Here is a 144,179-nt window from a genome sequence, read left to right as displayed (position 1 = left end):
TGTTCCAGTGAAATCACTCATTGGATGCAGCAGGAATGTACCAGATTGTTGCTGTTGCAAATGAGTTGATGTACAAGTGAAAATCCTTTTCAGTGTAATTATTGTCATAAGTAACGGAACTGATACAGTAAATTCCTGACCCGATATGGCCAGATTAGTCTATATTGACTTAAGTTCAAAGTCCAAGATCAATAGATGTAAAGAGGGGAATCGCTCACCCATATAGTATGGTGGATATTGATAACAGAAGAGTCTTACCGATAAATCACTGGGTTCCGTGGCCTTATATAGCGGTAATTCCCTGACATGGTCTCATCTTCTTCTGCATAGCCTCCCCAGCAGATTGGTAGACGTCACGTCACGCTCCTGTATCTTAGAATGGATGTTACCGCAGGTCAGTCCCGTCTCAGAAAAAAATGTAAGAAAAACGAGCTTGTTTCTGAAAATTAGACAGTGGATAAATAGAGTAGCAAAACCAGTATGTAAGTGTTAGCCAACGCGTTTCACCCGTCATACGGGCTTCCTCAGGGCAGTATGGTGACATTCATTGGTCGGTGTCACTAATAAACCTTCTCTAATTATAGAGGTGTGGTTAATAATCAGCTTATGCTTAACATCTGATCTTTGTTTCCTAGAGAAGCTTGAAAATAAACAGGAGTTATAAATTGTTATTTAAATGATGAAATGTCAGGAGTTATACATTGTTATTTAAATGATAAATATCATAATATATGGTAAATATAATTAGTGAAAATAATAAAATAAAATAAATAATATAAATAATAAAACTGATAAAAATAATGATAAAAAACAAAAAACAAAAATAGACATAGATAAGAAATGTTGTGAAATAAGGAAAAAACGAAAAAGCTAAAGGAAGAAAAAAATGCACCATATGTATAAATTCAAATGTGTAAAAAAGAGCCTAGGTCGAAATCTATGTTCAGACCTTTAGGATTCAATGGGGCGTATACAATTGTCGACGGAAACGCCGAAAATCTCGCGCTCGTCACACTATTACCATTTCTACGGTAATAGTGCACGTAAAAACAGTTAATACGGTAATTTTCTCGCTGGATTTCAGTTCGCAGCTCCCTAAGCCGCGAGCTGAAATCCAGCTTCCTATTACCGTATTAACGGTAATAGTTTTTCCGCGGCGCGGAAAACTAACAATTGATTATGCCCCAATGTGTTTAAGTTGTAGATCCAGCGGATTTCTTCTTTTGCGATTTCAACGACATAGTTTCCTCCCCTCCAGGACTTCTATATCTGTTTGATTTCAATAAATCTTAGTCCTGTGGGGTCTTTAGCGTGTTCATTGAGGAAGTGATCTGATACGCTGTGAGTGGTTAGTCCTTTTTTGACCTTTCTAATGTGCTCTGCTATACTGCATTTCAAATTTCGAATAGTCCTTCCAATATACTGAGAGCCGCAGGGGCGTTCGAGTAGATATATCACTCCTTTACTATTGCACGTAATTTTCTCTTTAATAGTGTATTCTTTGTTGTCATAGTTTGATTTAAATTGTCTCACCGGTTTAGTACATGCATGTTTGCTTAATTTACATGCTTGACAATTCATGCAGTAGTTTTTTTCACCCATCCAAGTTCCTGTTGCAGTATCTTTATGTATTGTTGAAAGGGCACTTTTTACCAATTTATTTTTCAAATTTCTGGCTTTTTTGAAAATTATTTGTGGTTTCTTTGTCAAGCAGGTTGCCAGTTTTTCGTCTTGCATCAGTATAGGCCAATGTCTAGTCAGTATTTTCTCCAAGAATTTTGCTTGATTGTTATATTCTGTGATGTAAAGTACATCCTTATCTGTAATAGCTGTTTCCTTGCTTCTCGGAATCAGCAATTCTTTTCTATCTATCATCTTTATGGTTTCTAGCTGGGTCGCGACTTCTTGTTCAGCATAGTTTCTTTTCACAAACCTTTCTTTCATATCATTTGCTTGTTTTATATAGTCCGCTACTCTTGTGCGGTTTCGTCTGTGTCACGAGCCGCGGCGGTACTCACAGCCGCCGCGGCTCGCTTCCTATGCCTCCCGGCATCCCGGCCGTCACCATGACTGGCAGAGTAGACTCCGGGTTGTGTTGTGCCGGCTGGAGGGGTTCCTAACAGTCTGAGACATCTAAATTGTCCACTTGGGATGTTCCTGAGCCAATGAGGGTGATGATTACTGGTGCGGGGAATGAAGCTATTACTGTCTACTTATTTTATGTAAGTTTTGCAGATAACCTGGTTATCTTGAATATATATCTCCAAATCCAAAAAATTCACTTTCTCTTGACTGTATGTCGCTGTAAATTGAAGGTTTAAGGTGTTGAAATTTATAAAGATAAGAAAATCTTTCAATAGTGACAAATCCCCTGTCCAAACACAGAGGACGTCATCTATATACCTCCTCCAGGTATGAATGTATTGTCGGAAGGGATCCGACAATACACGAGTTCTGCTAACAATATCCTGGTTGCTCATTACCTCCTACGGTGTTCCGTCCACTCCACTGGGCAAGTGCTGGATCAACAACTGCTACTTCCCAAGCTTAAGTCCTGGGGGCAAGCAAGTATTGTGGAACATAACTCATTCCTTGGGAAGGCGGCTGCTAAAGGTGAACATCTTGCGAAAAGGTCCTAGAAGTTGAGGACCTCACGCTACTCTGTCCCTAACACTTCCATGGGTGCAGGTTTAGGACCAGTATGAAATATTTCATCAAACTAAATCTCCTCCTCTTCCTCTTCTATAAACACTTCCTTCAGAATGGCGATCTTATGGCGATGCTATGAAAATGACACAGAGCAATTGTTTTGCACACAACTATTGATGTATGCACGAGTGCTCCTTCAGTCCGGTCAAGAACCAAAAATATTCTATGAGCAGACCAAATGTTCATTTCACAACTGATCTAGTGGAGGCAGGTGCCAAATTGTATGCCAATACTTGGATGGCTGTACGGGGTGAGGAGCCATAGTCGAAGAGAGTAAGCAATGTGTCCTCCAAGAAGAACAAACACATTATAAGACAGATGACCTATGTGTGGTCACATCCTATTATAATTCTGAAAATGATCAGTCTCTGTAATCTGCTCTTTTTGCATGCATTACACAAGTTTAAGGTATTTAAGTAAGGAAAAGAGGGAAAAAAATTAGAATTTTGTGCCTGACCGTATTATGCTGTGCTGAAGGAGTAATCATATTTAATTATCACCTTTATTTTTGAACTATTATTTGTTGAAGGTGATTGCTGTCTTACTGACCTATAAAAAATTAATAATGAGAACATAAACTAAATATAATACAGATGTTGAGCACCCACTCTACACTAATCATTCTTCCCCTTGTGCAGTGTTAAGTGGAATGTCTTAAATAGTACAACATATGCGTGACATCCCTGCAGAATATATGTTACCTGTGGTATCACAGCACACAATTCAAACAAACTGTTCATCTTGGTCCCGGCTTGATATACTATAGCTGCAACACTAAAGAATGAAGTATTATTAGCTGGAGAGGTTAATACACAAACAGCCAATCAGAAGTAACTAGTTAGTGCTGCTGATAGTCATCATCCTCACTGAAAGAGATTCACCTCCTAAAAGGCATATCTGGGATGTGTCCACGTCTACGTATGTTGCTGTTATATGAACATGCCCTTACTGTACTTAGCTTACACTTCACTGCACCTGTCCGCACCTATTACACCTCTCCAGATGTGAGAGGATGCAAATCTATGATACACCCAAAAAATAGGTTTAGACACATTTTCTGTGTGAAAATATGTATCTTATGCAACAAAATTGTGATATACCCAACTCCAAATGAGGCACAAAGTGTGGTCACCCATTTTGCTGCCTAATCTAGTCTTGTGCACATGCATGAAGCACGTCAAACACTTTTCTCAGCAGGCTATGCACCTCCTTGCAGTGAGCACTCCCTGTGATCACCTGTTTTGCCACCACTAAAAATGGCCTTGCCCAGACCACAGCTTCTTCTCATCCTCAGTGGAACATCCAAGCCCGACGCTACCATTAGGCCAGCTGCCTAGAGCACTGGGCTTTGGGGGGCGCTACTAAGGCATCCCATCACCACCTCCGTGGTGAAGAGGCACAAGGGGCTGAAATGTTTCACAGAAAGCTGCAGACTTGGCAGCTACACTGACAGAGCAGTGGGAGCGATCCTCCCTGTTGCTCTGTGTCACTGACACGTCATGTGACTGCAGCAGTCACATGTTACTCAGTGGAGGCACTGATGGAAACGTTCCTGCTTAATGTGCTGCAAGAAAATCAGGTAAAAAGAAGGAATATTCTCCAATATAGTCTATTTTACAAGAGATCACTGATATATGTTCTAACCATCACATAGAAGACACTCTTTGCATGGAAAAGTGTTGTTGTTTTTCTTCTTCAAACTTTATGTATAAAAGAAACATGTAAACAATCACAATAAACTATTTGAGAGGTAAAATAAAAAAAAGAATGAGTAATGTGGGCACAGTGGTGAAAAGTATGTGGGCAGAGGGTGGTGTGAGAGAGAAAAGCTGGAGCGCAGAGGAGCACGAGTGGGCAAAGCCTATGGGCAGCAGGGGGCATATGTGAGAGAGATGCTAGTGGGCAGAGGGTAGCATGTGAGAGAAAAGCTGGTGTGCAGGGTAGGCATGGAAGAGAAAAGCTAGTGGGCAGAGGGTAGCATGTGAGAGAAAAGCTGGTGGGCAGCGTGGGCATGTGAGAGAAAAGACAGTGTCAGAGGACAGCATGTGAGAGAAAAGCTGGTGGGCAGCGTGGGCATGTGAGAGAAAAGCTAGTGGGCAATGAGGGCATGTGAGAGACATGCTGGTGGGCAGGTGTGTGGTACCTATGTATAGTGATCAGTGTGTATCAGGTGTTTAACATCAGTATGACCTTTGTATAGTGATCAGTGTGTATGTGGTAAGTAGAGTGGTACGTACGGAAAGACTGGTCGGCAGGGTGGCATGCATAAGAAAAACTGTTGGGCAGGGGGGCATGTGAGAAAAGCTGGGGGGGAGAGGAGCATGTAAGTGTGTACCAGGTGTGTGAGACCGGTGTATAGTAATCATTGTGTATAGGGTAAGTAAATAGAGTGTCTGTTGCCAACTTATTGCAACAAGTTGTTTTGCTTTGTTTTGAAATCTAACATTTGAAACCCCTTCTAGAAATCCTACGTTTGCCCCTCTGCAGTAGTGAAGCATGGACATCAGTACATCAGTACATCTGGACTGCAGCCCTGCCAGACAGCCAGGAGGCGGTAAGAGTTATTATTTCAATTTTACAAAAATCAAGCGTGTGATGGGCTGGTAAGTGGGCTTTGTGGGTGTAGGGGCGGCAGATTGAAGCTTTGCCTAGGATGCCGCGAAGCCTGGTACCGGCCCTGGGAACATCTGTCATATGGCATGCTGGTAAAACGCAAACTGCATGAGAAAAAGTAAAAATTACAGGTAAGTATAATAGCGCTCCTGATGAGACACTTATAAAACTAGACAAAGCAATCAGAATTCTCTATCTAGTATATAAAACACTTTACACCTGAGCAAGTTTTACTTAACTTTGATATCTCTAAGGGCTAATATGAGCAAATGTTCCGTATAATTCTTCTTTCAGTTTGTAGAGCTTTTCATTGTTCATTCAGATTTAGTTTTATTTTCCACAGAAAGATGTTCGTGTTCCAGTGCGTTTATAAATATTTGAATTCATGGTGTTATTAAACAAAGAGTTCACAACTTGTGGTTCCAATAATCCACATCCAACTGTGCTTACACTTACTTGATATTAGTGCTTTATTGCTTCTATCAAATCATGCAGAACTGTGAGTTACAGATGCTTAGTTCTTGTTTTGGCTCCAGCAGTAGATACGATATTCATTTCCCTCTCATTACACAGAAAGAAAAGGAAGAACAACCCAGCCTGGATCATTACCCTTTTAAAAAGAAAAAAATATTTTTCCTTTAAAACTACTGACATAGAACAACTTTATCAATCTAAAAAAAAAACCACAATGGATCTGAATCATGTCCCAACGCAGTTTAAATCCAAGCATATCTCAATTTGAATCCTGGGTGGAAGTACGCTCTGCCTAAACAGTACCTGCCGTACCAAGACACACATACGTACTAATAAAGTAATAAAATAATTCCTTCAGCAAAAGAGACTTTAAGAATAAAATTATATCATTGTTTATTTACAAATGAATAAGCAAGCGCTGTGACAACATTATCACTTTCATTTTTAAATTGAAAACTGGTCCCCAATAGACCAGACACATAGTTTTAGTTTCAAAGTAGGCTGTACTATACTTTACAAATATTATATTACAATCGGCTGAGAAAGTATATAGGCGTATCCTGATCCAGGCTCTACAGGATGTAATGGAGAAATTGAAGAAGTCTTTGTTCAAAAAAATCTCTTGAATGGAAACATCTGCTTGGATGTTGAATTAACTCCTTCAATCCTTTTCATATCCCTCATCAGCTCACACGAAAGGATTAAATAATATAACATATGACATAATAAAACCACATAAAATATTAATGATATACTAAAATAGGATAAAACAATATAAATATTTTCATATTAATAAATTGTCTTCATCCAAAATAAAATATCTTTGACAGTACATAGACACAGAATTAAGCAGTGGTAGTCACTAACGCGATCACCACTACACCGACAAGGACTTACCCGACTTGATAAGGTAGAAGGTGCCAATGACGATAGGATGGGAACAGCGCAGCTTTGAAACGAGGACTTTGCAGAATCGCGATCAATACAGAAGCCGGTACACAGAAAGTCACGTGACTTTCTCGGACTGTACTATTATTAGGGGGATTTAATGAGTAATGCAGGGAGCCGCACAGTGTAAAACATTTTACAGCAACCCTTCTACTTGGTACATTTTCAAACTCCCTGCATTACTTATTAAACACCCCTAATATTAGTACAGTCCAAGACAGCCAAACGACTTTCAGTGTGCCGGCTTCTGTATTGATTGTTGTTCTACAAAGTCATCTTTAAAAGCTTCGCTGTTCTCATCCTATCGTCATTACCACCTTCTACCTTATCAAGTCGGGTAAGTCCTTGTCGTTTTACTCAGAGTCTGGTACACGTACCCCACCGAAATTAAATACACGCACATGCATAGGTACATTGAAAAGACACATAAAACTTTAGTTTGATCATAAAATAAGATAACAACTCATAACAGTATATAAATATTATTTTTCAAATATAAGTCTTTCAAACATTTTTTACATTAATTGCAAAAATAAAGATGATTTTAATGTGTACTGTACATGCAAAGGATTTTAACAGTATGTCTTAGTTGCAGTATACAGTTATTCTGTGATAGCTACTGACACGTATACGTGTAATTTTTAAATCAAAGAATATGCCGTACCAGTCGTCACTATCAGTTGGCATTATAAACTTGCCTTGTAGTGGGTGTAAAAGCTGAAAAAAGCACACTTACGACAAACTCAGAACTTGATTTGGCCGCATCTGTATCGGAACGCACTTACTGAACATGACCCACTTTAGTCTGCTCCTTCCCTCCCCACGTTCTGCCTCTCAAGTCATGGTAAGTGTAATTTGCGTTCAGATATGAACTAGGTGCAATTGCGTTAATTGGCGTAGTGTTCGTTTCTGGACATGTGCAGAGCTATTTGATGCAAAATACGCTATGCAAAAGGACGGACGCCTGAATACGAATCAGTTCCAATGTGTTACCACCCAGGGTCTGGCAAATATTCCTAATGGACATTCTGAAAGGTTCAGCAAATAAAAGGATTAAAGTCTCAGGTGTCCAGGCCCCGGGATTCCTTAGAATGCCAAAGATGTAGCCATTATCCATTCCGCCGGAAGATCACTGGTCAAACCTCTGGGCTGCTTGCTAATATACGTCAACCACTGTGGTCTTTAGCAAAGCATTAGAAAAAAAGACAAGATCAAGGTAGGCGTATGTCATGTGTGGGTTTTGTATTTGTGCTATTATTGCAGATTAAAGTGGAAGAACAGAGTCCAAGGACTGTTAGCTGCACTTTATCTGTCCCCAATGTTGTATGGCTCTGTTGAGTATGATGGGAATTTATTTGAGCTTCATATGAACACTTGATATTTGCTAAATATCTCATATACCTTTGCTTAGCATTAACTATTTAAAGATTAAGCAACTGTTCTATGTAAACACTAGGGAAGCTGACCTGGGGCCCTTCAGTGATGAGGACTGGAACTTTGTGTTAGGTAGCGCCAAAGATGCCACATTGTGTGCCAGATTTCGGTAAATCCATTTTTTGCAGGCAGCTTTGCACTTATACTATACTTATACTATACTCCCCTAAGACGCTATCTACCGGGACGGAGTACCAACTCTCACTACCCCCAGTGGGATGGATTCCGCTTCCTTCTGGCACCTACTATGGGATTGTCTCGGGGTACAATTATTCTGGACTGCGGTGGTAGAGGCAATAAAAAGAACAGGTATAGATGTCCCTCTCTCCTTTCCTAAGACATGTATATTAGGCATTTCATTAGAGTTACTATGAAATAAATCCTCATCGCAATATGTAATTAATCAATTTGTTTTGGCCAAAGTAGTTATTCCCAGAACCTACTAGAGGGCTAGAGAAAACCCCAGTTTTCACACTGGGATTGCCTTAGTAATTAATGCTGTTGTGCATGAAAGATATTCTTACAATTCTAGGAAGTCCATTCTAGGAAGTCTATGCAGAAATGCCATAACATCTGGGCCAGATGGACTACATACAGATATGCTGTTCATTTGTTGTCAGATGCTCTGGACTAAGTCCTCAGGCCGGGTGCCCAGTCCGTTATACCAGGGGCGCACGCAGGATTGTCAAGGGGGGGTTCCCCCCCTGACCCCCCCCAAAAACAAAACACACGAGAGAGAGCTGCTGCGCATGCGCTTGCGCATGCGCAGCAGCTCCGTATCGGCAGCGCTGTCCTATACAGCAGCCGCGGCACTGTCAAATAAGCGTCCGCGGCGGTGCTGTATACAATACAGCACCGCCACGGATGATTCTTTGACAGCGCCACGGCTGCTGTATAGGATAGTGCCGCTATGGTGGCCACTTAGTGCAGGGGGGGGGTTTCTGGAGACTCAGAAACCCCCCCTGCGTGCGCCACTGTATACCTAACGTATTTTGTATATCATGTTATATAGACATGTATAAGTAACTGAATATCTGTTAAATCTGTTCCACATTGTATGTTTGCCTATCTTTTTCCACGATAATTCCATTAGTATCGCTGGTTGGCCCCCAGTCCACCTATTCTTATGACTGTCTGCAGTGTCTGAATTTCAGTATTACTTTGTGGTTGGGTTTCCTTACTACCTGTTATTTATTTATTTCACAAGCTGCTTTTTGCAATTATACATTTCTTAGTACCTTAGTCGTTGGTGGGGGTAGCAGGGTAGTAAAATAAAAAAAATATTAATACTCACGTCGGCATCCCTCCTCTCTGCTCCTCGGTGCTCCATTCAGACTGTCTGAATGCCGAGTGTGACGTCATCATGTCACGCCCAGCATTCAGTCAGTCTGGAGCAATGGCGCACAGAGCAGCAGAGAAGACCAAGAGAGAAGAAAAGGAAAAGGTAAGTAAACGAGGGGGGCTGTCATAGAGGGGTTAAAAAACGAGGGGGGGGGGCCTGTCATAGAGGGGTTAAAAAACGAGGGGGGGGGGCTGTCATAGAGGGGTTAAAAAATGAGGGGGGTCTGTCATAGAGGGGTTAAAAACGAGGGGGGGCCTGTCATAGAGGGGTTAAAAAATGAAGGGGGACCTGTCATAGAGAGGTTAAAAAACAAGGGGGGGCCTGTCATAGAGGGGTTTAAAACGGGGGGAGGCATGGCACAGTGGGATTGAAAAAGGGGGGGGAGCAGCATAGTGTAGTGTGATGAAGGGGAGCCAGGTGAAGGGGCAAAAGCAGCATGGAGGGTGCAGTGTGATCATTAGGCATGGTGATGATGAAGGGGCACATTATTGCAATGTTGGAGCTGGAGGAAGGCCTAAATATTAATCGTGGGTGGTATTGATTTAACGCCAGGATTGTTTGGAATTATCTAAATGTAGCCATTGTTTCCCAAATAGGGCCCCCACCATTCCAGGATCCAGACAAGCCGCAACTAAAGAAACCTGCAGCCACAGGTGGTGAAAGTGAGAAGAACAGGTAGGAAAGAGCAGGACAGTATGTGAAATGTTGTGATTCTAGTAGGGACAATTGCAATTTTTGGTGAGTGTTGTGTCCAATGTAGGGTGCAGGCCAAGACTGAACTCTTTGTGTAGACACTGCATTCTTTGTATACTACACTGTGGTGCTAGATGTCCTGAAAGTCAGGAGTGCTTGGACATATGTGACGCTTTGGCGAATTTTGAGCCTAGCGATTTTGATGTGTTAGCCACGCTCCAATGGCGCATTTGCCACGCCCCCAAAAGAATGACCACACCACCGAAAAATTTTGCGGCGGCGCGATTTTTTTTTAGCATACTCGACTATAAGGGGGGCCCCATGAATTTGTTGTACCGGGGCCCTGAATTCCTCTTGGCAGCCCAGACTATGATGGATCAATAAATAGGAGAAAATAATAATAAAAAATGATATTTAATAAAGTCGCGATAGAGAGTTTCAGGGCATCTTTAGTTCAGTTCAAATATAAAAAATTTAAAATGGTGTGTGTCTGTGTTTCTAATTTTTGGTATGATGGTCAGTGGCCTTAGGGACCTCTGTCCATATTACTGGGACCTTAGGGGTGAAAAAGTTGCCACTAGAAGTGTCCCAATCATGTTACTTGCCCATTGGTCTTGACCTACATACAAATATACTTTAGTGGGAAAGAAATCACACAGGTTACATTCCTGTGTGCACAAAGCATAAGATAAATGCATTACAGATACTTTCCCCATAGATAATTACATAGAAACATAGAAGTTGGCGACAGATAAGAACCACTTGGCCCATCTAGTCTGCCCAATTTTTAACCTATGGTATCTTTCAAACCCTATTTGCTCTTTTAATCTTTGCAAGGATGTCCTTATGTCTATATCCCAAGCATGTTTAAATTGCTCTACTCTATTAGCCTCTACCACCCCTTATGGGAGGCTATCCCACTTATCCACTACCCTTTCTGTGAAGTAATTTTTGCTCAAATTTCCTCTGAACCTACTACAGCATAACATGTATGAAAGGTAATGCACATTATTCATTTTGACTCTGCATAGGCTCTATACCACTAAAAGACCCAAATAGCAGTTAACCAATAGCAGCCAAGTAGACAATTTCTTTAGCTCATTTAAAATGGAAGAAAATTCAAAAATACATTCAATATTTTATTAAAACACTAGGACATCCACATGCATACATTGCACAATTTTATTTTGAAAAGCATGGAATTGCTAGATATTTTCTAAGAATCCAGATACATTTGGTTTGAGTTGTTACTTATAGAGGACAATTACTAGTAACACATATGGTAACTGTGTTTGGTGGCTTATTAAATTTTGTTAAATTGAATAAGCCACAATGTTAGACAAGGAAATTTAGATATCATTATTTTAAATGACTATTTTGGTTTCCAACTGCTTCTAATGCTACTTATGAAATCTACAAGTCCAGTCCTTATTCGTCTACTGACCAATACATACAGGATGGGGTTCAAGCAGCAATTGGTATAAGCTATGACGACCAAAATGGGCATGAACGTGAGAAGTTTAAACATCATTGCTAAGTCCATATTGCGAGCAGCCTTCAGTAATACAATCTGAGCTACTGTTAGTGGTGTCCACGTTATAAAATACGCCATGATGATTACAACTATGATCCAATATAGTCGGTGGGTATTTGCTGTCTGGGAATTTCTTACCTGCACAACTATTGTTATGTTGGAAATAATTACAACACATAGGGGAATAAAGTAGCCAATCAAAAGGAGAGGTATAACAAAACTCTCTGATACAAATGTCAAATCATTCCAAAGCTTTAGTGTCTCTTCATCACCACAACACTTGTCAGCAGAACACTGCTTGAAATAAGGATGGAACTGGTAGAGTTCTGAAGGAATTCTGTCACTTATGTTCTTCGCTTCACTCATATTGTGTCCAGCCGTGATGTGTCCACTGTCAATATTTTTAACACCCAACAGGATACAATGTATGTCTTCTCCAGCTTTAACCTCATCGCTAAAAAACAACACTGGGAGAGTGGATAACACTGTTACTATCCATATCACTGTACAAATCCAACAAGAAACGCGTTGGGTGATGAATTTTTGATGGAAAATTGGCTGTGTCACAGACAGGACCCGCGTGATATTTAGGGATATAAGAATGAAAATGCTGGCATACATATTAGCACAGACAAAGAAGAGAAAGACCTTACACATTTCCAATCCAAATGGCCAGTTGCCTTTCCAGATTGTAGTAGCTTGGAGCGGCAAAAAAAGGACAGAGACAAAATCAGCAATGGCCAAGTTCAGAAACCATATTTTTGATTTGCGTTTCTCCATTATAAATCCAGTATAGCAGATGACAATGGTGTTTCCAACAATTCCTATGATACAGATCACAATAGACAACACAAAATTGATGTATTTGAGAGGCGTGGAATATTCATTATGATAGTCAGCATGGACTAGCAGCTCTCCAATGGGATAACAGAGGTTATGCAAAACCATTTTTCTCTCTCCAGTGCTAAAACCTGAAAATCAACACAAAATACATTAAAGGATAATGTCATCATATTTTTATGTCTAATATATGTTGTAAGTATAATAGTTGTATGATTAATGCATAAAGCAAGCATACTTTTGGCTATCACAAAAGTTATTATCCGTTTTAATTGATCTATTGCTAAAAATTGGAATCGGAACATTGGTAATAACATTTTAGAAGGAGGGACTAGTTTTATCCCCTATACCTAACTATTAATACATGTCTTCGTCTGACATGCACCCACAAATTTCCTAGTTATGTTTATCATGTCCTGCATTTTTATCACTTCACATGCTTGCTATATACCATATAATAAATGCTGTAGTCCATAGTTCCCTACTCTCCCGGGAGAGAATGTCCGGGAAACTCCCAAATTTGTAGGTGTTCTCCCGGACTCCCGGGAGAGCAGTGTTATCTCCTGTATCTGCCCCCTTCTCTTGTGACGTGGGTAGGGACAGGGCCTAATGACTCGATATACAGCTAATTGCGTCATCCTAGCCCAGCTGTATACTTCCGCATCTGCCCACTTCTCTTGCGCAGTGGTTAGGGACAGGGCCCAATGACGCGATACACAGCTAATTGCGTCATCCTAACCCAGCCATTTTCTTCCGCATCAGCCCACTTCTTTTGCGCAGTGGTTAGGGGCATGGTCTAATGGTGCGTCTCACAGTGAATTACGTCTTCCTAGCCCCGCTCCTGGGTATATTCTCCTGTAAATCATGGCATTTAAGGAGCGGAGTGTGGGCCTAATGATGCTGTCTACTCAGCCAAGCCCCCTCTGCAACATGATCTCCCCAGTGGGATCTCCTGTAGGGGAGATCCTAACGGTTGACAAGTATGCTGTAGGCATACAGCTAGCATGGGAACTAACTCCAGTGCAGGCATGCAGCATGTGTATTTCATTTCTTGTATCTTGATTTACATGTCCAGTCTCATCACTCTATTCCTGTGGTACTAAACAAGTTAAAAAAGCAACTATGTACAGTGGTCTCTTTCTCCCATTGGTCACTGTACAGTAATCAACCTGCCAGAGCGTACAGGGCCTGTTTAAGGGTTCAGGTGGCCCAGGCTAATACGCTCGTAGTGCCCCTTCGCCTTCCACGCCGGGCAGCGGATCCTGGTCCAATGCAATTAAGGGGCATTTATTTACCAACGCCCTTGAGAGTACTAACAGCCATGGCCTTCGGCCCCAGTTATGGTTGGGTGGTTTGCTTCGTGGGATCTCCTCAACATGGGAACTGATCCCCTTTTACACCTTGAAGGCGAAACCAATTGCTCCCAAGGAATCTCCACCAGGTGGTGAAGAATGACCACACACGGGTTATATATTGCCTGGATGCCCAGTCACAATGAAAGCCGTTAGCACACCTGCAAGCAAAACGTTCATGTCCAATGATGTCCGAATAGACCAATATACCACATACAACAGCAAGGAGTCACTGGGAACAGGAGGGTGGAAAAGGGTGAAGGGGGGTGCATTATCCCATAAGAAGGTGAAAACCTATAAAACCATGTAAGCAATAGCTATTCAGGCCTTTGCCTGAGGAGAAAATCTGTAAAAAATCCCTTCATGCCCTCACTAAAAGCGACAAGCAGCAAAGCACTGGAATACTGATGGAGGGGTTAAGGAAAGAAGCTTACCGCCACCATCTTGTTGGTCTAGGTATATTGTAGAAGCATCTGACTTCCACTTGCCCAGGGGCTTAAGCGCTGTGATGAAAGCGCGCTCCTCTACTGAAGCAGTAGCTGCCCCGATCCAGAAGGAATGGGTGCCATAGGGGGCCGGGTCTAGACCCTCGAAAGTTGTTTCCACTAAATTTAATGAGAGGAGACCAGTTGGTGAGTACCAAATAGAGTCCACTCTCATGGGGACTAACCTCAGCAAATTGTGTACCCACTGTCAGATAGGATTGATATTTCTCTAGGATGCATCGGACTTCCATCACTCTACGTGCTGTAATGCTGCGATGGAAGACCCATCTAACGCAGCAGCGGTAGTTGATCCGATCATAAATGACCAGGAGTTATTGGGCTTCTGGTCCAAGCTGATAAAAATCCATGAACCTCCTTAAATTGCATCATATTAACATTTCAGCAGGGTGAAGCATCCTTGCGTATAAACTACATCCCTCTGCGGCTTGTCAACTACATGCCTTATACAAGTTCTAAGACTTTACCTGAAGGCCCACTTAGGAATTGCTTCAATATAAATTAATTGCGAGGAGGAAGATTCTATGTGTAAAATTTAAAAATTGATGACGTCACCTCAGGGACTAAAATCTACCCACTTCTTACCGGACATATGGTAGGGTCTGAATGAGAGTCTATGGCAACCCAATGATCTTACTGATCTATGTGTAAATGCAACAGTTTAAGTCGACTCCCATATTTAAATTGTATATAGTAGTAATAATATCTCATCCGTTCATTTTAACTGTATGAATAATCACCGGGGAAGGGGCGGGGGTAGCTAACACCGGTGACAGCATAACTGCACCCAAGTAGGAGAGCAGACAATTGTAATAATATGGTGAATGAACACAAAAGAGCCTGCATGTTGCCATCTACATTTACCAGGAGCTTTACCCCCATTTATTTTACTCCAGTAACGTGCAACTAAAGTAACTCCATGGATATGGCATTCCAGCGAGATCATTAAAATGAGTCAAGCGTGGTGGGGCAAAATCGGACCTGGGAATGTTCGTATTGCTAACAATATTTGGCTAAGCAGTACGTTATAAAATATAATCAAATGGATCCTCATAGGGTAAGCAGAGGAAGCATGCTCCCAAATAAAAATTCAATGTAAGTTAAATACAGCATGTCAGCAATGTGTGTAAAGGGTAGTGTGTAAGAAGACTTAACTCCGGTATGATCTCAGCATTTTATTACTGTCAAAACGAGTGTTATCATATGGCCTCTGATTATAAAGTAGTGTAGGTAACAGCCTTGCAGAGAGTCTCACAAACACTAAAGGGCCCTAGTGATGTTATCTAAATTTATCAAAAAGTGTAAAGTGTAAAGACCCAATGGCCTGGGTAAAACCTTTGGTATTTACTTAATAATGAGTCACCAGACATGCTCTGGAACACAAAATCAGTGTAACCATGAGTCCCTAGATCGGGTGACACAAATTTAAGACCGCTCAAATTAGGTGAAATTAACCTGGTCCCACAAGGAACATGGATTGTAGAGGCCAGTAAGCCAAAAAGTATGATCACAGGCTTTTAGAGAAATTAGAATATAGAAGTCATTTAATGTGTATTTTGCCTTTAAGATTGCTTCAAATATAATGTATAAGTCTTAAGCAATGTTCCAGGAAATGTGTGGAACATGGTTAAAAGTAGATAAGAAAAGTACTGGTAAGAAATAGTTTATTTTACATAACATTGTTTTGGGATTTACTTTGTAAGGCTAAAATCATAATGGCAGATTTATAGATCCAGTTATTTTAGCCCTATGATGCCAGGTGTTATATCTTTTTGCATGCTAGAAATTAGTTTCAGAGTGGTATAAGAATGTGTAATCTTCATTTCAATAAACAGAATAGTTTTTTGAAACATCAAAGAGGTTGTGTGTTTCCTTCTCCGGCCAATATTTGCATATATGCAGAAAGGATTCTTCTGTTTGTGTAAGAGGCTCACTTTCAATACACTGGTAGCATATGTTTAATTTGACAAGATTTAATTGGCAAATTTGATCATACTTATGTTAGCACCCAGAATAGTACATTATTGTGGACCAAAAATGCCTGGTAATGAGCAAGCCCCACGAATGGCGATTATGTGTGAGAAATTGCCCCCCTCGCATAGTGTGCTGCAGACTATCAGTGTACCTGCCCCAATATCAGATATTTCCCATAACATGCACCCCTATTGACATGGCCGTATTAACGGAATGGAGGCCCCTGGGCTAAGGGTACTGTAAGGCCCACCCCAGATATATATAATAGAGCATAATAAAAAACTGTGAGGGCCATCCCCATGAGCCCCCCAAGCGCTTACCTCTTGTTCCTGATCCGTCCTTTCTTCACTGTCTGCAGGCTGCAGGCTCCAGGCAGCAGGTGTTCTTCCATCACTCCCTGTAGTGCTTCCGCGGCACGCAGTAAGCTCCTTACTGAGGAGGTCTTGTGAGAGTGAGACTATGACTTATAGTCTCACTCTCATGGGATCTCCTCAGTAAGGACATTACTGCGCGCAGCGGAAGCACTACAGTGACAGCTTGCAGCTAACAGCATAACATTTGCTGTTAGCTGCCTGCCATTCTCCTTGACCTGCTGACAGTCGGAGCAGAGGCGGGGACGCCCCCGACCCGATGAATGCCGGCGGGCCCCCAGATGCCGAGGTCCCTGAGCTCTAGCCCAATTAGACCTCCAGTTAATCCGGCTCTGTCCTTTAATAGCATGATGTTAAGAGTACATGTCAACTCTTCTGACTGTAATGTAATAATGTAAGTGTACATTAAAAAATATGTTTCTAGAAAGGAAAGTACAGCTGCCTTGTCAATAGAAAAAATAAAATGGTGAATACACAACTGGCAGCAGCGGTAAGCAGGGATGGCCACTGGGCTCAACTGGAAACAGTTGACATATGGACGCCTTACTAATTCCTCCTCATATTATAAAAATGTTGCTTCTCATATGGAGATAGCGAAGCACATACCAGCCTGCAGGTGTCCGGTTTCTATGGGATTTTTTCTGTTTTTGTTAGACGCTGCCAATTATAGAAAAGGCCCATCCACCAAGTGGGGCAGTACGTATAAACCTCCCCGATAACCATAGCTAGGGACGTAGCCTCCTACTTAGCCATGTTGTCCCCCGGAGCCTCCATGTGGAAACATGGCAAAATGGGCTGTTGCGGGCTTAGTGACCATTCAGAACCTGTAGTACCTCACAGCTATAGATTAACATAAAGTGGTCAAGCCATGTAGCCATAATGAATCACCAATTTATACAGTGAAGAATTTTCATCATAACTGACAGTGGACAGAAAAGTAAAGAGGAGAGGGTGATGCTGACAGAAAAGTGTGGGGAAAGTGAAGAGAAAATCAAAGAAAATATGCAATATGGTAAATAAATAAAGAATAAATACAGCAGCTATCAATAGATGTACTAGATTTCAAGTAATAAAGTAATAGCAAGCATTGATGATACAAATCCTCTGCGTACGGGTCCCACTGATTTATGCAGCAAAGGAGATCTGGCCATCTCTGGGGGAAGAGTATATGGGCCAGCTAGGGACCCTTCCCCATGTATACTATTGGCTGGAAAATGTCAGCAGACTTAACCCCTAATAGGTAAGTGAATGACATATGCGTTTAAGCACGTTTGGCTTATGGCCTCACTTCTTATTAGAGATGCTCACTGACCCCCGTGTTTTGGTTTTGGTTTTGGATCTGGATTACCTTCGGGTTTTGGTTTTGGTTTTGCCAAAACCGCCCTTGCGTGTTTTGGTTTTAGTTTTGGATATGTATTTTTTTAGAAAAATTGCTAAAATATGCTAGAATCACATAATTTTTTTGATCCTACATTATTATTAACCTCACTAACACTAATTTCAAGTAATGTGCAATCACATTATTATTTTCATACACTTTTGGACCGATACTGCTGCGACCTGGCTGGATGGTAAGCAATGACTCAAACACAAGGCAGTTCCTAGCACATCTAGGACACATCGGCACACAGCAGTGGCAGAAATGAAAAGTGGTGCAAGATGGAATTGTCCTTGGATCATGAAACCAGTTATGGTTCATTTGATCATTCCACCTATTTCTTGGATAAGTGAGGTAATTCTACAGCTAATACATGGCAACGAGCGCTGATGATAAATTCAGCAATGGAGCTTTCTCTAACCTGCTGCCACCCTCCTCTTTCTCTTTTATCACTTTGCCTGCCCAACTGCTCTATACTCTGTGCTACTCCTTCTCTGTCCCTCTCTCAAATGGCGCTAGATCGCCATGGAGGGCGGTATTTATGGATTCCAAAATGTGCGAGATCTGAGATCCGACGATGTCACAATGATGTTTTGCTTCGTTTTGGAATCCAAAATAGCGCGAAAGTACCAAACCAACTTGGCTCGGTACTCGGATCCCCGAAGTTTGTGTGGGTTCGGTTTTCAGGAAACCGAGCCCGCCCATCTCTACTTCTTATACACACAAGTACAGCAAGAAACATGAATACATCATGACACTTTGCAGGAAAGAATCAAAACTTTTCTTGGTAGATTTTTCCGCTGTTAAAATGTAATTAAGTTCAATGAGATTATGTCCTGCTGACACTCTGCTAATTCTCCTATAACAAGTACAGTGTCAATACCTAAAGACAGAAGCTGATCATTTTGTGCAAGAATAGGTAATATTGAAGGCAGCTGTTATCTATATTTTTTTGTTATAGCTTTTGCTGTTGTACTACTTACTTAAGGTATTCTTCAACCTCCTAACTCAACCTCCTAACTCTTTAGCACCATGCCTTTCAATTAAATCAACTTTTTTTTCCTCCTAATAAGCTCCATGGTTTATCATGATTATAGCTAGAAAACACTAGTGATTGGCCTGTTGTGAAGTATACTCCTGGTTATAATCATTTTGTGTTGGTGAGTCATTTTTCTAATGGTCTATTTGGCTTTTCAGGTTTCTTTTCCTTTTGGACTATGATGGATCAATAAATAGGAGAAAGTAATTATGTGTTTTATATATTTAAGTTCAGTTTATATATAAAAGTTTTAAATTGTGTGTTATTACTCTTTTGGTATAATGGACAGTGGCCTTACGGACCCCTGACCATATTACTGGCACCATTGGGGTGAAAAAGTTGCCAATCCAAGTGTCCCAATAATTGTTACTTGACCATTGGTCCTGACGAACATAGAAATATTCTTTAGTGGAAAAGAAATCACACAGGTTGCATTCCTGTGTGTGCAAAATGTAAGATAAATCCATTACATAACTTCTCCCAGTACATAATTACGGCACAACATGTATAAAAGGTAATGCACAATATTAATTTTCCCTGTGCATTAGCTCTATGCCTCTAAAATACTTATGTATTAATACAACTCAAATAGCAATTAACCAATGGCAACCAATTAGACAATTCCTTTATCTCATGTAAAATGGAACAATCTTCAAATATACATTCAATATTTTATTAAAACTCTAGTACAGGACATCCACATACGTACATTACACAAGTGTATTTTGAAAAGCATGGAATTGCTAGATATTTTCTATGCATTCAGATATATTTGGTTTGATTTGTTACTTAAAGAGGACAATTACTATTTAAACATATAGTAACTGTGCCTTCGCATCATTTTGTTAAATTGATTAAACCACAATGTCAGACAAGGAAATTCAGATATCATTATTTTAAATGACTAATTTGGTTTCCAACTGCGTCTAATGCTACTTATAAAATCTACAAGTCCAGTTCTTATTCGCCTACTGACCAACACATACAGGATGGGGTTCAAGCAGCAATTGGTATAAGCTATGACAACCAATATGGGGATGAATGTGAGAAGTTTAAACATCATTGCTAAGTCCATATTGCGAGCAGCAATCAGTAAAAAAATCTCAGCTACTATTAGTGGTGTCCACGTTATAAAATACGCCATGATGATTACAACTACGATCCGATATAGTCGGTGGGTATTTGCTGTCTGGGATTTTCTTACCTGCACAACTATTATTATGTTGGAAATTATTACAACACATAGGGGAATAAAGTAGCCAATCACAAGGAGAGGTATAACAAAACTCTCTGATAAAAATAACAAGCCATTCCAATGCTTTAGTGTCTCATTATCACCACAACACTTGTCAGCAGAACACTGCTTGAAATAAGCATGCAACAGATAGAGTTCAGGAGGAATTCTGTCTCTTATGTTCTTCTCTTCACTCACATTGTGTCCACCGGTGATGTGTCCACTGTCAATATTTTTAACACCCAACAGGATACAATGTACGTCTTCTCCAACTTTAACCTCATCACTAAAAAACAACAATGGGAGAGTGGATAAGACTGTTATTATCCATATCACTGTACAGGCCCAGTAAGAAACGCGTTGGGTGATGAATTTTTGATGGAACATTGGCTGTGTCACAGATAGCACTCGCATGATATTTAAGGATATCAGAATTAAAATGCTGGCATAGATATTAGCACAGACAGAGAAGAGAAAGACCTTACACATTTCCAATCCAAATGGCCAGTTGCCTTTCAAGAAAGCAATAGCTTGGAGCGGCAATAAAAGGACAGAGGCAAGATCAGCAATGGCCAAGTTCAGAAACCATATTCTTGATTTGCGTTTTTCCATTATAAATCCAGTATAGCAGATGACAATGCTGTTTCCAACAATTCCTATGATGGAGATCACAACTGACAACATGAAATTGATGTATTTGAGGGGAGTGTAATATGTATCATGATATTCAAGAAGGACTAGCAGGTCTCCAATGGGATAACAGAGGTTATGCAAAACCATTTTTCTCTCTCCAGTGCTAAAATCTGAAAATCAACACAAAATACATTAAGGGATAATGTTATTATATTTTTATGTGTAATATATATGTTGTAAGTATAATAGTTATATGATAAATACATAAAGCAAGCATACATTTGTCTATCACAAAAGTTATAATCTTTTTAATTGATGCATTGCTATAATCTGAAAATAAGTAATAACATTTTATAAGAAGGATCTAGTTTCATCCCCTATACCTAACTACTAATACATGTTTTTTCTACCATGCACCCACAAATTTACTAGTTTTAATTACCATGTCAGCCAATGCCTGCATTGCTATCACATCACATGCATGATATATACCATACTAGGTGAAGCACCGGAGTTGCCAGGTTGAAATCTTCAAGTCATTAAGTTATCAATGAGTTGGATGCAACTGTCAACATTTTAAAAGTAATTAGCAGCTAAGATGTCATACAAATCCATCCAGTGGAAGATCCAGAACATGCTCCCTGCGTCAAATTTCTGCTCAGCGTACACCAACAGGAGGTCTGACCGGGACTCCAAACACTCCATTTTGCATCCCAGACCAATTGTCACCCCTCTGTGAAGTTTTTATCCAAATCCATCCAGTGGAAGGCCCAGAAGAGGCTCCCCAGGTCAAAGTTCTGCCCAGCATACACCAACGGGAGTTCCGATCGGGACCCCAACCACTCCATTAGGCATTTCAGACCAGTTGCCACCTCTTTGTGGGTTTTCATCCAAATCCATCCAGTGAAAGGCCCAGAACAGGCTCCACGGGTCAAAGTTCTGCCCTACGTCCACCAATGGAAGGTCCAACCGGGACCCCAACCCCCTAGTATGTCTTCTGGGATCCAGTGTTACCACTCTGTGAAGTTTTTGCCCACATCCACCCAGTGGAAAGCTCAGAACAGGCTCACTGTGTCACTTTCAATACAGAAAATCACAGTTAAGGAGCCCGAAATATGGTGAAATACACAATATTTATTGCAGATATGGTTCCAGAAAATGCAGTAAGGTACAAACTGGATGGTGCAGATATAGCACAGGGATTGCACGGAGATGCAGAAGGCAGATAACAGGAACAAGATTGATTCAGGTGAACAGGTAGTTTGTAGAAATCCCTGAGAACAGGTGAACCAGGAGCACAACAAGGAACAGCACAGCAACATATAGCAACAACAATGACCAGCATGGTACATGGGAAGGAACAGTCATAAATAACACAGGTGTACCATTAACGAAGAGCAGAGATTATCTCCTACTAGAGAATGAAAATGTCCATAGTGTTAGAGCAGGACCTCTGGCAGCATGGAGGTACTGCATCCAGGAACACAACCGCTGCAAGACTAACACAGTTCTAAACAAACAGGAGCTGCTGCAGAAGGCAAGCAGCATCCTATAGAGAGATGCTGCAAAGCAGACGGAGGCAGATCGTGACACCCCGGATCAAAGTTGTACCCAACGTAAGGCAGTGGGACCCTAACCCCCCAAAAACCTCGCCAGGATCCAACTGGACCACCTTGCTTTTGTTTCATCCCAATCGGTGCAAGAGTGTCCAAATGCATAACCGGATAGATAAACAAACAGACCAATGACTTTTACATATAAGATAATAAATGCTGGAGGCCATAGTTGCCTACTCTCCCAGAATGTCTGGAGACTCCCAAATTTGTAGGTGTTCTCCCTGACTCCATGGAGAGCAGTGTTACCTCCCGCATCTGCCCACTTCTCTTGTGAAGTGGTTAGGGGCAGGGCCTAATGGCGTGATTCACAGGGAATTGCGTCATCCTAGGCCCACTCCTGGGTATTTTCTCCCACAAATCATGGCATTTGAGGAGCGGGGTGCAGGGCCTAATGATACAATCCACTTAACCACGCACCCTGACCTCAGCCACATGATCTCCCCTCTGGGATCTCCTGGAGGGGAAATCCTAAAGGTTGGCAAAGAATGCTGTAGGCATACAGCTAGCATGTGAACCAGGGCCATCTTAACAACATTATGGGCCCCCGGACAAAGCAGTGCACTGGGGCCCCTAGATATAGATATAGATATAGATATATAGATGTATACAGATACAGATATAGAGATAGAGATAGATAGATGTACTTGCTCAGTGACCCTTGCAGGTTTTTTTCTTTTGCAGGATTATTTATTCTCATTAAGAGCCGTGCCTATGGGGCCCCCTTGCCCGTGGGGCCCCCAGGCAGCTGCCCATCGTGCCCAATCGAAAAGATGGCCCTGATGTGAACTAACTCCAGTGCAGGCTAATGCGCTCGTAGTGCCTCTTCACCTTCCGCAACAGGCAAAATAAAATGTATGTTACATTATGTTATAATCTTTTATTCATAAGAATAAGGGAATATTATCAACAAACATAAATAATACAAATTCACCTACTCTATAGTATAAATTACAATGAAAAGCTAATTACCTTAAATCACATGTATTAATATAAAAAATACATTGTGGCAATATTAGTATAAAAATACATGCCAAAAAACATACAAACAACATGTTTTTTTGGCATGTATTTTTATACTAATATTGCCACAAAGGCCTAATATGACAATATTTAATAATATATTCTAATTTTATAGACTGTGTGTTTTGATTGGATGTCATTAGTTTAAATATGGTCCCTGCACACTTCTTTTCCACTCTCCTTAAAAAAGACTTCTCTACAAGTCAAAACGCGTTGGTGGAATGGATTTGAAGTGTGAAGGATCCAGTGTTCACACCTACCTAATATCTTCAAACATTTGGAATTGAAGTTCATTGTGACAGAATTAAAAGAAGTCCTGGGACATTACCATCAATCTGTCTACATGATGCCCATCTAATTTTCCTTATGGTAGGGGTATCCCTGTATTCCTTCATTTGGAAAGCATTTTTATGTTTTATTGATTTTATATTGCTGATTGGAATAAATCTATATTTTTATAAATACAATATTATGCTAGATTCCCTCTTTTCCTGTCTACTTTGGTATCAATGTAACCAATATTCTCAAGGGATGCTTATATTCTACATAGATACAAGATACAAAGATATTTCTGAGAGCCAGATTCAAGAATTATTCCGGCAGCAATTTAATGAAAAGGTGGGAACTGGAATTGATACAGGCTGTTTGCTACGAGCCGCGCCGGTACGCCGCATCCCGGCGTGAGGTAGCAGCCGAGCACGTGCATTAGTTTCAATGCACTGTTATATTTGTGGAGGGTGTAGGGACATCCTCCAACTCCAGGGGGAGCTCTCGCATGATTCTATTTGTCATTCATACATGTTCCTAGTTGTGATATGACCTATGCTAGTTCCCAGCTAGTAATTAATTAGCAGCCTCCTGAGGCTGATTGTCAGCCCTGTCCTCCTCCTTTCTGATTTGCCCACCATAGTATTTAAGGCAGTGAGGACTGGGCCTCACTGCCGGTTATAGTTCCTGCTCTGTGCATACTTACCTGCTCCCTGCTCTGTTCCCCTTCTCTGGCTTTGGATTGATCGCTCTGTGTAGGACCTTGGACTGTGTACTGGACTCTGCTGAATTGCCTGTGACCTTGATCTCTGCCTGTTACCTGGATTCGTTGTTTGCCACCAGCCCTGACCTTTTGCCTGGACTGCACCACAGTACCCCTTGACCTCGGCGCGTTTGGACTCTGCTATTCTTCCACCTGGCCCTCGCCTGCACTGCGGTAGGGTTATAAACTTGTACTACTTTGAGCTTAAGACTTGGGGGCATCCGAGTACCTGTGAGCACGTTCAGCTCTACGGGAAAGGCGGCTGCTATAGGCGAAGACCTCTGTGACCTGTTCTACAAGTTTATGACACTTGCCGTCAGCCATAACACTGTTTATCTATATACGTGGTGATCTAAAGGAAGAGAGCTCCTTGGACCATTATAAAGATAGAAAAAAAGAGGGTTATTCTACCGCACCAACTAGAGGATTAGATCCCAGTATTAATATATATATATATTATGATAATGATAAATAAATAGTCATACCATTATAAAGATACCTGTTTTATATTCCTTTTAAGAATCTCTCTGGTAGGATTATAATTACTCATACAAAGAGATGTTTTCTTCACATTTAAGATATTATCACTGTTATAATCTATTTTGATCTATCTATATGTCAAGATAGACTACACTATGTGTTTTTTTCTGTTTTTTTTCTCTTTACATATATGATCTTGAACATTACGGAGTAATTGGAGGATTGCAAGTTACAGTCTCATATATCTGAAATTAACGGGACAAGTATAAGTAACAATTTATTTCTTTATTTCTTTTTCGGTTGGCTATTTCATTAGCGTTGGAAATCTTTTTACATTTGCTATTTATTTGTTTATCAATAGATGTGTGTACAGGGCCGGATTAACCATAGGTCTAACTGGGCTACAGCCCAGGGGCCTCTGGCACCCAGGGGGCCCTTGAAAGTGCTCAGCAGCAGTATTGAGATCGGTCGGGGGCGGGGGCGCCCCCGGCGCGATCAGTGCCGCTGAGCACTTTCACTGCAGTCCTTCCCCGGCGCGCTGTATTCTCCTTACTGAGGAGATCTCGTGAGTCTCACTCTCACGAGATCTCCTCAGTAAAGAGCGTACAGCGCGCAGGGGAAGGAGGAGAAGGAGGTAAGTGCCGGATCACGGGGGGAAGGGCGCAGCTCGGATCACGGGGGAACCCTCAGGGGGGAATGGAGGCCCCCTAAGCCCAGGGGCCTCCATTCCCTTAATCCGGCCCTGTGTGTGTACCATCTGTATAAGACTACTGGCTGCTTTTGATATGTAGAACACTGACAGTTTCAATTTATATCATGTCAAACAAATGTCATTTTTAAAAAAACACCAGATGGGCCATAGATGCAATAAGCTCTGCCCAAGGTTACTTTGGGTTTTTCAGTGAACTTGCACAATGGCACACAAATGACACAATCGCACATCTATACTAGCACAATTACACTTAACACAGAGATCTTTAGTCCACTTATACTGCCAGAAGCAGCATTTGTAATGATGCCCGACCTTCAAATGTTGCATTCACCACCCACCATCTGCATTGATTAATTACAGCAAGAGGTAAATGTGGCAGCAATTGCCTACGCTCCTTCCTGCAATCACTATATAATGACAACGATGACTGGTACCTTCAGTGAAGTGGAAGCAGGCGGGGGGAAATGTCAGTGGCTGTAGGTCAGCGCTCATGTCACCCTTTGCTTTTTGCTGTGTGACCAGTTACATTTTACCTGACGGTGGTACTGCAACACTTAGTTCTTAGACCAATAGCTATGCACAGGTTATGCATTCAACTCACCAAAGTGGAGAGGCAAGGGTTCCCCGAGCAAGACACAAGGTATTAGGCCTATGTGACAGAGGCAGTTGGATGACAAAATAATTGTTTATTTTTATCTTGCTAATTAATCAGTAGATTTCTATTCACAAATCTCATTCTCCAGTTCCAATTAAACTTCAACTCAACATCACAAACCAATCGTATTCTCAGAAATAGTGTAATAGATTGATATTCTAGCATCAATTCCTTAATCCTGTTAATTACCCGCTAAAGTTAATTAACCTCTAAGCATAGATCAGTTAACCTGCTGATTCTATAGTGCTACTCCGCTGACCCCTAAATCTCAATGGCTCCTGTTGAATGCCGAAGATGGATTATTACCTACGTTAATTAATAATACATCTATTTGCCTACAATTAATTTTGAATGACTATAAAACCCTGTTTCCATATATTATTATATAACTAACTTCTAAAAACTAACCAATTCTTTATTATTATCAGTTCAGGATTATACATGAATTTACCTTATTACCTCATATACAACAATACATTAATTCCCTTTAGGTCACTGAATAAATGTTTGTATACAATTAAAATATACACATATTTCTTGAGCGTCGGTGCACTTCGATAAACATATAACTGTTGTTCCTGTAATCTTCAAGTCTGTTGCACAGTTTGTTGTATGATATAAAATGGTACATGGATTCCAATTAAAGTCTTTTAAATCAATTTGGGTTCCTTTTTGTTAATGCTTCAAATCCTCTGGACAATTACCAATTTCTCAGATCAGTTCAGATTCAAATTGTAACTGTTCTTGTTATGTACCAATATAGTCCGTAAAAAGGTGAATATCTCCACTGAAAGGTTTCACTATCAATATTAGTCTTTTATACAGTGTCTGGGGTGAAAGGATAATCAACAATTCACACTACTTCTTTAAAGCCTTTTACAAATTAATCAAGACTGTGGATTGTCAACCGCGCTCCCTATATAGATCTGTAGAGAAAAGCTGCCAAAAGGAGACGGATATATAGGTGACCCCTGGTCCTATTGCAGTGTATACAATTGGGGAGGGACTCCTTGGTGCTAGGGCAAACATTGAACAAGTATCGTATATGCTAAGGAAATATAGACTCATAGGGTAAACAATGTAGTCGTTGAATAGACACTTGGCATGTAGTCCATATGGTACAAAAAAAGTCCACAATAAACCAAGTTTGCTGTAGATTCAGGTACATTACTTTAAAATCAAACATGCATAGTCTGCAAAAGTTTTTCTTTTACAAGGCAGTGGAAACTCAAAATTCAATTTGATAATATATTCCATAGCATGAAACATTCATGCAGATGTGGGTCAGAAGCCTTTCTAACAATCTCATCCCTACCTCCCTTTAACAATCGGAGGACGGCGTGTATCCTGGCTGTGTGATTTTCACTTGGATGCATAGCAAATACAGTGTCATAGCAATGTAGCATTACACAGATTAGTTTATCCATCCTACAGGGAAGCAGCAGAGGATGTACAAATTGGTACAATTAATACAGAAGCCAGATACATTTGCTTTGATTTGTTACTTAAAAAGAGGACAATTACTAGTAAAACATATGGTAACTGTGCCTTCAGCAACGTTTTGTTAAATTGAATAAGTCACAAGCGCAACCCTGATATCATGATTCTAAATGACTAATTTGTTTTCCAACTGCTTCTAAGGCTACTTATAAAATCGACAAGTCCAGTCCTTATTTGTCTGCTGACCAACACATACAGGATGGGGTTCAAGCAGCAATTGGTATAAGCAATGTCGACCAAGATTGGCATGAACATGAGAAGTTTAAACATCATTGCTAAGTCCATATTGCGAGCAGCATTCAGTAATACAATCTTAGCTACCATTAGTGGTGTCCACGTTATAAAATACGCCATGATGATTACAACTACGATTTGATATAGTTGGTGGGTATTTGCTGTCTGGGATTTTCTTACCTGCACAAAGATTGTTATGTTAGAAATTATTACAACACATAGGGGAATAAAGTAGCCAATCACAAGGAGAGGTATAACAAAACACTCTATGGAAAATATCAAATCCTTCCAACGCTTTAGTGTCTCCCCATCACCACAACACTTGTCAGCAGAACACTGCTTGAAATAAGGATGGAACTGGTAGAGTTCTGAAGGAATTCTGTCACTTATGTTCTTCTCTTCACTCATATTGTGTCCACCGGTGATGTGTCCACTGTCAATATTTTTAACACCCAGCAGAATACATTTTATGTCTTCTCCAACTTTAACCTCATCACTAAAAAACAACACTGGGAGAGTGGATAAGACTGTTATCATCCATATCACCGTACAGATCCAACAAGAAACTCGTTGGGTAATGAATTTGTGATGAAACAGTGGCTGTGTCACAGACAGGACCCGCGTGATATTTAGGGATATAAGAATGAAAATGCTGCCATACATATTCGCACAGACAGTGAAGAGAAGGAGCTTACACATTTCCAATCCAAATGGCCAGTTGCCTTTCAATAATGCAACAGAATGGAGCGGCATTAACAAGACAGAGACAAGATCAGCAATGGCCAAGTTCAGAAACCATACTTTTGATTTGCGTTTTTTCATTATAAATCCAGTATAACTGATGACAATGCTGTTTCCAACAATTCCTATGATGCAGGTCACAATAGACAACATGAAATTGATGTATTTGATAGGAGTGGAATATTTATCATAATATTCAAGAAGGACTAGTAGCTCTCCAATGGGATAACAGAGGTTATGCAAAACCATTTTTCTCTCTCCAGTGCTAGAACCTGAAAATCAGCACAAAATGCATAAAAGGATAATGTTATCAGTTGTTTACACCTAATATTTATGTTGTATTTCTAAAGTATAATAGTTATATGCTATAAATACATAAAGAGAGAGCATACTTTTGGCTATCACAAAAGTTATTATCTATTTTAATTGATGAATTCTTAACAAAATCTGAAAACTTGTAATAGCACTTTAAAGGAGGGACTATACCTACCTACCAGTACATGTTTGTGTCTACCATGCACCTACATATTTGCTAGTTATGTGTACAAGGTCAGCCAGTGCCTGCATTGCTATCACTTTGCATGCTATATGCCTATATAATAAATACTGTATTCATACAACTTGCATGTGAACTAACTCCAGTGCAGACATGCAGTAGGTGTATATCTTTTTTTTTGTTTCTTGATCTATATGTCCAGTCTCATCACCCTATTCCTTTTGTACTAAACAAGTTTACACTAGAAATAAAGGAAGGAAAGAATATGCTCAATATGGGGCACTCAGTGAATTAATTGATAATTAGAGTATAAAATTTACATTTTATAATTATTATTTAAAAGTAAATTCCCTTGTCAATCCAACATGATAACTTGTAGCGAAATATTTTAAAAACAAAGAAAGTAGACAGATATACCTATTAAAATGCTGGATATAACACCAAGGGCTAGATTTACTAAGCTGCGGGTTTGAAAAAGTGGGGATGTTGCCTATAGCAACCAATCAGATTCTAGCTTTCATTTATTTTGTAACTTCTACAAAATGATAGCTAGAATCTGATTGGTTGCTATAGGCAACATCCCCACTTTTTCAAACCCGCAGCTTAGTAAATCTAGCCCCAAGTCTCACTATGTGATTCAATGTTATATTGTATAATTGTCTTTCATTGTGTATCACTTTTTTTTATCAATTATAATAAAAATATATAAACCACCACGTCTTGTATTAATGATTCAGTCTCTGGTGACTGGTTCAGTATTTAGTACCACTTGGAATCGTTTAGTTAAATCACGTGTTATTGTGCGATAGCAATATCTTGCTCACACTTCTTATGATCCATAGAGAAATAGTGAGCAAATATCAACCAATAAGGTAATTGGGTCAGAGATTTGCCACTTACTAGGATTCAGATCTTTCTTCTTCAGAGATCAATTACTAACAGTTACAGCTTTTATAAGATTTAGTTAAACTCTATTCTAGTGCTACAGTTATGATAATGTTATCTTTATGGGAACAAAATCATGTTAGTGTGTGTTATTCCTACAAGGACTTATAACCTTATCTAGTATGGGAGAATATTTTCCCGCTTGGTTCTACTCTTGCACACACATTCCTAATTAGTGGATGCTTTGCTAATATGCTCATATCTAATCTTAGCGCAGTCTCTCATGAAATATTAACTGCGCTTCAAAAAGCAAGCACAACCTGTTTTGATAAGCGGCAAATGTCCCATCTTTCCTTTATTTTTAGTGTAGGTAATTTACTATGTTGTGGGTGCACCACCTGATCATCACTATAATTTTCATAAGACAGTAACGATATAATGTATCGGGGATGTGATGACCGGGTGCTGTGTTAATTTTCTTTTTGGTACAATTATTGTGGTGTATTTCTTTCACATCCCTCTTTCTCACCAGCACAGGATTAATTAAAGTTAATTTCTATTTTAAAGTTAATATCTATTTATTATAGATATTTCATTAATTCTCATTTCCAATTATCAATTTTTTTTTTTTTTTTAGAAAATGGCATCTTTTAATATTAGTCAAGATCTTAATCAGAGACAAGAGAAGTGGCTGCGGGACTCAGAAGTTGATCTTGACTGGGCTATTTCCACATCTAATGTGGATAAATAGGGATGTCAGACCATGTCACTGATTTGAGAATACAATGTTTAAACATAACATTTTTGGAATAGGAATATGTTTACTAACTACCTCAAACAAAACATTAAACCTAGGGGATTATGACCAAAAATATACCCTGCTTTTGAATTAGAACCCCAGAACTTAGAAAAGAATGAGAGGTCATATTAATGAAATGCTCTAATGTTTTAATGAACGTGTTGATAAAACATGATAATTTTTTGTTGAATCATTATGCCAAAGAGATATCCCAAATGGGGGATAAACTCAAAAATTTTGAGGGACTTGATTATTTTCAAAAAGCCTATGGTAAATTCAAATCTGATTTGATGAATATGAGAAAATTATTATTGAGAAAAAAAAATAAACAAATAATCTGAGATAAGCAGGGTTACACCCAGAATAAGATCTTCACATGGGATGTACAGAGATATAGAAAGATCAATATTAAATACAGTACATCAGAAATTGAGTTCTCGGAAAGTGAAGCAGCATTTCCCCTAAGATAAAAGACCATTCCCAATACAAAAGAGATGTTTTAAGGAGAGGTCCCAGAAATTTAGACGGGGGAAAGTAGGTAGAGATCTAGGCCGACACGCAGGGGTGGACATAAAAGCCAGAGAATGCAAAAGAAAACAAATGGAAGGCCAGGATAGTCTTCAACTTTTCTGGAGAAGCAATATGCGTCCGATAACATCCAATATTACCAACAAAGTAAGGATGATTGGCACTTTTTGTCCCGAGTGGAGAGAAATTACTAATATTTTTTAGAAGCACTGGCCCATTCTTCTAATGGATCTAAAACAAAGTTTGGATACATAGATATCCAGAACTTGGTGTAGGGCCCATTATTTAAGATATAGACTGGTTCATAGTCATTTCATTAGTCATCATAAAAAACAAAAGACTATCATGGGTTTTCATAAATGCAGTAGATGCAAGGTCTGCCAATATACAACTAGTATGGACAAATATACGGATAGATATTCTAAGGTCTGGAAAATTAAAGACTTTGTTAATTGCAATTTGGCAGGGGTCATCTACTGCTTGACATGACCCTGCAATTTTGAGTATATAGGCATGACCACAAGAATATTCAAGAAAAGGCTTTTTCGAACATGTGGGGAACATTAGAAATGTCCACAGGGAAAAAGACAAACTAAAACTATTGATGACTGTTGCACAACATTTATTGAACCAACATTGGGGCAATCCTAACATCTTAAGAGCCTTTATAATGGAACAATTTATCCTAGGGATAAGAGGGGGTGACCTTCAGCAAGAACTTTTTAAAAGAGAATGTAAAATGATTTTTCTAATGGATAGTCTGATCCCCAATGGGCTCAATGATCATAATAAATTTCCCAATTTTCATTTAAATCAATGTATAACTTAAATGGAATGATATTTTGGATTGGATTGATTCATACTTTAAGAATGTCATATTGAACATAACATTGACATTTATATACATGAAATCATGGTAAAGTGATATATGGTTAATCAAAAACCATATACATATTAAAACTAAATAGTTGTTGGTCTTTTGCCAGTTTCTAATAGTGAGTACACTCTAGTTTTTATTAGAGAGGATTCTCATATATAACTTGCATTAACTGTTATATTTAAGAGATATTATTTATTCTATTTTAGTAATTTCAATAAAATATATTCACTTTTTTAGTTAATTTTTTAAGTAATTATTCACTAAAGAAAAATATTTAGTACAACACCTGTTTGATTTGGTATTTCATTTTGATTCCATTTTTTTGTTCACAATAGTATTTCGTTCTCAGAGAATGATTTCTCTCAAAGTTTATTAGTAACACTCTAAATTTTCACATTTCACTAATATTTCACCATCAATTTTTGTATTGGTTATAGTAATTTATTTAGATATCTTTTGTCACACACATCATATTTTTTAGTTCACATCCCAAGGACATTTATAGTTTATGAGCATTGTTTAGATTTATTAACTGTTTAGCACATTCACACTAGAATGTTATGCAAGAAAATATGATGGGATCGCTAGTTTACTTTATAGATAGAGCATTACTTAGCACCATGAGTATAGGATTATGAATTAATACAAGTAAAAATACATTATATAGAGTAGAATAGAGTTTAACGGAATCTTTTAAAAGCTGTCATTGTTAGTAATTGATCTCTGAAGAAGAATGATCTGAATCCTAGTAAGTGGCAAATCTCTGACCCAATTACCTTATTGGTTGATATTTGCTCACTATTTCTCTATGGATCATAACAAGTGTGAGTAAGATATTGCTATCACACGATAACACGTGATTTAACTAATCAATTGCAAGCAATAAATACTGAACTTGTCACCAGACATTGAACCAAAAATACAAGACGTGGGGGTTTATATATTTTATTATAATTGACAATAAAGTGATACTTAATGAAAGACAATTATATGATATAATATTGAATCATATAGTGAGACTTGGTATTATATCCATCATTTTAATGGGTTTCTCTTTTCTAACTATATCTGTCTACTTTATTTGTTTTTAAAATATTTCACTACAAGCTATCATGTTGGATTGACAAGGGAATTTACTTTTAAATAATAATAATAAAATGTAAATTTAATACTCTAATTATCAATTAATTCACTGAGTGCCCCATATAGAACATAATCTTTCTTTCCTTTATTTTTAGTGTAGGTATTTTACTATGTTCTGGATCATCCCTATAATTTTTATAAGACAGTAACAATATTATGTATCGGGGATAGTGATGAATTAGTGTGGTATTCATTTTTTTCCCTGTAATAAACAAGTTTAAACAGAGTGTCCTCCTTCTCCCATTGTTCACTGTACAGTTAATAATCAACCTTCCACAGTGTACAGGGCCTGTTTAAGGGTTCAGGCAGCCCAGGCTAATATGCTCGTAGTTCCCCTTTGCCTTTCATGCCAGGCAATAAATAATATAAGTAACATTATGTTATTATCTTTTAGTTATAAGAATAATGGTATGTTATCAACAAAAATGGAGAATACTAATTCACCTATTTTATAGTTTTAGTATAAATTTAAAAGTGTAACAAAAGGAGGCATTTAGCTGGCAATATGCAGAGAAAGCAGGGAAGTAGAGTAAAACATTTGTGCAGTAATGCACCTAGATTGAATGTAAAGACCTATGTATGAAAAGCAATAGTTTAAATTTGGTTTAACTTACATGACTTGAAATCCTTCCTCTCAGCAAACAGACAGGGTGTGTCTGTTTGAATTACAGAGCCAGTGATGGGCGTTTCCTTTTAAAGAGAAGGTGGGTGTGTCACCTGTCCATCAAGCTAAGGCTGGGGGAGGAGTATCAGGTATAAAAGCTTGTTTATATCATTTGTGCAGGGAGACCAACACAGGGTGAGCTGGCTGGTCCTGAGAGAGAGCTGGACTATGTAAAGCTAGTGTTTGGGGTCTCCATGATTGCTGTACAAGTATACGGTGTCAAAACATTTACCATCCTGACAATAAAGCACCATAAAAAGGAAGAAGTTGTTCGCGTGTGCTTCTGCAGTAGCGGGCTTTTGCCACAAAAGAAAAACCACTCACTCCACACCACTATTCTACCTGTCACTATGATATAGGTCACTCATGCATCTCAGTTTTCTCAAGACATAGTTCCTGCGACAAACTGTAACACTAACTTTGGAAATAAAATACAAGACATGAAAAATAGTTACAAAATTTTTCTATGAAAGAATATGGTATGACAAGGAAATAAGAGCTGGTTTTATAAACTCAACAAACTTCCTGATCACATAAGGCAGTGTTTCTCAACTCCAGTCCTCAGAACCCCCTAACAGTACATGTTTTCCATATCTCCTTGCTGGAGCACAGGTGTATTCATTACTGACTGACACAGTGTAGCAGGGGGTAATATTATTTCACTAATCACCTGGAAATCTTGCATTGTTAGTGGGTCCTGAGGACTGGAGTTGAGAAACACTGACATAGGGGATTCTATTTTCCGTTTCAAAAATAAGTTTGTCCTTCGAGGGCCTGTTACAGATGGAAGTTACTAAACCACTTTCTTGCACCCTTGTGTGTAAGCTTCTAATGAGAATGTTAAATTTATGCCTACATTCACATCACAATAAGAACTTAGATCCACTACTAACTTATTTATACAATTGTGTTGTACAACGGTCAACAAATCGGTCACCTTTGCTAGTCTTATACAGGGACAGTTCATATTTTATTGAATCTTCTTTACCCTACAGTCTTCCATTTTAGCCACTTGCTGTCATCTTTTCAAGGGAAGAAAATGTTTCGATTATTAAAGGCTGACAGTGAACGGGGAGTACATATAACACCTCTTAAGCTCAGATTGGAGCATTAGAGATGATGATCTGGTTAGAGTCTAACAGGTCTCTGAATGAGATCCTTGCTGGGGATGGCCAATAGCTGACTCTGTATGTCAGCGACAGTGACTCCCATCCAGATGAGGAGGAGGCAGGCACAGTATAATTCTGACAGTGCTGTGGGGAAAATTAGTCAAAAGGGTAGGCCACAGAGGTGTTCTAAGTCTTTTCCAGGGGCACTAATGAGGATGATGTTGAGTTCAGAGAGAGCTTAATGTGCATTGGGGTGCAGACAGGCAGTTGAGCACAGACGTGGGGTAAGGGGAGCCACGACGTGAGAAAATTCCCCAGCTCAGTGGAGAGATCTGGTAGACACAGGTCTGAACAGGCCGCCATCTTGCTCACACCTCCCCTGATTTTGCACTTCCAAAAGCCATGCACACTAGGCTGCATCCTAGCCAGCCTATTGGTTAATCAAGTGCTGACAGCGTAGTTTAGTAGATCACACTGTGCCACCCTTCTACTTCCCTGGCAGCCAAACACTAAACCTGTGCAATTTAATAACTGACTGCAAGATTTTGCCACTGTCTAGTCATCCCACGGCCAGGGGAACAAGCGAAACAATGCTCTTCTCATCTCTTTTACAATGTAGCATAAATATTTGTATATGAGTTGTGTAGCCTTAAAAGACAAATGGTTTCATTGTTACACATTGTTAGACATAACAAGAAGTTAAATACTACATTTAAATGTTCCCAGGTCTAGCTGCATGAGATAGCTGCCTCAGGTCGGCTTACAGTAATCACACACTTGAAATGCTAGACATTTCAATTAACTGAAGAACAAATGGAACATGAATGGAGTTTATATAAACCTTAAGCTTTTACAATATGACATTTAATTGACAAAAGAGAAATGGTATAGAGCAAAGATATTTATGGGAGTATACATGCTTTTATACAAGTGGTAAAAAAATGTTACATGTTTAATTACGAAAATACAGAAATATATTTGAATTAAAGTTGAAAGGTTTGCTATCATATTTGAGACAGAAAACGTAGTTGATGTAAGATATAATGGCACAGAATGCGAAAAACACTGTGATTATATCAACTAAGTACTATAAAGAAGAAGCATATAAACAATTGAATGATGACAACATTTATAGTAAATATAACCAATGTAACCAATGTTCAAAGTGGACTGCTATATGGTGGTATGCCATACTGACACTGTTCCTACTGTATTCATTGTTGTCAGGAATCCTGCATTGAGATTCATTACTCAGTATTCAATTTTCACTTCACAGCATGGCAAGCACAGCTGATGCAAGTTTACTGAGATGCAATCAGGTAATAGCTGACATCACTGAGAAGGGGAGTTGAACTCACAAACAGTATTTAAACTTGCTCTGCCTATCATTTCCTGCCATAGTATCAGCTTTACTTTTCTGAGCTTGTGAGTGTGTTATCCTCTTTGCTGTTTGATTCCTGATTATTCCTGATTCCTGATTATTGGCTTATTGATTGATTTATTGTTTATGGTTTGTATTTATCCGTAATTGATTTATTTTTAATACCAATTAGTACTATTGATGGGGATGCCCGTCACACCAACATATGCAAATATATTTTTTGTGAGAAAGTTAGAAGTATACTGTATTAAATAATTGCAATCCATATATCAAATATGTAAAAAACTGGGGTAGGTACATAGATTATGTACTGATGATATGAGATGGAGATGATAATAATTTGAGAGAAATTATACCTCACCTGTCACCCTATCTTTCCCTGTCTTTTATGCTCTGTGAGTTTAAAGAATATACAGTATTTGGTTATAAGAAACATAATAGGAGATAAAGTTTTTTTGCATACTGGAGTACTGAAGATTGCCGTAACCCAGCAACGGTAAACACACTCCTACATATAGTATTAGGAGTTTCCCCTACAGGGAGGGAAAAGAGGACTCCAACATAGTCATTTCCTGCATACACTATAGTTGTTTGACGAGGCAGCTTCAGATTGGATATGTAGATTTAAAGGTAGGGGGTATGATAAACAGGATATTTAAAATCCTATCAAAAGGTAAGACAAAAAGAAAAAAGTAGTCTTCTGCATCTTTCTGAATGAAAATATGATAAATCTGGTATTTCATTTTTCTGATTTGTCAGACATTATAAAAAGGACCACTCCTAATAATTGTTGAAGATGATGATTTGCAGGAGATAAGTACTAAATGGTAGTTACATAGTAACATAGTGGTTTAGGGTGAAAATATACTTATGTACATTAAGATCAACCTTTCCAGTTTTCTTAAAGAGAGGGAAATTCCTTCCTGACTCCATACTGACACTCAGTTCCCCAGATACATGTGCTCATCCAGAGCCTTCTGAGTTGTGTGCCCATTGCGGAACTTCTGCCAAGTGTGCCCATCTAGGGCCTTCTGACATATGTGGTCAACCCGAGCTTTCCAAGTTGTGTGATCAGTCTGGGTCGTCTGCCAAGTTGTGTGCCCAGTTCGGTCTTTCTGCCAAGTAGTGTGCCCAATCTGGGAATTCTGCCTGGATTTGAGAAACACTGTTCTAGACTATTTGACTTTTCAGGTTTCTTTTCCATTTGGACTATGATGGTTCAATTAATAGGAGAAAAGAAAATATTTTGTTATATATAATAAAGTGGGGAATGAGAGCTTTAGGGCATTTCAATTCTGTTTAAATATAAACAATATAAAATTGTCTGTCTCTGTGTTTCTATTTTATTGGTATGATGGGCAGTGACCAATGGTCCCATATTACTGGGAGCATTGGGCAAAAAATGGTGACATTCCAACTGTCCCAATCTTGTTTATTGCCCATTGATCCTGACAAACATACAAAAACACTTTAGTGGGAAAGAAATCACAGAGGTTACATTCCTGTGTGCACAAAATGTAAGATAAATGCATTACATATCCAGTACACAATTACAGCATAACATGTATGAAAGGTAATGCTTAATATTAATTTTGCCTCTGCATTGGCTATATGCCACTAAAACACTTATATATTAACACACTCAAAAAGCAATTAACCAATAGCCAGTACAGAAGCCAGATACATTTAATTTCATTTGTTACTTAAAAAGAGGACAATTACTAGTTAAACATATGGTGACTGTGCCTTCAGCAACATTTTTTTAAATTGAATAAGTCACCACGTAACACAAGGAAATCCAGATGTCATGTTTTTAAACGATTAATTGATTAAATTGTTTTCCAACTGCTTCTAATGCTACTTATAAAATCGACAAGTCCAGTCCTTATTTGTCTACTGACCAACACATACATGACGGGGTTTAAGCAGCAATTGGTATAAGCTATGACCACTAAGATGGGCATGAATGTGAAAAGTTTAATCATCGTTGATAAGTCAATATTGCGAACAGCATTCAGTAATACAATCTGAGCTACTATTAGTGGTGTCCATATTATAAAATACGCCATGATGATTACAACTACGATCCGATATAGTCGGTGGGTATTTGCTGTCTGGGATTTCCTTACCTGTGTAACTATTGTTATGTTGGAAATAATTACAACACATAGAGGAATAAAGTAGCCAATCACAAGGAGAGGTATAAGAAAACACTCTGTTGAAAATATCAAATCATTCCAACGCTTTAGTGTCTCCTCATCACCACAACACTTGTCAGCAGAACACTGTTTGAAATAAGAATGGAACAGGTGCAATGCAGAAGGAATTCTGTCTCTTATGTTCTTGTCTTCACTCATATTGTGTCCAGGGGTGAAGTGTCCACCATCAAACCTTTTAATACCCAACAGTATACATTTAATGTCTTCTCCAACTTTAATCTCATCGCTAAAAAACAAAACTGGGAGAGTGGATAAGACTGTTATTATCCATATCACTGTACAGATCCAGCAAGAAACGCGTTTGGTGATGAATTTGTGATGAAACATTGGCTGTGTCACAGACAGAACTCGTGTGATATTTAGTGATATAAGCATGAAAATGCTGGCATACATATTAGCACAGACAGAAAAGAGAAAGATCTTACACATTTCCAATCCAAATGGCCAGTTGCCTTTCAATAATGCAACAGTATGGAGCGGCATTAAAAGGAGAGAGACAAGATCAGCAATGGCCAAGTTAAGAAACCATATTTTCGATTTGCGTTTTTTCATTATAAATCCAGTATAGCAGATGACAGTTGTGTTTCCAACAATTCCTATGATGCAGGTCACAACTGACAACATGAAATTGATGTATTTGATAGGAGTGGAATATTTATCATGATATTCAAGAAGGACTAGCAGCTCTTCAATGGGATAACAGAGTTTATGCAAAACCATTTTCATCTCTCCAATGCTAAAACCTGAAAATCAACACAAAATGCATTAAAGAATAATGTTATCATATGTTTGCGCCTAATACATATGTTGTATTTCTAAAGTATAATAGTTATATGCTAAAAGTACATATTGAGAGTGCATATTTTTGGCTACCACAAAAGTTATTATCTATTTTAATTGATGCATTGTTTACTTAATCTGAAAACTTGTAATTACACTTTATAAGGAGGGACTAGTTTTATGCCCTATACCCAGTGGTCGAAGTGTGCCGGTATACAACGGTATACCATACCGTCACTTCTGCCACTGCTTTTAAATTTAGCACATGATGTGCCGCCTGTCACATCTAATGTGCAGCCACTTTCCCCCCTTCCACCCCAGCAGTACGGCCACACATTACATACATGTGACAGACTACACATTCATCGTATGTATCTTGATATTTTAACCTTTTTGTACTTATGCTGCTCCCGTACTCGGCAGCAGAGGAAAGTGAAAGTATCCGTTCCACCTGTCACAAAGTGAGCAGAGACATCAGCAGAAGAAAGAAAAGTGGTGAAGCAGAACTAGGAAAATAAATGAGAGAGAGAAGAAAGCATCAGGAGCATAGCTAAGTGGAAAAGGGGAGAAGATGGTGCAGGGGGACATGTGAGGGAGACAGTGGGAAGAGATGGTGCAGGGAGACATGTGAGAGACACAGGGGAGAAGAAGGTTCAGGGAGATGTGTTAGAGGGACCGTGGAGAAGATGGTGCATGGAAACATGTGAGATGGACAGGGGAGAAGGAGGTGCAGGGAGACGAAGGTGCAGGGAGACATGTGAGGGGGACAGGGGAGAAGAAGGTGAAATGAGACACGTGAGAGAGACAGGAGAAGAAGGTGCAGGGAGACATGTGAAATGAACAGCTATGGGCAACATCTCCACTTTTTGAAACCCGCAGTTTAGTAAATTTACCCCCTCACTATGTGATTCAATAGTGTATTGTATAATTGTCTTTCATTATGTGTCACTTTATTGTCAATTATAATAAAAATATATAAACCACCACGTCTTGTATTATTGTTTCAGTGCTTGGAGACAGTATTTATTACCACATGCAAATGATTGGTTAAATGTGTCAGGTGATAACAATATCTTGCTCCCACTTGTTATGATCCATAGAGAAATAGTGAGCAAATATCAACCAATATGGTAATTGGGTCAGAGATTTGCCACTTAATAGGATTCAGATCTCTCTTCTTCACAGATCAATAACTAACAGTTACAGCTTTTATAAGATTTAGATAAACTGTATTCTAAGGCTACAGTTATAATAATGTTATCTTTATGGGGAAAAAATCACATTAGTGTGTGTTATTCCTTCAAGGACTTATAACTTTATCTAGTATGGGAGAATCTTTTTCCACTAGGTTTTAGTCTTGCACACACATTCCTAGTTAGTGACCAGAGAACGCAAAAGAAAACAAATGAAAGGCCAGGATGGTCTCAAACATTTCCGGAGAAGCAGCATGCGTCCGAAATATTAGAGGACACAATGATGGTAATTAACCTTATGGACAAACATCTTGGCCCCATTCATATTAGTGTATTGGGTCGTGGCCTTACATTCTCTCCAACTCTATCGCTTGATCGCTTCACGTGGGAAAAAGATCTTATGTCAATCTGGTGAAAACTTTAACTTAATTTTTTTAGTATTAAAGATAACAAGACATTTATTCGGAACTTGACTAGTGAAGGAGATGTCAATTTCAATGACATGATGTTTTAAACTGAGGAGGAGAGACAATATTGGAGGAACTTGATGGTATTAAAAGTCAGGATAATTAATTGATCCCAAGTAACTCATAGAAAATTAAAAATAAATCAGTCTTCTCCCCTGATATATCGATTTGTCCTCAAGTCAAGATATACTGTGACCTGGTATCAAGGGTGTCACGGCTCTGAGGGTGTTTTGCAGATCCCTTGCCTCTACTATAGAGGATGGTGGAGGCAGAACACAATAATATTCTCAGGATAAGTTCACGGCTTACAAGCATCAATAATAACACAGGAAAAAGTAGTAGTGCCGCAACGTATTATATTGAATGTTGGTACAACAGGAATGGAAGGAATTAGATATATATATTGGCAAAGATGAATACACAGGAATTTGTTGTAATGCAGACATTAATCACATATGCTACTTCATAGTCGGTAACCTTTGGCAACAGCATGAGATGAGATGATATACAGTTCAACGCAGTGATGATAAACAAGAACACTAGGATCCAATAGAGAACCACACAGCAGACGAATGTGAATCACTGGTACAGCTTACAGTCCAAACAGAGTAGTATATCGAACTTAGCTGATCCGAGAGTAGAGATGACTCAACATAGCAGGTAGTACTGGAAACACTGTGATTCTTATTAAGTAGAACAGCAAGCGTTAAACATCACCCAAGGACTTGGATGAACACTGACACGTGCAGTAGAATGTTGCCTAGAAATTGCAGAGACGTGAGTAGTATCTGAACCATGCGTGGAACTACAGGTAGCAGGATTTGTTGTAACTGCAATGGTAAGTGCGCTGTAGTATGAAGACTTGGGCAAATTAGGGTGTAACCCAAATACAATAAAAAATGGAGTAGAAGAAGTAGATTCATGAAACAAGTTATTATGAGCAAACTCTGCTCATGGTAGGAGATCCATCCAGTTATCTTGTGAAGCAGAAGAGAACATACAAATCAAGGTTTCAAGGTCTTGATTTACTCTCTCTGTCTGCCCATTAGATAGTGGATGATATCCGGATGAGAAGTTGAGCTGGACTCCTAGTGCCTTACACTAAGCTCGCCAGAATTTGAAGGTAAATTGCACTCCTCTGTCAGAAACAATCTCTTGAGGGCACCCATGCAGTCGAAAAATTTCTTGGATGAAGTGTTGCGCCAGGATTGAGGAAGAAGGTAAGCCCACAAGTGTACAAAATGAGCCATCTTTGAAAAGCGGTCCACCACGACCCAGACTGTATTATGACCTCTACTGGTAGGGAGATCAGTTATGAAATCCATGCTGATGTGAGTCCATGATTTGGAAGGTATAGAAAGGGGTAACAGAGGTCCCATAGGAGCCAGGCGAGAAGATTTGTGCTGTGCACAAACATCACAGGAAGCAACAAAGTCCTTAACATCACCACGAATGGATGGCCACCAATAGGAGCGGCAAATTAACTCGTAGGTTTCTGAAACCCTGCATGGCCAAAAAATTTAGAAGCATGGTACCAACTTAGTAATTTCTTCCGGAGTGTTTTTGGAACGAAAGATTTACCAGGAGGAGGAGATTGAGACACAGTAGAAGTTAGCAAGCACTTAGGATCCAAGATGGGGCGATTAGTAGATGGATCTGAATCTGCTGAAGTATCAAAGGCTCGAGACAAAGCATCCGCTCTTTTATTCAAATGTCTCGGTATAAAAGTGACATGGAGATTAAAACGAGAGAAAAAGAGAGACCATCGAGCTTGCCGAGGATTGAGACATTGTGCCGTTTGTAAATACAGCAAATTTTTATGGTCAGTGAAAATCGTTACTACATGTTGAGCCCCTTCCAAGAGGTATCGACACTCAGATAATGCCAACTTCATAGCTAGTAATTCTTTGTCATCGTTGGTGTAATTTTGTTCTGCTGGTAAAAACTTTAGAGAGAAAAAAGCACACGACAACAGGCGGTTGGTAGATGACCGTTGGGAGAGGACTGCTCCAACACCAACTGCATCCACTTCTAAGAAGAGTGGTTGTGAAAGATTTGGTTGTTGGAGAATGGGCGCTGAAGAAAAAGCCTTTTTGAGATAAGAGAAAGCCTCTAAAGCCTCCACTAGCCACTTCTTTGGGTTAGCCCCTTTTTTGGTGAGGGCTGTAATGGGAACCACTATGCTGGAGTAATTTAAGATGAACTGTCGGTAGTAATTTGCCAAGCCTAGAAAGCGTTGAATGGCTTTGAGTGTAGCTGGCAGCGGCCAGTCTAGAATGGACTGAACCTTTTCTGGATCCATCTGTAGACCTGATCCGGAAATGATGAAACCTAGAAAGGCATAGAAGCTGCTTCACACGAACATTTCTCCAACTTGCAGTACAGATGATTCCTGCGAAGCCTAGTTAGTACTACGACCACATGCTCCCTATGAGTATCCAGAGTCTTAGAAAAAATATCGTCTAGATACATAACAACGTAGGAGTAGAGAAGATCCCGAAATATCTCATTAATAAAACTTTGAAAAACGGCTGGGGCATTACAAAGTCCAAATGGCATCACCAAATATTTGTAGTGGCCTTCGTGGGTATTGAAAGCGGTTTTCCACTCATCTCCGGACCGAATACGAATTAGATTATAGGCGCCTCTGAGATCCAGCTTTGTGAAGATCTTAGCTCCTTTAATTCGGTCGAATAGCTTGGTAATCAGAGGAATAGGATAGCGATTCTTGATGGTCACCAGATTAAGGCCACGATAGTTAATGCAGGGATGAAGCGAGCCGTCTTTCTTTTTTACAAAAAAGAAGCCAGCCCCAGCCGGTGAGACAGATGGTCTGATAAAGCCTCTTTGGAGGTTCTCTTTGACATAAATGGACATAGCTTCAGTTTCAGGTTGAGAGAGGATAAACTCCACCTCTAGGTGGAACTTTGTCAGGAATTAATTCTATGGGGCAATCCCATGGACGATGAGGTGGCAGAGTCTCTGCACGAACTTTATCAAAGACGTCAACAAATAATTGATATTGAGGTAACATAGAAGGATCTGAAGGTGAAATGACCTCGGAGGAATTTAATTTACAGGGACAGCTCATATTTTATCTTGAATCTTCTTTACCCTACAGTCTTCTATTTTAGCCTCTTGCTGTCATCTTTTCAAGGGAAGAAAATGTTTCAATTATTACCGGCTGATAGTGAATGAGGAGTACACATAACACCTCTAAAGCTCAGATTGGAGCATTGGAGATGGTGAGTTGGTTAGATTTTCACAAGTCTCTGAGTGAAATCCTTGCCGGGGATGGCCTGTAGCTGACTCTGGATGGTGGTGGGACCCAGGTGAGACGGCTATTGGGGCAGAGGTATGCATCGGAATACCACCGGCTACAACAAAGTAGCAGCTATGGCTCATATCCTGGGGCAGAGCAGCTATTGCTCTGATCCGAGTGCAAAGTATATCTGGCAGCAGGGGCAGGCTGGCAATATGCAACCCGGGGGGCGCACAGGCTGCATCGCCTGTCAAGTGATGCTCTAACAGGGGTTAGACTGAGTGGCCCAGCCCACCCCTGTCTGGCAGGAGGCCAGTGACTTCCATCCAGATGAGGGAGAGGCAGGTACAGTATAATTCCGACAGTGCTGTGGGGAAAAGTGAGCCAAAAGGGTAGGCCACATAGGTGTGCTAAGTCTAGTCCAGGGGCAGTAGTGGTAATGATGTCAAGCTCAGAGAGAGCTTAATGTGCATTGGGGTGCAGACAGGCAGTTGAGGACAGATGTGAAAATATTCCCCAGCTCAGTGGAGAGAGCTGGTAAACACAAGTCTGAACAGGCCGCAATCTTGCTTACACCTCCCCCGATTTTGCACTTCCAAAAGCCATGCACACACGCCATGCATCCTAGCCAGCCTTTTGGTTAATGAGGCTCTGACAGCGTAGTTTAGTAGATCACACTGTGTCACAGTTTCACTTCACTGCCAGCCAAACACTAAACATATACAGACATTTATGTTAATATTAAAAAACCTGTACAATTTAATAACTGACTGCAAGGTTTTGCCACTGTCTGGTCATTCCATGGCCAGGGGAACAAGCAAAACAATGCCCTTCTCATCTCTTTTACAATGTAGCATAAATATTTGTATATGAGTTGTGTAGCTTTATGTGACAAATGGTTTCATTGTTACACATTGTTGGATATATCAAGAAGTTAAGTACCACATTTTAATGTTCCCAGGACTTGCTGCATGAGATAGTTGAAGTTCAAATGGAACATGAATGGAGGTTATATAATCCTTAAACTTTTACAATGTGAAATTTGATTGACAAAAGAGAAATGGTATAGAGCAGTGATTCCCAAACTTTTGCAGTGATGGCACCCTTAGGGCCAGATTTACTAAGCTGCGGGTTTGAAAAAGTGGGGATGTTGCCTATAGCAACCAATTAGATTCTAGCTTTCATTTATTAAGTACCTTCTACAAAATGATAGCTAGAATCTGATTGGTTGCTATTGGCAACATCCCCACTTTTGCAAACCCGCAACTTAGTAAATCTAGCCCTTAGAGTCTCCATAATTTTTTCAAGGCACCCCTCCAAAATAATTACCGAGCAGTCCCGTTTTATAAGTAGTTGGGTCAAAAAAAACGTAATAAGTATTTAGGTCAGGACAGAAATACTTATTTAGTTGTATGCAAAAATAATACACATAAATCCAAGGGAAAATAATATTTTAAATATTTTTTTCAATTATATTTCTGTCAAAGAATAATTTACAGCTAACTCACACTGTGCCCTCCTTCATCTCTACACACTCTGTGTCCTTCATCTCCACACACTCTTTGACTTCCTTCATTTCCACACACTCTGTGCCCTCCTTCATCTCCACACACTCTGTGCCCTCCTTCATCAACACACTCTGTGCCCCTGCATCCACACACTCTGTGTCCCTGCATCCACTCTTTCTGTTTCCCTACATCCACTCACTCTGTGCCCCCTCTGCATTCACTCACTCTTCCCCCTCTGCATTCCCTCATTCTGCCCCCTCTGCATCTTTTCACTCTGTATCCTTTAACTCTGCATCCACTCACTCTGCCCCTCTGCATCCACTCACTCTGCCCCCTCAGCATCCACTCACTTTGCCCCCTCTGTATCCACTCACTCTGCCCCCTCTGCATCCCAGGGGCTAGGAGAAAAAGAACAACAACAAAAAAACTTACCAATCCGGTGACACCCAGGACTTAGCAGCCTCCTCTCTCTTGCCGCTTGTCACTTAATGCTGGGTGTGATGGTGTGATGACATCACGCCCAACATTCAGTGAGAAGCAAGAGGGAGAATGCTGGGTTCCAGGTGCCACCGGATTGATACGTTTTTGTTTTATTTTTCTTCATGGCTGCGGGACCCGTGTGACAGGGCCGCGGCGCCCCTGGGAGTGCACACTTTGGGAACCGCTGGTATAGAGCATAAATATTTATGGGAGTATACATACTTTTATACAAGCAGTAAAAACATGTTACATGTTTAATTACGAAAATATAGAAATATATTTGAATTAAAGTTGAAGGGTTTGCTATCATATTTGGGACAGAAAACGGAGTTGATGTAAGATATAATGGCACAGAATGCGAATAACACTGTAATTATGTCAACTAAGTACTATAAAGAAGAAGCATATAAACAATTGAATGATGACAACATTTATAGTAAATTGCTATGTAACCAGTGGTCAAAGTGGGCTGGTATATGATGGTATGCTATACTGCCACTTTTCCTACTGTCTTCATTGTTGTCAAGAATCCTGCATTGATATTCATTATTCAGTATTCAACTTTCACTTCACAGCATGGCAAGCACAGCTGATGCAAGTTTACTGAGATGCAATCAGGTGATAGCTGACATCACAGAGAAGGGGAGTTGAACTCACAAACAGTATTTAAATTTGCTCTGCCTGTCATTTCCTGCCATAGTATCAGCTTTACTTTTCTGAGCTTGTGAGCAGCGGTAAATGCACTCCTACATACAGTATTAAGAGCTTCCCCTACAGGGAGGGAAAAGAGGACTCCAACATAGTCATTTCCTGCATACACTATAGTAGTTTGACGAGGCAGTATCAGATTGGATATGTAGATTTAAAGGTAGGGGATATGATAAACAGGATATTTAAAATCCTATCAAACGGCAAGACAGAAAGAAAAAAGTAGTCTTCTGCATATTTCTGAATGAAAATATGATAAATCTGGTATTTCATTTTTCTGATTTGTCAGACATTATAAAAAGGACCACTCCTAATAATTGTTGTAGATGATGATTTGCAGGAGATAAGTACTAAATGGTAGTTACATAGTAACATAGTGGTTTAGGTTAAAAAATATACTTATGTACCTTAAGATCAACCTTTCCAGTTTGCTTTAAGAGAAGGAAATTCCTTCCTGACTTCATACTGACAATCAGTTCCCCAGATACATGAGCTCATCTAGAGGCTTCTGAGTTGTGTGCCCAGTGCGGGCCTTCTGCCAAGTGTGCCCATCTAGGGCCTTCTGACATATGTCGTTAACCCGAGCTTTCCAAGTTGTGTGCTCAGTCTGGGTCTTCTGGCAAGTTGTGTGCCCAGTTCGATCTTTATGGCAAGTTGTGTGCCCAATCTGGGCCTTCTGCCAAGCTGTGTGCTCAGTCCAAGCCTCCAGAGGTATGTGCTTAGTCTGAGCCTCCAGAGGTATGTGCTTAGTCTGAGCCTCCAGAGGTATGTGCTTAGTCTGAGCCTCCAGAGGTATGTGCTCAGTCCGAGCCCTCTAGGATAAGTGCTTAGCTTGAATCAGAGTTATCTGCTCCAAACAAGTTCAATTTTTCCTGTCCTACATTCCCAGTCGGGTCTCCTGTCTTGCTGTCCCAGGCGGGCCCTCTGTTCTGCTGTCCCAGTCAGGGTCTCCTGTTCTGCTGTCCCAGTCAGGGACTCCGATTCAGCAGGGCCAGATAATAACTCCTGTTCTAGGATCACCAACCCACCTGTGTTATATGCTGCCCAGCTGCAGTGTCCAGAGACTTCTGCCCAGCTTGAGTGTCCAGAGTCTGCTGCCCAGTCTGGTCTCCCAGAAGTGACTGCCCTGGCCTACGGATCTGAAGAAAGTATTGTGTTGGCCTTCGAGCCTAAGAACCGAATTGCCCTGAGGAGCCCCTGATGTCTGCTCACCCTGAGGTGCCACCGATGTCTGCTCTGCCTGAGGTGTCACCGATGTCTTCACATTTTTTGAGGAAACTGCTTGGAAACTCCTGTGTTAACCTTGGATCATTCAGGATAGAACAGGCATAAAAATAAAAATAAATAGAGCCTGAAATCAGAATCTAGTGGAGCGTCAGGAATCTCTTCCTTAAAGAGGGGGCTTTTGTTATATTTACTCGGCATTACCCCAGTTTTATCAGAGGGGCTGTCATTATGCACTTTTGGACTGTTTGCACCTCACCTGTAGGGGTTAACCTCCTTCCTGAATTAATCAACTGCACCTGTCTCACTAGATTGTATGCCCACCCCAAATCTTACACCTTGCTGGTCATTAATAGTTGTTTTCTGTATCCAGTGCATTGGACAGTCAGCTGTCCAGTATTGGTTCCTGTGTATCCTTGGCTCTACTTATTACCACCAATTCTACTCACTTTGCCATTTTTCTAATGCAGTGTTTCTCAAATCCAGTCCTCAGGACCCCCTAATAGTGTAGAATTTCCAGGTGACCAGTGAAATAATTCTACCACCTCCTTCACTGTGTCAGTCAGTAATTAATACACCTGTGCTCCAGCAAGGAAATATGTAAAACATGCACTGTTAGGGGATGATGAGGACTGGATTTGAAAAACACTGTTCTAGACTATTTAGCTTTTCATTTGGACTATGATGGTTCAATTAATAGGGGAACAGAAAATATTTTGTTATATATATAATGAAGTGGGGAATGAGAGCTTTAGGGCATTTCAATTCAGTTTAAATATAAACAATATAAAATTGTCTGTCTCTGTGTTTCTATTTTATTAGTATGATGGGCAGTGACCAATGGTCCCATATTACTGGGAGCATTGGGCTAAAAACTGTGACATTCCAACTGTCCCAATTTTGTTTATTGCCCATTGATCCTGACAAATATACAAAACACTTTAGTGGGAAAGAAATCACAGAGGTTGCATTTCTGTGTCCACAAAACATAAGATAAATGCATTACATATCCAGTACACAATTACAGCATAACATGTATGAAAGGTAATGCTCAATATTAATTTTGCCTCTGCATTGGCTCTATGCCACTAAAAGACTTATGTATTAACACACTCAAAAAGCAATTAACCAATTGCCAATACAGAAGCCAGATACATTTACTTTGATTTGCTACTTAAAAAGAGGACAGTTACTAGTTACAATTACTAGTTAAACATATGGTGACTGTGCCTTCAGCAACATTTTGTTAAATTGAATAAGTCACCACGTTAGACAAGGAAATCCAGATGTCATGTTTTTAAACAATTAATTGATTAATCATGATTTTAAATGACTAATTTGTTTTCCAACTGCTTCTAATGCTACTTATAAAATCGACAAGTCCAGTCCTTATTTGTCCACTAACCAACACATACATGACGGGGTTCAAGCAGCAATTGGTATAAGCTATGACCACCAAGATGGGCATGAATGTGAAAAGTTTAATCATCGTTGCCAAGTCCATATTGCGAACAGCATTTAGTAATACAATCCCAGCTACCATTAGTGGTGTCCACGTTATAAAATACGCCATGATGATTACAACTACGATCCGATATAGTCGGTGGGTATTTGCTGTCTGGGATTTCCTTACCTGCATAGCTATTGTTATGTTGGAAATTATTACAACACATAGAGGAATAAAGTAGCCAATCACAAGGAGAGGTATAAGAAAACACTCTGTTGAAAATATCAAATCATTCCAACGCTTTAGTGTCTCCTCATCACCACAACACTTGTCAGCAGAACACTGCTTGAAATAAGGATGGAACAGGTACAGTTCAGAAGGAATTCTGTCACTTATGTTCTTCTCTTCACTCATATTGTGTCCACCGGTGATGTGTCCACCATTAAACTTTTTAACACCCAACAGTATACATTTTATGTCTTCTCCAACTTTAACCTCATCGCTAAAAAACAAAACTGGGAGAGTGGATAAGACTGTAATTATCCGTATCACTGTACAGGTCCAGCAAGAAACGCGTTTGGTGATGAATTTGTGATGAAACAGTGGCTGTGTCACAGACAGGACCCGCGTGATATTTAAGGATACAATAATGAAAATGCTGCCATACATATTAGCACAGACAGAAAAGAGAAAGATCTTACACATTTCCAATCCAAATGGCCAGTTGCCTCTTAATAATGCAACAGCATGGAGCGGAATTAAAAGGACAGAGACAAGATCAGCAATGGCCAAGTTCAGAAACCATATTTTTGATTTGCGTTTTTTCATTATAAATCCAGTGTAGCAGATGACAGTTGTGTTTCCAACAATTCCTATGATGCAGGTCACAACTGACAACATGAAATTGATGTATTTGATAGGAGTGGAATATTTAACATGATATTCAAGAAGGACTAGCAGGTCTCCAATGGGATAACAGAGTTTATGCAAAACCATTTTCCTCTCTCCAGAGCTAAAACCTGAAAATCAACACAAAATGCATTAAAGGATAATGTTATCATATGTTTACGCCTAATAAATATGTTGTATTTCTAAAGTATAATAGTTATATGCTAAAAATACATAAAGAGAGTGCATACTTTTGGCTACCACAAAAGTTATTATCTATTTTAATTGATGCATTGTTTACTTAATCTGAAAACTTGTAATTACACTTTATAAGGAGGGACTAGTTTTATGCCCTATACCCAGTGGTCGAAGTGTGCCGGTATACAATACTTCTGCCACTGCTTTTAAATTTAGCACATGATGTGCCGCCTGCCACATCTAATGTGCAGCCACTTTCCCCCCTTCCACCGCAGCAGTACGGCCACACATTACATACATGTGACAGACTACACATTCATCGTATGTATCTGGATATTTTAACCTTTTTGTACTTCTGCTGCTCCCGTACTCAGCAGCAGAGGAAAGTGAAAGTATCCATTCCACCTGTCACCAAGTGAGCAGAGACATCAGCAGAAGAAAGAAAAGTGGTGAAGCAGAACTAGGAAAATAAATGAGAGAGAGAAGAAAGCATCAGGAGCATAGGTAAGTGGAAAAGGGGAGAAGATGGTGCAGGGGGACATGTGAGGGAGACAGTGGGAAGAGATGGTGCAGGGAGACATGTGAGAGACACAGGGGAGAAGAAGGTTCAGGGAGATGTGTTAGAGGGACCGTGGAGAAGATGGTGCATGGAAACATGTGAGATGGACAGGGGAGAAGGAGGTGCAGGGAGACATGTGAGAGGGACAAGGGAGAAGGAGGTGCAGGGAGACATGTGAGAGGGACAGGGGAGAAGAAGGTGAAATGAGACACGTGAGAGAGACAGGAGAAGAAGGTGCAGGGAGACATGTGAAATGAACAGCTATGGGCAACATCTCCACTTTTTCAAACCCGCAGTTTAGTAAATTTACCCCCTCACTATGTGATTCAATAGTGTATTGTATAATTGTCTTTCATTATGTGTCACTTTATTGTCAATTATAATAAAAATATATAAACCACCACGTCTTGTATTATTGTTTCAGTGCTTGGAGACAGTATTTATTACCACATGCAAACAATTGGTTAAATGTGTCAGGTGATAACAATATCTTGCTCACACTTGTTATGATCCATAGAGAAATAGTGAGCAAATATCAATCAATATGGTAATTGGGTCAGAGATTTGCCACTTAATAGGATTCAGATCTCTCTTCTTTACAGATCAATAACTAACAGTTACAGCTTCTATAAAATTTAGATAAACTCTATTCTAGGGCTACAGTTATAATAATGTTATCTTTATGGGAAAAAAAAATCACATTAGTGTGTGTTATTCCTTCAAGGACTTATAACTTTATCTAGTATGAGAGAATCTTTTTCCACTAGGTTTTACTCTTGCACACACATTCCTAATTAGTGACCAGAGAACGCAAAAGAAAACAAATGGAAGGCCAGGATGGTCTCCAACAGTTTCGGAGAAGCAATATGCGTCCGAAATATTAGAGGACACAATGATGGTAATTAACCTTACGGACAAACATCTTGACCCCATTCATATTAGTGTATTGGGTCGTGGCCTTACATTCTCTCCAACTCTATCGCTTGATCGCTTCACGTGGGAAAAAGATCTTATGTCAATCTGGTGAAAACTTTTACTTAATTTTTTTTAGTATTAAAGATAACAAGACATTTATTTGGAACTTGACTAGTGAAGGAGATGTCAATTCCAATGACATGATGTTTGAAACTGAGGAGGAGAGACAATATTGGAGGAACTTGATGGTATTAAAAGTCAGGATAATTAATTGATCCCAAGTAACTCATAGAAAATTTAAAATAAATCAGTCTATTCCCCTAATATATCGATTTGTCCTCAAGTCAAGATATACTGTGACCTGGTATCAAGGGACTATGCCTTAAGATGGGTAAATGTAACAACAGCAATCTAAATAAAGAAGAGAGGGAAACTCTCTGCTAAAATTGAGAGTGGAATGATGTAGCATAAAGCTCTGTAATATAAAACAGAGATTTATTGACAATTGAATAACACAAGAGGTTGATCTTTAACCCCACAGCAAACTTTTTAATATTATATGCCAACCTGATTATCCATGCATTTCGGAATGGAGTCTGATTATCAGTTTCTGAAAGTACAATATCCGATACTACCAACCCTGTATGCCCTACCCGAGATTCACAAAAATGAGACACAACCACCAGAGAGACCAATCATCTCAGGGGTAGGGAGTTTGACGGATAAGGCCAGTTGATTTACTTTTTCGACAACATGTTTCCAGCTTACCATTGTATACCAGGGACACATTGGACGTACTCTCTAAAATTAATGACATTACAGTTAACAAACACACCAAACTAGCATCATACGATGTGGAGTTCCTGTGTACAAACATTTCACATGACCAAGATATCAGTGCAGGGCAATATTTTCTTAATATGGGAACTAGGAATGATTTGAATGAATTCATATTAAGAATTCTTGAATTCATCCTTACTAAAAACGACTTTACCTTTGATGACAAATTCTTTTTGCAAACTAAAGGAACTGCAATGGGCACAGATTGTGCGCCTACATATGCCAATCTTTTTAAATTCGTGGGAGAAGGAGATAGTCTTTAATGAATCATATGATATGCATACCAGCCATATAATTTTATGGCTAAGATACATTGATGACATTTTGGTGCTGTGGGAGGGGGGTGAAACCCTTTTTCATGAATTTACACAAAAATTGAACGATAATGATCTGAATTTAAGACTAACTTTGCAAATCAAGACTGATAAAATCAATTTTCTGGATCTTTTTATTCAGATTGATGCTGATGGTAGGTTCAAGATGGATATTTTTAGGAAACAAACGGCCACTAATAGCCTTTTATACTATATGAGTGCGCATTTCCCTCCTGTAATTAAGGGGGTCCCTAAGGGAGACCTCCTGGGAACGAAACACAATTCCTCGGATGATAACATCTTTCAGAAGAGATCAGTCGAATTACATAATAGACTTAAACGATGGGGCTACAGTAAGAAATCCATCCAAAGAGTGGTCATAAGAAAATCATTGGGTTTTCCACCTCCCAAAACATCCAATATTAACAACATAGTAAGGATGATTGGCACTTTTTGTTCCGAGTGGAGAGAACGTACTAATATTTTTCAGAAGCACTGGCCCATTCTTCTAATGGAGAGTGATCTAAAACAAAGTTTGGATACAAAGATATCCATGAGTTGGCGTAGAGCCCACAATTTAAGAGATAGACTGGTTCATAGTCATTTCATTAGTCATCATAAAATACAAAAAACTAATCTCGGTTTTCATAAATACAGTAGATGCATGGTCTGCCAATATACAATTTGAATGGATGAATATAAAGATAGATATTCTAAGGTCTGGAAAATTAAAGACTTTGTTAATTGAAATTTGGCAGGGGTCATCTACTGCTTCACATGTCCCTGCTATCTTGAGTATATAGGCATGACCACAAGAACATTCAAGAAAAGGCTCCTTGAACATGTGGGGAACATTAGAAATGCCCACAGGGACAAAGACAAACTAAAACCATTGATGACCGTTGCACAACATTTTTTGAACTAACATGAGGGCAATCGTAACACCTTAAGAGCCTTTATAATGGGACAAATTACCCTAGAGATAAGAGGGGGTGACCTTAAGCAACAACTTTTAAAAAGAATCTGAAATGATTTTTCCAATATATAGTCTAATCAACCAATGGGCTCAATGATCATAATAATTTCACAATTTTCATTTAAATCAATGTATAAAGTAAATGGAATGACATTTTGGATTGGATTGATTCATACTTTAAGAATGTTATATTGGACTTAAGACATTTATATACATGAAATCATGGTAAAGTGATATATGGTTCATCAAAAACCATATACATATTAGAACTAAATAGCTGTTGGTCTTTTGCCAGTTTCTAATAGTGAATACACTCTAGTTTTTATTAGAAAGGATTCTCATATATAACTTGAATTAAATGCTATATTTAACAGATATTATTTATTCTATTTTAATAATTTCAATAAAATATATTCACTTTTTTTATTAATTTTTAAGAACGTATTCAATAAAGAAAATTATTTAGTACAACACCTGTTTGAATTGGTATTTAATTTTGATTCCATTTTTTTGTTCACAATAGAAGTTCACAGAGAATGATTTCTCTCAAAGTTTATTAGTAGCACACTAAATTTTCATATTTCACAGTCAATTTTTGTATTGGTTATAGTCATTTATTTAGATATCTTTTATCACACACATCATATTTTTTAGTTCACATCCCAAGCACATTAATAGTCCTATTACATGAGCATTGTTTAGATTTATTAACTATTTAGCACATTAACACTGGAATGTTATGCAAGAAAATATGATGGTATCGCTAGTTTACTTTATAGATAGATCATTACTTAGCACCATGAGTATAGAATTATGAAAAATTAAAAGTAAGAGATACATTATATTCTTAAATTATTATAATTATTAATCGATATTATCACATATAATCAGCTGTTAAGATATTCATTATATACAATTCTTGTTTGTACCCTGAACTGTAAACAATATTACTAGTTGATCTATTGAATTCATACTACTCACCGATTCCCAAATGGTTGTTTGTTTACCTGAAATACTATCTTGAAGTCTAGACCAATTAAGGAAAATGGGAAAGGAAATAAGAGGATTTTATGACTTATGATTAGTTTGCATGGGTGTCAGTCATTTCATATGTTGCCTCCCTGATGATGATGCAGCATTGGTGGATGGGAGGAATAAATCATAATAGGGGAGAGTCCTTACACTATTTAAGAAACATCAATACCTGTCATTTGGTTTAGTGCCTTGAAGAAGCAAGCAGCAAAACACACGTCGGCGTTTGCCTTACTTTGTGACTTTAACCACAATAGTTTATTAGATAGGTAGATTAGACAGTTTAATTATACCACCAGTCAGTTAGTTTTATTTTTGGGTTAACAATTGGTTTTAATCTCACTGTTCGCCTGCATTTAGCAGTCGCACAGTATTTATTTCTAGTTGTTGTTATTGTAAATGGGGTAGTATATAGAGGGCATATTATGACACATTTTCTGCTTAAAGAGGTTGTGCTTGCTTATTAAAGCGCAGTTAATATTTCATGAGAGACTGCGCTAAGATTAGATCTCAACATATTAGCACAACAACCAATAATTAGGAATGTGTGTTGAAGAGTAAAACCTAATGGTTAAAAAATTCTCTCACACTAGATAAGGTTATAAGTCCTTGTAGGAATAGCACACGCTAAAGTGATTTTGTTCAAATAAAAATAACATTATTATAACTCAAGCCCATTAAAATAGAGTTTAACTGAATCTTATAAAAACTGTCATTGTTAGTTATTGATCTCTGAAGAAGAAAGATCTGAATCCTATTAAGAGGCAAATCTTGAACCCAATTACCTTATTGGTTGATATTTGCTCACTATTTCTCTATGGATCATAACAAGTGTGAGTAAGATATTGCTATCACACAATAACACGTGATTTAACTAATCGATTGCAAGTGGTAATAAATACTGTCACCAGACACTAAAACAAAAATACAAGATGTGGTGGTTTATATATTTTTATTATAATTGACAATAAAGTGATACTTAATGAAAGACAATTATATTATATAATATTGAATCGCATAGTGAGACTTGGTATTATATCCAGCATTTTAAATGGTTTCTCTTTTCTAACTATATCTGTCTACTTTATTTGTTTTTAAAAATATTTCGCTACAAGCTATCATGTTGGATTGACAAGGGAATTTACTTTTAAATAATAATAACAAAATTTACATTTTATATTCTAATTTTAAATTAATTAACTGAGTGCCTCATAGAGAACATAATCTTTCTTTCCTTTATTTCTAGTGTAGATAATTTACTATGTTTCAGATCATCACTATACGTTTTATAAGATAGTAACAATATTATGTATCGGGATGTGATGACCTGGTGCGGTATTCTTTTTTTTTTTTGGTAATAAGCAAGTTTAATATCGAGAAAAATCCCCCAGCACACTGCTATAGCCAGCAAAGAAGCTGTCATTTCAACTGCAAATGAAAAAGCAAAAGTCTTAGTTGCACACATTTGCAAATGTATGTTAAAGCCACCCGCCACTCCACGGTGATTTTGCTAATAGGATGGTCCTAACTCTAAACAGTGAGAGTCCCATATATTTGGGCCATACATATATGTGTTTTTAAATTGAGAGCTAACTTACCAAGAGCTACCCCAGAAGCTTCCAAATTGCAATACAGCGCCAGCACTCCCCCTCAGCTACTGACACCAACATGCCTCTCAGACAAATACAGAAGTGGAAGTTGCTCAATCAATGTATAGGCTCATAGCAGTTGATTGAAAGGGTGGGGTTATCCTGTAAGGAACAAACACAGAGAAGAATCCCCCAGCACACTGCTATAGCCAGCTAAGGACCTTCCATTTCTACTGTAAATAAAAATGCAAAAGTCTCAGTTGCACACATTTGAAAATGTATGTTAAAGCCACCCGCTACTCCACGGGTGACTTGAGAGCTAACTTACCAAGAGCTACCCCAGAAGCCTCCAAATAGCAATAGAGCACCACTCCACGGCGCTTCTGGGGTAGCTCTTGGTAATTTAGCTCTCAATTTAAAAACACATATATGTATGGCTGAAATATATGGGTCTCTCACTGTTTAGAGTTAGGACCACCCTATTTGCAAAAGCGCCGTGAACTGGCGGGTGGCTTTAACATACATATGCAAATGTGTGCATCTGAGACTTTTGCATTTTTATTTACAGTAGAAATGGCAGGTCCTTTGCCGGCAATAGCAGTGTGCTGGGGGATTTTTCTCTGTGTTTGTTCCTTTTAGGATAACCCTACCCTTTCAATCACCTGCTATGAGCCTATAAATTGATTGAGCAACTTCCACTTTTGTAATAAACAAGTTTAAACAGAAACTATGTATCCTCCTTCTGACATTGGTCACTGTTCAGTTAATGATCAACCTTCCACAGCGTACAGGGCCTGTTTAAGGATCCAGGCAGCCCAGGTTAATACACTTGTAGTTCCCGTTTGTCATGCCAGGCAAACATAATATAGGTCACATTATGTTATTATCTTTTAGTTATAAGAATAAGGGTATATTATCAACAAAAAATGGAGAATACTAATTCACCAATTTTATAGTTTTAGTATAAATTAAAAAGAAAAACCATTCACTGCACACCACTATCCTGCCTGTCACTGTGATATATGTCACTCATGCATCTCAGTTTTCTTAAGACATAGATCCTGCGACAAAATGTGACACTTGCCTTAGAAATAAAATACAAAACATGTAAAATAGTTACAAAACTTTTCTATGAAAGAATTTGGTATAAAAAGGAAATAAGAGCTGGTTTTAAACACTCAACAAACTATCTGATCAGATAAGGGATTCTATTTACCGTTTCAAAAATAAGTTTGCCCTTCGAGGGCCTGTAAAACTGGGTACACACTACACTGTTTTCATCCAATAATCGGCTCAAACAGCCAACATATGACCGCTCGTTCAAAAGTCGGGTCGGTGTGTACAGTGACACGATGGTCGAAAGTCTGCCCAAGTGGATGATTATCGCCTCATTTGGTTGGTCGTACCGTTTAATATTTTCGTTCCAATCTCGTTTCCGCTGTGTAGTGTATATAAACTTCCGTCCGATCCACAACAGTGAGTTCGAAATTACAGTCATTGCTCACGACAACATGGCTGTAAAAAGTGGCTAACGGGACGTCCGCTCTTCCCTTTCTCGTCCTAAACAAGGCTAGTGTGTATGCAGTCCATGGACCGAGCGATCGGACCATCGATCGCATGTAAAATTGCTCGGCATAAAAAGTTGGTCGAAATTTCTGTAGCTTTACAGATGGAAGTTACTAACAGCTTTCTTGCACCCTTGTGGATAAGCCTCTAAGGAGAATGTTTAATTTATGCCTACGTCCACATCACAACAAGAACTTAGATCCACTACTAACTACTAACAGATCCGGGGGCAGAGCAGCTATGGCTCTGATCCGGGTGCAAAGTATATCCGGAAAGTGGCCAGTGACAGTAACTCCCATCCAGATGAGGGAGGGGCAGGTACAGTATAATTCCGACAGTGCTGTGGGGAAAGTGAGCCAAAAGGGTAGGCCACAGAGGTGGACTCCTGTCCTGCTGTCCCAGTCGGACCCCCTGTTCTGCTGGTCCAGGGGTACTAGTGATAATGATGTCAAGCTCATTGAGAGCTTAATGTGCATTGGGGTGCAGACAGGCAGTTGACGACAGACGTGAGGTAAGGGGAGCCCCAATGTGAGAAAATTCCCCAGCTCAGTGGAGAGAGCTAGTAGACACAAGTCTGAACAGGCCTCCATTTTGCTCACACCTCCCCTGATTTTGCACTTCCAAAAGCCATGCACAGTAGGCTGCATCCTAGCCAGCCTATTGGTTAATCAAGCGCTGACAGCGTAGTTTAGTAGATCACACTGTGTCACCCTTCTACTTCACTGGCAGCCAAACACTAAGCATATACAGACATTTATGTTAATATTAAAATAATAACTGGCTGCAAGGTTTTGCCACTGTCTGGTCATTCCACGGCCAGGGGAGCAGTCGAAACAATGCCCTTCTCAGCTCTTTTACAATGTAGCATAAATATTTCTATATGAGTTGTGTAGCCTTAAAATACAAATGGTTTCATTGTTACACATTGTTAGATTTATCAAGAAGTTAAATACTACATTTTAATGTTCCCAGGCCTTGCTGCCTCAGGTCGGCTTACCATAATCACACACTTGAAATGCTAAACATTTCAGTTAACTGAAGTACAAATGAAAATGAATGGAGGTTATAGAAACCTTAAGCTTTTACAATATGAAATTTGATTGACAACAGAGAAACGGTATAGAGTAAAGATATTTATGGGAGTATACATGCTTTTATACCAGCGGTAAAAAAATGTTACATGTATAATCATATTTGAGACAGAAAACATACTATAAAGAAGAAGCATATAAACAATTGAATGATTACAACATTTATAGTATATTGCTATATAACCAATGGTCGAAGTGGGCTGGTATATGGTGGTATGCTATACTGCCACTTTTCCTACTGTCCTCATTGTTGTCAGAAATCCTGCATTGAGATTCAGTACTAAGTATTCAACTTTCACTTCACAGCATGGCAAGCACAGGTGATGCAAGTTTACTGAGATGCAATCAGGTGATAGCTGACATCACTGAGAAGGGGATTTGAACTCCCATACAGTATTTAAACTTGCTCTGCCTGTCATTTCCTGCCATAGTATCAGCTTTACTTTTCTGAGCTTGTGAGTGTGTTATCCTCTTTAGCTGTTTGATTCCTGATTATTGGCTTATTCATTGATTTATTGTTTATGGTTTGTATTTACCCGTAATTGATTTATTTTTAATAGCTAATAGTACTATTGATGGGGATGCCCGTCACACCAACATATGCAAAGAATATTTTTTGTGAGAAGGGGAGAAGAATACTTTATAAAATGATTGTAATTCATATATCAAATATGTAAAATACTTGGGTAGGTACATTGATAATGTACTGATGATATAACATGGAGATGATAATAATTTGAGATAATTTATACCTCACCTGTCACCCTATCTTTCCCTGTCTTTTATGCTCTGTGAGTTTAAAAATATACAGTATTTGGTTATAAAAAACATAATAGGAGATAAAGTTTTTTTTCCTACTGGAGCACTAAAGATTGCTGTAACCCAGCAGCGGTAAATGCACTCTTACATACAGTATTAGGAGTTTCCCCTACAGGGAGGGAAAAGAAGACTGCAACTGTTACAACTCTGCCTGTTATTTGTATCTAGCAGCAGTACCTTATACCACCAGAGGTGCTGTTGTTCTGTTCCTGAACTTTTCTACATGCCTGAAGGAGTTAATCACCTTGCATTATGCCTAATTAGAACTGCACCTGTCGCACTGCTTTAAATACCTGCCTCAAGCTGTGCTCTGGGTAGTTCATCTTTGTATACCTGGCTGCTGCTTGTGTTCCCCCTGTTCCAGTTTGATTCTGCTGATATTTGATCTCCCATTGTGACCTTGGCCTGTTTACCGTTTATGCTTGTCTGCTCGTGACCCCGAACCTTGCCTGAATACTGGATACTGCTTGACCTCTCGTTACCTTAGACCTTGGCCTGATTACCGGACTTTGCAAGTTTGCTTGTGACATTTACCTTGCCTGGACTCTGTTTGCTTTCTGGACAAGACTTTTGCATCCTGGAATTGGGTAACTCACCCTTCTTATCCCTGCATTCAAACTATACTAGCATTCTGTGGAACCTGTTATTTCTGTGTACCTTCCTGACACACCTGTTCATGTTTATGTTGGGAGTTATACCTGTTTATGAAAACCTGCATGTTCCTGGAAACCTGGAACTGAATCCTTGCTTATATATTTTGCTTATACCTGTTTATGAAAACCTGCATGTTCCTGGAACTGAATCCTTGCTTATATATTTTGCTTATACCTGTTTATTAAAACCTACATGTTGATGGAACTGAATCCTTGCTTATATATTTTGCTGAAATAAAGACATTTGTATTATACTTCCGTGGCTGCTTGCTGAGTTTACTAGTAATCGTAACAGCAACATAGTCATTTCCTGCATACACTAAAGTTGTTTGATGAGGCAGCTTCAGATTAGATATGTAGATTTAAAGGTAGGGGATATGATAAACAGGATATTTAAAAATCATATCAAAAGGCAAGAAAGAAAGAAAAAAGTAGTTTTCTGCAAATTTCTGGATGAAAATATGATAAATCTGGTATTTCATTTTTCTGATTTGTCAGACATTATAAAAAGGACCACTCCTAATATTTGTGGAAGAGGATGATTTGCAGGAGATAAGTACTAAATGGTAGTTACATAGTAACATAGTGGTTTAGGGTGAAAATATATTTATGTACATTAAGATCAAAGTTTCCAGCTTGCTTTAAGAGAGGGAAAATCCTTCCTGACTCCATACTGATCAGATCCCCAGATATAAGTGCTCAACCCGAGCCTTCTGAGTTGTGTGCCCAGTGCGGGCCTTCTGCCAAGAAGCCCATCTAGGACCTTCTGACATATGTGGTCAACCCGAGCTTTCCAAGTTGTGTGCCCAGTCTGGGTCTTATGCTAAGTTTTGTGCCCAGCTCGGTCTTTCTGCCAAGTTATGTGCCCAATCTGGGCCTTCTGTCGAGCTATGTGCTCAGTCCAAGCCTCCAGAGATATGTGCTTAGTCCGAGCCTCCAGAGGTATGTGCCTCAGTCCGAGCCCTCTAGAATAAGTGCTTAGCTTGAATCAGAGTTATCTGCTCCAACCAAGTTTAATTTTACCTGTCCTACTGTCCCAGTTGGGGACTCCTGTCCTGCTGTCCCAGTCTGGCCTCCTGTTCTGCTGTCCCAGTCAGGGTCTCCTGTTCTGCTGTCCCAATCAGGAACTCCGATTCAGCTGGTCCAGATAATAACTTCTGTTCTAAGATCACCAACCCATCTGTGTTATTTGCTGCCCAGCTTGAGTGTCCAGAGACTTCTACCCAGCTTGAGTGTTCAAATTCTGCTGCCCAGTCCGGTCTCCCAGAAGTGATTGCCCTGGCCTCCGGGTCTGAAGACAGCCCAAGACAAGCCTAAGAACCGTATTGCCCTGAGGAGCCCCCAATGTCTGCTCTGCCTGAGGTGCCACCGATGTCCTCACAATTGAGGAAACTGCTTTTCCTGTGCTAACCTTGGATAATTCAGGATAGAACAGGCATAAAAATAAACATAAAAAGAGCCTGAAATCAGAATCTAGTGGAGCGTCAGGAATCTCTTCCTTAAAGAGGGGGCTTTTGTTACATTTACTCGGCATTACCCCAGTTTTATCAGAGGGGCTGTCATTATGCACCTTTGGACTGTTTGTACCTCACCTGTAGGGGTTAACCTCCTTCCTGAATTAATCAACTGCACCTGTCTCACTAGCTTGTTTGCCCGTCCCAAACCTTACACCTTGCTGGTCATTAATAGTTGCTTTCTGTATCCAGTGCATTGGACAGTCAGCTGTCCAGTATTGGTTCCTGTGTATCCTTGGCTCTACTTATTACCACCAATTCTATTCGCTTTGCCTGCATTTTTCAGCATCCAGTTCTCAGCTAAAACCTAGATGGTGTTTTATTAACTGCATTGTGAGTGTCCATCTTTTCTTACATTTACCTACTATCCAGCCACACCCGGATTTTGTCTGTTTAAATCTTTCATTACCTGTGTTTTTGTGCTATAATTAAACAATCTATTCTTCACCATACTCCTTACTCCATATCTATAATTACAAGCATCCAGTTATCTTAACACAAGCTTTTTAGCACCACCCCTTTCAAGTAAATCAACTTTTCTTTTTTTCTTCCTAGAGAGCTTTGTTTAGTCGTATTTTTCATGATTATAGCTAGGAAACATTTGTGATTGGCCAGTTGTGAAATGTAGTCCTGGCTATAATCATTTTGTGTCGGTTGGTACTACTGTGTTGCTGAATCATTTTTCTAATGCAGTGTTTCTCAATTCCAGTCCTCAGGTTCCCCCTAACAGTGTAGGATTTCCAGGTGAGCAGTGAAATAATTCTACCACCTGCTTCACTGTGTCAGTCAGTAATTAATATACTTGTGCTCCAGCAAGGGGATATGGAAAACATGCACTGTTAGGGGGTGATGAGGACTGGATTTCAGAAACACTGTTCTAGACTATTTGGCTTTTCAGGTTTCTTTTCCATTTGGACTATGATGGTTCAATTAATAGGAGAAAGAAAATATTTTGTTATATTTAATAAAGTGGGGAATGAGAGCTTTAGAGCATTTTTAATTCAGTTTAAATATAAACAATTTAAAATTGTTTGCAGAGATGGATTTAGACCTCATGGGGCCCTAGGCAAGATGTTGGTTTGGGGCCCCCTCCCTGAAAAAATCCATAGCACTATAGTTTTTAGCATAACATATACCCCTATTCAGGGGCTGGCTGGCAGACTTTAGCCCAGGGGGGCAAGCAAATAGCACTGGCCCATAAGTAGCGGCCCATTTTTAAAAGTTGGTCTCACCGCCGGCCCTGGGAGGGCCCTCTGGGGAACACTGGGCCCTAGGCAATTGCCTAGGTTGAGTAGTGATAAATCCGGCTCTGCCTCTGTGGTTCTATTTTATTAGTATGATGGGGAGTGACCAATGGTCCCATATTACTGGGACCATTGGGCTAAAAATGGTGATATTCCAAGTTTCCCAAACTTGTTTATTGCCCATTGATCCTGACAAACATACAAATACACTTTAGTAGGAAATAAATTCACAGAGGTTACAGTCCTGTGTGCACATAACATACGATAAATGCATATCCAGTACACAATTACAGCATAACATGTATGAAAGGTAATGCTCAATATTAATAAATGATATAAATGTAATTTCCTTACAGCGCTTCACAAACAACTGCTGCAGATATATTCACCAAAGACTAAACACCCAAGTCACAATATAAGGCAAAATAAAATCAAGTCTAGGTAGGTGAATACTTCTACGCTGTAGTCACACTAAAATAGATACAAAAAAGAATATAGAAATAAATAAATACATAAATAACTGTGTAAAAAATATTTAAAATAAATAAGAATACTTAAATTCAGAGATGTTTACACACGTGGGTTCTTCTTTTAATCTCCGAAGGATACCATATAAAAAAAAAGAAGATGATAATAGTGCAATTCTGTATGGTAAAGTACCTCTTTTAGAAGATAGTAGGATAAGTAGAACTATCAAGTGGAAAGAATATTAAGCTGTATCTTCCAATAAGACTTCCACCAACCGCCTGTGTATCCAGGTGTACATAAATGATGTTCAAATAATCACCACTACACAAAGTGAGGACGCAGCACAGTGGCCTAGTGGTTAGCACTTCTGCCTCACAGTGCTGGGGTCATGAGTTCAATTCCCGACCATGGCCTTATCTGTGTGGAGTTTGTATGTACTCCCTGTGTTTGCGTGGGTTTCCTCCGGGTGCACCGGTTTCCGCCCACACTCCTAAAACATACAGGTAGGTTAATTGGCTGCTATCAAAAATTGACCCTAGTCTCTCTCTGTCTGTCTGTCTGTATGTGTGTGTATGTTAGGGAATGTAGACTGTAAGCTCCAATGGGGCAGGGACCGATGCGAATGAGTTCTCTGTACAGCACTGCGGAATTAGTGGCGCTATATAAATAACTGATGATGATGATGATGATGAAGAGGCCCTACTTACAGACTAAGTAGGGCCTTTTCGTCTTAGCACATCAGATAAACTCTGTTCCTTCACGGTGTCACAGCAAAACCAAAATATAATCGAAAACAGATTTTTTATAAATAAAAAATGCAGTACATAGGTACTCCTACCAGAACGGAGGAAACAAATAGCATGTCAGATGTACAAGCAGCATATAATGCTACAGGTTCTCACGGATGGTAATCATGTATGGGTAAGGGTCCTTTTAAAAGAGTAACACACTTGTCACCGTCGTGTTTCGATCCTATAATCCGGATTTTTGAGACCTTGAGAAAGATATTCTTATTGAATTGAAATATTTTTTTACACAGTTATTTATGTATTTATTTATTTATATATTGTGTGACTACAGCGCAGAAATACCTAGATTTTATTTTAAAATGCTCAATATTAATATTGCCTCTGCATTGGCCCTATGCCACTAAAAGACTTATGTTTTAACACACTCAAATAGCAATTAATCAATCACCAGTTAGACAATTTCTTTAGTTAATTTAAACTTCAACAATGCATTAAATATTTTATTAAAACTCTAGTACAGGACATCTGTATGCATACACTACACAAATGTGTTTTGAAAAGCATGGATTTGCTAGATATTTTCTAAGAATCCAGATACATTTGGTTTGATTTGTTACTTAAAAAGGACAATTACTAGATAAACATACATATGGTAACTGTGCCTTCAGCATCATTTTTGTTAAGTTGCATAAGACACCATGTCAGACAAAGAAATTCAGATATCATTATTTGAAATTACTAATTTCGTTTCAAGCTGCTTCTAATGCTACTTATAAAATCTGTAAGTCCAGTCCTTATTCGCCTATTGACCAACACATACAGGATGGGGTTCAAGCAGCAATTGGTATAAGCTATGACGACCAAGATGGGTATGAATGTAAAAAGTTTAAACATCATTGCTAAGTCCATATTGCGAGCAGCATTTAGAAATACAATCTCAGCTACTATTAGTGGTGTCCACGTTATAAAATACGCCATGATTATTACAACTACGATCCGATTTAGTCGGTGGGTATTTGCTGTCTGGGACTTTTTTACCTGCACAACTATTGTTATGTTGGAAATAATTACAACACATAGGGGAATAAAGTAACCAATCAAAAGGAGAGGTATAACAAAGCACTCTGTTGAAATTATCACATTATTCCAATGCTTTAGTGTCTCCTCATCACCACAACACTTGTCAGCAGAACACTGCTTGAAATAAGGATGGAACTTGTAGAGTTCAAAAGGAAATCTGTCTCTTATATTCTCTTCACTCATATTGTGTCCAGCGGTGATGTGTCCACTGTCAACGTTTTTAACACCCAACAGGAGACATTTCAGGTTTTCTCCAACTTTAACCTCACCACTAAAAAACAACACTGGGAGAGTGGATAAGACTGTTATTATCCATATTAAAGTACAGGTCCAGCAAGAAACGCGTTGGGTTATAAATTTGTGATGAAACATTGGCTGTGTCACAGATAGTACACGTGTGATGTTTAAGGATATCATAATTAAAATGCTGGCATACATATTAGCACAGATAGAGAAGAGAAAGACCTTACACATTTCCAATCCAAATGGCCAGTTGCCTTTCAAGAATGCAATAGCTTGGAGCGGCAATAGAAGTATAGAGACAAGATCAGCAATGGCCAAGTTCAGAAACCATATTTTTGATTTGCGTTTTTTCATTATAAATCCATTATAACAGATGACAATGGCGTTTCCAGCAATTCCTATGATACAGGTCACAACTGACAACACAAAATTGATGTATTTGAGAGGAGTGGAATATTTATCATGATATTCAAGAAGGACTAGCAGTTCTCCAATGGGATAACAGAGGTTATGCAAAACCATTTTCTCTCTCTCCAGAGCTAAAACCTGAAAATCAACACAAAATGCATTAAAAGATACTTTTATCATATTTGTATGTCTAATATACAGTATATCTAAAAATATATATATATCTATAGCTAAAAATACGTAAAGAAAGAGCATACATTTGACTACCACAAAAGTTATTATCCATTTTAATTAATGTATTGTTAGCAAAATCTGAAACTGGTAGTTACAATTTATAAGGAGAGACTAGTTTTATGCCCTATACCTACCTATTGTCAAAAATAATTTTTTTATGGGTGAAGCCAATATATTAGCATGAAATATATTTATATTGTTTTATTTTATATTGTTTGATGTGGTATTTGTGATAGCAATTACATTTTCTGTGAGCTGAGGAGAGGGATGTGAGCAGCAGTAGAAGAGTTATTTTGAAGATGTTCCTAATCAATATCAGTGAACATAGACATTCTAAGTTTCTTAAAACCCCAGGATAGGCTTAGGAACTCAAAGCTCCAAGGAATGCCTATATGCTATTTCAACCTATTGTAATATGGCATTTGAACTGTAATGCGACCTACCTTTCTCTCTCTGTTAAAAAGGTTTGTTTTGTGTCTAGAAAGCAAAGTTTTAAATCTGAAGCTTGATGATAAATTTTATCACAGCGCCAGCATTTGTTTTTTTAAATAAACTTTTTTTTATACTTTTTTTTAAAGTTCATTCGTATAGAAATCTACTTATTAATTTATCAACATTGGAGACAGACTACTGAAATACCTATCCCACTTTGGCTGGAAAAAAGAAAGAAGCATTTCTTATTTGGGTTTGCAATATTTGTTTGTAAGAAAATAAATGCCCTGTTTGTAAAAAAGGGCAAACAATATTACCCTTTGCAAAATGTACACCGTAGGTTGCATGAACAGGCTATAAAATGTGGTTTGTTTTTTCCATTGAAATCTGTGTTCTGGTAATATGAACTTTTATTTTATTATTTTTTGTCTATAACAGCTGTTTCACAGTTTTAAAATTAGGGTTTAAAGTGTTATAAATTTCTGTCTACCACATTGCTAAACCATAAATTATATATATATTTCTTTTATTGGAAAGTAGGGAATGAAATTATATTTGCCTTATAAAGGTGTGCTGCTTTGTGAACTGCTTATCAGAGTATGCATGTATGAGTGCTGTGATAAGATCTGTTGAGAAGTTAAGAGATAAAATACAGAGAAATAAATCTACATAGTCACTGAGTACAGTGTAGAGATTGAGCATAGCTTCCCAGACATGGGGCCTAAGTGGATTTTCAGAGCGGTGGTGGAACTGTGGGTACCAGCCACTATGGATTGCGGACTGCGGAACGCATTCTACTTGAGAAAATTGGACTTGCGTACTGCGGGGTCAAGTCCTTTAAATAAAAAAAATAAAACATTTTTTTTACTGCAGGGTCCTTTGATCAAAATATTTGGATAATGTGCAAACAGAAATTGAGAAATTGAAAAATGAGAAAACAAAGTTACTTATGCAATATTGGTTGGCTTTGTGGAGGGTTGAGGTTGTGAACTAGAAGCCATTAGGAGCTTTAAAAAGTGTTTTACAGTCACCTAAATCTGGTCTAGGTGATTCTGAAACAGTTATGTCAGAAAAGACACATGATAAAAATAAAACAGCTGGATAATTATTCCAGCTCAGAAAGTGATTCAGATGAATTTCAGAAAATCAAATGGCAGTAGCAATTCAGTTTATTCAGAGGAAAATAATTGAATAGAGAGTGACTGCAATACCAGAAAGAACCAGTAGATGGTGCAGTAGTTGTAATAGAGCAGGGTGCTGTGGGGGGAGTACAATATGCCTAAACATATATATATATATATATATATATATATATATATATATATATATATATATAAACCAGTAAACATCTTAGAGAAATAGGCAAACAGTTACAGGAAGAATATCATTATAAAGAATAAGGGATCAAATAGGGTTTGAGTTTATCATAAGGTCAATTGGGTCTTATCTAGAGGTACTTCTGCATGTTTAATGGACATGTGCAGAACTTTGTAATATGGTTAAGGATTGGCCAAATCCAAAGACAGATTTGCTAGGTTGTCAGAATTTATAGGGGTATTGTCATGATCCCAGAGGGCGTGACTGGCATGCTTTCCTTAGAGCAGTATTGCCTGAGGGATTAAAGGTTGTTCAATTTTGTGATAATTTTGCGCTTGCGAATAATAAATGCCGTACATAATTGACGTTGTTAATCAGACTAATACTACTAATATTCAATATCATTGCGTAGCTGATTGTGTATTTTCTCCTGTGAGTTGATTAGTAGAAACTTTTCATGATTAAGCTAAAGAATAGTGAATCTGCTAAGGATTATTATGCAAAGGTTGTAATTAAAATGTCACAATAAATGGGTATATATGTATTGAGCAACAAGCTTCAAATTGCAGCCCCAGAGTGAAGGGTTAAGACTTTTGTGAAGATGTCAATGATTTATCTTTGGTTGTGAACCACACCAAAAAATGGCTGGTCACTGTTTTACATGTTTACAAGATTTATTCCTATCATTGTTGTTCTTTTAGGAGAGGGAGAAACAGACCTGTCCCCCACAGATTTCACTCCTAATGGAAGGGCCTTTGTGTCTTCAAATTACAACCAGCAGAGAGCTGGGGGGTCATAGGCTTCGGGAGAAAAAAAACACATCTGCAGATTTCTGACCAGTAGCTGAAAAACAAACAAACAAAAAAATTTGGTTTTGTTTTGTTCACATCTGGGGGTAAATGTTTTAAGCTGAGACTTTTTCGGCGTGTTTGAAAAGTGGAGATGTTGCCTATAGCAACCAATCAGATTCTAGCTATGATTTTGTAGAATGTACTAAATAAATGATAGCTAGAATCTGATTGGTTTTTCAAACCCGCTGGAAAACTCTCAGCTTGATACATTTACCCCCTGATCTGATGATCATACCTGTGATTGCTGAATTTAGCCAATTTGGAAACTTCAGATGTTAAACCATTCATTTTATTTTCTGATTGTCTTGAGGCTTTTATACTTCACCATGGTTTTGTATTGATCCTATATGTTGCTAACTTACTTTTGTGTTTTGTTTTTTACAGACCTGCAGTAACTAGTTTGCTGTTATTATTCCTATATCAAACTGGTCACAAGATTTTCAGAAATAAATTGCAAAATTGCTAGGGTAAGTATTTGGGTTATTACTTGACCCATAGACTGACACATCTTTCCTCGGAAAGAGTGCAAGTTATTCTGCATATGCACTAGCCTCTAAATAAATCATGAGTGAGCCCCTTTCTATGAATGTGCAGCAGGAGTTTACATGGTGACTATGAAAGACCTATTGTTTATTATCATGCCAAATTAGACATAGTTGTTAATTCCTTGTCAACATAATTAAGGGTAATTGCAACAGTAGCATTATTGTGTTTGTCGGGGGGCAGAATTTTTAGTACTTAGCCATGAAATAACCCTTTGTATACCATTTGCTGTTTTTCTCTTGATGAATTTTGCACAAACACAATATGTCTTTGCTGCCAGATTTGCAAATTGTAAATTAGCTTTCGGGGCTCACCTTCATCTTACAATTTGCTGGTGTACTATCCTTAATACTGCTATGTTCTTACATAGTGTGCATAAGCATGCACAAGGGGTGGAGGTTTATCAGGAGAGTACTGATAGGTATATGATTCATGCTGACTTAATGACCATTCATGATTCTATGAAATTTTTGGACTAGAACCTTTTCTGCTAGATCTGACATTTAGGATACATGCTTACTAAAAGCAGATCTAATTTTTTATACAGATGGTAGTTTTCATAGATAAAATTAGATTGGAGAGTTAGGTATAGGATATGCACTGGTAAAGTTACAGATGATGGTATTGGCGAAGTGAATGCTCTGGTGTCACACTTTCTGCACAGATAGCTGAATTAGTAGTGCTCACAACAGTGTGTGAGTTGGCGCAAGGTAAAAGAGTAAAACATCTACACAGATAGTACGTATGCATTTGGTGCATGGCGGAGGCTTAGAGATTTTTCTAACTTCAGTAGGTAGTCCAACAGCACACGTCCAACATGTAAAGAAGTTGTTAGATGCTATTCAGTTGTCAATGCAAGTAGCAGTGATTAAGTGTTAAGATCACACAAGTAATACTGATCTAATTGCATTGGGTAATTAAAAGACAGATAATCCTGCAATAGATGTAGTAAGAAGTTCATTACTAACTAGTATTACTTCATAGGATATGAACTTGATGTTGCTTCAGTTAATTACTGATCAGAAGTTAATCAGAATGTAAAAGTTTTGTTATCCTTAGGAAGTGTTCCTCTGGAAGTTGAAGGGATCTGTAAAAGATACCAATGGTATATGGAGAGATGTTAAAGATAGATAGGTGGCCCTAAAGGGCTTACCTACCACTACTGGCAGAAGCAGCACATGGTCTGACTAATTTAAGCAAGAATGGTATGTGTGGACTTATTAAAGACTGCTTGTATGCACCTTCTCTTCTCATGCAGGTTACAAGGCTGATTCATGCTTTATTTGCCCGAGGAAGAATCCAGGTAAATCCATATCTGTAATGCCATCACATATCCCTCCTGCGGAGACCGATTCCAGGTAATATAAATTGACTTCATCCAAATGCCAAAATGACGTAATCTACAGTATGTACTAATGTTTGTAGACATGTTTTCTAGTGGGATAGAAGTGTAATCCAACTGTAAGTTGCACTGCAGTATTTACAGCAAATAAATTGCTATATGAAGTTTTGTGTGGATATGGTATATCACAAATAATTGAGTGACAGAGGTACACATTTCACTGTGTAAGTTTTTTCAGACAATGTTTATTTTGCTAGGAACAAAAACATAAGTTACTGGAACAATTTAAAGGTAGAATAAAAAAAGCTGTGTAAAGTGATAAATACAGAGTTAGTTTGGTTAGAGATTGTATCTATAATATTGTATTGTAGTATCAGAACCACGCTCAGACTTGCAATCAAACTTTCACCAGATGAGATTTGTTCGGAAGGCAACCAAATATTATCAGCTCACAAGAGACTTTAATATGTATTCAAGATGTAACTGTTAAGTACTTGATTGAGATGAGTAAACAGTTACAAAAGCAACAAGAGTATCACGCATCTCACCAGGTTAGCTCCGTGTTGTTCATTGTGTGCTTTGGCTTCTCTTGGTTACCACTATCTGCAGTTCAGCCTGGCGTTCCTCTGTCATCGGACGTCATCTTGCTCAGTGGTCTGCGCATGCGCTACCCCGGGAACCTTCAAAGCCTCTGCTTTGCAGTGATTGGATCATCTGCAGATAGTTCCCTTTATAAGGGCCCTCCTCCATTTAATGGGTGTCAGATCTCAAAGTCTCTCTACCTGATAGTAAGCATTCCCTCTGACTCCTGTTGTTTCTGACATTGTGGATGGTGCAGCTCATCTCTACTCAGCATTACTGTGCAGCTCATCGCTACTCAGCATTACTGTGCAGCTCATCGCTACTCAGCATTACTGTGCAGCTCATCGCTACTCAGCATTACCTGTGCAGCTCATTGCTTCCCAGCATTATCGCCATAGAGCATCACTCATCATTGGTCCTGTTTCAGCGTTATAACACCTGTGTGGATCTCAGTGCTTTTGCTCTCTGCAGCTAATCGAATCACCACCTTATAGGCTCAGTTTATCTCACAGTCAAGACCTGTGGATTTACTGCAGAGCATCGCTCATCATCGGTCCTGTTCCATCGTTATAACACCTGTGTGGATCTCAGTGCTTTTGCTCTCTGCAGCTAATCGAATCACGACCTTATAGGCTCAGTTTATCTCACAGTCAAGACCTGTGTATTCACTGCAGAGCATCGCTCATCATCGGTCCTGTTCCATTGTTATAACACTTGTGTGAATCTCAGTGATATTGCTCTCTGCAGCTCATAACTTCACCACCTTATTGACTCAGCTTATCTCACAGTCAAGACCTATGGCTTCACTGTAGAGTATCGCTCATCATCAGTCCTGTTCCAGCGTTATAACACCTGTGTGGATCTCAGTGCTCCAGCTCTCTGCAGTTCATCTCTTCACTACAACTTCTATTCTGCCTAACAGCTACTTGGTGGTTCTGTGCATTATCTGCTCTGCGCCCCCTAGAGGACCGCGACCTGCGGTTGAGAGCAGCTAAGACCATATTCCCTTGCAGGAATCCCTGGTGAATACCTCTCCTCCGTTAGACTCCGCACTTCTCTGGGGATAAGCTGTCACTCTAGCAGAGATCAAGACCATTCCCATTATCTGGCTTTCGTGACAAACAGACTTTGAAGCTGATTGTACTACAAATGCCTATTGAATACTGTTATATAGCCAGGATAATGTTATGGTCAGAAATTTTTAATGTTATAGTTGTTTGACAGATCGATGGGAATGACCACTGCATTGAAAGTTGCTGAAAGAAATACTTGGATTCACATATCCCACTGCAAGAAGGTGGTCAATCCAACAGTGACTTGGGAAGATGCAGAGACTAATAAAGTTTTGGAATCAGATATAACAAATTAGTTTCAGGACTCTGACAAAGATTTGGTTCAGGAAGCAGAATCTGACCCAGAAGTCAAAGAATAATACATTTACTACTGTTGCCATCACTATAGGAATGATCTGTTCTTTGACTGTTATACCTTATATTAATTTTGGGCATTTTTTTAATGAGAACCTGTTTGTAAGATCGGGTAGTGGCTCTGAGGAAATGGGGGCATATAGTTGTAAAAAATGGAAAATCTGAACTGTCTTCATCATTCATTCCACTCACAACTAATAGCACATACAATAATGCCATATATAATGGTAGAATGAATAGACAAGTAATTGGAAATTAATCTGAAGTTTGTGGTGAGAAACTGCCAACTGAAATGTGTATATGTTGATATTGTGATAACCCTCCTGAAGAAAGATGTGTCAAATCGTATGACAGAAAAAGCAATTAAAGAAGTTAATTGTTGAATATGTACCCATACACAACATGGACACCAAAATGTTGGATTGTTGCCAAAACCATTACATTTTACAGATTTGCTTAATTTTCTAGAGGGAAGACCAATTGCTGGGAAATATATTGAAACGCGACCTTTTTACTTAAAATTTTTGCCACATGTATTGACTGAAAGTATTATATGTATTAATTTTATAAGTACACAAAGGTTAAAATCTGGAAACTGAAGTGGTTTTATTGATTGTAACCGCTTTTAATAGGCCTATAGAGGAGAGAAGTAAACATATAGGTAAAATTGGGAAATGTTTTACTTTTAAAAATCCAAAATTTAGATATGGTGGACCAAACAGATCTTTGGGAACAGTAGGATAAAATACTGCAATAAAACTTTACAAGATGGTGATTGCAAAGAGCAATTAGAGAATAATAAGTATGGAAAGTTTATCGATATTCTCTGCACGGATATATTACATGTAGCAATGCCATGTATTTTATCAGATAATACATTACAAATGCGGAAGTAAGGCATATAAGGGTTTACTACTAAATTAAGATGGACTATGTTATCTAGGTGAGGTAATTCCAGTTCTTAATGTATTTACTCATAATAAGTTAAAGGAAATTGTACAGCAAAAGTATTTCATAGATAATTCACTAACAAGAAAGAAAAGAAGTGATGAAAAGAGTGGAAAACAATTAGTATCACAACTTATTAGTGAATCAACAGGTATACAAGTATTGATTGCATTAGAATTTTCAGGTATTGCACGTAGAAATATGAATTGGTTTTTATATCCAATGTTTGTCTACACAGATAGATAACTAATGTGTACAATGAAACTTTCTTTTATGTTGTTAAAGAGCTTCAAGTTTTCAAAACAGTTGATGCAACACAGCTTGGTCTTAAACTATCTTACTGCACAAACAGGAGGTTATTGTGTAACATTGTGTAAATTTACCGGCGAAATATGGAGCATAAAGTTATCTGAAATTTTGTAGGAAAACATTGAGTATATAAATAGTGAAAACGTTACTAATACAGAGGAGGAAATAATAGAACTGTATAACGAAATAAAGACTCATAAAAATAGTGTGATAGTTGGTGTAACTATCACTTGGGGGAACTGTCAAAAATATTTTTGGATGAAGCCAATATATTAGCATGAAATATATTTGTATTGGTTTATTTTATTTTATGTGGTATTTGTGATGGCAATTACATTGTATGTGAGCTGAGATGTGAGCAGCGGTGAAAGAGTTAATTCAAAGAGCAGATGTTCCTAATCAATACCAGTGGACAAAGACATTCCAAGTTTCTGAAAACCCCAGGACGGACTTAGGAACTCAAAGGACTTACGCCTATATATTTTTTCAGCCAATTGTAATATAGCATTTGAACTGTAATACAACCTACTTTTCTTTCTCTGTTAAAAAGGTTTGTTTTGTGCCTAGAAAGCAGAGTTTCAAATCTGAAGCTTGATGATAAATTTTATCACAGTGCCAGCATTCTATATGAAGTTCCTTCATATAGAAATGTACTTATTACTTTATCACTAATAGTACATGTTTGTGTCTACCATGCACCCACCTATTTAATAGTTATGATTACCCGGTCAGCCAGTGCCTCCATTGCAACCACTTCACATGTATGCTATATGCCTATATAATAAATACTGTAGCCATACAGCTAGCATGCAAACTAACTCCAGTGCAGACATGCAGCATGTGTATTTCATTTCTTGTATCTTGATTTACGTATCCAGTCTCGTCACCCTATTCCTGTGGTACTAAACAAGTTTAAAAGCAACTATGTACAGTGTCCTCCTTCTCCCATTGGTCACTGTACAGTTAATAATCAACCTGCCACAGCATACAAGGCCTGATTAAGGGTTCAGACAGTCCAGACTAATATGCTCATAGCTCGCCTTTTTACTTCCACGCCAGGCAAAAAATAGTATAAGTCATATTATGTTATTAACTTTTAGTTATAAGAATAAGGGTGTATTATCAACAAACATAAATTATACTAATTCACCTATTTTATAGTTTCAGTATAAATGAAAAAGAAAAACAACTCACTCCACACCACTTAGATCCACTACTAACTTATTTCTATAATTCTGCTGCACAGTTTTCAAGAGAGTTTGAAAATGAACGCACTTAAAATCACAAGTGTGTTTCTCGTTTAACCAACAGCACCAAATGGGTTAACATTCCTCACTCAGGTCAGCCAATGGCTGACAAGGGGGGGTGCCTATATCATAGATATATACTCTGTCTGCCTGCAGGGCTCCCTCTTCTACTTCACAGAAGCAGATGGAGACCTGCTACAGATAACAATTTGTATTTGTATCTTTGTATTGTGTTTCTAACTTTCCTTTTCTCTATTCACACGAGACAGCAGCTAATACATGGCAAGTCTAGCAGCCGGGCGCATGTGCAGATCTTCAGCCTGTGGGCTGATTAACAGGGCACATTATCTATTAGCCTGCACCTGAGTGTAGGTTCAGGGCAAGCCCTGATTAGTGGATTCTAGTATTTAAGGCAGGGAGGACTTTGCCTCCCTGCTGATTATAGCGATCTGATCCAATTTGCTGACCTGCTGTCTGTTGTTGGTTCCTGTCCTGTGGATACTCTGCCTGTCGGATTTTCTGTTTATGACCCCTGCCTGTACTTTGGACTCTACCTGTTTGCCTGTGACCCTGACCCTTTGGCCTGTACCTTGGACTCCGCTCCTTTGCCTGTGACCCTGCCCTTTGGCGTGTTTATTGACTACTCTGCTTGCCTGTGACCCTTGACCTCAGCTACCTTCTGACTATCTGCTGCCTTCTGTTCAGCCTCCTGGCCTGCCGCTACGGGCCTGTATTACCAACTCACACTACGCCTGGAGTTAAGTCCTGGGGGCATCTGAGTATCGGTGAGCATATAAAGCTCTAAGGGAAAGGTGGCTGCTATAGGTGAAGACCTCCGCCATTTTGTTCTGTGAGTTGGTGATCAGAACGTCAGCCTAACACTTACAGAAAAAAATCTTAGCATTTAAACCTGTTAAACAGTGATGACTTGTATCTATTATTATTATTTTCATTCTTTTATAGGGTGTCACAAGATTTCCGCAGCGCTGTACAGAATACAAACAGTGAATCATATAGGGTAAAACATTACAAGACAATAAACGAATAATACCAGTCCTCCAAAAACTATCAGCATAGCTAGTACAGTGAAGATGGAGGAGAAGAAATGGTATAAAGACAGGAGGGAAGAGAGCCCTGCTCGTAAGAACTTACATTCTAAAGGGAGGGCAAGCAGACATCAGGCACAAGGGGAGTCAGTGAAGGGGATCTAGCACAAGAGGAGCGAGTAACGGGCAGGGGAAGAGAGAGGTGAGGAGATCAAGCATGTAGATGGGCATTGTGCTTTGAGGAACAGATGAGTTTTAAGTGCCCGTTTGAAGGTGCACAGATTAGGGGACAGTCGGATAGAGTATTGGAGGTCGTTCCAATGGAAGGGGGCAGCCCAGGAGAAATCTTGGATTCTGGAGAGGGATGAGGTGATCGGAGTGGAGGAGAGGCAACAGTTACTGACAATCGCAGGGAACAAGAGGGAGTGTAAGTGGAGAGGAGTTTGGACAAACAAGTACTGCAAAAAACATGAATACATCATAACACTTTGCTGAAAAGAATCAAAACTTTCTTGGTAGATCTTTCTGCTGTTTAAATTGAATTAAGTGCAATGAGATCACGTCCTACTGACACACTCTGCCAATTCTCCTATAGCAAGTACAGTGTCAATATCTGAGGGCAGGAGCTAATAATTTTGTGCAAGAAGAGATCATATTGAAGGCAGCTGTTATCTGTTAGTATTGCATTACTTAAGGAAGCACAGAGCCTAACTTTACTGCCAGCGGTTATTTTGCATTAGTAAACAATTGTACTGAGTGTAAAATATAAATATAAAATAAGTTGTCTTTATGTTAAATGCTTGCTATAACATAAAGACTGGTAGATAAGTGGAGGTGGGAGAGCAAAAGCAGGTTGGAGGTGATGAAGCAAAGAGAGAGCCATGTCTTTGCCAAGTTCTCATGGAGTCTTATGGGAGAAACAGCCCTGCATAACTCCACAAATACAATGTCATAGCCATGTTGCATTACACATACTAGGTTGTCCATCCTAGATGGAAGCAGCAGATGATACATGAACACGAACTTAATATAAAATCAAGATGAATTTAGTTTGATTTGCTACTTAAAAGAGGGAATTACTAGTATTGAAGTCAAATAATTGGATGAAGTCATTCTAAATGAATAATACCAATTGTAATGTTTTCCTATGCGATTGCGATTCATAAACGACAGCGTACTGTGGCTAATTACGCAATCGATTAGGAAAATAAAGTAAATACACAGCTACATTTGTAAATAGTTCACTTTTAATAAAGTTTCCAACTCACATTCTTTTATTATTAAGACTTAAAGAATGTATTATACAAATGTAAACCTACATTACAGATATCTATGGTTCAGGTGATAAGAAATGTATTGTGTTTGGTCTTATATTAATCCATATTTCACAGCAGGAATCTGGTATCATTGGATAAGCGATGATATAAGATTACTACTCTGTCAATGGGTTAGTTTAAACCAGATTTTTTGGGGTTCCCTGTGGAAAGACACTTACAAAGCTGCTGGAGTGAGATGCCCCCACCTTTGGAGAACCATCGTTTGAACTGAGCTATGACCTGCATTGTACTGGACTATCTTAAATCCTGAACCAATAAAGAACTATCTTAATGTTATCTTTGTGTACATTGGGACATTGTTACTGTTTTTTCAAACCAAACTGTATAGAAATAGGCCACTGGTACAGTAATACTTTCTTTGACAACACAGACTTCAGGATTGATGAGCTGTTGCTGGATCCAATGCGCAAGCATATGTATCGTTTATACTTTGTTATATTTTGATATTAAATCTCTTTGTGTGCTGGAACCACATTGATCGCATCGGACAATCTTTATTGGTAATGATAGGACATATTAGTACGGACATAATACAAATTACACCAGACATATGGTGCCTTTGGCATCATTTTATTGCATAGAATGAACCAAAAGGTGAGATAAGGAAATCCAGATATCATGATTTATAATTACTAATTAAGTTTGCAGCTGCATCCAATGCTATTGATAAAATCGACAAGTCCAGTCCTTATTCGTCTACTGACCAACACATACAGAATGGGGTTCAAGCAGCAATTGGTATAAGCTATGACAACCAATATGGGCATGAATGTGAGAAGTTTAAACATCATTGCTAAGTCCATATTGTGAGCAGCAGTCACTAATACAATCTCAGCTACTATTAGTGGTGTCCACGTTATAAAATGCGCCATGATTATTACAACTACGATCCGATATAGTCGGTGGGTATTTGCTGTCTGGGACTTTCTTACCTGCACAACTATTGTTATGTTGGAAGTTATTACAACACATACGGGAATAAAGTAGCCAATCACAAGGAGAGGTATCACAAAACACTTTGTTAAAAATATCAAATCATTCCAATGCTTTAGTGTCTCCTCATCACCACAACACTTGTCAGCAGAACACTGCTTGAAATAAGGATGGAACAGGTACAGTTCAGAAGAAATTCTGTCTCTTATGTTCTTCTCTCCACTCATATTGTGTCCACCGGTGATGTATCCACTATCAATGTTTTTAACACCCAACAGAATGCATTGTACGTCTTCTCCAATTTTAACCTCACCACTAAAAAACAACACTGGGAGAGTAGAAAAGACTGTTATTATCCATATCAAAATACAGCTCCAAAAAGAAACGCGTTGGGTGATGAATTTTTGATGAAACAGTGGCTGTATCCAATGGGATAACAGAGGTTATGCAAAACCATTTTCTCTCTCCAGTGCTAGAACCTGAAATCCAACACAGAATGCTTTAAAGTATACAGTTATCATATTGATATGTCTAATATATATATTGTATTTCTAATGTATTGTAGTTATATGATAAATATTTATGTCTACCACAAAAGTTATTCACTGTTTTAATTGATGTATTGCTAAAATGGAGAAAAATCTGAAAACTGGCAATAACATTATATAAGGAGAGACTAGTTTTATACTCTATACCTACCTACTAATAAATGTCTCTACCATGCTCCACATAGTTACTAGTGATATTTCCTATGTTAGCCTGTATTGCAATCACTTCACATGCATGCTATATGCCTATGTAACAAATACTGCAGGCATACGGGATGTAGTGGAAATGTCAACAGTGATAATATCGACAGGGTTATAATGTCTACATTCAAAATGTATTATTCAAATTATTGAATAAATAAATAGGTGTAAATAATTAAAACAACAACAAGACATGTTAATAAACAAACAAAAATGGCAATACATGTAAAAAAACAAATGATGTTCCCCCCTCCCAAACAGCTTAACCAATTTTAGGCTGGTACTGGCAAAATTGGGGGTACAAAAAAGTATTGTGTCCTCCCAATTTTACTATTACCAACATTAGGCTTTGCCAGCCTGGGCTGGTGGCATACAGCAGCGATCCCTGTAGTTTGGGATATGCCATAAAGCCAACCAGCCTTAGTCTGGTCAACATTGGAAGCCCAAAAAAATATGAACCCCCTTCAGGTTTACCCAGCCCTGTGCTCTTCCCACATCCCTTGGTCGTTGGGTGTGAAGTAATAATGCTTAATTAAATGTATAAATTCATTTTTTGACTAGGTGCACAAGAGGTCTCAGCATGCCCAGGCTGACATTAAGTGTTTGGGCATGTTGGTGCTTGTTGTACTACAAGCACTGTATATCCATGGCTGCCAGGGCATGCTGGCATTTGGGGAACCACAAGTGTCAGCATGTCCTGTCACCAAGGGACTGCTGGGGCCTGTAGTGCACCAAGGAAAAATGTAAATAAAACACATACACAAGTGTAAAAATGATTTTAATTGAAATAAAGAAACTCCTACACTACCCTCACTTATCCTTTTAAGTTCTCACCTAGATCCAGGCACGACATCTGTAATAAATCCAGTGCTCTGTGGCTTGGCAAAATAAAAAAAACCCTCATAAGCGACGCAATACTAGCTCCTAAGAGCTCCTAGTGCAAATGAGCTCTTATGAACGTTTAGTCATGTATGTAACATGGGGATTTCCCATCGCTTGAGCTCAAGCCTTGGGACCCTATCTCCCTGAGGGGACCAGTCCCGTGTTGACCTGAGGCTGGTTTGGCATTATAGCAGGGGGGTCCCACACTGCAAGTTTCCCTGCTATAGTGCCACCAGCACAGACTGGTTAAGCTTAGTGCTGGTAATAGTAAAATCTTTGGGACCCTGCGTCGTTTTTATTGTTTACATCTGATGAAGTTGTGTTAAGAAGCGCGTAGGATGGTCTCTCGCTTGCTGTTTACTGTCAGACTGGTTTCCTGTTGAACTTCTGGTGGCATCACTTGGTCCTGACCCGGCATGGTGTATCACAGGAGATGGTCTCTAGTTTCCACTCATGGCTCAGATAAGCAATATTATTTTCTTTTTATTGTAAAGGTTTTTAACCGTTGGTGTCAATAAATACTTTTTTGTACCATCCTACATATGTGTGCCCACACTTTGTGGTTTCTTATTGTTTTTTTCTCAGGCCCATCTTCATTTCCAGATTAGATCTGTCTTCAAGTATTGATTGCAGTAGGATACACAAGCATTTAAATTCCAGATAAGCTCAATTTAACTAACAATTGTACTCAGTTTATATTTGAGATATATGGTTCTTTATCTGTTTATTTATATCAACATCTTTAATGTCAAATTTATAACCTTGCCCACAGTTTACATGTCAACGTTTTAACTTTGTTGACATTATGAGCATGTAGGCATTATGACTGTTGACATTACAACTGTGTCAATTTTATGACTGTCAACATTTTGACTGTTGACATTTCATATCCAACCCAGACATACAGCTAGCATGAGCACTCCATTCCTGTGGTATTAAACAAGCTAAAAAAAATAACTACGTAGTGTCCTACTTCTCTCCTTGGTGACAGTACTGTTAACTATGTCACCCTTCCACCTGTCACTCTTCCACCTGGCAGACATGTATGTTATTATTAAAAATCCTTTACAATTTAATAACCGGCTGCAAGGGTGTGCCACTGCTAAGTCATTCCATGTCCTGGGGCAAGTGACACTATGTTCTTCCCTTCCCTTTTACAAAGCAATATAATCATTTGTAAATGAGTTGTATACCCTTAAGAGACAAATTGTCACGATCTGCCTCCTCAGAGAACTGATGGACTGAGATCCCTGGAAAGCAAATAGCTTGAGGACGGGACCGATGATGAAGCATACGGTTCTTGCAATAATACCACAGGTCTTGATTGTGGAACAGGTAACACAGGATACCGATGTGCAGTCAGGAGCCAGAGCATTCTAACAGGTAAGGAGACCTGAAGAACTTGGTAGAGAAGCAGGTGCTTTAAATAGACAGAGCTGACAGGCAATAAACCAATCAAGACAATGCAGGAAGTTTTGAAAAGACCAGGTGTGCACATGCTCAGTTCAGACCAGCAATCAAATGCAGGGAATGAGAACCAAGGGAAACAGGTAAGAACAGTGACCAAAATACAGGTTAGTTGGTGCAATATGTGACACATGCTTACTGAGTGCCTGAGTGTTAACATCCGTGTCTCATCCAGTGCCTCATGCCTTCTGTATAATCTTAGTCCTCACACCCGTGACTCATCCAGTGCCTCGTGTCTCTTGAGTAATCCAGGTATCCCAATACCGTGATTTAACCTGCTTCTCCAGCCTGAGAATCTGTCATCCGGCCTCTCAGCACTGACTCTGTAAACAATATTATTGTCCATTCTCTGCATCTGTGGCATACTGAGTTATCTTTACTATTACTGCCATATCATGCCGACTTCCCTTGAAAAAGTCTCTGGATGAAACGCGTTGAGGCTCCACCCACTTTCATCCTATTGGCCACAAACGAGACTGGAAGTGACGTAGTGGCCGGAAGTACGTATGCGTTCAATGGTGGAACGCACGCGCTCTATCTAGGAAATAGCGGCGTGATCACCCGCTCTGTCTGCTCTGCCCGGATCTCTTCTAGAGCTGTGATATTATCCATCAACTACAAGCACCACACCATCGGACTCCCCCCTGGAGCTGTGACATCCACTACTAACCGCAAGTAACATATAATCTTAGCAAGATTTATCTATTGAATCAAGCCCTATATGGATCATTGGATCTACGGTGTATAATTCTGGTTTACCACGCTTAGACTCACCACGCACTGGATAATTTTCCATCTGGATTCTGCACTCCTTATACATTTCTTTGCCAACAACTTTATGAGCATCATTATTTATACTGGCGATTATTACACATGCCACTTGACCTCAGGAGGTCTATCAATCAATAATAGCAGTATGTTTGGATGATCAACAGTACAAGGACTGGTTGGCTGACGATTGTCATATGTTTGATACATGTTTCTTGTACTTATATGGTTTTATTCATCAGGTTTTATCACCTCCTCTTATTGATATCTTGAGGTTTCAATTTTTGAGTCAATTTGTACACGTACAAGTGTTAATAAAATTGTTGAACTCTTTTATACATATAGGTCAAATCTTTTATTTACACATATGAAAGATTTTTAGAGTGTTTATCCGTTGCACTTAATCCTGTTAAAATACAATAAAACAGGTTTGGACTACATCATACTTATTCAGGAACATTTACAAGTCAATGAGCGCATATATTTTTGGTTTATACCATCCCGACTTGGACTTACCGCTTTACCATTTATTGCATCCTGAAACCTGTGTAACCTGTGTTTACTAAAAACCACTTTGTTCCACTTACGCTCTTTCAGTGGTCTTTATATTGGAAATCTTGACATAAATGTTGTAATTGTTATGCATTGTAAAATCTATTAACAGGGTAAGTACCACATTTTTTTATTTAACACACTTCATTCGATGCCCTCCAAGTCTTGCTGCTTGAGATAGCTATGCCAGGTTGTCTCACTATCTTTGAAATGTTAGAAATTTTAATTAACTGAAGTACAAGTAAAATATAAAAAGGGGATAAAGAAAATGACCTAAAGCTTTTACAATATTAGATTCAATTAACTATTTGGAATACATTCTAAAGAGATAAACGGTTTTACCCTCTTTTGTTAAAGATGGGAGTATAAATACCCTAATATTAGCGGTACATGTTTAATTCCAACAATAAAGAAAGATATTTGAACTAAACCACAAATGAGGCTGACTAATAGTCGCTGGTGCAGGAGGACTGTTGGAACCTCTTTCAATATTTGGATAAGATATTTAGGAAATATATATAATGGGCCTGATTCATGTTTGGACATCCGCCTGTTTGTTTAGCGTATCTTGCGTATGACTAGAAAGGGACTTTATGCCAATGAGAGCAATTGCACGCAATTCATCTCTGAATGTAAATGACATGACTCCCTACGACTTGAGAGGTGTACGAGAAAGAAGGGAAGGGGTGGAATAACGTAGGCTAGTGGATTCCAAACTTTTTCAGTTCAAGGCACCCTTAGGGTCTCTAAAAAATTTTCAAGGCACCCCTAAGCCAAAATAATTACCATGTAGTCCCCCGCCTTGCTTACCACTGGCCCTGGCCGAGGCACCCCTGTGATATCTCTAAGGCACCCCAGGAAGCCTAGGCGCACAGTTTGGGAACCACTGACGTAGGCCATATACAATAAGGATGTTTTACTCAATGGCAAAGAAATATGCTATTATATAAAATATATTAAGTATAGTTTTTTATTTTCCCTACAAAGAACCTGAGTATATTTAAATATGTTTAAGTTTCTACAATATGGAAGTTGTGTTGGTTGTAACGATTTTTGGTTTCTAATGTGGAAGGTAGTTATATGTTATCCCCCTACCACCACCATCTTTCTCACATATAGCCACATGTTGCACAACAGGTGATCCTGGAGGATGACAAATGTTGTCCCCTGCAAAACCAGCAACTACCACACTGTCGCCAGCCCACGGAGTGCGTCTACAGGCCACGTGTCAGCGTCTTTGGGATGTGACATGCGGAGGTGATCCGTCGCTGTTGTGTTCCACCTCACGGGCAGCATGGAGGCTCAGTTGTTAGCATTTTAGCCTCACTGCGCCGGGGTGATGAGATAGATTTCTAACCAGGTCCTTATTATTATTATTATTATTAATTTTTATTTATAGGGCGCCACAAAGTATCCGTAGCGCCGTACAAGGACAAACAATGGCACAGTACAAGGTGAAACAGCACAGTACAAGTAACAGTAAGCACTATAACTCTGGGGGCTCAGGCACAGCATGAAAGAGAGGGAGGGAGGGGAAAAGTGAGTATAGGCAGGTAACTATGGCCCAAGAGGGTGGGCACGGATGACAGGTTGAGAGTCACTGAGGGGAGCGGAGAGAAGCGAGAGGAGACAGAGGGCAGAGGGACTGAGAGGAGGTGAGCTGAGTAGCTGGAGAGCGCAGTTAAAAGTGATGGAAACAGGAGGTAGGAGAGCCCTGCTCAAAGGAGCGAACAATCTAAAGGGAGGGGAAGACAGACAGACACATGGATGAGACGGAGAGACGGGAGAAACGGAGACGGAGTCGAGGAAGGGGGAGAAGGGAAGAAGGGATGAGAAAGAGAGGTAGCCGACCGGTGGGAGTTTAGGCATGAGACTGGAAGGCTTTAAGGAAAAGGTGGGTTTTTGATGTTCGTTTGAAAGAGGACAGATTAGGGGAAGTTCTGATGGAGCGGGGGAGCTTGTTCCAATGGAGGGGAGCGGCGCCGGAGAAGTCTTGGATACGTGCGTGAGAGGAGGTAATCAGAGGGGAAGAGAGGCGACGATCGTTGGACTTATCTGTGTGGAGTTTGTAAGCGTGGGTTTCCTACAGGTACTCTGGTTTCCTCCCACACTCAAAAAACATACTAGTAGGTGAATTGGCTGCTGACAAAAAACACTTGTCTCCATGTTTTAGGAAAATTTAGACTGTAAGCACAAATTGGGTAGATACTGATGTGAATGACAAATATTTTATGTACAGCGCTGCGAAATTGGACATGTGCACATTACAGGTTTATATACACAAAACCCCTCCCCTTTGGTCTAATTACCTCATTAGGCCCTATTCTTCACCTGTGTGTGCAGCCTAAAAGTCTTACTCTGCTGGGAATTAACCCTGTGTGCAGTCTTTACCTGCCCTCAGTGTTTATTAGGTCCCTTATCTCATCCTTATCTCATGCTTGTTAAATTTTTCTAACTCTGCATCAATTTCCAATGAAGGCCACAGCTTTGACCAGGGCCATCTTAACAACATTATGGGCCCCCGGGCAAAGCAGTGCACCAGGGCCCCTAAATATAGATATAGATATAGATATATAGATGTATACAGATACAGATATAGATATATAGAGATAGAGATAGATAGATGTACTTGCTCAGTGACCCTTGTAGGTTTTTTTTGCAGGTTGTTTTCTTTCGCAGGATTATTTACTCTCATTAAGAGCCGTGCCTATGGGGCCCCCATGCCCGTGGGGCCCCCGGGCAGCTGCCCATCGTGCCCAATGGAAAAGATGGCCCTGGCTTTGACCTGATTATGGAGAGCTTCTGCTTCAGCCCAGTCACGTTCCTCAACATTTCTGTAAGAAAGAGTCTTATCATACTCATGGAGCAGTCATTCAAGCTTTTCATGCTTTATAGCCCCACTTAATGTGTGCATCTCTTGCTGAACCATCACAAGTTTCTATTTCAATACAGCAATTTCTTGCTCTGCTCCTGTCTCTTTAAGAGCTCTACTTATTTTCCTCTTTCTTCAAAAGACTCTTATAACTCCTGCAAATCATCCTTCAAGGATTCAAAACCCCAAATTTGCTGCTCTCTCTGCTACAATCTCTCTGCAGTTTATTTAAGAGACTCCACATCTTTTTCTTTTGCTTCATATGATTTTTGCAACTCACACAACTGTTAATTTGAGTTCCACAACTTTTTTCAAGCCAGGGGGTTTCTTCCTTAAACATTTTATCCATGCGATCAAACTCTTGCGTGGCCACATAATTTGCCCCAGGAAACAAGTTTTTGCAGAGGGCAAGAGATTTTCCAACTTCATCTTCCCCTTGCAAACTCCATTGCAGGTTTTCAAATTCACCCAGCTGGAACTGAGCTTCAGACACACTCGCTTGCACACTTTCTTTTTGGCACACTTTTTTTTATTCTTTTTCTTGCCCATCTTTAGCTGTAGTAAAGACAATTTGCACTGGCGACAATTACTCCTTGTTCTATTTCAGCCATTAAAGCAACAAGTTTTAGCTTTACATACATACTGCACTTTCCACGGGCGATTAGCAAAACTTATGTGTACAAGGTTTTTGGGACCACACCCAACTCACAACTTAGTGAATCAGCTGGCGTGGCACTATAATAACCAGCAGTTGTTAAAACTTTTGCTTTCTTTACAAAACAAGCAGGTGCTTTAACATCCCACACAGGCAAATAGCTAATTTTTTTGGAGCACACCGATCTCACAACTTAGTGAATCAGCAGGTGTGGCACTACTATAATCAGCAGTTTTTAAAACTTTCGCTTTCTTTGCAAAAATAACAGGTGCTGAACAGTTCATAGTTGTATTGCTTTTTCCTCTGTCTCTCCACAGACAATAACATTTGTTTTTTTCTGCAACACAGCAATCTCCCCACTGCAACTGACATCATTATACCAGTTAGGTATTCAACACAATTAACTCACCAGCATTGCATCTGATTGGTTTTGGTGGACAGTGGTATTTTGGCTGACGTTTGTAATCCTACAATGACACCACTGTGATACTGACACCCAGCAGATGACAGACACCAACAACTTGTTTCTTGAATAAACTGTGCTTCTATTTTTCACATAAAAATAATACAGCAAACTTCCATCAGGATGACACCAGATGACCCTTGCTCTAGGTTGACACAGTTCCCTTGTGAAAAATATTGAAAGAAGTTGGCCATTGTCCCAATGGACTATGAACATACAATTTATTTTTGGTCATGTTAGTTAATTCACCTCTTTTTGCTTTCTGATACAGATCTGCAGATGGGAGACACAGCTTTGACCCACTGTTTGATTTCTTCCCAGATGCGTTTACCCCTGCAGATAGCTGCCATGAACAGTCATGGCCAAAAGTTTGGAGAATGACACAAGTATTGGTTTTCACAAAGTTTGCTGCTTCAGTGCTTTTAGACCTTTTGTCAGATGTTGCTATGGTATAATGAAGTAACATTACAGGCATTGCATAAGTGTCAAAGGCTTTTATTGACAATTACATTAAGTTTATGCAAAGAGTCAATATTTGCAGTGTTGACCCTTCTTTTGGAGACCTCTGCATTTCGCCCTAGTATGCTGTCAACTTCTGGGCCACATACTGACTGATGGCCGCCTATTCTTGTCTAATCAATGCTTTGAGTTTGTCAGAATTTGTGGGTTTTTGCTTGTCCACCCGCCTCTTGAGGATTGACCACAAGTTCTCAATGAGATTAAGGTCTGGGGAGTTTCCTGGCCATGGACCCAACATTTCGATGTTTTAATCCCTGAGTCACCTAGTTATCATTTTTGTCTTATGACAAAGTGCTCCATCATGCTGGAAAAGGCATTGTTCGTCACCAAACTGTTCTTGGATGGTTGGGAGAAGTTGCTCTTGGGGGATGTTTTGGTACCATTCTTTATTCATGGCTGTGTTCTTAGGCAAAATTGTGAGTGAGCCCACTCCTTTGGCTGAGAAACAACCCCACACATGAATGTTCTCAGGATGCTTTACTGTTGGCATAAGACAGGACTGATGGTAGCGCTCACCTTTCCTTCTCCAGACAAGCTTTTTTCCAGATGCCCCAAACTATCTGCAAGGGGAAAATGACTTTACCCCAGTCCTCAGCAGTCCAATCCCTGTATCTTGTGTAGAATATCAGTCTGTCCCTGATGTTTTTCCTGTAGAAAAGTGGCTTCTTTGCTGGCCTTCTTGACACCAGGCCATCCTTCAAAAGTCTGCGCCTCAAGATTGCACTCACACCTGCCTGCTGCAATTCCTGAGCAAGCTCTGCACTGGTGGTGCCCCGATCCCGCAGCTGAAGCAACTTTAGGAGACGGTCCTGGCATTTGCTTGACGTTCTTGGGTGCCCTGAAACCTTCTTCACAACTATTGAACCTCTCTCCTTGAAATTCTGGATGATCTGCTAAATGGTTGATTTAGGTGCAATTTTTTGTGCAAAGTAATGATGACTGCACGTGTTTCCTTTGAAATAACCATGATTAAGAGAAGAAGAACAATGATTTCAAGCACCACCCTCCTTTTAAAACTTTCAGTCTGTTATTGTAACTTAATCAGCATGACAAAATTTTGTTTCTAATATGTCATTATAACATTTAGTTATGTTGTCATGCTTAAATATGGTATTTACACATTTTTTCCTTTTCATCCAACAGCAACATGAAGAGGCACTAGAGAAGGTCCCACTTCCTATTTTGCTGTGGAAAATTAAAGAAAAAAAATAATCTAAATATGTGGAATACATAGAAAAACTACAGGTACGCTTCTATATCTATTTGTATTTTATACTGTTGTGATTTGTTGTTGTTTTTTTAACTACATTTTTTTTATTAGGTTTTGTAAGAATATTAAGGTACGGTACAGAAGAGAAACAAGGGGACGAAAGGGAAAGACATTATAATGGGGAAAGCAATCACATCTGTGAAATTCTTTAGTACTGTTATAACAGAATCATTGCTCGTATACTCTCCTGGCCGCATAGCACCTAGGAACCCAGGGGGTCGGCATATGATTGGTTGTTTTAATGTGTTATATAACAATGATGTTGAATAACAAAAATGTGTGTTTGTTTTATTCATGAAAAACAAATATTTAACAATGAGACATGTTTAGTAGTAAAGGATGTGGTATGGGGTAATTGCTAACATGGAATTGTGAATGTTAATTAAGTAATGCAGTGAAAGGGTTAATATTAGTTAATTGTCAGGAGACAGCAGTGTTTTATGACTAATAAGGGTCATTTAGGAAATGCACATATGTGCGCTCTGCTGTGAATTAGTTGTAAATATGCATGTAGAAAAAAAGTGTAATTGCTTAAAAAAAACACAAAAAAAACACCAGAAAACCACATATGCGTAACTACACTTATGGTGGAAATACATGACGTAAGTTATTTACTGCCGTATTCACATCATAATCATCATCATCATTTTTTAATTATATGCAGCACTACACAATCAACAAAAAATACACGGAGAAAGATACAGACAATTAAGGGTCAAGAAATACAATAGACTCAGTAAAAACCAATACAAAAGACTATAGAGAAAGCAGCTACATAAGAAGACACAACTAGAACAAAGGAAACATTACAAAGAGGATGAGGAGATAGGATGTAGAGAGGGTTAAATGTGTGAGAGTTAACATTCAAGAGGATTAGGGTAGTAAACAAAGATGATAGGAGTGAAGTGAAAGGGGCAGGTGGAGCGTGAATAGGAAGCGTTTGAAAGATATAACAACATATTATATACATCATAACGTATACATCATAATGAATACTGGTGAAAATGCGCACAAATTCCGTGCTCTCTTTACATATGAAAATTACGTCCAAGTTGCATTCGGACTTGAACAAGGCCCAATATGCCATGTAAAACACACCCTACCACATCAGATACAACATTGAATGCAACCTATACGGCATTTGCCCAATATGTACTGACAACCGTCATATAAATTTGTAAATATTGATGTTGAGTCATTATATAATAATATAAGACATTAAATGGAATTGTGGCTGTGGGGAACAGTTTGAGTCTCGACCGTGTCTGCATTGATAGTGCATTATTTCCGATTTATTGTTTATTGTTTATGGTTTGTACTTACCTATAATTTATTTATTTTTGACAATAGTACTGTTAATGGCGATGTCTGTCATATAGAATGGTTACAATCCATATATTAAATACCTAAAATGCTACGGTAGGTATATCGATGATGTACTGTTGATACTAGATGGATATAACAATATATTGAGAAAATGTATATATCATCTGTAACCACATCTTTTGCATGCTCTGTGAGTGCTGAGAGTATACAGTATTTGGATATAAGAATATCAGTTTGAGTACTGAAGGGTACCATAAACCAGTAAATGCTCTCCTACATAAAAGGCGCTTCGCCCAGAGGGAGGGAAAATACAACTCCAACATGCTCAGCTCCTGCCTAAATTGAAGTTGTTTGATGTATCTGCTGCATTTTTGTTATGTAGATTTAAAGGTATAATAAGAAAAAATATGTAAAAAGCCTATCAGAATGCGGAACTGAGAAAAATAATTAGTCTTCTGCATCCTTAAGATGAGTGGAAGAAGTTAGGATGATTCTGGTGTTTAATTTTTCTGATTCGTTGGACATTATTAAAAGGTCTATTCTTAACATTTACAGAAGATGAAGATTTACAGAAGATATGCACTAAACCATCAATGGTAGTTCGATAGAAAAAATACTTATGTCCATCAAGTTCAACCTTTTGTCCTCAACAATCCTAGTTCATCCAGAGGAAGTAAAATAAAACCTCAAAATATGTAAAGTTTGTTAGGGCTAATGGCTACCGACATAAACTTTTAGAACTGATGAAAAGAGGTCTTCAACTATAGCAGCCGCCTTTCCCGTAGAGCAAGTTGCGCTTGCGGGTACACGGATGCCCCCAGGTCTTAACTCTAGTGTAGTAAAAGTTTAAGTACGGCTACGGTAGCGCAGAGATACGAGGCAGATAACTGGAACACAGCAGACAGATACAGGGTACAGACCAAAGGTCGTCGGTCAGAATCAAGCAGGTAAGTCAGGGACAGGCCAAAAGGTCAGGGCACTTTGCAAGCAAGTGGAATCCTATAGACAAAGCCAAAGGTCAGGAGCAATCAGAGTTCAAGTAGGGTCCACAAACAAGGGGCCAGGGGTCACAACAGGAATCAATCAGAATTCGGGCAGAGTATCCACAGGAAGGTCAGCTAATGTGTGGCACAAACGCTCTAACCAGCAGGGAGGCTAAACCCTCCCTACCTTAAATAGAAAAATGGGCCAATCACAAAGCAATAACCTGCTATAATCAGCCTCAGGAGTCTGTAAATTACTTAAACTATGCTGCGCACACGCCCCCTACTGTCACACAGTGGCAGTGAAGAGAGCATCCCGGATGTCCTGGCAACAGCTGGGACACTGTGGCCAGATGTGACGTCCCGGGAGCCGGGATGTGACCAGAAGGAGAGACATCGCGGCTAACACAACGGCTCATTTGATTTAAGAGGGGAAATTACATCCTGACCTTATAGTGGAAATTAATTTTCAAGATCAATATATTATATTATGCTATTGTTAGGGCATGATTATCCAATAGGTTGACTAGGCTGAAGGAAGCCGGATTTTAAATTAAGCCTGGTGTGGCCTGAATCCTTAATCATGCCCTGGTTATTGTGTATATATTATATGTGCGTAAATTCTGTTGTGTTACGAAAAAGTCAAATTTTTCTCGAGCGCCTATCACTATCATTTCTTGAGGGAGTGCTTTCCACAGTTTCATGGCTCTTTATGTTCTCTTTGGGGACCTTAAACTGAACAGGTTGTCAAAGAGCACATTTTATATATGGGCTATTACCATATACATACCCAGTGATAAAATACTCCCTTAATTATCTCTTCTCTAGTGTAAAAAAATATAATATAAAAATAAAATATATTATCTCATATAACCCTTATTCATTTAGTTCCACATCTCTACATTCACACTAGTTCCATCACATCATTTGGTGGTCAAACTAGAAACTGTACCTTCAAGATGAGGCCTCACCAAAAAAAGGCAATTTTTTTCCTTTTCTCTTGAGCCTATACCCCCCTTTACTGGACATCCAGCATTTAGGAGCAGCAAGGATTTGAAAGATATGGCAACATATAGTAAATATAAAAAAGGTTGACATAATTACCAAGTCCCCATTGGGACAATCTCCTTTGTAATCACTGGATGTTATGCCCATAATTGGGGAAGGAGCATATATTTTCAACATCTAGGAATTAATTATCATGTAACACAGTTTAGGAATTGTTCAACTAAATTTGTGGTCAACATGTAGTGACCACATGAGTGCCCATCACATGCATAGGAAAAACAGAGAGAGAACTATGTATTAGGATTGAGGAACATTTTAGAGAAATAAGAGGGAGACAAGTACATCACAGCTGATACAACATTTTAATGCAGTGCATAATAGAAATTTAAGACTACTTAGATTCACGAGTTTAGGCTTCAGCAATAGTTCTGTCTATGGGGAGGAGAGAGAGGAAAGTTGCTACTATCTAAAAAAGTAGGTGGATATCTGAATTAGAAGCAGTGGAACCTTTATGGTTCTATTCACATAATGAATAAATAATGTATTACACTTGAAACATTAATGTTGTCTTCAGCATGCTATGTGACCGGAACTAGAGAAGACTATCATACAGGGATAGAAACGTAAAACCTGAGATAATAATCCGCCCACCTGTTTATTTAAAATGCTTAGACCTTAATCTACAGTAAATGAAGTATAAATTTATGTTCTAATGGTTTAATGTTCTGTGTTATAATTTTTTTTTAAACTACAGTATGTTAAATGTTTTTTTTTAATGTGCTTTAATTTTGACACCTTTAAGATTGTTACGTACATTACGCCAATGTGGTAGGGGATTTGACATACCCCTGAATGATCATGAACTACAGGGGCGAACGGAGGATTGTCGAGGGGGGGGTGTTTCCCCCGACCCCAAAAAAACCCCCACCCCCCCGAGAGCTGCTGCGCATGCGCAGCAGCTCCGTTTCTTCAGCGCTGTCCTATACAGCAGCCGCGGCGCTGTCTAAGAAGCGTCCGCAGCGGTGCTGTATACACTACAGCACCGCCGCAGACGCTTATTTGACAGCGCCGCGGCTGCTGTATAGGACAGTGCAGCTATAGCGGCCACTTAGTTAGCGCAGGGGGGGGGGGTTTCTGGAGACTCAGAAACCCCCCCTGCGTGCGCCACTGAACTATATAAGATTTACAAATGTTGATGTTCATATTGTTACATTTGATGGTGCAAAACAATTATCGGTTGTGCACATGATAAATAGAGGTGCAAACAGTATCTGCTGGCCACAGGTTGCAGGCTTCTAATATAAATTATATATTGGACCTCTTTATATTTGCACTTTATCTTAATATTCTTTGACAATGCCATATTGGATGAACCTTTATTTTGTTGTTGGCCTAAAAAAAATTCTTAATACTTTTGGAGAACTGAGTGTTCACAAACTATGGTTTTCCTTTTTCAAATATTTTAGGTACACTTACATACCATAATAGGAGACACAGGAACAAGAGACAAACTGGGGGGATGACTGGCCCTATTGCCGCTAAACTGAATGATCTGGACGCCAAAGCGTTAACAGCTGGACTCTATGAAGAAGTTCTCATAGAACAAAGATTTATCTCTTTCGTCCCTAGATTGCCTAGCTAGATTGCACCAATAGCACTTTTGCTAAGATGACCCAGCCATACCTGCAACCTTCATCCTTTGTGTTCCACTTCTTACAAAAAATACATTAGCATTTAAACCAGTCAAACAGTAATTACTTGGATTCTATGCTTAACCTTGCAAAAAGGAAGAATCAAACATCTGTACAATTATAATAGTAAGAAACACAGATCTAAGCAAAATACTCATTCACCAATTTTTATGTAGCTTACAGGATTTTTGCCAACCATTAAACAATGAGAGTACCTTAACTAAGGTGATATACTAAAAGAGACAACAATATATCTTCTGACATGAAGCACATCGAGCTGGTCCTGCTAGTCCCTTCCCTTCTGCCTTAGCTGTGAAGACCATCAAAAAACAACTATGGAACCATAAAGAAATATTTACATGGTCTAGGTTCAACTTTGCTAGCTCCCCATCCTCAGTAGTTAGGGGGCAGGCGATGGGGTCTGCGCTGTACAACTGCAATATCATTAGTATAGCTTTGCATATATTATTGGATATTGTAGGACATTTACTTGTCAATAGGGATAAAGGATCATTTTAAGAATCCTACTTTGTTTGCAGTATCAAAGTACAACAACCGAGTAGCCAAATCACAACTTTTTGGAATAATTTCTACAGATCTCAATAGGTATGCCCCTTCTTTTTTCTCCTTAGAAGGTCTATCTGGCTCTTAGATGTAAATACATCCTACATCATTTTTCCCACCTCTGCTCAGAATTATACATTAAACATAAATATAGTACTTTATAATCTATTGACTATATATCAACTATCAACTAAATGGCAAATTCATTTTTAAAAGGCAGAAATGTTTTACCTGCGTCCTTGGAGATGTTTCTCAGATTCCCTTTACTCTGCTGCCGATGAAGCCAGTGCACATTATCTCTCAGTCTGTGGTTTATAATCCAGAAACACAATCTTCTGCTTTCAACTCTATTACAAATACGGACAATTTCCGCTGAAACATTTAGCTGATTATGTTGGGTTAATGGACTAATTCAATATATTCTGTTTTGCTCCATATTTCAATATTAAGTGTACGTAATTAAGGGATATGTTGTTGGGTTTGCTGTGTACTTCACCCAGCTATGAGATATTAAAAATATTTGTAATCATAAAAAGGTCAATTGTAAAAAACAGATGGATGGCTATGGATATGCACCAGAATATATGGAAAAATAAATACTCAAAGCTGTCTGCTTTTATTGTAAAGTTTCACATTCTTTAGATTTGCAGTTATGATAGGCATATCATATGTTGTATTACTTAGATTATGATGTTATTATTATTATTATTATTATTATTATTATACAGTATTGATAAATCACTAATATTAAACTAAAATCTTAATAGTTATTGCATACAAGTGCAAAAACAAAACAGTTATATAAAGGCCCATGTTAGGAGCATTAAATCTAAATGCAGGAAGGGAACAAACGAGACACAAAGTGTGGGCTGTGCTGTGGGCAGGCTGATTAAAAGTGTCAGGGGTCAGGGTAAGTGTCTCTGAAAACATGGACTATCAGTGTTCTCCTAAAAGTTGAGAAATTGGACAGTGCTGGCAGCTTCCAGGATAGAAGCACTTGGCTGGGGGTGGCTATTGGAGATGCACCAGGTCCTGCCAAGCCGTTTAGTCCTGAGATGACTGGTCGTGAGCCACAAGCTGAAGTCAAAGAATTGTAGAAAATAGAAAACAATTAATAAACAAATAAACAGAATACAAGAGCTGTTAGTATCCCAATGTGTAAATAAATAAAAATACTTACATTTTGACTGTTCTTTCCTTGTTTTCTTCTGAATTTTAAAGTATTAATCAACATGTACCTGTCATATTCCTTCAGTCATAATAGGGGGCTATACCAACACAGTTTGGGGTGTTCCAATACCAGGGTGTTCCTACACAATAAAATAACAGTGAGAATACACCTCTACCGACACTATATAACTGTGAAGAGGTGGATTGTGCCTTGCCATATTGTGATCCAGTATCCATTTTGCTAATTTGCTGATTTGTTCACATTTCAATCATGTCCCATTCTGAGGAGGAGACATCTGGGCCCAGTCAAGTGTCTGCCTAATGTTGCCAGCCCAACTTTGACTACCAAGAGGTTGAGCTGGTGGTGCAGCTAGTGGTGGATCGGCTGCACGGCACTACTACTGTGAAGCATCGCATCTGGAAGGCTATAACCACAAAAGCTAAAATTGTTTATAATTAAATTGTCACCAGTTTCAGTGGGCCTGAATCATTAAGGAGAGCAAAGCAAGAAATGGAGTAAATTTGCTCCCGGACAGAACCATGTTACAATGCAAGGGGTGCACATTAATTTATTGTTTTGCACATAAGTTAAATACTGGCTGCTTTTTCATGTAGCACACAAATACTTGATAGATTTTTTTTTTACACTGAAATTTAAAGTTGATCTAGGACATGTCCTACCCCAACTGTAAACCTGTGCCCACATTTTACATTTACTTCCCCCTCCAATGCAACATGGTTTTGCCAAGGTGTAAAGTTACTCTTTTTTTTTTGCTTTACTTTCCTTAATGAATCAGGTCTAGTATGTTTATGACTGCGTAGCTGTCTGTAATTATTGTGTTACCTTTACCTTTTTTGTTTGATGAGACGAGTGGTGTCAGATGGGCAGGTGAATTGGAATTCATCCCATGAGATTGTGATAGGCAATGCCATGTTTAGTCATCACTATCATCCATCAGTTACACCTGCCCTGTAGTGGGTGGAAACCATGTAAAAAGAAGAGCACTTACAACAACGCTAGTATATGAATCGGGCGCACCTGTGTCAGAATGCCCTTACTGCACCTGGGCTACATTAGTCCATTCCTTCCCTCCCCTGTTCCACCATCAAGTCATAGGCAGTTGTAAGTGTTATTCGTATCCAGACAGGAAATACATGCAGGTGCATTCATAGGAGCAACTTTCAGAGCATGTACAGAGCTATTTTATGAAAGATACGGAATGCAAACGGACTTACGTCCGAACATGAGTCAGGCCACTGTATCTTATGTGCACTTTGAATAAGGAAATCAAAATATGCATAAATGATGAACAATATTTAAAGTCTCTATTGTATAGTCAACATTTTAAAATAATTTCCAGCAACTTGGGCCTTATAGCACTATAATTTCCATCATGCTAAGTTTAATAATAATACTTTTAATATACTTCCTTTTAAAAATTGCAGAGAATAAGAATGCATGGTGTCAATTACATTTAACATGCACAAAAGTAAATGCTTTTATGTGCAGTTGGCCAATGCTAAATAACATGGGCATCTCCAAGAACCAAAATTTCCAATAACAAATCTTTAAAACCTGAGTCAAACAAACGCTGCAGAAAACTAGAGATCAAGAGATTACTGATGATCTTCATCAGCAATATGAGGTGGATTCAGGTGTGCGTGGAAGCAGGTGGACCTCTGTGTACTAAATATATCTAAAGGAGTTGAGAGCGTTTATTGCTGCTAACACCGACTCCTTGCACTAAGATCATACTAAAACTATTAAAGAAGTGGCAATAGAGGTCTTGGCTCTGGGAGGTGAAAAGGTACATTTATTGGAAAATAAACAGGATGAGCTGATGGGAATAATACCCTGAATAACATGGTTCTTGATTTTCAAGTACAATTCCATGAGTTTACACACATACAGACCATGAGCTAAAGACCTATGGGTATATTTACTAAACTGTGGTTTTGAAAAAGGGGAGATGTTGCCAATAGCAACCAATCAGATTGTCATTTTGTAGAATGCACTAAATAGATGATAACTAGAATCTGGTTGCTATAGACAACATATCCACTTTTTCAAAAACGCAGTAAATAAAGCCCCTAGACAACTGGTCTAGAAGATGTAACCTAAAAATTAAAGATATCCTGGAAAAAAGTTCCTGATTTAAACAAATACATCTTGACTTGCTTATGAATTTGGATTTTGAGCAGGACTAAGGGGTCTGTTTATCAAGCAGTCCCCATTTGTGGTGAAAAGTATATTTATTTTATAACAAAAAAGAAAAGTACTTTCGCCACTACTTAAGAAATTTACTGTCTCCAGTATAAGACTTCGCTGCTGTCTTATCACCACGTATATCCCTGAATGTCAATGTATTTCAGCACCTTGGTCAGTGGCTGGGGGGGGGGGGGGCAGTGCTTGCTACATGTGACTGCAAATCATGTATTTAACCTGCCCAGCTGCCACTGACACCCCAGAGAAGAGTGTAAATAATCCTGGAGCATTTTGGTTTGTCTTAACTGCAAACTTGTTGAGATACTATAGCAGAATCTGATGAAAGCTTAAGTGAGCTGTACATAAAATAAGGTCCTCAACCATCACTCACCTGAAGCAGTTTTTTTAAAGAAGAGCATAAAAAATTCCTGAAATACAATGTGAGAGACTAATAACCACACCAACAATAATTAAAGTTTTTGCTGCTAAAGTTGGTTACGCAAAACAACTGTTGGCTTTCATGTTGACTTAGTTTTGTCAAAGCTGCTATATATTAGTTGTCATATGACACACGGATTATCAAATTTTAGGACTTGGTAAGGATTACATGATTGCTAATTATGTCCTAATATGTAAAACAGTGATTTGAATATGGGTGTGTGAGTGTATAGTTTATTTGTCAAATGATTGATATGTCTTATTACCATAATAATTATAAGGCTCTAAGTTGTTTGCAAAAACAATATGCATAAATTCAAGGGCAATAAATATTTTTATATTTATTTTTTTTCAAATTATATTTCTGTCAAAGAATAATTTACAGCTAATATTAAGAGGAATAAGATCAAACAAAATAAAACAACAACATGTACAAAAATCATCACACTGTACCCCATCACCTTTACACTGTGCCCCTTCATCCACACACTCTGTGCCTCTTCATCCACACACTATCTGCCCCTCTTCATCTTCCCTGTCTGCCCCTCTTCATCCTCACTGTCTGCCCCTCTTCATCCTCACACTGTCTGCCCCTCTTCATCCTCACACTGTCTGCCCCTCTTCATCCACACACTGTCTGCCCCTCTTTATCCACACACTGTCTGCCCCTCTTCATCCACACACTGTCTGCCCCTCTTCATCCACACACTGTCTGCCCCTCTTCATCCACACACTGCCTCTCTTCATCCACACACTGTCTGCCCCTGTTCGTCTACACACTGTCTGCCCCTCTTCATCCACACACTGTCTGCCCCTCTTCATCCACACACTGCCTCTCTTCATCCACACACTGTCTGCCCCTGTTCGTCTACACACTGTCTGCCCCTCTTCATCCACTCACTATCTGCCCCTCTTCACTCACTGTCTGCCCATCTTCATCCTCACTCTGCACCCTCCTTCATTCTTTTGCCCCTCCATTGCTGTTTCCTTTCACCTTCCCCTCCGTTTCTTTACTTACTATACTTGGCCTTCTTTCTTATATTTCTTCTGTCTTCTCTTCTATCTTCTTACCAATGTGGCGGCAACCGGGACCCAGCATTCTCCTCTCTCCTGCCGCTTCTCACTGAATATATCGAGCGTGAGGAGGGAGGAGGATGCTGGGTCCCAGGCGCCGCCGGATTAGTAAGTTGTTTTTTGCCCCATTGCTGTGGCACCCCTGTGACACCAATGGGAGCTGCGGCGCACACTATGGGAACCGCTGCTCTAGATCTAAATATAGGGCCTGATTCATTACTGGTCTTATCTTGTGCGGAAGTTGCGATTAGTATTCTAAAAACAAATGGGGAGATAAGAAAGTTGCGAATCAACAAGGAACGGAAGTTAAGATACACGCCCATCTTAGGAACCATGGGAGTAGCTGAACAGAGTAGATGCTTCCTATCAGGTAGAGCGACCTGATGATCTGACACTCATTAAATGGAAGAGGGCTCTTATAAAGGGAACTGACTGCAGCAGTTCCAATCACAGCTGAGCAGAGGTTTGAAGGTTCCTGGGATAGCGCATGCGACCACTAGGCAAGATGGTGTCCGATGAGAGAGGAACCCCAGGCTGAACAGCAGATAGTGGTAACCAAGGGAAGACAATGAACACAATGGAACTAAAATGGTGCGATGCGTGATTATTATGCAGGAGTGTTGTAACCTAATTATTCATTTTAACACTTACATGTTTATATAACCTGGGACAAAGGACTTTGAAGTGTTAATGAGCTAAATCAACATACCTTCTTATTCACCTACATGAAAGATCGTGTAATGTATTTGATTTGAACTGAGAATGTGGATGCAAATCCATCTCATAATAGTATTATTAGTGTATTAGTGTATTATAAAGTGTATTATAAATAAATCATTAGTGTATTTTTTAAAAAAATATCACTCACGTTGCCCAATGCGTAGTGTACTCTTCCATAATCTATACAAAGTAGAGTACATACAACCTACACATAAATAAAAGGGCTTGAGTCAGGATTCAAACTCATGACTTGATTGTTTGGAGATGGATTGCCTAACCACTAAGGCAACGTTCAGTTGGAAAAATCATTACATTCTATAGACTAGAACGAGAAGCTCAACAGTACAGCATGCGTGCATCAGATGTAAGAGCTAGATAATATTGCTTCAAGCAAAAAAAAAACAACACAGGCACTCTTCCTTATTACCAAAAAATATATGCCAGTTAAGATCTGCATAGATACCTTAGTGGTTAGCACTTCTATCTCACACCACTGGCATCATGAGTTCGAATGCCAAACATGGTTGTAGCATCTGTGTGCAGCTTGTGGGCCTGATTCATTAATGAAAGGAACACAAGAGGAACTTTTGCCAAAGCAGCCGATATTTTGAATTCCCAAGGGCTAGTATTAGGATAGTATTTAGCTAATAAGGAAAGTAATGGTTTATTTTCATGTATCACACAAACATGATCTACTACATGCTCTACCACAATGATAAATCTGTCCTCATATTTTAGATGTATCTCCCCCTCAAATGCAACTTTGTTAGGCCAAGGTGCATTTTTTATTTATTACAATGTTTTACTTTCAAAAATGATTTTGGCCCACAGGACACATTCACATTATAATGTGCATGCTGACATCTATTGCTATGAATGGCTTAAGACTCAGAGGGACAGGGGGTTGATTTTGAAGGGGCAGGCTCCTTGGAGTAAAATGAAAAATTGTCTTGTAATCTTGTTTTTTCTGCATCTATGGCTTGTATGTTATGTCCCCATCTTGTAAAGAAAAACACTGCAACCGACACTGACTCTGCACGGTGGCTTAGTGTCTAGCACCACTGCCTCCCAGTGCTGGTGTCATGAGTTTGATTCCTGCCCATTGCCTTATCTGTGTGGTGTTAGTGTTCTCCCCATGTTAGTGTGGGGTTCCTCCCAAAATCAAAATACGTACTAGTAGCTTCATTTGCTGCTAACAAATTGAGCCTAGTTTGTCTGTGTTAGGGCTTTTACATTGTAAGCTGTGTTGGGACAGATTGCCTATTCTGTACAGCAAGTCAGAATTAGTGGTGCTATATAAATGTGGAAATGATGATGTAGTAGTAACGAAACAACCTAGCTCAAATGTTATTATTGTTTTATAGAAACCTGCGTTATTTATTGTCGTAATACCCACATGTTGTGCAATTGTAATATATTAATAAAGACACACGCACCAATGATTGGGATTACATTAATATAAAAATTGTAAAAGCCAAAAACATATGTAAATTATTCAAACAAAATTTTTTAACCATAAAGATCGGGCAATAATTTAGTTTCTTTTTCAATTTTTTTTTCATATTTTGCAGTTTTCCGAGAATATTTCTGGATGTTGGCAGAGATTTCGGCCACCGAAGGGGGGTTTCTAGCCCTTATTGAGGTGTATTCGGGAGCTGTAAAAGAAAAGTTAAAAGTAAATAACTCCATGCCTACCTAATTTTGAAAACAGACAGGAGTTAGCAGAGACGTGTACTGTTACATAACTTTAAACTGACACCCTAATGGGATGCAAAATACAGTTGGAGCAAGATTCCTAAGGCTTTTTGGTTGTAGATTTATATATATACACGTTTCTGTTGTGGCTACATGTAAAATTAGTATGTCTAGTTTAATTGGCCATGTGTGAAGTCGGGGATTTATTACCACTACAATGGGCGGCTTAATTGTAGGAAATGACGTAAAGGGTTTAATGTCAATACTTCAATCTACCGATGCCTCCACCTCGTGGCTGTCCTTCGCCGCCTCCTCCACCATTAAATCCTCCTCCGCTAGGACCTTCTCCACCACCTTCTCTGCCACCTCCTCTGCCACCTCCTCCTGCACTACCAGCTCATTCTCCGCCACCTCCTCCTCTTCCTACACCACCGCCTCCGCCACCTCCTCCTCCGGCACCTCCTCCTCCCGCATCACCACCTCCAGCTACTCCTCTTCCTCCTACTGCACCACCGCCCCCTCCACCTCCGCCACCTCCTCCTCTTCGTCCTTGTCCTCCACCACCGCCTCTGCTACCTCCTCCTCCGCCACCTCTCGTTGTCTGGCACGATTCATACGGTCTGTTAGAATAAATATTACATAAAAGTGTAATGTGAAAAGTTCTACCTGGTGCACAATTATATACATATAGTCGGATAATAATGTGAGCTGACATTGTTATACATGTATTTTTCAGCAGTACTAAAGATAATCTTTACCAAAAGGATATAAACATGACAGACACACCACTTGAACATGGGCTGTAACAATGTTTGCTTTTGGCTTAGGGATGGGGAAATCTCCTTATTACTATATAATTAAGTAATTTATTTTTTATTTTTTGGCCCATGAGAATTAATTCGAGCATATAATTAGTGACAGATTAGGGAGATATATTACAGGAGTTATTTGTGTTTGGGCTGCTAATATGTGAAAATCAGCTAAGGCCAACCGTAAACATTGTCCCCAAAGATGGCGTTCAACTCTTTTTGCAATATAACACATCTGCCACTGTGATATTATAAATGTCTGGAAGGTAATGTCAGCATGTTGCCTTAGTGGTTAGCACTTTTACCTCACAGCACTGGGGTCATGAGTTTGAATCCTAAACATGCCTTATTGGTCTGGAGTTTGGGCCTCAATCAGTAGGGATAGTAAATTTAATGTAAAAAAAAAATTCAACTGATTGTGATTTATTAGCCGTTGATTTCACATCCACATTTATTCACAATTCAGAATTACAAATTACACATTTTTCATGAAAAACAGTCACTATTTAACTTATGTGCAAAACAAAATCTAATTTACACCCCTTGCATTGTAACATGGTTTTGCCCAGGAGACTGAAATAAGAAGTTTCTCAAGTTAAGATCCTTAATGAATCAGGCCTGAAGTTAAGAAAAACAGAAAGCAATTTTTCTTATCTATCCGGTTCCGGAGGTAAACGCCTGCTCTTCTTAAGTCAGTACGATCTCCATCCAATCTCCGCCAATTCCTCTCCCTTTCCCAACCCTTTTATCTTAAGTGTTCGGAGAACTCCTTAAGTAAAGTTAAGAAGGATTTTCATCTTAAATTAAGAAATTCTTAACTTGCGCAGCGGATTCCTAACTCCCTTTCCTGGGCATGCGCAGAGACGATTTTCGTAAGATCCACAACTACCATATGCCTACACAGTACTAGCCGTACGTAGACAGACAGAACAGACTGCAGTATACACACAAGCATATGAGAAATATCAGGTCACATCAGAATGCAAAAAAACTAATTTATATTATAAAATAAATGAACAACTCCTAACAGTATAATAATTAATAAAATGTGGATTAAAAATATATATATAAATTTAACAATAAATACATAAATAATGATGCTTTTAATGCATGCTGTACATACAATGCTTATTATAATCTATCTTACTTGCACACACATGTTCTGTGCTATCTAGTGGCATGCATACGTGTAGTTTTTAATACAAAGACAATGCCGTGTCATTACTGTCAGTCGGCACTAACACCTGCCCTGCAGCTGGTGTAAATGATATGGTTGAAACCAAGCATACTTGCGAGAAACCTATGATTTGAATTGGCGCCATTTGCGTCGGCACACCCTCAGCGCCTTTACTGCATATTGCCTACCTCCTTGCACCCTCCTTTCCACCTTTCAAGTCGTAGGCAGTCGTAAGAGTCTTGTGCGTTCATAAATGAATTAGATGCGACTGTGTTCATTGGTGTAATGTATGTTTCTGAGTTTGTTCAGAGCTATTTAACGCAAGATATACTACGCAAATGGACTTATGTGCGAACATGAATCAGGACCATAATATCTAAGACAGGTGACCAAGAGGGTAAGTATTTCACTATTGAAGGCCAGATGCCTGGGGAAATTTGTGCTGGGCTAAATACTTTTTCTAAATATCTTTCCGTTGTGATATCAGTTTACAAATGCAGTATATGTTCATTCTATGAGGAGATCGTAATGCTTCAAGCAAACCATCAATTGTCTCTTACTACAAAGCTCGAATGACCTGAAATGGCAGAAAGAATTAGCCCTTATTGACTGCTGAAGTATATTACATGACACTAAGAGAGTCTACTCCTTTCCCTCTTCTGTGTATCTAATATATTCTAGGATTTAATTTTTCCTTTTAAGACTATCATTTATCAAATGTTGATTATATTTCTGTTTCATAGTCAGACCATCATGGGCCTGATTTAGAGCTGAATGTAAAGTGCCCCCCCCCCCCCCCCCCCCACGATTGCGTTTGAGCAAAGCCTGTGTTGCCACATCTGTATTTTTAGTTCCATACCTATTAAGATACATGCAGCCTTAAATCCAGCTTATACATGCTTCTGGAGCAGAGATACATAGGTTTCCCTACCAAGTTTCTAAAAGGAATTAGAGCATTATATGCCCACCATAAGGCTAGAAATTGTTTGATATTGTACAGTGCTACGGAATTTGCTGGCGCTATATAAATAAATGATGATGATGATGATGATGATAATGATGATGATGATTTATTTTACGGACTCTTTCTTTGTACCCATCAAAGTTGTCCATTTCCCTTCTTCCTTTTTCCTTAGTTATTTAACCCTTGGTGGCTCATATTAGTTCTGGGCAGTAATAAAACAAGACAGCTCTATTAGCAGACAATATATTACTGACTCTGACCTTTCTGGTTGAACCCCTGGATGGATTTGGTTGTTTTCAGGAATTGGGGGTTAATACACATAACTCAGAACCTTTAACCATTCATTTATCCCCAAGATTAGTTTAGTCATTGGGATCCCAAACAATATCTTTTCAAATGTCATGGTTGTTATATTAGAATACCTCTGGATACATTTAACTAATATTTGGGGTGATCTATACAGATATACAGATATAACTATACTTCAAAATCCATATAGAGACTCAAAATGCTGAAATAAATATTGTATTTCATTGTTTGAACAGATTTCTGTGGTTAAAATGAATCTTCTTCCAAGACCGACTTAACTATATTTCATACTTCCCATTAGATTTTTGAGGAACAGAGCCACAAAATACACTTTATTTGGAGACAGGGTTTGGTCAAAGTTAAGAATGTTTACCTCTCCAACAATGGCACAGTCTCTGGAGGTTTGGGATCACTATAGCTCCAGATATCAATTCAAGTCTCAGAATGATTATATGACTCTAGTGTTTGGTAATCCCATGTTCTCAACTGGACAAATTATTGGGAGCTTATTTATATGGTAAAAATAGCATATTCTTACACCAGGGGAAATTAAACCTTTTAATCACCTTTCAGGAATACTTCTCCTTAACTTATGCTCCACTATACCCAGGGGAGGGCTGGCACATTTTAGCCCAGGGGGCAAGACTCAGCTCAGCAGCCTATTAAGAACATTTTAAAGGAAAAAAAATTCAGGCGGCCCACTAACCCAGCCCAAGGTAGTCCACTACGGGAGCAGCCCAGGGGGGCAGATGCCGCCCTGCCCCTCAGCCCAGCCTGCCCCTGTATATACCACTATTCTACACTGTAATATTTTACTGCCCCTTATCCTTTATTGGACTACTTTCAAGATGACCCTTTTCTTGAGAAATGGTGCATTAGATCTTCATATTTTAAAGGATTGATAACCAATTTTTATAAATAATTAAATACTTGGAATGCAGATATTAAACTATGTTAAGTGTCCTAATGCTAGAGAGATGTAAATAGATATATAGTTAAGGTAGAACGGGGAAAAATTTGGAAGAGTGCATTTCAAAGATCCTGTATTAAGATAAACACGTATAAATAATTGTATCTTTGGTATCTGATACCTAATCATTTGCCTAAAATGTCGACCGCTCTTCCTCTTTATTTTAAAGGATGTTCTTATAAGGCCACTTGTTCTTATCCTTGGTGGTCCTGTCTGGTAGCCCAAACCTACTTGATCCACCGGTGATTACTGAACTGCGTGTTGCCCTTAATTATCACGCAGTATACATGATGGGTATGTTGCCTTTCTTCATTGAGATTCAAATGAAGTGTGGTAACCCAGAGGACACACTGAATTTGGCATCTGCCGAACTCTACAAGGGATTCGTCTTTATTGAGTTCAGCAACCACCAGCAGAAATCGGTGTAAGATTGTCCAAAGTATTTACATTATCAACACTGGGTGAGCGCTTTTCATTATTCAAAATAAATTCACTTATCACATAGTGTGCATTATTGTATCTTTTCTGAGCTTACATTAGAGCCTTAAGGATTTGTATGCGCTGGAATAAAACCAGCCTGGAATTAGATGAACCACACAAACATGGTCGTAGGCTTCTTTTTTCCTGGTTGCTATCCTTGGTTCTGTATTTTCGACTTTTGACGCTGGTAATTTTTGTTCCAAAACCTAGTTAAAGCCTAATTACATTGCTCAGGTATTACTACATACCATTCTGTGCCCCTCTCTCAGTGTTTGTTCTTCTTACCGTTTTCCTTAAGCATAATATATATTCACTGTGGGGGTCTAGCATGCAGGCTAAAAATGCAAGACTCTGACATTTGTACATGTTTAGTAAGTCTCAGCTAGTCGGTGTCATCTTCTGTGATCATTTGCAACCAACCAACAGTCTTTGCTATAAAACTTTAATGAATGCTGTATGTCTTCCTACAGCTTAGTGAAGTCACAGAAAGCTTTCGAAGAGCACAGTGAAAGGGGTATGGTACTTGGGCAGGGCAGGTTATTTACTTGGGGCCCCGATGTCTTTAAAATAATGCACCTGCTAAAACACTGATCAGTGTCCAATGCAAACAATCATTTACGTGTTTATTTTGTCACATCTGTGTCGCATCATATGACACTACTACTTATAACTGATTTCCTGGCTTAACAAACGGCATAAAGGAGCCCTGTAAGTGTTTTTTCAGCTGCAAAATTTTTCCATTTACAGTGAGGGGCGGGCCTATTCAATGCTAATCACTAACAGCAGCGGCATAAACAACCTTCACTAGCGCATAAATAACATAAATAACCTTCCCTTAGATTGTACGCTCCTCTGAGCAGGGCCATCTCTCCTCCTGTTTCCACCACTTCTAACTCTGCTCTCCAGCTACTTAGCCCTCCTCCTCGAGGGTCCTCCACCCCACGTCCACTCTCGCTCCCTCCTCCCCCCTGGGGGTCTCCCTGTCTTCCGCGCCCTCCTTCTTGGGCCCCGTCGTTTGCGGATCCTCCCTCCCCCTTCCCCGCCCTCTCTAGCTGTGCATTGAGCGTACTGAGTTGCTGTGTTTACTGTACTGTGCTGTCTCCCATTGTATTGTGATTTTGTTTGTCTCTGTACGGCGCTGCGGATGCCTTGTGGCGCCTTATAAATAAATATTAATAATAATAATAGCGCCATGAACAGCATTTCGCAGCTGTATCATATGAGCAGCACAACATCGTGCAGCGCTCTATTCAGATATCGTGCTGTAATCTGTTCAGATATCGTGCAGTGCTCCGTACAGACATCATGCAGTGCTCCGTACAGACATCATGCATTGCTCAGCTTAGACAGCATGCAGTGCTCCGTTCAGACATCACGCAGTGCTCCGTTCAGACATCATGCAGTGCTCCGTTCAGACATCATGCAGTGCTCAGTCTAGACATCATGCAGTGCTCCGTTCAGACAGCATTCAGTGCTCAGTTCAGACATCACACAGTGCTCAGTCTAGACATCATGCAGTGCTCCATTCAGACATCATGCAGTGCTCAGTTTAGACATCAGGCAGTGCTCCGTTCAGACATCATGCAGTGCTCAGTTTAGACATCATGCAGTGCTCAGTTTAGACATCATGCAGTGCTCAGTTTAGACATCATGCAGTGCTCAGTTTAGACATCATGCAGTGCTTAGTTTAGACATCATGCAGTGCTCAGTTTTATCCTGGTCATTGATTGTTCACACTTTCATTAACAATCAGAAATATTTTATACCAACCAAAAGATGTTTTCTTTCATTGAACTTCATCCAGACTATACAACTGTAAACACAATATATATAATATATGTTTATTTATGTTGTGCTTCAGATCATTCATTTAATGTATAGATGACAAGAGCACTTTAATAAATGTCAGACCACTGTAGTAAGGTTATGTCACCTTAATAAATGCCAGCTCTACATATAACCACTGTGGCAAGGTTATGGTAGATACATTCCCAGTCAGTGGCGATTCTTCCTGTTTCTCACTTTCTACAATGTAGGCTTTGAGCTTTTTGCACAATTACGTTCTGAGTCATGAGAAGCATTAATTCTTCATTTGCTGTTTCTAGAAGGATCCTGTTCAGTTGATGTTGAAGAAGACAGGATGAAAATGCGATTCAGATCTGATGTGTTTGTTTTCACCGTTGCTGACTGCACAGTGTGTTGTTATTTCAGTTATATAATCTCACTTTTCTCATCTCTCATTGGTCGTCTGGACTAAAATAACAAAATCAACCTAGATGTCTTGAATATGTTCTTTTTGACATAGCTCATTAATTAGAATTTGTCCAACAGTTAAATTACAAGTTATATAGTAGTCAGAATATTCCAATAAAAATGATTGATGTTCTCAGAAATAGGCAAAACAAGATGGGGCCAAATACAGACATAAAATAAAATTCATATTTACGTGGTCAGGAATCGAAATGCTTGTGCTGAGATGTCATAAGCACAATGAATACAAAGGCAAAATTAGCAGGCAGTGAAGAGGTCGAGATACAAGAGCTGACACTTTATCCCACTCTGATTGGTTAGTTTGGTCCCTTACGTAAAAAATGCATCAGTTCTTCAATTGTTCATTCTCTTACCTTGTGTGAAGCTTTGTAACCTTAAGGCTATACTTGCCTACTCTCCTGAGTAGGGTTCCTCTCAAACGTGATGGAGGCAGGGCTCAATGACTTGATTCCGTGTCATTAAGCCCCGCCCCTGCTATGAAATGCCATCAATTTCGGCATTTTCTATCGGGAGGTGGGGCAATGGGGATGTAATAGAGTCACCATGCCCCCTCCTACTCCACATGACCTCTCCCGGAGGATTGTTTTGAAAAGTTGGCAAGTATACTTAAGGCTTAAATCTATGTTATGAGTTTTATGCTCTCGGAATCAGAGACTCCATTTCTTAAACATTGTTGTCACAACATCAACCTCGTTCGTCCCTGTGGGTGTGCTAGTGAATATTCTAAGCCATAGTCCTAAGAAAGACAGTCAGCAAGCGTGACCGTATCCATTTTGTGTCCATAGGGACTATGTTTAACGTAATTGGTAACTGTGCTGTGCCTACTGTGACAAAGGGATTTGTTTGCCACAGACTTCTAAAAGAGGAGTCGGGTATTTAGCTGGCAGTCTACAGAGCAGGGCTGTAAACAGAATTACACATTTGTACAGTAGTGCACCTAAGTTAAAGAGATACAGATGGAGGACATATGTGTGACAAAATTATAGTAAAGTCACTTAAATGTGGTTTGTAGCCCTTTCCATGGCTAGCAGTAGGCTGACAGGGTGGGTCTGCACTGAGGCTAATCAAAACAGAACACCTGTAAAGGATTCCTTTTTAAAGGCAAGGTGAGAGTGTTATTTGTCCATCAAGTTAAGGCTGTGGGAGGAGTGTAAAGTATTTAAAAATGCCTGTTTTCATTATGCAGTGGGACCGATGCTAGACAGTGGCCGGTGTCTAGGGAGCTGGTCTCTGTTACTTTACCCTTATGATCACAAGAAAAGTGTGCACAACTTTATGTTATGAATTACTTTGCCATCCTGGCAAATAAAGCAAAGTAAAAAAGCAAGAAGGTGTTTGTGTGTGCATCACCCAAAGTGTGCCTGTGTCACACTATATGTATTTTACAATTATATTTCTATAGTTGTGTGAACAAGTCTACATTATATGTACATCTTTCTTATTAAAACTAGTAACTACATAAATACTTATCTAAATACTTTCCTAAATATTATTATGTGTTTGTAACTAACAGCTCCAAAAGCAGATATGCTTCATCTGCCCTAAAAGGAAATGTACAACAACTGTTTAGCAAAAGCTAAAACATTGTTGAAACAACGTGTAAAACTAACAGTAGTGACTGTATGTGGACATGAAGGACCTAGGAAAAATCCAACTAAAGGGTGCAAATTTGCATACAGGGAAACCACATAGCGATGTGTCAGGATTCCAGGGGCTGGAGCCTGGACTAACAAGGTATCCCCTGGCACCTTAGGGGTCTTTGGATTTCCCTGCAATATTAGTTTCAGGTAACAAGGTGTGTCCCAAGAGATGGAGGGCTCTATTTGTTTTTCTTAATGGGGGGGGGGATATGTATTAATAATGGGTTGTACAAAAGTAGACAGGCCTTTTAAGCAAACACTGAAATGCCACATCCATTTCACATACTAAAGAATTCATAAGCAAATCAAAAAGAAAACATTTTTTATTGTCTGTTTGCAGGCTGAACACTTTGTTTACATGTGTCATAGATAATAACACTTACAGTAAAATGAGGATATCTTAACATAATTATGTCTGAGTGAAACAATGGACAACAAAGCAAGAAGTATTTACCTTAAGTTACCTATTATCAGCTTAATTACTTTACTACTCTCTATATATATTTGTTACCTGTGACTGGATCACTTTGACTGACCCTAGTTACCCCTCTGCAGCCTATCCTGACTTAGACGATAGTGTGGGCCACAGGGAAGAGTTCAGGGCAGCACAGGTCTCTCTGATCCCTCACTGGAAGGCATGAGGCTGTGATACTTACCGATCCACGATCCTCACGCTGCCGGCGGCCTGTCACTTCCGGGTTGCGGCAGCGCAGATCATGTGATCCCTGGCGGGTGATTCAAACTCCACCTGTTCTTCTATATAAATCGCGCTCTGACACAAGCCCTGTGTCAAAGCAACAAGTTACGTTCCTGACTCCTGGCTCCCTGACTTCTAGCTGCCTGTGTCCCTCTCTGTGTTTCTCCTGCATCTCCTGAGTTTTTCCTGTGTACCAGAAATGGCTTGACCTGACTACTCTATTTGGATTCTCCTTTGGCTTAACAGACATCTGCTAACGTGTACCAGACCCGGCTCGACCCTCATTACTCTATTTGGATTCTCCTTTGGCGTGACGGACATCTACTAACGTGTATCAGACCCGACTCGGCCCTCATTACTCTATTTGGAATCTCCTTTGGCGTGACGGACATCTACTAACGTGTACCAGACCCGGCTCGGCCCTCATTACTCTATTTGAATTCTCCTTTGGCGTGACGGACATCTACTAACGTGTATCAGACCCGATTCGGCCCTCATTACTCTATTTGGAATCTCCTCTGGCGTGATGGACATCTACTAACATGTACAAGACCCGGCTCGGGCCTCATTACTCTGTTTGGAGTTCCCTTTGGCGTGACAGACATCTTCTACTGTGTACCAGACCCGACTGTGCCTCACCAGCCTCTGGAAGCATCCCCGCTGCACATCGGACCTTGCCTCAAGTACCGTTTTCGTATTACCTTGCTGCTAGTCTATCCATTCCTCAAGTTTGTAAGCTCAGTAGGGTCCGCGACCTGCAGTTTTTCTGCAGCCAAGCCCATGCTGCCTTGCGGCAGTTCTTGGTGAAGACCTGAGAGGCTGTTAGTGCTGAGCTAGTGCCAATACTGACTGAGGGACTCCCCTGCTGAGCTAGTGCCAATACTGACTGAGGGACTCCCCTGAGCATAACAGAGGCACCAGGCTGGAGGTGGGGAGTGTGACCTGGCGTAGAGGGTTGTTGTACCGTGTAGCTAGGAAAATAGATGGGGATAGACCAGTCTGGGAACAAGTTCATCTGGTGGTACCATGGGGCTTTCGCGCACAACTAATGACAGTTGCCCATGAAATTCCTATGGCAGGACATTAGGGCAGAGACCGAACACTGAAGCGCCTGACATAGAACTTTTTCTGGCCTGGAATGTCGGATGACATCCGGGCCTACTGTAAGTCCTGTTATGTATGTCAGTGTCTCGGGCACCCCAGTGCTCGTGCTCCCCTCAGGTCCTTGCCAATCATTGGGGAACCTTTTCAGCGAGTAGCTGTGGACATAGTAGGTCCCCTGCCTGTGCCCAGTAGATTGGGGAAGAGATACATCCTCACCGTGGTGGACTACGCTACCCGGTATCCAGAGGCTGTAGCTCTGTCCTACATAACTACGGAAAAGGTAGCTGACGCGCTGTTAGGAGTATTTAGCAGAGTAGGGTTCCCTAATTAGATTCTAACCGATCAAGGGACACAGTTCCTGAATGAACTGGCCCAGTGGACAAAGCGCAGAGTGTGGCAACTCCGTACTGCCCCCTACCATCCCCAGACTAACGGACTGTGCGAGCGGTTCAATGGCACTCTGAAACACATGCTGCGGGCATTTGTAACTTCGGAGGGGGGGGGGACTGGGAACGCTACCTGCCACACCTCCTGTTTGCTTATTGGGAGGTGCCACGTGAGAATACCGGTTTCTCCCCCTTTGAACTACTATATGGTCACAGAGTTCGTGGGCTTCTTGACTTGTTCCGCGAGTCTTGGGAAGGGGAGCTACCCACCCAGGATGTCTCTGTGGTTGAGTATGTGTTGAAGCACAAAGATCAGTTAGAGAATCTCATGGGGCTAGCGCAGGAGAACCTAGCTGAAGCACAGGCGAAGACTTGGTATGATCATGCCGCGCACAATGATGTTTTGCCTCGTTTCAATTACGAGGGAGTTCCAAAGTACCGAGCCGGCTCGGCTCGGTACTCGGTTCTGCTAAGTTCGGGTGTGTTCGGTTCTCGGGGAACCGAGCCTGAGCATCTTTGCTGTAAAGTGTATAGACACTTGCTGAATTGTAGCTGCTACTTTATTATAATGTGCAGTAGTTGTATATTATAATGTGCCGTATAGAAGCATCATGTGTTGCTGCTAATTGAATAAGCCCGATTGGCTCTTACATCTACTTCTGCATATGGAAAGTTGATCATACACATTGATTTATGCATAACTGACTGAGCTGCTCTGCCCATCATAGTGGCCATACCTTGAATGCTGCACATTTATATATAGTGGCAAACAGAAAGAGATTTTCTTGACACTCATAACTTAGATTGGATTTGCTATTAAAAATATTTGTTATTGAATGAACAGAAAGCAGACTGATTTATCACATTGTTACAGGGGACCAGCCCAACCTGTCTAGTTCTTGTACTGGCAGTTTTTATTTAATTATTTCAGAACAGTCCCTTAATTTGCACATGCACAATTTGATTGCTCACAAATGACATCTGGTGGTTGCAAAAACAGTACTTCATATTAATAAAAGGAAATTGAGACCTAACGCTTTGGGGACCCTCGGCAAAGACTTGTGATGGGTCTCCATAAACTGCCACCGTACATTGCATATAGTCAAATAAATGCTTCCTAGAGCTCAAACTATATAAATACTGATTACATTTTTTTGGTGACATGCAAAACCTTAATCAAAGCCAATACCACATCACAACCAAGCTAATAGTCAACTCAAAACGGATATTTCCAAATACTGGTAAGAGTATGATTGTAAATCCAAGCAAAAAATCAGCAGTGTTAAACACGTGCAGTGTAAATATATTGGATAAATTGATGGCTCATCAGCATATTATTCTGATTACCTAAAAAATAGATAAGTAGGAAACCTAGGCCATTAGTAAATGTTGGATGGAAAGCTGCTTACATCAGAGGAACATACCCTGGGAACAACCCCTCCGACTTCCCAATAAGATTGAAGTCGGGCAAGTGATGGAGAGATGGAGAGACTGGAGCAGTTGTGCACAAAAATACTTATAAATGTACTTTAATGTCCTCCTATATTTACTATAAACTTATATCTGAAAGGTACATTTATAACGGCGTTAAGTGTAAAAACAGAACACAATTACTGATTGTTTTAAATTGTCTCAATACAAGATATGTAAACAGAAATCCTCAAGACAAGTCTTTGGAATGTTCAGGCATGCAAACCTATTGCAGATACGTCTCATTGGCAATAATAACCTTCAGGGACTTAAGCATCGCTATTATCTGCAGTGGATAGAAAAACTATTTTCTCCTGTCTTAATGCTGTAATTTCTTTGTATGCAGTGTAAATGTTGCTACAATGTTCTGGCACGACTATGATATGAGCATTACAACTTTTATTCATACTTGCCATCATTGACATCAAGCTGTGTAGGAGAAGGCTGCGTCATGGGGGCGTGGACACGCAAATTGCTTCATTAGGCCCCCTCCTGTCGAACGCTGTCAATTTCGGCATATAACAGCAGGGAGCGGGGCAAGGATGGCGCGTTTAGCCAATCCTATCCCACTTCACCAAAGAACGTGGCATGATTCAGCAGGTTGCTCTGCTCTCTCGGGAGTCCGGGAGAACTCCCAAAGATTCGGGTGTTTCCCGGACATTATGGAAAAGTAGGCGACTATGCACTTATTCCAGGGGGTAGATCAGGGAATATAAAATGTTCCAGGACACTTGACACTGTAAACATGATGTAAAATTAGGTAGAATATGTCTAAGCTAAAGACACGTAAAGTCACTGTACCTTACTATGTTGGATTAGTGGCAAGCTAGCATTGTTTAATCTTGTGCTGCCATCATGTGGCTGTTTTCAAAAACACATTTTAAACCATTTCAAAAAGATGTTTACATAAAAAAAATACCATGTTACAATCAGATATAAAACATAACTAAAGAAATAAGACACTGGCAAATAGATTTGAGACTAGGTCAATTAAATCTCAACAAGCTAATAGTATTAGGGGAATTCAATTGGCCGTGTTACGAGTAAAAGTAACTACGAATAACTAGTAACTAGTTAGTACGATAATAATGCACTTTATTACCGTTACTACGGTAGTTTCAACGCCGGCTTTTTGCTCGCAGCTCCCTGATTGCTCGTTCTGTTTGTAAATAGTTGTTCCAAGCTTCTTCCGATCCTGTTGTGTGTATTAATTCATGACCAATTCCTTGACCAACTGCCGATAGTTCCTTCTCTCTATCTCTCCCACATGGTGCGTTGTCATGATGTCAGGCAGTTGGGAATAATGTGCTTTAATGGAAGCAATAGTAAACCTGTTTTACACGCTACATATGACATTTATGTATTGCTGTACGAAAGTGTATTCTGATGTTCAACCGTTTATTTAAATTTCTTCGACATACCGCTGCAGGGATCCTATATATCTGTCAGTGTGTATGGATTAAAATCTTTTGAGCCGACATTATCATCATCATCAACATCATTTATTTATATAGCGCCACTAATTCCGCACCGCTGTACAGAGAACTCACATCAGTCCCTGCCCCATTGGGGCTTACAGTCTAAATTCCCTAACAAACACACACACACAAGCGCACTAGGGTCAACTTGATAGCAGCCAATTAACCTACCAGTATGTTTTTTGGAGTGTGGGATGAAACTGGAGCACAGGAAGGAAACCCACACAAACATAGAAACTCCACATAAATAAGGCCATGGTTGGGAATTGAACTCATGACCCCAGTGCTATAAGGCAGAAGTGCTAACCACTTAGCCACCGTCAAAAATCGCTGACCGGACGGTTGGTCTTGCAAAATCATTTAAAACGTGTATAGTGTGCACGCATGAATCAACGGACCGAACGGACCTTCAGTTGTTGGTACAATCATTGTAGATAACACATTGGTCGGAAAATCTGCAGTGTGTACCCAGCCCTAGATAGGGGAAGGAACACATAGTGACTGATAACATGTGAGGGTAGAGGGTTGTGTCAAACAAGCCGGTGTATGAAAAGAAGTTCATATATACCATTTGTTTAGTTAGCCACCTCTTTAGTAAGAATTACATGCATTCGTTTCAAGACTACAACAATTTTGAGTAGGAAAAAATAAAATGAAAAGAGATGTTGCCAAGATAACTAATGTGCTCTCCAGGAAGCTAATAGTTGATGTATAGGACCTGTTCTCAGGATGGAAGACTTGATCACAAGGGTTTTTGTTATTTACTAACTTGTTATTACTTCTCCCTATGATTATTTCCATGCTTCAGTATTTGGAGGGTGATTCCTCTACTAACGCTATTTTTGGACATCTCCGATGTTTCACTTAAGGGACATTCAGATGTTTTTCTAATATTTACATTTATTATAAGGATCTGAATGCTCACAGTAAAGCATAATGCAATAGGATGTTGAAGTTGTAAGACTTACACACTGTTCTGTGACATCGCTCAGTTCTAAACAGCATACTTGCCAACTCTACCGGAATGTCGGGGAGACTCCTGAAATCTGCGTAGGTGTCCCGGACTCTCGGGAGCGCAGGCAATTCTCCCGCATCATGCCCACTTCCTAGTGAATTCTCTGAGAATCGCGTCATTTTGGCTCCGCCCCATCACAAAATATTGATGCAATTGACTGTGCCCCGCCCCCTTCCATCCTCCCACCATGCCTCCTGTTCAGGATCTCCTGGGGCTCCATAACTCAATGTTAGCAAGTATGCTCAAAAGTCCCCAGGTCTAGACCCACAGTTAGTCACCATTTTTTTGTTTGCTCCAACTATGCTCATCATATAAAGATACGTATAACGTGACACAGATAGAACAGCTCTATGACCTGTTGGGAAATGGGCGTGGAGTCACTATATTGTTTGCATGGTTAGGTAGATCTGGGCAGAATTTGAGTTGGACCATGGTGTGGTTAGGGTGGATCGGAGAGGGGCTTATTTTGTTTTACGGCACGTAAGTATTATTTTGATTTTTCAGAACATATAGGGCTTTATTTTGGGATCATAGTGTGCACACAAATGCATGTGAATTTTTTAACAACTTTCATAACTTAAATTATCCCATAAAATAAACCTCTTATGTTATTCTGTAACTTCTAATTCTCTAGCTTCTAATTTTCACAGAGATGCCGGAAATGTATACTTTAATGTAGGTTTCATCTATGCTTGTGACCATAGACAGCTATTGAAGCTGCCTCACTTCTTTCATCCTCTCGTCTCACCACCGATCCATGTGATCCAATGCTTTGTGACCTTCTGTACACACAGGGCCAGTTTAAGGGTCACATGTGCCTAATGCTGAATATTATGAAGGGTCTATTGTGAGCAAAACCGTGCCACTGGATGGGTGTGTCCAGGATCATAGCGGGCATGGGTATCGCCTCTCTCCAACCATCTCCATTTCCCTCTCCTTTTCCCTTACATGATGCACGCAGCACTAACTAATTCAACGAGCATTTAATAAAAGTGAAGACTGACAAATACCTTCCAACTGTTCATCAAGTTCCTGGGTGAGTAGGACAGTCCCCTAAAATCAAGACTATCCTGCTGAAATCAGGAGAGTTGAGAGGTAAAGTTATGTTAACTTAGTGACAATGTATGACAGCTAAACAGAAACTGCATATAAATGGTATCACTCTATAAAGACACGAGACTGCATATAAATGGTACCAATCAATATAAACAGTATCAATCAATATAGACAGGAAATTACAAATAAAAATTATATAAATCAAATTAGTGAGTAGTAAATTATGTCAATATAGACCGAAGACTGCACATTGCATCCTCAAGGGGAAATAACAGGGAAGCATTGCAATTAAGAAAAATCATGTATATAATTTCCCCAGTACTAGTGACGGATATACAATACAGAGAATATCTTAGTGAAATACAATACTGAGAGCATCCTATTGATCGATATACAATGCAAAGATCATCCTAGTGACTGACATACAATACTGAGAGCATCCTAGTGACCGATATACAATACAGAGAGCATCCTAGTGACCGATATACAATACAGAGAGCATCCTAGTGACTGACATACAATACAGAGAACATCCTAGTGACCGATATACAATACAGAGAGCATCCTAGTGACTGACATACAATACAGAGAGCATCCTAGTGACCGATATACAATACAGAGAGCATCCTAGTGACCGATATACAATACAGAGAGCATCCAAGTAACCGATATACAATACAGAGAGCATCCTATTGACCGATATACAATACAGAGAGCATCCTATTGACCGATATACAATGCAGAGAGCATACTAATATTTACATTTTAGTCATATTTGCTTCTTTGCATTGACTTTGGATGGAACAATATGTATATTTGGTCTTTACACTGGATGCAATTGTATCTACACAGCGGACCTGTCAACGTGTCTACAGGCAACAGAAATCAGCAGAACAGGGGTAAATGTATCAAGCTGTGAGTTTCCGGCAGGTTTGAAAAGCTGCTAGACTGACCGGCCCGGGGGAAGGCGATGCCCCCCTGCCCCCTGGCCCAGCCCGCCCCTGTGGATAGTTGAGATAATCGTTTATTGCTTTAGAAAAATCATATTATTACATCCCAGCAATGTTTAATGGATGTACTGATTTGTCACGGACACACTGGGTTATGTTGAACTCTAAACCCCTGTGTTATCAAATGAAGGACCTGCACATCCCTATTCTTTGTTAGCGTCATGTTTGTTCTTTTTCCAACAGCAGCCATAGTCCAATAATTCATGCACACTTTCCAAAGACAACATATTTCACTATCCTCTTTCCTCTCTAAAAATATGTCAGCTCTCATCTGCTGCTAATCAATGAGCCAGGCATCCTGCCATTGTTTTGGTATTTTATAGAAAATGACAACAACACACATGCTCTGGAATTTCACCACTTAAGTCTTAAGTGGGGTATTTTTGCTAGATGGATCGATTGTTAAAATGACAGCATCTGTTTGCTTGTATACATTCACTTATAATTCTTCCCTTGGTAATTATGCGGGAGCTTGGTGAATAATAACCAGCTGTTTGAATTAGCGAGCAGTAAACACAGATATTTGATCTGTGAAGGAGCCGCCTTCGCCGGGTCCAGAAGCTGGGAGGGGAGGGGGGCAAAAAAATACAGACAGCTGTTGTAAATGTAAAAACACAAAAGACAAAAGACATAAATTACGGATAGCGTTACACGCAAGGAAGCATTGCATGGTGCTTACAAAAGCAGTGGGACATGTACTTGTGTATAATTAAGGTGATCTTGGTTTTATGGCTGCTGGGGAATTGCCACTGTGGTGATATTTTACCGGCTGCACCTCTATCAGGGGCAAACGTAGGATCTGTAAGGGGGGGGAGGGAGGATAGTTCAGAACAAAGAAAATACATGTGCAACGTTCTTTTTTTTGTAGTCCAATTGGCAATGTAAATAGTAAATATAGTTCAGTCACAAAGTTTTGCTTTCACATAAATAAATATAAATAAACAAATAGATAATAAAATCTTCTTTTTCAGCTAATTTCAGGTCTGAGTCTTCTCTCAATGCTTTTCTCAGCGCAGCTTTCTCTTTTCTCCTGCCCCATAACTGTATATGGGGCGTATTTATTAACCATTGCTTTTTTAACACGATCCATTTCAATCCTTATCGCAAAAATAAGGATTGAAATATTGTGACTATTTATTAAAATTCTTCACTAGGAACAGCAGTCACGAAAAAAACTGCTGCTCCTGTGAAGATCTGTCTCCTATGTCCTCTATGGTCACTATCACAAAGTGGTCATCTTTGCCATAGTGACCGGAGGGCAGGCCCGGTGCTCCCATTTGGCAACCTTAGGCAGTTGCCTAGGGCGCCAGGACCTGCAGGGCGCCGCTGACTAGATTTTCTAATCTAGTCAGCGGTTCAGTGGCTCGGGAGAGAAGTGCAGCGGCGGCGGGGTGCTGTTTTTCTGACGTCAGTGATCATGTGATAGTCTGTCCGGCGGCGCCTCTGAAGTATCACACTGTCTGTCACTGACAGACAGTGTGAATAAAGTTCTTCCTGATGCCCCCCTCCCCTCTCAGCATGCATCGCGAGGAGCAGCTAGAGGAAGAAAAGGTAAATAAAATCAAATTAATTTTTTATTTAGTGTGTTCGGGGGGCGCGGGCGCGGGGGCGAAATTTTGCCTAGGGCGCGGCAAACCTTAGCACCGGCCCTGCCGGAGGGGAGAGCAGTAATATGCGGTGAGGGATCCGAAGATCCCCCTACCACAATTCTCTCCCCATAAGCTTCAATGACTAATGCCAGCTTCAGCTGGTGTTAGTCATCGGACACGAGTTCCAAAAATCTTGGTGGATGGGGGATTATAGCAGTCCCCTTAGAAACCTAGGGGGACTGCTTTTGCGTTCAAAGTGACAGGGAAAGCAGCAGATATCTCCAATATTGATGCCCTAGTCATAAATTCAGGGGATACTTTAATATCATCATCATCATCATTTATTTATATAGCGCCACTGATTCCGCAGCGCTGTACAGAGAAGAACGCACTCACATCAGTCCCTGCCCCATTGGAGCTTACAGACTAAATTCCCTAACATACACACACAGACAGACTAGGGTCAATTTGATAACAGCCAATTAACCTAGTAGTATATTTTTGGATTGTGGGAGGAAACCGGAGCACCCGGAGGAAACCCACGCAAACACGGGGAGAACATACACACAGATAAGGCCATGGTCGGGAATCAAACTCATGACCCCAGTGTTGTGAGGCAGAAGTGCTAACCAGTAAGCCACCGTGCTGCCCCAATCCCCCTAATACTGCTGTTTTCGGGGGATTTAAAAAGAAAAATGCCTGGATAAACATGTCACTATATAAGAGCCACTTCCTTTCCACATTGCCACATCTGATATTTTACATGACTTATAGCACTACTGTCCAACTGCAATATTCGCACTTTAGAGTCTGGTATATCCGTGTTGTTTTACCATTAACCATTGACCGATGTTCATTCCAAAAGCTTGCACTCCCATGAACCATAATATCAACTGCAGGGCTGCATTTCCTCTGTGGCTATGTATCACCACATAGATATAGTAGAGTACGTTCACCAGTTCTTTATTTAAATGTAGATTTTTATTTACTCACTGGCTCACAGTTCATTGTTGGCATTTCGATCCCAAAGTGACCTTTCTCGAGACCGACAAAGAGAGACACAATATAGAAAGTCTGAACATCTATCCCCTTTACCACACTTAAATAAACTCAGCTTGTTACCAACGCTAACACAGAGTCCACCACTCACCAGATATACTACAGACCCTCTGCACTGTATTGGTGTTATTGTAAAAAGGAGGCCAGGTGGATACATACATTGGGCACGAGGCTCTGGGTGGATTGAATGAGGCAAATCACCTCTCTATGTTTTTGAGATGATTCATTCATTTATTTGAATTAGATTTAATCATTTCTACTCCCTGTTAGGGGATTTGGATAGTGAATATGTTGTAGTTGCACCTATGATAGATAGGGGTCTCTTGGATGTTTTTTATGTGTAAATTTTGTAGGTGTTTAGAATTGTCACTGTGGTCTGTTTCAATGCCACCCAGCTGTAAGTCTCCCAATATGTTAAAACTTTGCAATATGTTAAGCTGACCAACTAACGCCAAAGTCTTCCCCTTTTGCCCAGTCCGACACTAAATATAAGCATTAAGTAATTCTGTCCTAAAAAACACGCCCAAAATGCAACGCACACCAGTGCAAGGTGCATGCAACACCCGGCCACCACTTCTCTGCTATGAATGGTACATACTTTCTGACCTGCGGAACAAACCTGTTCCAACTGGATGTTGGGATAAAGCCCTCAAATCGGGACTGTCCCCAACTAACTTGTTACAGTTGGGAGGTGAGCTTTATGAATACAGTGGGATAATGAATGATGCTTTATGCCCAATATGTAAGCCTAGCAGGTGTGTCTACTAACCTCATCTTCCTCAGGGTGATCAACATCTATCAAGCAATAAATATGATCAATAAGCTCTGCAGTACCAAACATAACATTTTAACACCCAACAGTTATTAATAAAATGCTATATTTGCTCCATAGAAAAAATAGTTGTATCTTTTAACTATTAAGTTACACATATTGCAGTTATCACACTTATTATTTCCATAAGATTTGCATTCTGCTAACCAATTAATTAGTGTATCCGTCTTATATTTACTTAGTATGGAGTGAACCATTAAGCTCTTGCATCTCTGTAATGAAATTAATGGTTTGTTCACTGATTTTGAGGATAATTTAGTGTCACTTCCAATTATATACCAATTCTTGTTTATAACCCTTTTAATAGACTCAACCGTCAGTGAATACTCAAATGTCAGTACAAAATGAGTCTGTTTATTATTTTTTACATGGTGAAAAGATCAATTACCTACTGCTCTTGGCTTTCTGATTGATAGTTCAGCTAGATGATATCCTCCCACTGTTTCAACCTCTCCTTAAATCCTGGTGGTTAAGCAAAAAAATCCTCATCTCCTTGGTTGTTATGTCTTGTGAAATAAAAGTGAATTAAAAATAATTATGCTTAATAAATAAAAATGTTATGTCTTAAGTGGCCATACTGTATATATTTTATTGCAGTTGCTTTCTTGCACGTCAGGGGCGAACATAGGATTTTTAGAGTGGGGTTTCCAAATACTTGATTTTAGTACAAATAAAAATACTTGCTACAAGATGTATGCAAAAGACAATTTTATGCAGCCAAATTATTTCGCTGTAAATAACAAGTTTGGTTGAGTGTTTCTTATTCACATATTGTAATATATTATTTAATAACAAGTGGGAATTAATATTATTGACCACTTATTGGGTGAGTAGCGCTCGTACAGAAGCAGCTACTGAGAAGTATTCACGCCGCCCACACCGTGACCCCGCTGCATGTTCAGACGGAAACCTGTCACATGGCTTCCCTCCAATCATACGTGCGATGGAGCCGCGTGATTGACAAGTGGCACCTGCTGCTGTGTAAAAAAATAGGGTTGAGGCTTGGAATACTGTCAGAGCATGAAACAAGTGCTGGTGCATAATTCTAATGGGCCAATTTATTAACCATAGAAAAGCTAAATTTCGCTCATTTTGGCTGGAGATTTTCCATGTCAAAGGCTACCACCGTGCTGTCGCTGGTGAAGAGATTCACTGGCTTACACCTGTAAAAACTTTTCTATAAAAAGCATGGTGGAGCCTATTTAACAAAACCCTTTAGCTCGTCCTCCCTTCACTCCTCTTGCTCAACTGGCTCCTCTTGTGCCTGTTCTGTTTACCCTCCCTTAGGATGTAAGCTCGTATGAGCTGGGCCCCCTCCCCTCCTGTCTCCATACCTGTTCTTCCGCTTCGTCTTTACTGCATATGACTGGCTGGAGTTTCTGAAGTATTGGTACTTTTTGTTCATTGTTCTGTACGATTTCACCCTGTATAGTCTACTGTTAGTACTGTGTGCGGCGCTGCGGATACCTTGTGGCACCTAACAAATAAAGGATAATAATAATGATAAAACCACGGCAGTGCTTGCACCAGTATAGTGATAGCAGGAAATAATCCAATGAAAATGTTCTTTAGTATTTACATAAATGTTTTTTTCCAAAGGTAAATAATGAAACAATTTTTTTTTCATATTTTTAATATATTTGTATTCATTTTTTTTCTTTTTCTTTTTTTTTTTACACTAAGTGGAACTGAATGCCCAAGCCTACGAGCCACTCTTTGTGCTACAATTCTATGTAGAAAAGTAGAGTCAGGAAACACAGAACTTTATACGTACACTTATTCACTCATAACACTTGCTGAACATTACATATAGAGTCCTTGGGAGGGATTCAATTCAGTTGCCACACACATCATTTAACCACGTCTAATGCTGGCAGAGCTATTCAATTAGGGGAACCCCTGGCTAGGGTACAAGCAAAAGTTAACGAAATCAAACCCAATTGTCAGTTGCGATTAGCATTGCTGGTCCCGTAATTGAATCGCTCTCCTGGCATTAGTTGTGGTTAAATGATGTGCAACTCGTGCTGAATTGAATCTCCCTCCTTGTTTGCAGGACCAGCTACAGAGATGTTGAAAGAGCTTTAATTCCGTACCTACTGGAATGCACACAATGGTAACTGCAGCAGGAACAATCCCAGGCTCATGACATATACTAAGTGGGAGGTTCCTGGAATCCAGCAGATTTCGTGATTGAAGCAGAATGGGATTCCTGGGAAACTGGAAACCCCAACAAGTGCATACTTCTCAAAGACTTGTTTCTTCTGATTTAGAACTGGAGCAGACCAGAAACACATTTTCAATTAATCTACTCCAGAATTTTATGTTGTTAATGAAGGGGTTATTTTTCAAGCAAATATTTGACTTCTTTACATCACCAAGAATAAATTAGTGTATGTCAGGGCAATTAATGGGCCCATCACCGTCCCCAGTATTTTGTGAAGGAATAAATGGCAGAAGGAAAGCTTCACCTAACTGTGGTAGTTACCACCCTAAGCATGTTAAAAAAGCTTTACCATTTTTTTCTGTCTGTGACATAAGAACTAGAGAGAGGAAGATTTGCTGTTTAGTCAATGTATGCAAATACATTCATAGATTTCTACAGAACAGTGCCATACAGTGAGGCCTGGTTCTACATTTTCCTCCCTAAGTAGTCATTCTTTTTGTGCCTATACATAACACTGTCCGCCCAACACCAGAGCATTCCATGATTTCAACCAACCCTGCTGTAGCCCTCTGCCCCCCCCCCATACACTGTTCTCAAAAGATTATAGAGGGGTCTCTTCTGTACATGCTCGATCCAGCTCATTTCAGAGCAGATAGCGGGCATTAGGAAGTGCTGTGGGGGCTTGGGGGAAATGGATGCATGGGTCTTTAAAGGGGGGTATCTGGCATTGCAGTGCTACCATCACCTTTGTGCCCCTGGAGCACCCACACCCCCTGCACCCACATCAGTTCCGCCATTAGGTACTATCCTTGCTATACTATTTAAAAACTGGTCTTCACATGAATACAATTGTTTGCTTTCAATATAATGTCCATTAACCTATTAGCAGCTAGTAATATGCTGCATATAGTATTAATGGTATATGAATTAGTTCAGCACAATGAGCTTATTCCTGTATAAGTTTGTTGTGCTTCTGAGACGCACAGACTCGCATTTTAATTCCATCACGCGATATTCTGTAATTGCAAAGAGCAAGTGTAATGACTGTGATGTCTCTATCAACCTGTTCTCCACGGTTTGTTTTTAGCATTGCCATCTGCTGCTCTGCAAGTGGCAGCTGCCATGTTTTACAAATAGCAAAGTCAAGTCCTTTTCTTCTTTTTTTTTTTCATCCAACACACTCTGTACCAGGCTTGTATTTGGTAGAGGATACTTTAATCAATAGGTGTATCCTGGGCATTGCTAATAATTATATTGTAGAGGAACACAGTCCTCTTGTATAATATCAATTATAAGGAATGTGACACTTTGATTTGCATATTGTCTCCCAGACCCGTTTTTGGCAGCTGTGTGCTTTCTCATGTTGCGCTTTTAATATAAAAAAAATATATTTCAATTAAATATTTCCTTAACCATTATTGCAGTATAATGAACACTTAGATTTCATTGCAGATAATGTAATCAAAACACAAATATCATTAAGAAACACTGTCAGTTATAATGGACAATTATGTTGTCATCTCTAAAAATAAGTGGCTCATACAAAGAATTTTCCTTTAGTTACAATGTCTCCACCGTGTCTTTTAGAAGGGGAATCAAACATGGTTGATACAATTGTTTTTCTACATTATACTTGGGGTGGGAAACATGTGGTTGTTGTGGCACTACAAATCACAGCATGCCCTGCCAGCTACATAGTCACATCAAAAGTTCATACATTGATGCAAATATCCTTTTTTGCCAAGCAGATACGCATCTTTTCATTGCATGTTTTGCATGCGTTACATATTTATGCTTAATTGGTCATTGCACTTTTAGCTATTAAATTATATCTGTGGCACCCCCTTGCTACCTGGGAGGGGGTGTTACGCCTATCAGTACATGGGATCGTCCATTAGAGTGAGACAGCACAGGAGTCATGCATTCGATTTCCAATCCTTTTCTGTGTGAAGTTTGTATGTTCTCCCCGTGTTTGCGTGGGTTGACTCCGGGTGCTCCGGTTGCCTCCAACACTCCAAAAACATACTACTAGTTTAATAGGCTGCTATCAAATTAACCATAGTCTCTCTCTCTCTATTTCTCTGTCTGTGTGTGTGTGTGTGTTTAAGCTCCAATGGGGCAGGTACTGATGTGAGTGAGTTCTCTGTACAGCGCTGCGGAATTAGTGGCGCTATATAAATAGCTGATGATGATTATAGTGACAAGACTTTAGGCAGAGGAGATCTGCCACCTGGGTTTTCAATGAATCATACTCAGCTTCTCCACCAGCCAGAGAGTAGGAGGAGAGAAGTGAAAAGGGGAACAGTTGGAAGTGCTCTTGTGAGCTCCTGTTACTTATGTGAAGGTCAAACTGTATATGTTGCCATTTAAATAAATGCATAGCAATGTAGCCACCTTGGAAGATGGCAAATATAATTTCCAGCAAATATGTTTGTGCTCCTCTTCACCTGACTCCTTTGTATTTCTTATATTATTTATACTACACCTGTGTGTGCAAATACTCTTTTTTGCCTATTCTGCCTTCTAACATACAAGGCCATCAACAAAATTGCACCAACATACGTCTCCTCAATTGTCTCAAAATATCTCCCAACTCAACACCTCCGTTCTGCACAAGATCTACGTCTCTCTTCCACTCTCATCACATCCTTCCATTCCCAGTTACAGGACTTTTTTTTAGGGGCTGCACCCACTTTGTAGAATTCACTCCCTTGTACAGTAAGACTTTTGTCTAGTCTTCAAACCTTCAAGCATTCTCTAAAACACCCACCTCTTCAGACAAGCTTATAATATTCCTTAACCACCCTCTTAATCTCCCTAGGTTACCTTATTACCACCCTCTACACAGCTAACACAAGACAACAACCCTCTGACCAACATTGCTGTGTGACTGATCACACAGCCCACTAAATAATTTTTACCTTTGCAATCTAGCTGGAAAAATATGCAATATGATGTAGCACTTACCCTTGTGTATCAAACTTCCATTCTTCCATAGATTGTAAGCTTGCTAGTAGGGCCCTCTTACCTCTCGGTATGTGTTACCCAGTATTGCTTTATTACTGTTTGCGCACAAATGTAAAGTGCTACGGAATTTGCTGGTGCTATATAAATAAATGTTGACGATGATGATATTTTAACCCATATAAATCTGCGAAGTGGTAAGCAAGTGTTGAGTAGTACTTGTAAGCAAATTGACATACATGCTGGGGGTTTTGTCCAATCATCCACATTCCATTGTAAAACAAAAATGCTACTCTTCGGCCCTGCAATACTAAGGGGCACAGCCTGCAGTTATAGCTGCTATATCGGATCTCCCCTGCTACACAGGGAGCTGAGCAGGTCAATGGCTACTTGTAAGTGCTGTGATCCTACTAATACAGTGAATAGCTGTGTTCCCGAGAAAGGGATCCCCACCAAAGTACTACAATTGGGAAACTTGTCACATACACTGGAGAACTGCCTTAATCCTTTTGATGGCAATTCTTTGCAAATAAATTAAAACAGTTTGCATGGAAGCCCCATGTAAATTTAAAGCAGTAGGAAATGAATCACCCACTTTAATAATTAATCTTAGAAATGTCCCCTAAAAGTATATATGCCAGGTCTGATCTATATTGGAAAAATCCTGTGTCCTTTAACTCTGTCATACTGGTCTTGATGTGATAACAGGCCAGGTTTAAATTCAACAAAAAAGTCTATTACTATTAAAAAATATCTATGACAGCCATTCAGATCCATAGGAAATTGTTTTAAATGTTCAAGGTACCATTGTGCACACTTGTCTTTAGTACTCAAGGGGTTAAAGGAATGACCACATCACTGGAAACTGTACAACAATTCCAGTCATCAACATTGATTTAATATTGATGGTCAATGTGGATTCATCATTACAGCAGTACTGTGCCCACCAACAGTTACAATTGTTATTACTCTGCAGTATGTATCAAGTGTTCCTCACACCTCTTAGCTTGTACGTTTATTTGGACAAGGTCATCTGTACTTTCTGTTTCATATAATTGTGTGTAATTTGTTGGTATCATGAACTCCTCAATGTACAGTGTTGTGTAATATGTTGGTATTTTATTATTATTATTATTATTATTATTATTATTATTATTAATAATAATAATAATAATAATAATAATAATAAACATAATAATAATAATAATAATAATAATAATAATAATAATAATATTTTAACTAAATGGTGGCTCAGATGATCAAACAGTTACCATGATAAAACCTTGTTACATGGTGATCCAGAGACTTTTGGTCTGGACCCACAATCCAAGAACTGACATCAGTTGAGGGTTTTTTTGGGATACTTTATTATGATATGGATTACTACATTTCCACTTAGAATGATCTGTGAGTCCTTAATCAAAGACGTAGATTAGCCGAGATACTGATTTTTGTGGGTTTGCAGTAGGTACTGAATGTAATGATGCTTCCTTGAAACCCGAGATGCCAGTATGAACCTGACCATAAAAACCAATCATCTCATCACAGGGGCAAACGCAAGATTTGTAGAGGGGGGTTTCCACATCATGCCGCCAGTGGGTGTGACCAGCATGCATGGGGGCGTGGCTATAATATTAGACAGTGCTTGGCTGCTCTCCAACTCTTCCTATCCCCATAATATACATTGCAATGCTGCATGCACTACTATTAGGTGCACGCAGCTCTCCCTTTTCAAGCAGAGCCGTGTGGAGCGGGGACAGAGTCCAGCCACCTCAATTATACAGTGTCCCAGGCTTGGATGGGGTTTTCAGGCACTAGGTAACCCCCCCCTCGGTTTGCCTATGCATCAGGGAGAGACATCAAGATGGAGCCTCAACTACACATTTTGTCCTTTGCCAACATTTATGCCAAGCTTCTGATCTTCTGTAGGCTTGGAGGAAATTATGCAATAAGATTTCAAAATGATCTCCAGTGGAAAAAAAAATCATATACAAACTCTGGATCTTTTACTCTATTTGTGGAGAAAACGGCAGTTTGTCACTTGCAAAAAGACGCTAGAAATCTAGGAGACTCACCTAGGTAATCAGGTACCGTAACAAAATGCTTATCTCCGCAGCTTTAAGGTGGGAGTTTCAACACACAAGAGTGGGAACAGTGCTCTCAAAGCGATTGTTCACTTCCAAAAAATACATATACTAGGTTAATTGGTTAATTGGCTGCTATTAAAATTGACCATAGTCTCTCTCTCTCTCTCTCTGTCTCTCTCTCTCTCTCTGTCTGTGTGTATGTTAGGGAATTTAGACTGTAAGCTCCAATGGGGCAGGGACTGATGCGAATGAGTTCTCTGTACAGCGCTGCGGAATCAGTGGCGCTGTATAAATAAATGGTGATGATTATATACTATAGTTGAAAAGTACACTGGCTTGGTAACTGGTGATTAATGATGGGGAGTGGGTCCAGAAGTGACATTTGTTGGTTACTCTAACCAACCAGGGCTGACTCTAATAGACTTGCAGTTACTGTTATTTAGTTTTGTCATTTGTCAGTTTGGACTACAGCAGATAACTCTACATGCAGACCAAGGACCTGCTTTCAGTAAGTGATGAAATCCGCAGCTGAAAGGTGACAAATTTCTCACGAGATGTCTCAACATGGACATCACAGCTGAGTAAATGGATGTTTAAGTTTCACTGCAATCTCACTTAGCTGAATGTATTTTTTTTTAAACCTGTTGGCATCATGTTTTCTAAAATGAGGTTTTGAATATATTAGTGTAAAACAGCGGCAAGGTAGACGTTCGCATTTTATTAGGAATACTCGCTACAAAATAAAAAATAAAAAATAAGTCTGTGGCTCCAGAGATGTGGTGATCCTACAATTCCCTTTTACAATTATGAATTTTTTTTCTGTTAATCTTGTTCTGCAGGAACTTACCGGATACAGTCTTACATACATTGGGACTGATTCATTAAGGAAAGCAAAGCAACAAAGGAGTAACTTTGCTCCTAGATAAACCATGTTACAATGAAAGTTGTGCAAATTATTTTGCACATAAGGAAAATACTGGCTGTTGTTTCAAGTACCACAAAAATACTTGATAGCTTTATTTTGACACTGAAATTGAAAGTTGATCTAGGATGCCCTACCCCAACTACAAATCTGTCCCCACATTTTAAATTTACCTCCCCCTCCAATGCAACATGGTTTTGCCAAGGTGCAAATTTACTCCTTGTCTTTTTTGCATGCCTTAATGAATCAGGCCCATTGTGTGAATCTACTCAAGGATGTATTTATCAAATGTACAGTGTGAGTCACTCATCGATGTTTACTGCAGATGTTGTGGTTGATGAAAACATTTAATGTGTGTTGAGTAGAGATGCTCGGGCTCGGTTTTCTGAAAACTGAGCCCACTAGAACTTATCAGATCCGAGTACCGAGTCGAGCTGGCTTGGTACTTTTGCGCAACCTTGGAACTGAAAGTGAGGAAAAACATCATTGTTGCGTCGTTGGATCTCACAAGTTTTGGATTCTATAAGTATCGCCCTCAACAGAGATCTGGCACCATTTCACAGACAGACACAGAAGGGGTAGCAGCGTTCTTGGATGTCTCCAGTCACATTGCTCTTGTCACTCTCCAGTCTTTTTGCCGTTGGTCACACAGAAACATTGTTCTTTTCACTATCCAGTCACATTACTCTGTGCCATTGATATGGATCCACATCAGTCCACAGAAGACCCGGAGCACCGAGCAGCTCTTGCACCAGTCATGATGATACCAATCCATCTACATCTGATAAAACCTATGTTCAAGTGCAAAGTGGTATTAAGTTGGGAAAATAAAAATGTAAAAAAAAGCTTGTACTTTTTTAAAGAAAATAAAACTTTTTAAAGTGAAAGTTTACTGTAGAAAAACATAAAATTGTCAACATGCAATTCTACCCAAAATATTAACAAGCATATCAGCATCAGCTAGTGTCAGAATCACTAGGTGGAATTGATGATACCTGCCAGCAGTTGGCGCTACTGAGTACTGAGGGGCGCGGAGTCTAACACGCCCCTGCTTTTCACCAGGAACCCCCGCAAGGAGGTATGGACTTTGCTGCAAGGGCCGCGCAGGTCGCGGCCCTCAGTATCAGTCAGCTGGAGAGGTAACAATTGAGGCAGCGGTGACAGACCACCAGGATGCAGAATGGAACAGTAGTCAGCAAGCCGGGTCAAAACCAGAGGAACGGATATAGCCAAACCAGAAGCAGGAGAATGGTCAGGAAGCCGGGTAAATACCAAATATCACTCTAAGCCAGAATCAGGAAATAAAGGAGAAGTTAGGAACAAGCCGGGGTCAGAATCCAATAAACAGCAACACAGGAACAAACGCTGAAGCAAGGCTGAAGACCAAATACTCTGGCAAGCAAATGGCCTAAGTGAGTTTCTTAAATAGAGGGGAGAGATCCCTGATAGGTGCCTGAATTCGGCGGGAAAACCGCAACCAATCGCTGACAAGTCGCAGAGCGATGGAGCGTGGAATCTTGCGTATGCGTACCGATGGCAAACGTAAACAGCGTCATGTTGCTACGTAACGGTTGCCAAGCTCGGTGTATGCATGCGAATAGAACGGCAAGAATCTCTAGGCAGTGGGGCGCCGATTCAGCAAGGAGACAGGCATCCGTTTAGAAACAGGGCGGCGCCTGACAGCTAGCTCCCTTCTCTCAGCTAGATTCCATCACCTGCAATCTACACTGTCATCATCCTCACCCTCATCAGTGTGTACATCGTCTTCACACAATACTAATTCATCTTCGCTTTAATCCACCATTGCAGAAGTCTGTACTTTGATGTAATTTCAGGTAAAGACCTACCTCGTAGTATTTGTAGTTCATTTTTATGAACATCATTGTTTCCTCAGTTTTAGGATGTAGCCTCCTACGCCGATCGCTGACAAGGTTCTCAGTTGTGCTGAAAATTCTTTCTGAGTACACACTGGAGGGTGGGCAGCTTAGGTATTACAAAGCGAGTTTGTACATGGATCTCCAAACAGCCGTTTTTTCTTCCCAGTCTGTAAAGGGAATGTCTGATGTGTCTATTTCTATGCTATTGTTAAAATAATCCTCTACCATTGTTTGGATGTTGATTGCAGGATCAGGTGGCGTTACGGAAGAGGTGTCACGATTTTTGGCCAATTCTTTTAGACCAGGTCAGATGTCAGAATGTTCTGCTGAACCATCTGCATCTCTTGGAAAAGCTTAGTGTTTTCCTAGTAGCAGTAGCCTAACAAACTAAAGGAGGGGACGCCGTAGTGTCACGTACCACTTCAGCTGTCAACTTGCTCACCAGGAGCTCATTGTATCTCCTGTGATCTGGGATAGTTGGAATTAAAGAGAAGACATAGCTCTTAAACCTAGGATTAAGCATAGTTGCCAAAATGTAGTCATCCGATTTCAAGATGTTGATAACTGTTCGATCCTGGCAAAGTGTCACTCACCGGACGGTTAGTGCCTCTGGTTTGGGACATGGGTCTCTCTCTCTCTCTTGCCGGCGCCTGTTCTGCGCCGCGGCCGTCCGCCATCTTGACCAAGGATTGCGCATGTGCATTCCCTTGTGACTCCGAGGTGTTTTCGGTTTTCTACTCGTGCTCTCTGTTTGCTGTGGAACATACTTGCGCCTGGACAAGCCTTCTCTCCATATCGTGGTACAACTTGCCAGCCGCAGACCACTCCACGCTACCTTGTTACATACCTGCGCCTGGACAAGCCTTCTCTCCACATCGTGGTACAACTTGCCAGCCGCAGACCACTTCACGCTACCATGTAACATACCTGCACCTGGACAAGTCGTCTCTCCATATCAGTGGTACAACTTGCTAGTCGCAGACCACTCTACGCTACTTGGTAACATAGAAATAGTGTAAAGTAAGCGCTCAATTGCTCCTTATCGGTGACACTTGTCAATGTTATGGTTTAATTAAATTTTATAAATAGGTAGAATAATAGGTTGAATCAATCCTAGATGTATGTTAACCACGACCAGCGGGGAACTGATTACCTGGATTATGATAATTGATCATATAGATGCAATATTTGCAGATAAAAACATACATTTAATAAATAGAATAATTCTATTTATTAAATGTATGTTTTTATCTGCAATAATGCAGGACCTTGTAACATACCTGCACCCGGACAAGTCTTCTCTCCACATCAGTGGTGAGACTTACCGGTCACAGAACGCTCCACGCTATCTAGTATTATACTAGCGTCTGCACTAGTTTTTACGTTTACCAGCGGGAACCTATGTCAGGAGCAGCTTACCCTACTATTTTGCATGGTACCTGTTATTAGGACTAAAGCCTATAGTGCCTCTGAAGTATAGCTGCGAGTCGCTGACTCTCCTGCTGCATTATTGATTGGTCCTTCCATAGACTTTATCCAGTTGTCATATATTGGTCTGCCATATGTTACCTGTGTGCTAATGCACTTTGGAACTTTCTCCTCCTTTTATTACTGCTCATCAGTCTCCCGTGTTACCATTGTTTCCATTGTTCAGAGACTCTGCATTTATATTAATGACATTCCCTTTCCTATTCAGTTGTACAGTTCCGTATATTCGCCACACTTCCCAGAGGGCCACGACCTGCACAGTGGCAGCCGCTAAAACCATACTCCCTTGCGGGAGTTCCTGGAGAAGACCAGCCACTGTGTTAGACGCCGCGCCTCTGGCAAAAGTGAAATTCCACCTGGTGAATTCTGGGTAAAACTCCTAGTGCCCGTGACACAAAGCAATTAAAGTACTTGATCTACAAGTCCGACATACTTAGCGTATGAGAGAAGGGAGCTAGTTGATGGAGCATTCATACTTCTAAGAGATGTTAAAGGATGGAGAAGGTCCCAGAATCATCACCTCCCTAGTGATGTTTTGCTCCAGAAGTCAAAAGCAAAGGTCATCTACATAGAAAGGAATCCCAAAGTTGTGTCAGTGTCCTTCTACTATTTCACAAAATGTGATAATTCCAATTGTATGTTCTGAGCAAAATGTGCATGCATACAAGTTTATAATCTCAGCTTACTGGGGGTCTACAGTAATGAACTGTAATGCTATGAAGCCAGTTCTGTTACCATATAGGATTATTTATTGTGTATTAATGCTTATTCATATTTTGGGTATAATGGCATGTTGCCAATTTTATGTTTTTGTACAGTAAATTTTCACCTTTATTAAAGATATTTATTTTCTTTACAAAGTTAAAAGCTCTTTTTTTTACATGTTTGTTTTTTACATTTATGTTACAGAGACTTCTGTAATGGTGGATTCCAGCGGGGATGAATTAGTATTGCGTGAGGATGATGTACACACTAATAAGGGAGAGGATGACGCTGAAGATGATGACAACAACATCTTGCCAATGAGTTTATTGAGTACTGTTAGCTAAGCTGCTTTAAGGCTATTGTTAGCTTGCTTTCTGGGGGCCCAAACAAACCAAGCACTTCAGCCACAAAAGTATAACTCCTTGTCGCTGAATGCTTGGTTTGTTAAACTGTGCATGCCCTTTTTAAGATCCAACATAAGGGTGTGTGTGGCTCAAGGACAATTCCATCTTGCACCATTTTTCTTTCCTGTCACTGCTGTGTGGCACTGGCAATGTTTCCTAGATGTGATATAAACTGCTGTTTGTTTGTGCCATTGCTCTAACCAGCCTCTTGCTGCAGTTGTACAGTTCATTGACAGCACTGTTAGCTTAGCTGCCTTAATAAGCCCATTGTTAGCTTGTTTTGTGGGGGCCCAAACAAACCAAGCACTTCAGATACAAAAGTGGCACTCCTTGTTGCTGAAGTTCTTGCTTTGTTAAACTGTACCTGCAACCTCTCCTGTTTCTGTGTCAGTTTATTAAAGTATTTTTAACATATGGGTGGGTCAGAGTTCCAATGACAATTCCATCTTGCACCACTTTTTTTTCTACAACTGCTGTGTGGCATTGTTTCCTAATGTGCTGTGAACTGCCGTGTGTTTGTGTCGATGCTCAGTCACTTAGCATCCAGCCATCTTGCTGCAGTCTTTGTCCGAAATTGACTGGAAATTACTGGAAATTAGTGTTATTGAGGTTCATAATAATGTAGTAACAAAAAAACAGCAAAATGATGTTATTTTAGCATATTTTATCAATTTTTCTTTAAAATACAGATTTATAGCTGGGCAAAGGCATGTCCTAGATCAACTTTGAGGGACAGATTCAATTGTCCATGATGTTCCTAAGAACATCACGGATGCGCTCTTTTGTGTCTTGCGGCCGTTCTGGAGGCACCTCGTGCTAAGAAACTAATTTGCACCCCTTGCATTGTAACATGGTTTTGTCCAGGAGAAAACCTACTCCTTTTTTTGCCTAACTTTCCTTAATGAACCAGGCCCAATGTGTTGAGATCTGATATCACAATTAAAAACGCACATAAATTGGGCATACGTATGTGTGTGTTGAACGAGGAGCAGATGTAAAGATACGTCTGTTGATGAATACGGGTCTAGGTCCGATCTATTCTAACAGACAATACACTTACACCTGACCTATAGCTGGCGCAAGTGATAAGACAGAAAAGGTTGAATCGGACGTTGCTGCAATTCATATCACTTATTTAACCATAATTCAGTCTGCTGATGCTCCCAAATTAAAAGTGTATGTGATGAAAGGTTCATAATTTTTTTCTTCATTTTTCACCCAAAAGGAACTATGGAGGGAATCTTATAAACTGACCAAACTTATTGTCACATGGGTGACCTACTTTTTCATTTCAAAATAGTAGGAGACCTATCTAATATACATCAGAGGAACCCAGACCGTCAGAAATCTAATGAAGCATGCAAAAAAAAAAATCAATATTCAAATGATGTTCCATTGCATGACATTACATATTTACACTCCGTGGAAACAAAACAGCATAATTAACATTTATTTGTATGTATGCGTGAACAGGCCTTAGGACAATTGTATCAGTCACACAGCCAAAGACGTCAAGGAACAGCAGGCGATTTGTAATATAATATGTACTGTGTGTAAGTTAATAAAAACTAAATAAAAGTCAGGAGAGGATTATTGTCTTACAGGTGAACCTGAGCTAGTTGACTTACATCTTTCTGCAACATGTTGACTATAAGTCAATCTAATCAAATCATGGGTGTTACTAGGTTCTCAAATGAAGAGCCCAGTTCTACAACAAATCTTACTATATTCGCTGTCAGTCAGAGCTGGTGCACAGAGCTGTCCCTTCATGAGTAGAGCAATGTGAAGCGGGACATACTGTACCTCCCAAATATTCTTGCAGTCGGACCAAATGCTGACTTTTCGAGACAGTCACCCAAATATGGGCCTGCCCTACCAGAGTCAGTACAGTTGGCAGACTGTCCTGTTTTCTCCTACCTAGTCATGCAGCATTCAGAGGGGGCCTAGAGGGATAGTGGGGCTTGTACAAAACACCACTGGAAGTAAGATATCCCTGAGGAAGCCCATCTTTGGGAGAAACGCGTTGGTTACTTGCCTACTCCCACACTGCCACTCCATACATTTTATTCTACCTTTTGACTTTCTCCCGCTGTTCCTGCCGCACATCGGACTCCGGAAGGTGGGGCGCATGCGCGAACACCACTAGGACGTAGAGGACCCAGCACAGGTACCTGTCTGCATCTGTTACATCAAGTTGTTTTCAGAGGACGGAGTAGACGTATTCCTTCTCCTCCCCCACGCTACCTCACTCGGACCCTACGGTTTTCTGCCTGGAACCCGGGATTTTCACCAACAGTGAGTGATTTTTTCTCTCTGTCTCCCTTTTCCCTCCCCCCCTTTTTTTTTTTGTATTTTTGGACTTATGTTTTCTGCGATTTCTGGACATTTGTATTGGACTTTGTACTGGACTCTCTTTTTTGTTTTTGTTTTTGTTTTGTATTTTTGTATTTTTTCTTGTTTTTTGGTTTCCCTTCTGCTGTTTTACGTGCTCTTCATTCTGGACATACTATTTACATTTAGCATTAGTTCTTTTCCCTATTTGGACTGTGAACTAACTTTTGACCTTTTTTCTGCTGGTTCCAACTAAAGTTGGATCTCATGTTACATTAATAAATGTTTTTTGCACTGAACCTATACTCTGTCATTTTTGCGCCAGGTAATTCCAGCCTTTTTGTATACCACTGGAAGTAAACAGCCAGGTAATTATTATTATTTTTTTAAATTACATTTTTTTCTTAAGATTATCTATTTTTTCCAGCGGGTGGTGTGATGTGGTTGGGAGGGGGTTGATGTGATGGGGCTGGGGTTTGGTGTGATGCGGCTGGGGGATGGTGTGATGTGGTTCGGGGGGGAGGGGGGGAGGGGGGGGTAGGGGGTGTGATGTGACGAGGGGGGGTGGCGTGAAAAAATTATTATAATGTATGTATTATATACTGCATGATCTTGTTATATACTGTGTTCAGTTATTGCTTTGCTTTCCATATTCCATGTACCTATACATTTTCCAAACAGGTCCCAGCATTCCAGGATCCAGACAAGAATCCAGTACCAGGATGTGAAAGCTGCAATAACAGGTAGGTGAGAACAACACAGTTTTAATATGTAATATGTCATGTCTAAACAGGTGCAGCCACATCCCATGCAGGCCACGTCCTCATTACTATGTGGTCATGCCCCCTTTGACGGTGCCGCCATGCAATGGCACACATCTCGTTTCTTTCTCTCTCATCTGTAGAGGGAGGCACAAAAAGTTTCTGTACCAGGGCCCCAAATTCCTCTTGGCGACACTGGCAGAATTCACTACCTGGGGGTGGTGGTGTCATAAGTTTAGTTTGTCTTTGTATAGATCCTTGAATATTGGTGCCCTATTTAAAAAAAAAAGAAAGATACATAATATTTAGAAAGCCCCCAAACATTTCCGTTGTTAAATCAATAACACCCACATTCAATAATTAGGCCTCCGACCTCTACGCTGATGACACCCAAATCTATATCACTTTCCCTGACCTTTCCCATTCTGTAGTATATTGTATAACTAACTGTCTTTCTGCTATCTCCACATGGATGTCCCAATGTTACCTAAAGCTCAACATGTCTAAAACAGAGCTTATTATCTTCCCTCTTACCTGAGTCACCTCCCCTCAAATCTCCCTCCGTGTCAATAGCACCACAATTTTTCTCGTCCCGCTGTCTTGGTGTAATACTTGACTCCGCCCTTTGATTTATTCCTGACATTCAGACTCTCTCCCAGTCATGTCATCTCCACCTTAAAAACATTGCCATAATATGGACTTTTTTTTCCCGCCATGCAACCAAAACTCTTATACATTCTCTCATCCTTTCTCGTCTTGACTATTGCAACCTTCTGCTATCTGGCATTCCTGACACCCATATATCCACACTTCAATCTATTCTAAATGCTGCTGCAAGACTGATCTTCCGCTCTCACCGCTCCACATCTGCTGCACCAGTTTGCAAATCCATACACTGGCTCCAGGTGTCCTCCAGAATCCAGTTCTAATTACTCACCCTTACCTACAAATCCTTCAACACCACCACCCTGTCTTACATCTCAAATCTCATATCAAAATGCTCTCCCTTCCGTTCTCTTTGTAACCACCTCTCACTCTCTCCTACAAGACTTCTCTCGTACTGCTACCCACTTATAGAATTGCTTAGCATGTCCAATCAGGCTTTGCCACAGCCTTCAAATCTTTAGACGCTCTTTGAAAGACCATCTCTTTTTTAGAGGTAATCTTATCTCCGATGACACTAATCCCACTAATACACTCTCACAACTGTCCTAATCTCCACTCTAGGCCACACTTGCTCCTCTTCTTTCAGCGGTGCCCTCTTCCCTTTAGAACGTAAGCTCTCTAATGAGCAGGGTCCTCCATACCCTTTGTTTTCATGTCTGCATTTATTTTGTCTATATTGTATGTCCCTGTTTTATGTACATCGTGTTTTCCTTACTGTACAATACCGTGGAGCACTGTGCTGCCATATAAATCTACGATAATAATAATCATAGTAATAATAATAATCATAGTAATAATATTAATAATAATAATAATAATAATAATAGTCATGGTAATAATCCTGACTACTGTTTTAGTAATCAATCACACAGCCAAAGACGTTTAGTCTCCATTATCTGCTATGTATCTTCTGTAAAACTTGATTTGTGATCTCACTTTTCCCTGGAAGCATTCCTATACATCAGTCACTGGGTTTAGAACTCTGTGTGATGAATTTATTTTGAGACCTTTGTTTGTTTTAATTACTTCACCATCTTTGCCATTCCTCTTGTAGTCAATCAAGGGGTTGACTGCTTATTTGTGAGTTTCACACGTTAACTGAGCAATTCATAGTTGCACAGTGGAAAAGAGCTGTCTCATTGTTTAATTCTATGGATTTTGACTGGTTATACTTGATTGATTTCATCGCTGACTGTCCCTGACTTTTTGGCCATCCCTATATTTTGCTTTGTCTCTTGATTAAGTACTGCATTTTCCTAGCCAGCAGTCTAACTAGACTCCTTTGTGCTCGGTAACATGTGGTCTCCTCATAGCAGAGACAAGGGGTAAATGTATCAAGCTGTGAGCTTCCAGTGGGTTTAAAAAGTGGAGATGTTGCCAATAGAAACCAATCAGATTCTAGTTATCATTTATTTAATACATTCTACAAAATGATAGCTAGAATCTGATAGGTTGCCGTAGGCAACATCTCCACTTTTCACAGCCACTGGAAACTCGCAGCTTGATTCATTTGCCCACAAGTCCTCTCTAAATTATTGTTGAAAGACTACATTAAACATCGCACCCCAAAGAAGTTGGTGCTATTCATGACAAATGGCAGAAGCAAAGAGTGTTGATATCTCAGTCTAGTCCTTACATAAATAAAGTCTGCTTAAACAATAAATAAGAATGGCCAATGCAACTGAGTTTTTTGTTTGTATCCATAAAGGGCATTTAAATTGCCATGCAGATACAGACTTCAACAGTGGGGGATTAACCAAGCGCTGGCTTATTTTTGTTCTGTTTTGTTTCCAAATGTTGCATAATGTTGCCTTAGCTGCTGTCCACTCAGCCTGTTTAAGGCAGTGGCAGATCCAGGGGGGGGGGGTGGGGCGATCGGGGCGATCGCCCCCCCTAGCAGACACTTGCTGCCGACGGCTGCACAGTATGTGCAGTTCCGTCCAGCCGTGACAGGCAGGGACAGTGTGCTGCCCGGCTGCTCTGACTGTGTTTAAAACACAATCAGAGCAGCCGGGCAGCACACTGTCCCTGCCTGTCACGGCTGGATGGACCTGCACATACTGTGCAGCCGTCGACAGCCTAAGATGTTAGAAAGGGGCGGGGCCTAAATCCCCCCCCCTAAATCACCCCGGGTACAGCATTTTTCTAGATCCGCCCCTGGTTTAAGGCTATTTGGGCGTGGATTACAAACCATCCCAATGTTGCATGTTAGCCTCCAAACTGCAGAAGTGAGTGTATTTGCTTTTAACTGCATGTCCATGTTGTTTTAAGCATATATGTTAGTATAGAACCTTTAAACATGAGGCTATTGACTTTGGGCTGCAAGTTTCAGTGTTTTGATCAAAATATGAACTAATACATCATACTTTCATTTTGCTAGATACTTATAGATTTAAAATATATTTGGATGGATAAGCTAATAACAGCTGGACAGTACAGGATTAGCCGAGTGAGAGCTTATGTTAAGTGAAGCCATTAAGCTGAGGACACTTAAAAGCATTGGTTCATGGGTTTCAGACACTTACCCATTCAGGGTTAAGGTTTTCTGATATCCAGCCAATAGAATCCATAGGGAGTGGCATAGTCTCTTCATATTGCTTCCCATGGAATGCTGGGTCTTTTCTTCCCGCACTTTCCCGGATACCTTCCCTCCCACCCAGCTAGATGTGGTATTGTTATTGTTTAACAACCTTTTATTACAGAGGAGGCGCAGTTGGTGGCAGAGTAGTGCAGTCAGCGACTAATTACAATGGTGCTTATGCTTTTTGGCCGCACCTCACTGCCCCTTTCGAAGTAACATCACTCTTTATCCTTGTGCGTGGAGGATCCCTTGGCGTGCTTTGCCTGGCCGTCAATGTCTAGTCCAGGAGGGAGCAGTCACGCTGACGCCTGTTTTACACTGGCCAATGTTAAGGGATTATTCCTTGGATTAGTTTTAACGCCATCTTGGCATTGCACTGTTTGGTTAAATGATTGGTTGTTAGCTGACTGCGTTTTGCTCTCACCATCACCATTCGCAATTTTCAATTAATTTGTTATTAATAAAACTGCAACCTTTTGCCAAAAGTTAATACGTATCTGTGTGTTTATTTGGTTTATTAAAGTTACACTTATAGAATACAAAGGTTGGTAAGATGCGTGAAGGAAAATGCATTAACCATATGCATTTTATTTCTGTTCTATGCAGTTTATAAAATGTTGCAAGTTGTAAAAAACATTTTATCCTCATTGTAAATATTTTTGGTTGTTCCTTTTTTATTCTTTACAAAGAACCATTGTTTATGCTTTTTCGTGGATCAATACATTTCTGCCATAAATGATTTACCATCTACAGTAATAATCTTCACAAGTTTTCCTAGGCTTTCAAATATTTGTTTTTCTTTTAAATGTTGGTTGGATGTGAAAATTGCATTTTCGCTGTGTCCGTTTAGGATCATGTCAGTTATCATTGCGTGGGTATGAAATTGTATTACCAGTTATAAATTTAATTTATGTTGTTGCTTTCATGCTGTGACCCATCTGTTACGTTTGGGAGAAATACTTTTCGATTTCACAGGCCCGTTTTATTACTTAATGTGATTTGTAATCACAGGAGCAATTCCGCAGATCGCGGTGTGCGTCACGTTGTAATAATGTTGATCTGATAAGTGTGTCAGTGATTAAGTCTCGTGAACTACGTATCTATGAGTGTGGTAGCCAGAAAAATGGAATGTAATGGAAAATGGAGACCAAGGGCCTGATTCATTAAGGAAAGGAAAGCAAAAAAAATGAGTAACTTTGCACCTTGGCAAAACAATGTTGCATTGGAGGGAAGGCAAATTTAAAATATGATGGCAGATTTATACTTGGGGCAGAGCATGTTGTAGATCATCTTTATATTTCAGTCTACAAATAAGCTACCAAGTATTAGTGTGCTACATGAAAAAACAGACAGTATTTAACTTATGTGCAAAATAAAAAAAATAATTTGCACCCCTTGCATTGTAACATGGTGTTGTCCAGGAGAAAACGTACTCTTTTTTTTACTTTCTTTTCCTTAATCATGCTTGCCAACTCTCCCGGACTCCCGCGCGAGTGTGACAATCTCCCGAATTCTTCCCACTTCACTAGGAAGGGCCCACTTCCTAGTGAAGTGGGCAGAATTAGATTCCCGGTGAATCGCGGCGTATGGCCCCGGCCCCCGCTGTCAAATGACGTGATTGCGTCATGATGTCACAGGGGGCGGGGCCAAAATGACACGATTTTGCCCGCCCCGCCCCCCTCACGCCCACCTCCACTGGCTGGCTCCTGGAAGAGAGCTGAAGAAAAGTCGGTAAGTATGTCCTTAATGAATCAGGCTCAAAGTGTAAGTATCCAAGTAGCTGCCAAGTGTATATTGGAATTATAATCTGGATAGTTTTTAAAAACCTTGTACATGTTACCATTTAAGAGAGACACTCTATCATATATTTTGATCCTGCCCAGCTTTGGTCTGATGTAGTAGCTTTGCTCTCCAA

This window comes from Mixophyes fleayi, chromosome 7, assembly GCF_038048845.1.
Source record: "Mixophyes fleayi isolate aMixFle1 chromosome 7, aMixFle1.hap1, whole genome shotgun sequence".
NCBI classification, from domain to species: Eukaryota; Metazoa; Chordata; class Amphibia; order Anura; family Limnodynastidae; genus Mixophyes; species Mixophyes fleayi.
Note: the sequence above shows the minus strand (reverse complement) of the source record.